This window comes from Bufo bufo, chromosome 6 (genome assembly GCF_905171765.1).
Source record: "Bufo bufo chromosome 6, aBufBuf1.1, whole genome shotgun sequence".
In the NCBI taxonomy this organism is placed as follows: domain Eukaryota; kingdom Metazoa; phylum Chordata; class Amphibia; order Anura; family Bufonidae; genus Bufo; species Bufo bufo.
This window is the reverse complement of record NC_053394.1, coordinates 308,497,436-308,641,614: the sequence shown is the minus strand read 5'-3', so window position 1 is coordinate 308,641,614 and position 144,179 is coordinate 308,497,436. Positions and strand designations below refer to the sequence as shown.

Genomic DNA, 144,179 nt, shown 5'->3' with positions numbered 1-144,179 from the left:
TGTTTCATTTACACAGCCGAGGGCTTGTTTTTTTGCGGGACAAGTTATACTTTCTAATGGCACCATTTACTGTTGCATATGATGTAGTGGAAAGGTGGGAAAAAAATTCCCAATGAGGTGGAATGGGGGGGGTTGAGTGATAATTCTGCCACAGTTGTAAGGGTTTTGTTTTTATGGTGTTCCCCATGCAGTAAAACTGACCCGTTACCTTTTTTGCATTTTAATACTGAGAAAAAGGACTTTTCATTGCCATATTCTGCCCCCCGTAACTTTTTATTGTTAGGTCTACGGAGCTGTGTGAGGGCTCATATTTTGTGGGGTGCTCTGGCAAGTGTATGACTTTTTCCTCACTTTTTATTCTATTTTTTGAGATGTGAAGCAATAAAAAATAAAAAATATAAAAAAGGCGAAACTGCAATTTTGATTTTTGTTTTTTCCATTTCACTGTATGGGATAATTTTTGTGTACGTTTGTACTGTTGTCTATTTCTATTTTGGGGAAAGGGAGTGATTTGAATTTTTCTATATCTCATCAAGGGGATGCTGGCACCCATGCACCACTCCCACATTTTCACCACTCAGATGCTGTAGTCACATCTGACCATGGCATCTGAGGGGTGTAATGTCTGCGATCACCGCAGATTGCAGACATTAGCCCTGAGTGGGCGCCATATTTAAAGTGAAGACTTTAAAACACATTTAAAGCTGTCTGACGGAGTTATAAATTTCAATAATGTGAAAATATCAAAAAAGACGAAATTTGTCTACAAGGTTTTATAGCAATAGATTTGACATATATGAGGGAAGGAAGTATTCGGGGCTGTGAATGTATGAACACTGTAGTGCATCACCCACCGTAAGGCTTCAGGACACTGGCACTTTCCCTCCAGCATTTCACACACTGCCACTCTTATGGTCTCATGACGAATGCACTCATTGTAGTTCTTGCTGTCTCCCGAATGTCGTTCCTAAAGATACGCAATGTCAATATTACTAGCGGAGTCTAGGGTTACAGCATCAAGGCTTACAAGAAAATCTAATACCTGCTCAAATCCAGGCTCGTTGTGATAGGGGTTTTCAGTCATCAGGGACTGGATAGAGATGAGCACCGAAGACAAGCTCTGAGCTGGACTCCATGCAGGTCCTGTCCAAGTACTGGTGTAAGAAACAAATCATACTGGTAAGCCACCCTGCGAATCCTAGCTCTGTGTGCAGAGACTCTACCCATTCATTACTGGACGATTATGTACACTCCAGGGAATTTGAGAAAAGCCACACGCTCACCCAAGAATAGTACTACTTACCCAAGAATACTCAGACAGACTTTGCCGTTTCGATAGAAATTGGGGTTAAACCTCACAGTATTGTTGCCAGTTGTCATCAATTTAACTCGAGGTGGGTGAATTGGATAATCTGGGGGACACCGGAACAAGAACAAGAAGAAGCCGCCTTCATAAGGTGTATCAAAGGGACCTGTGATAAGTGCATGAATCTGCAAGACAAGAGTGTTTTTTTTTTTATTAGCAAGGATGGAGCAGAATCTCAGACACCTACACTTTGTGATGTAAAAAAACCTTACATCTGCGCTACAGATATGGTTGTAACCATGGAAACAAGCAGAAAAATGAATCAAGCCAGCAAAGGAAGCAATATGGAAAATCACAATACATTAGTAAGTGCCTTGGGTTAACTTTGCCTGCATGACAAATGTCACTTTCTGAAGTGAGACAACCCCTTTAACAAGAAAAAGGCAAGATGTAACATAGTATATAAGGTCGATAAAAGACATTTGTCCATCCAGTTCGGCCTGTCATCCTGCAAGTTGATCCAAAAGGAAGGCAAAAATACCCCTGGGAGGTAGAAGCCAATTTTCCCCACTTAAGGGGAAAAAAATTCCTTCCCGAATCCAATCAGGCAATCAGAATAACTCCCTGGATCAGCGACCCCTCTCTAGTAGCTATAGCCTGTAATATTATTACACTCCAGAAATACATCCAGGCCCCTCTTGAACTCTTTTAGTGAACTCCCCATCACCACCTCCTCAGGCAGAGAGTTCCATAGTCTCACTGCTCTTACCGTAAAGAATCCTCTTCTATGTTTGAGTACAAACCTTCTTTCCTCCAGACGCAGAGGATGTCCCCTCGTCACAGTCCTGGGGATAAATAGATGATGGGATAGATCTCTGTACTGACCCCTGATATATTTATATATAGTAATTAGATCTCCCCTCAATTGTCTTTTTTCTAAAGTGAATAACCCTAATGCTGATAATCTTTCAGGGTACTGTAGTTGCCCTATTCCAGTTATTACTTTAGTTGCTCTCATCTGGACCCTCTCCAGCTCTGCTATGTCTGCCTTGTTCACAGGAGCCCAGAACTGTACACAGTACTCCATGTGTAGTCTGACTAGTGATTTGTAAAGTAGTAGGACTATGTTCTCATCACAGCATCTATGTCCCTTTTGATGCAACCCATTATCTTATTGGCCTTGGCAGCAGCTGCCTGACACTGGTTTCTACAGCTTAGTTTTGGTTCACTAAAATTCCTAGGTCCTTTTCCATGTCAGTGTTACCCAGTGTTTTACCATTTAGTATGTACTGGTGACTTGCATTATTCCTTCCCATGTGCATAACCTTACATTGCCCACTGCCCAAGCCACCAATCTATCCAGATCCATCTGCAGCCGTATACTGTCCTCTGCCGTGTCAATTATTTTACACAGTTTAGTGTCATCTGCAAAAATTTATATTTTACTGTGCAAGCCTTCTACAAGATCATTAATAAATATATTGAAGAGAATAGGGCCCAATACTGACCCCTGTGGAACCCCACTAGTGACAGTGATCCAATCTGAGTGTGTACCGTTAATAACCACCCTCTGTTTACCATCACTGAGCCAGTTACTTACCCACTTAGACGTTTTCTCCCAGTCCAAGTATTCTCATTTTATATACTAACCTTTTATGTGGTACAGTGTCAAATGCTTTGGAGAAGTCCAGATATATGACATCCATTGATTTGCCGCTGTCAAGTCTAGAACTTACCTCCTCATAGAAACTGATTAAATTAGTTTGACATGACCGATTCCTCATGAAGCCATGCTAATATGGTGTTATTTGCTTATTTTCATTGACGTACTCCAAGATAGCATCTCTTAGAAAACCTTCAAACTGTTTAGCCACGACAGATGTTAAACCTAACGGGCTATAGTTTCCGGACTCTGTTTTTGTATTTTTTTTTTTAATATTGGCACCACATTTGCTATGTGCCAATCCTGTGGAACACTCCCTGTCAGTATAGAGTCTTTAAATATCAGAAATAATGGTCTGGCTATGACATTACTTCATTCTCTTAGGATACGGGGGTGTATGCCATCTGGTCCTGGCGATTTGTCTATTTTAATCTTTTTAAGACGCCGCTGTACTTCTTCCACAGGGCACTTTTAATGGGGAATTTACTTTTACATTCTGCATTTCATCTGACAGTTTATTTTCCTCAGTGAATACAGTGGATAAAAAAATATTTAATAGCTTTGCTTTCTCCTCATTGCTCTGTAAAAGGGCAGACACCTTCAGAGTTATACTCTTTACCATTTATATAATTGAACATATTAGTGTTAGTTTTGCTCTCTTTGGCAATTAATCTCTCGGTCTCTAGTTTGGCTGCTTTTATTTGTTTTTTTACATATTCTATTTTTTTCCCTATAGTTTTTCAGTGCTTCCTCGTTTCCCTCCTGTTTTAGTGATTTAAATGCTTTCTTTTTGTCAGCTTTCTTTACAGTTCTATCTATCCACATTGGTTTCTTCTTGTTCCTTAACCTTTTATTCCCATGAGGTATGTACCTCTCACAATTCAATTTTAGGTTGCTTTTAAAAAATATCCAATTTTGTGGCTGTATTTTTATTTTTGAGGACTTTGTCCCAGTTAGTTGGGCCTATGGCCTCTCTCTTAGTTATCTAAGTTTAGCTTTTTTGAAGTTTGGTATTTTTGTTCCTCCCTGTAGAAACGCTCTTTTGAATGACAATTGGAAGGTTATTACTTTATAGTCACTATTTCCCAGGTGTCCCCTAACCTGCACATCTGTTGTTCTGTCAGGTCTATTGGTTAATACTAAGTCCAGTATGGCCGTCCCTCTAGTCGGATCCTGAACCAATTGGGAAAGGTAATTGTCTTTGGTTATTGCCAAGAACTTGTTTCCTTTATTAGATGTACAGGTTTCAGTTTCCCAGTCTATATCTGGGTAGTTGAAGTCCCCAATAATAACCATCTCATTATGATTTGCCGCCTCGTCTATCTCATTTAGTAGTAGATTTACAGTTGACTCTGGTATATTATGTGGTTTATAGTAAACTCCTATTAGTAATTTATTATTGTTTTTGCCTCCATGTATTTTGTCCCTCACTTATATCTTCACGGAGTGTGGGCTTCAGACAGGACTTTACATAAAGGCAAACCCCACCCCCTCTCCGGTTTTGACGATCCTTTCTAAACAGACTGTAACCTTGTACATTAACTGCCCAGTCATAGCTATCATCCAGCCATGTCTCAGTTATTCCCACTATGTCATAGTCCTCCTCACACATCACTAATTCCAGCTCTCCAGTTTTATTAGTCAGGCTTCTAGCATTAGTATACATACATTTAAGTGGTTAATGTATATTTTGTACCCTACACTTTTCCTTCTGAGCTGTTCTAGTCCCTCCTTCCATTCCTCCCCCAGTCCCATTACCTTGCCCCCGGTCTCGATCTGCACTATCTTCCCATCCTATAATGTAATTTGCCTCCCCCCCCCCCCCCCAGTCCCTAGTTTAAACACTCCTCCAACCTTCTAGCCATCTTTCTCCCCAACACAGCTGCCCCTTCCCTATCGAGGTGCCGCCTATCCCTACGATAGAGCCTATAGCCGACAGAGAAGTCGGCCCAGTTCTCCAGGAACCCAAACCCCTCCTTCCTACACCAGTTCTTTAGTCACTTGTTAACCTCCCTAATCTCCCACTGCCTTTCTTGTGTGGCTCGTGGTACAGGCAGTATTTCGGGAAAATACTACCTTTGAGGTCCTTGCCCTAAGCTTTTGACCTAAATTCCTAAAATAATTTTTAAGGACTCTCCACCTACCTCTAACTTTGTCATTGGTACCGATATCGACCATGACCGCTGGATCTTCTCCAGCCCCTCCCAGTAATCTGTCAACCCGATCCGCGATGTGTCGAACTCGAGAGCCAGGAAGACAACACACTGTTTGACGATCACAGTCTTTGTGACAGATCGCCCGCCCCCCCCCCCTAATAATGGAGGCTCCCACTACCAGCACCTGTCTGCCCTGCTCTCCTGCTTACTGGAGCTGACATTCCCCTGACTGGCAGAGGAAGTGTCCGGCTGCAGTAGTGCTCTCCCTGAACTGACATTCCCCTCATCTGCCAACCATGCAAACTTGTCGGTGTGTGTCAGATCAGGGCTAGCCTCCCTGGCATTCTTCCCTCTACCCAGCTTTCTAATTGTTACCCAGTTAGATACCTCACTTTTCTGAGCCTCCTCCCTACCCCCCTCCCCCTCATCTACCCTATAGAGTGCTTGCCAAGTGAGCAGCAAACTCTTTTCCAAATTGTCAACGCTTCTCAGTGTTGAAATTCGCCCGGTCAGATACTCGATGTGCGATTCCAAACGGGCAATTTGCTCACATTTTGAACAAAGATATGCACTCAAGCGGCTGTTCCAGGACTGCATACATTAGACAAGATGTGCACTGGACTGCGCTGTCAATAATGGAACACATACTAAATGGGGATTATGCAAAAAAAGAGAAAAATACAATACAGTGCAGTGATAAGAATCTAACTTACTGTAGTCCCCTCCTGAAGTCCCTGAATCTCAAGTCACGTAATCTAAAGTCACACACTTAGTACAAAACACACACTTAAAAAAATCAAACACGCGAACGATCACAAACTCTCGTTATTTGCCCGCTTGTATAAATGCAGATCTCAAACCAGCCTGCTTTTTTTCCCCTCTGGATTCAAAAGGACTGAGCTGCCCTCAAGGCTGGCTATTTAACTTCTCCTAATTAGACAGCCACATCCTAATTTTCAATTCCATATCCACTCCAGAGTTCGCTCAACAAGACTGAGAAAGGCTCGAATCAGACCTGCACATATTTCACTAGACGGTACGGCTCTGCTGCAAACATACCTATCACAGCTCTTCGAAAGTTGGCGTCTATTATACTCCCAAACATGAATGTTACCACGGCATTCCAAGAATTACAATTCCACCGCGGTTAAAGCACTCTGGGATTTCGGTATTTGATACGCTGTGAAAACATTCATGTTTTGTGGAGCAATACTGTCTGGTGAAATACGTGCAAATCTGAATTGGGTCTTCGGCAATCTTGCTGAACAGACTGTGGAACAGAGATTAAATTGATCTTCTCACTTTTATTAAGGCAACATTATCATATGCAGCAGCGGATGTTGCCGGATTCTACAGTTCACCACCGGATCCCCATTGACTATAATGAGGTCCGGTCACTTTCCAGCAAAAATGCCGGTTTTCGGCTGGACAAAAACGGTTGCATTTGTGCCGAATAAGGCATGCCGCAAATGCAAACGTACCCTTAGTGACACCAGTGAAGTATGAAAAACCCTACTGTACACAACTACTACTTTGCTGAAGACTATAGATTCTAATGTACATGTCGGGGAATATGCTAGTGATGGGAGAGGAGTATTCTCCACATTTTTTAAAGCATTCCATTTTCCATAGGATTAGTTCTCGTTTTCCGTGATTTGATAGGAGCATCGCACTACTGCCTATGGATGTGAAAGTCTGATGGACAGAATCATATAAAGCCCCAAGCAGGAAGGCACCACCCGAGATATGTGAAGCCCCAGAGCAGAAACATATAGACAAATACGTGAGCCATATCTAAAAACAGAGTGACAAACACAGAAGACCACGGGTACCTTTGTCATGTCATGCGGATCTGGCACCACAAACATACCAGGAGGCGGCTCCTTATAAATTGACATGATATCCCTGAAGGAAAAGAGAAGAAAGATCAGAACACTGAATGACAGAAGGGGCACAGACATTAAAGGGGTACATCCCATTTCTGGCATATCCACAGCAGGATTTCTCTGTTGTGTCTGTGATCTGTAGCTGGTTGATTGGTGAGGGACACGGCGGCGATACCCCACCTGTAAGACAAATAGTTTCACTTACAGGTTACATTTCAAAGAGGTATTTTCCATCTAAGACATTTATAACATATCCAAAGAATATCCCATAAATATGGGATATTCTTTGGATATGTTATAAATGTCTTAGATGGAAAATACCTCTTTGAAATGTAACCTGTAAGTGAAACTATTCCAGTAGGGTGGAACATTTCGTAACACAGGAACATTATCAATCCCTGAATAACAGGCAGGGGTGATTCATCAACATGATGCAACTGAAAAGCATACAATGTATTTATCACAACTGAGGCACTTACAAAAACAGCTTAAAGGGGCTTTCCAGGTGTTTAATACTGATTACCTATCCTCAGGATAGGTAATCAATATCATAGTCGGCAGGGGTCTCCCAGCACCCCCGCTGATCAGTTGTTTGAAGAGGCTGCGGCACGCCGGTGAGCGCCGTGACCACCTTTCAGTTCACCATCCACAGCACCGTCCTTTGTTTAGCGGCTGTGCTTGGTATGGCAGATCAGAACCCCACAAATCTGATACTGAGGATAGGTAATCAATATTATACACACAGAAAATCTGTTTATAGGGATCCTGCCACCCACAGGCAGCATGATTTTCCATCTGCACACTGGCCTGTTGGGTTGTCGAGGCAGTCATCTGGTGCCAGCAAGTATCATGTGCAGGACCTATTCTAATTAACGTGCCCCTGGGTGTTTCAACAACCCAACCACCTAGTGTACAGTTGTATCTCTCCATGACTGATGTCAGTATGACTGGACAACCCCTTTAATTCAGAATCTGCTATACTCAAAATCTGTACAATTAGTGTTTAAAAGACAAGAAAAGTTGGCGTACATCGTGTACTACAATTCCCCGCTGTGCCATGTCCCTAGTGCCTGCTGCAACCTGCATGATGATCAGCACAGAACCAGGCTTAACCACAGAGGAAATAAAAGTCCCTCGCTAGTCTGATTTTCAGATTAAGTTATGAAATACAAAGTATGAAAATGAGAAACTTATGTAAACCGTTTGAGGTGGAATTCAAATTTATATATAGTCTCAGTAATTTAGAAAACTTCATGTGTTAAAGTGAATGTCAGAATTTTTCCTCGGTGGGGGATCCGGGTGTTCATGGCTCATGCACACGACTGTGCTCGATCCAGGAAACACGGCCCGTATGTAAGCCGGATCTCCCGGACCAACAACGGCTCTTCTGACCCAAACTTACTGCATCACAAGGATTTACGATGCAGTGATTTCCTATATGACCCCAGGTCTACTGTGCTGTAGTCAAGTGATGATGGAACTCGCTATCGTAAATTATTAGGATGCAGTCGGTTCGGGTCAGAAGAGCTGTTGTCGGCCCAGGAGATGGGACCGACACATGGGCTGGGTTTCCCAGACCAAGCACGAAATCGCTGACACAAAGAAGCCCTCAGCTGAGCAGTGTGCACCTTTGACCTTGGGCTACCTGCACACATTGCAGATTATGTATGTGTTTTCCATGTGGAAAACTGCAGCGTAATACAGTACCAGCAAAGTGTATGAGATCTGACAAACATCATGCAAACTTTGGGTTTTTTTGTGCAGAAAGGGTAAATTACGCTTACTGGTAATTGGATTTTCCAATAGCCTCCCAATGGCACTGACAGGAGGGTGCTCCCCGCCCCGAGGACATGAAGCAACACGGAAGCTCAAACTTTAATAGGGCCTCTTCCCCTTACCTAATCAGTAAACAACAAAGTACACGGTAGTGATGCAAGAACAAAATTATATTAATCCAACTAGAATACAAGAAGGAACATGAAATTATGCATGACATTTAATTTATAATGGTTGAAGAAAGTCATTGAATTTGCCCACACAGCTGCTTTACAGATCTGTTCCATCGATATGGCCACATTCTCTGCCCAAGAGGTCGACATAGCCCGTGTTGAATGGGCCCCGAGTCCCTTTGGAGGATCTACGTTCTTTTGAGCATAACAAAGAGAAATTGCCTGCTTTATCCACCTTGCAATGGTGGCTTTACTGGCTTCCTGACCTTTGTTAGGCCCCTGAAACTGAAGGAGGAGGTGATCCGATTTTCTATCTTCTCTCCAGATTTTTAAAGTAGGAAAGCACACAACGTCTCACATCTAGGTTACCTTTACAGGACTGTTGAAGAGGATGGACAGAATGATGGTAAAAAGATTTTATGATTACAGTGAAATCAGAATACTACCTTCAGGAGAAAGGATGGACAATGCCTTAAGATTATCCTGTACAGCAAGAGAAGGCCTATATTTTCCCCACCCTTCTTGCCGTTGTAATGGCCAGGAGGAAGGTAGTCTTTAAGGTCAGGAGTTTGAGGGAAATATCTTCAATAGGCTCAAACGGAGAGTCCATCAGTACCGTAAGGAATAAGTTCAAGTCCCAAGGTGGGATGGTAGAGTGTAATCTGGGAGAATCTCTGAATGCTCCCTTGATAAATTGCCTGATTAGAGGATGATCAGATAGATTTGTGTCTAGAAAAAACTGCTAAAGCGGAGATCTGAACTTTAAGGGTTGACGGCTTAAGCCCCTTGTTCAAGCCTCCCTGCAGAAAATCTAAAATGACAGGTATGTTGAGTAAGGTAAGGGACTTTGCTGGATCCTGTTGTTACTAGAAAACAAAAAGGAAAGCCTTCCACCTTCTGAGATAGATCTTGGAGGTTATGATTTTCCTACAGTTTAGTAAAGTAGGAGATTACAGGGTCAGACAGATCCTTCTTTTTTAGATTTTTGCGTTCAATCTCTATGCCATCAACTTCAGCTGAGAGACCACTGGATGGTGTACTGGCCCTTGTTGAAGAAGGCCTGGAAACACTGGAAGAGTCCAGGATATTCCTTGCGATAGCCTGAGTAAGAGGGAAAACCAGGCCCTTTTGGACCAATATGGAGCAATCATGATGACCTGTGCGCGCTCTTCCGCCACCTTCATCAGGGTTCTCGGAATCAGGCTGAATGGGGGGGGGGGGGCGCGAATGCATATAGTAGACCTCTTGGCCACGGGCGAGATAGGGCGTCCACTATCTCCGGGCCGTCTAAAAGAGACAGGGAACAAAATCTTTCTACTTTCCTGTTCATCCGGTCTGCGAATAAATCCAGAACCGGAATGCCCCACATCTTGGTAATTTAAAGAAAGACATTGGCATGTAAAGTCTATTCTCCCTCTTTTAGAGTTTGACGGCTGAGGAAGTCAGCCACCATGTTGCTGCTTCCTTTTAAATGCACGGCTGTTGGGGAGGATAGGCGTTTCTCTGCAAAAAGAAAGATATCCCTTGATGTTGCTGCCAGAGATCTGCTTCGGCTACCTCCCTGCCTGTTTAAATAAGCGACTGTCGTCATATTGTCCGACAAGATTTTGATATGATCAAGAGAGGTTCTTAAGTGAAGGGCTAGAAGAACTTCGTAGACTGCTCTGAGCTCTCTTAGGTTTGATGAGGCATTTAACATGGAATCGTCCCAGACTCCTTGAACCATAAAGTCCCCCGCATGGCCTCCCCAACCTCGTCTGCTGGGATCTGTAGACACCACTAGAAGATTTTCTTGACGCCAGAAGACACCTCTCTCTGCAGATTTCTTTTTATCCTCCACTAAGCCAGGGAACATTTTACGAACTGTGAAATTGAAACTTTTTTGTCCAGAGAGTTTCTGTTGCCATCCCAAGATGCTAGAAGAAAGGCTTGCAGAATTCTGGTGTGGCTTTGTGCCCATCTGACAGCAGGGATTGAGGATGTCAGAATTCCCAGGATTGTCATGACGTTTCTGATAGTAGCAGATCTTAGACTGCAAAACTGATTTACCTTTAGTTGAAGGGGCGACTGCTTCTCTTTTGGGAGGAAGGACATCAGTAAGCAATAGTCGAGAAGAACCCCTAAAAAGACTTTTTGCAGAGCCGGAACGAGGTTGCATGTTTTGACATTTATGATCCATCCCAGATCCGCAAAGGTCTTTTGAACAAGGTCTAGATGTACCAGAAGCAGATTATCTGATTCTGCTGCTAATAGGAAGTCATCTAAGTATGACACAATAAGAACGCCCTGTAGATGAAGATAACTAGTTATTTCTGCCACTACTTTCGTGAAAATTCTGGGAGCTGATGACAGGCCAAAGGGGAGCGCTTGAAATTGAAAGTGACAGAGGCGACCTCTCATAAATACTGCCATCCTGAGAAATTTGTGATGGTCTCAGAAAATGGGTACATGGTAGTATGCGTCCTGCAAATCTATTGTCGCCATGTAACAATGTTGAGGAAGCAGATTTATTGTTGATTTGATGGTCTCCATCTTAAACTTTTTGTAAGATAGGCAATTGTTCAGACTCCTTAAATTTATAAGCCTGAAGGACCCCCCTGGCTTTTTTATAAGAAAAACTGAGGAATAAAATCCTCGCTGTTGCTGGCTTTCTGGAACTGGTAGTAGGACCTCTTTTTGAATCACGTTGGTTATCTCTGTCTCTAGGGGTGACTGTTCCTCTTTCTTTGCCAAAGGTTTGTTGATGATAAAGTGGTTTGGTGGGTAAGTACTGAATTATCGCATGAAACCCCTTTGAATGGCAGCTAGTATTCGAGGGGAGACTCCTATAATCTCTCCATTGTGGATCAAAAATTTTTAATCTTGCTCCCACCTGGCCTCTGGCGTCATTGAGTGGTTTTTGACAAGTTATCAGGATTAAAGAGGAATCCCTTGTTTCTTCCTCTTGACGATTGCCATCTTCCTGAGTATTATCCCTCGAGATTAGGGCCTTGATATTATTATGGATTGGAAAGACACGTCTTTTCCTTTCTCCTAGACCCTGAAACATCTAATCCTGCATGGAGCGGATTTCTTTAGACTCCTCCAGGTGCATAGTAGCTCTTATAGTTTTTAGGAGACTGTCTGTATCCTCATGGAGAAACAATGGTCTCCCCTGCCCGTCGTCAGATGAATCAGAGTCAATGTCGGAAGCAATTTCCCCTTCATCCAAATCCAACCTGAATAACTGGGAATTCTGGGATTTTTGAGACATAGAGGCTTGCGGTGAAGAGGGAGGTAACCTAGACTCCACCAAAGCATTAACCTGTAATCATACTCCGCATGGAGTCTAAGGAGGAAGGAGATTCTCCAGCCACCACTTTTTCAGCACATTTTGGGCAAAGTTATTTCTTGGCTTTAGATATAAATGACTTCCTGCAGATGGCGCATTTTTTGCGAATAGAGTCAGACCCAGGTGCCTTGGAGATGGAGGTGCCTTTTCCCTACAAAAATAAATTGAAAAAATAAGTAGGATTCAGAACTCCCTTAGGAATAGACACCAGCAGCGGGCACCCAAGGTGGATAGGCGTAAAATCACCCATACACCAATATCTGCCCAAGTCAGGAGAGGAGGCTTACCGGGCTGATGGTGCTTGCGGTCACATCCAGAGGCTTGCGGGCGGTATCTGGGTCAGTAGGCGCAGACATTGCAGGGAAGGGAACAGCACGTGTCGCTGCTCCCTGAATTCGGCCTCTATTTAAATCTCCCGGCCTCCTGAGAGATGTCCGGAATGACATCACGACGCACGCAACTCCTGCCCAGAACGAGACCCCCTTTAGGGAGTCTCCACCCACCGGATGCCGGAAGGAAACTGCTGCGCTTCCCAAACGGAGCGAGCAGAATAAAGCCCTGGGCTGCATTCCATGAGGACTCATGCCAAAGGTACAGGGAAGGGAGGTTGCGTGTCCCCGGAGCCCCTGACCACTGCAACGCCCCCCCCCCCCAACTAGTGGGGAAAGAGACCAGGCCGTGCGCCATCTTCACACTTAACCTGCTCAGGAACACAGGAGGAACTTCCTTGCTATCCGGGACAGGAAACAACACTGATTAGGTAAGGGGAGGTGGCCCTTTTAAAGTTTGAGCTTCCGTGTTGTTTCCTGTCCTCGGGGGCGGGGAGTACCATCCTGTCAGTGCCGTTGGGGGAGGCGTCGGGGGAAAATTGTCCTGCTGTGCAGTTTTATAAATCTGTGCATTTTTTTTTACCTGCACCCATTTGCAGGTAGCCGTACTGTGATTTTCAATAGTTTTTTAACTCATGACTCAAAAAAAAAATATAATGATAATACTAAAAACTGCATGGCCATACAATGCAGTGTGTCGTTTTTACCTACAACAAAAACTCTGGTTACATGATGAAATAAACTTGCACTGAAATCCGCAGAGAGCGACGGGTATTTCCCATTATAAATGGGCTCGGTCTTGAAGAAACAGGAATGTACATTACATTTCTTACTTGTGGGGATTACTAAGCAGTGACCTAAATAAGTTCAACACTAGAAGACGCCGACCTGTCCAAATTCTGACACACACTAAAGTCTTAAAGGGGTTATCCAACCCCTATAATGCCCAGGCCCCTCATGTAGGTTATACTTACCCCACTTCTCGGCACCCGCGCAGCTCCTGATGCTCGAATGGCCGCCGCTGCATCTACCCATCGAGCGTATGAAAACATCTGGCAACGGGGGGGGGGGGTTAGCCAATAGCAAGCCGTGACGGAGAGGAGCCTCCCTAGAAACCCCTTTGCGGCCTGCTATTGGCTGTCCCCCCCCGTCGCCGGATGTTTTCATCCACAAAGAGATTCAGCGGCCGTGCAGGAATCAGGAGCGATGTGGGTGCCGGGGAGTGGGGTAAGTATAATGTACATGAGGGGTCCGGGCATTAGGGAGGACATTATAGGGGTTGGATAACCCCTTTAAGCCTGTATTACACTGACCGATTTTTCGGCAGATAATCGCTAACAAGTGTTCGCATGAACTCTCGTTTGCTATCATCTGGCAGTGTAATACTGCCATCGATTGCCCGATGAACGAGCGCACGCTTGTTTGTCAGGCAATCCAAATCTTTTGACATATTCAAAAATTATTGTTTGCAAGCGGCAGATCATGGTGTCTCATAACGATCTGCCGCCGGCAAATCACTATACAGCGTGGGCCTAAACATTGCACAACTTGGATTTACATTATCTGAATAATGAATAAAGCCTCTAACAATTCTTTGCACCCTAACTGTATATGGAATAAAGGGGTTTTCTGAGTGTTTAATATATGTGACCTATCCTCAGTATAGGTCATCAATATCAGACTGGAAAGGGGGTCTGAAACCGACACCTGTTCGAGGTGGCCACGGTTCTCCAGCGAGAGCCACTGCCTCCTTACAGCTTACCAAGCACAGTGCCGTACATTGTATAGGGGCTGTTGATGGAACTGAGGTCCTGTGACCTACGAACATGACGCCAGTGGAGCTCTGCAGCCCCTTCAAACAGCTGATCGGTGGAGGTGCCAAGCGTCGGACCCCCGCCAATCTGATATTGATGACCTATCCGGAGGATAGGCTGTCAATCTCAAAAGTCTCAGGCAATACCTTTAATTAAAGAATCCTTCCACTAGAGCTTCCAACCTATAGAAGGTGCGCGGCACGTACCATTACTCAAGTGTCATGTGAGTGGGCCAGCCAATCGCAGAGCACAGCAGAGACCTGTCAGAGTGACATCACTAGTGCAGCTTGTCACTGGCCAGCCCACTCACATTTCATCCCCAGGGATATTAGGTGATCATGCAGAGTGTGGCATGAGGCTAGAAAAGAAGTGGAGGAGGAATGATGACGTTTGGGGTATTTTTGGAGTTTTTTCAGAAAACCCCTTTAATAGAAGTCGTTATTGCTGCACTGGGCCCCAGGAATGCGGGAGTGATGCCTCCTTCTATCACCAGCCACGATCACTATGGGGTCCCCAGTAGATAGTTGGGGTGACCCCCACCATTCCTCACCGCTTAATCCGCAGCACACACTGCGCTGACGCCCTCTCGTTGTCCCAGTCAGTACTGGATGTTGGATCCCACACGGATGAAGTTGCGAGGTGCGAGGTACCGGGGGGCTGGAGGCCGCTGAGGTGGGAAACCATCCCTCCACCAACAGCCCCCTGAAGAATAATCGCCTCCGCCGCTGGACTCTCCGCCATTCCTTCTCACTCTAGCTTCCGGGACTCCGGAGCAACAAGATGACAGGCCAGAGAGACTTTCACCGTCATAGAAACGCCGGCTAGACAATCTATTTACTTCCGCCGGAAACTGGGCCATAGAGTCGGTGAGAAGGGCTAGAGCGCTCCATGCTCCATCACGTGACATGTTACAGTCACGTGGCTTTGAGGCAGCTTTGACGTCCTCCATAATGCTCTATACCTGGGCTCGTTCCTATTTCGGCAATTCCAGCAAAGAGCAGATAAGTCTATCAAGTCTCTTCAGCTGTCATTGCCGGTAGTGTGTAAACTCCATGCGCGGTATGGACAGTGTGACGTCATAGGTTCGCGTAACATTCTAAAGTCACGTGGCTTTGAAGCAGACGCGGATATACCAGAAGGTTCGCTGTGGTCATTAGAAATTGAGTCTTTGAATGTCACGTGACCCTGTGCTGTCGGAAGGTTCTTAATGGCGCATGGAGTTTAGACAGTACAGTGTGTTTTTTGTCGCTTCTTAGATGGTAAGTGGCCATCTTGTTGGTTGGTATAGTAGTTTGACCAGTATTCTGCATTCCTACCATCATCAGATGGGTAGAGGGGAGAATTTTGGCTTTGTCTGTGTGAATGGTCTATGCTGGTCAGTAGTACTGTCAGGTTATGTGCACTTCTGTATTTGTTTATAACGGGAGGCATAAAGAAGTGCTGCAGTGCAGATTTTAAAGGAATTGTCTAAGTTTTTCTCAGACCTCAGAGTCATACTTACCTTGTCCCCAGTCTCTGTCACTCCAAGGATGACTCTTCAGTTCCCAGGTGCACTCGTGTCAACACCCTGTTGACGGGGGTCTCGTGACCGCTGCAGGCAATCACTGGCAGCAGCAGTAACCTGCTCCGCCTTGCATCACGCAACTATTTGCCACGATACTAAGGGGAGTTGCCTGCCACCAGTGATTGGCTCCAGTAGCATCAAACAGGACATTTACATAGAGGGACCCAAGACAAGCAGTGGATGGTCAGAGAGCGAACAAACCAGGACCCAGCACAGGGGATCAAGTAAGTATGATCACCAATGTGGGTCAGTCTGAGAGGTCTGGATATTGGTGGTCCAGGGGTTGTCCTGTTTCAGCATGAAACCAGAGAACACATGGGATCCTTCAGCAAAAATGTACTGAGTGTTATCTGACAGATAACGCGCCACCACGCCAGTTCTTCCGGCTGCATCAGTAAAGTTATGTTGACAACACATGATGTAATCGCTGCAGCCAGTCACTGACCTCTTACATTGGCTGTAGAGGTCACATGTTCACATGATGTCATCGCTGCAGCCAGTCACTGATGTCTTACATTGGCTGTAGAGGTCACATGTTCACATGATGTCATCGCTGCAGCCGGTCACTGACCTCTTACACTCCTACATTGGCTGTAGAGGTCACATGTTCACATGATGTCATTGCTGCAGCCAGTCACTGACCTCTTACACTCTTACATTGGCTGTAGAGGTCACATGTTCACATGATGTCATCGCTGCAGCCAGTCACTGACCTCTTACACTCTTACATTGGCTGTAGAGGTCACATGTTCACATGATGTCATCGCTGCAGCCAGTCACTGACCTCTTACATTGGCTGCAGAGGTCACATGTTCACATGATGTCATCGCTGCAGCCAGTCACTGACCTCTTAGACTCTTACATTGGCTGTAGAGGTCACATGTTCACATGATGTCATCGCTGCAGCCAGTCACTGATGTCTTACATTGGCTGTAGAGGTCACATGTTCACATGATGTCATCGCTGCAGCCGGTCACTGACCTCTTACACTCTTACATTGGCTGTAGAGGTCACATGTTCACATGTCATCGCTGCAGCCGGTCACTGACCTCTTACACTCTTACATTGGCTGTAGAGGTCACATGTTCACATGATGTCATCGCTGCAGCCAGTCACTGATGTCTTACATTGGCTGTAGAGATCACATGTTCACATGATGTCATCGCTGCAGCCGGGTAAACAGAGCCTGGCTGGGAGAACCAGGGTGGTGTCATGGGATCTGTCAGGTAAGTAATGCTCAGTTCTTCTTAGCAGTAAGATCCCATGTGTTCTCTGGATTCTTCCTGAGACCGGACAACTGACCACGTGGATTTATATGGTTTGCGTGGGCTCTTAATTTATGAGGCTGTGTAAACAATGAAAGGGACATATAACACACTAGAGCGTCAAGACCCCTTCATTGTGGTCTTCAGCATGGGGTCTGGAGGCCAATCTGTCCTTGAGATGGGCCATCAATGTTACCGTCAAGGCGAACCCTTTAAATTGCTCTTCCTCTTTCCCCCCCTTTCTAGATACCATGAAAACTGCATTACAATAATGACTTGGGAGTGTAACCATCTGAATCTTTTCCAGTGACCCACCTATGTAATCTCATCAAGAAGGTCGGCGTGCAGTCCACCTTCTGGAAGTTTATCTTCAACTCTGTGATTGTTGTCCTCCTCGGCACCAGATTGATTATGTCGGAGGCATTCTGCAGAGAGGATGACTAGCCACCCTGCAGTGGAAGCAGACCATGAATCTGAAGCTCAGAGCAAAGACCACAGTCTGGACAGTGCTAAACCTGAGGAGCACATGGATCACACCTACTCCGTGGCGTGTGACATCAAAGAACGTGACATCCCTTATTCCGCTCTGAGTCCTGATACCATTGTGCTAAGAAGGAAAATCCGGCGCTTACATCGACGGGCACAAAGGCAAAAGCATAAGATTAAATGCATGAAACAACTGATTAAACAACTAAAGGCCTCCACTTAATGGACTGTACGTGTACAGATGTGCGATAGTTAGTGATCATCGGGGCGGCCATTTTTCTGGACTTCTTGTTCGTAATCCCATTGAAGAATACTGCAGTCGCCCTCATCACTGCCAGAAAAGTGAGATAAGATTGAAAAATACAGTGGAAGACTGCGGACAGTAGCTATATGCTGGTCAAATAAATGCTTATTGTTGAAATGAAGACTTACTTGTAGGTACATAAACTATACATGTCCAGGTGAAGCAGAGGGTAGGGGGCGCCACTGGACAGACTGTACCAATGTCTGTTATTAGACAGGAGGAAGTGTCAGTCTGGCATCATTTTGACATCCACTGTGTATATAAGCTCTTAAGCCTGCTCTCTACTGCCACCTATTGGATGGTTATCCCACAAGTCAGTGTCTGGCCCTTTAATCAGGCCTTGAAACAGTGACTTGCATGTTTGCCAATTTATTGTTCAAGGCCTGTTTAAAGGGCCAGACGTTTAATTCTAGGGTAACGCTATAACAGTTGGCACTAGACAGCCAGCGTCTATCCTCTCGGATAGGAGCTGACGTAAATTTCAGTTTCCAGGGAGCATTTTCCGGTCTATTGGACTCCCTTCATTAACTTGACGGCCTTAACTTACCAAGACATCCATTATGATCTTGCTGTGGCTTTTTATATAGATATGAACGCTTGTAGTAATAGGCCTAAAGCCTGAGGCTGCACTACTGGATGATTTGATTGGCAATATGTTAACATGTATGTATTTTTTTATATTTAGAAATAAATGTATTAGACATGAAGATAACATGAATCTGATGTACTTAGTTAATTACTGAATGATCGAAAGCTAGGTGCATCGCCCCATAAACATGAATGCTCACATCACCTAGGTGGCTTATTTCACCGTCTAGTGGAGGTGCTGATACACCACCGCCAGGCCCAGTAATTGGATAAGTGAACATGGTGCCAACATCAGGAGCATAGATCCAGTTTTGTCGGCACGTGTCTGATAAGTATGGCCATCTTAATTCGTTGTATTCTTTCAAATAAATCTTCCCTAAATCAGTATTTTCTAAGAACAACCATCAGGGGGCGCACACACACAGGGGATGCCTTCTGTAGACCTGTATAATGTTTGCTCATGAACTGTCCATGTGCCAAGAAGGGAAGCAAATGAGCTCTTAACAAGCTCTGCCTCTAGATGTAAGGCAGCTATCCTTTAACCCTTGGGATAACGGAGTTTTTTTTTTTTTCATTTTGTTTTTTTCATTTTGCGTTTTCATTTTTCTTCTCTGACTTCCTGGAGTCATAACATTTTTTTTATTTTTCCGCTCACATATCCATACGAGGGCTTGTTTTTTGTGGGACAAGTTGTACTTTCTAATGCTACCATTTAATATGGCATACAATTTAGTTGGGAGACGGGGAAAAAATTCCAAATAGGGTGGAATTGGGAAAAAAAAATGCAATTCCTCCAGTTTTACAGGTTTTGTCCCTACGGCGTTCCCTTTGCGTCAAAACTGACCTGTGCCCTTCATTCTCTGGGTCAGTACGATTTCTGTTTACATACTGAAAAACTAAATTAAAACTTTGGGGAAAAAAAACATATTTTGACCCCACCCATAATTTTTATTTTTTTATAGTTATGTCTACTGAGGTGTGTTGGGGCTCATTTTTTGCGAGCCGATCTGTAATTTTTATTGATACCATTTAGGAGTGTCTGAGTTTTTTTATAACATTTTATTAAAAATTTTGGGTAAGAAAAGCGATGAAAAAATTACAAATTGTCAATTTTGATACTTTTTTTCAGTTACGTCATTTGTCGTATTGGAATTTTTAAAATATATTTTAATAGTACAGGTGTTTTCGGATGCGGTGATGCCCATGATGTTTATATTTTTTTATTATTTATGTATTCTAAGGAAGGGGCGGTGATTTTTTTATATATTTTTTATATTAAAGGCTGTAATGTCCACGATCGGCATTATTGCTGGTCATGGATATTAGCCGCGGGCCCCTGCTGTTTGACACAGAAGAGACCCAACAGCTATGGCGCTCACTGCACATGTGTTTAAAGAGTTAAATCAATGTTCGACCCTTTAATAGGCCTTGAGACACATTTTGGATATTAAATAAGCCAGCACCTCATCTGCATACAGCTGTTTCGGGATGATTGCCCCTCATCAGTGCAGAGCAGAGAGTACTGGCTTAACTGGGTGAGAGGCCTAAGTCAGGATTTGGGGGGTACTATCTCCCCTTGGGGAGAGCGCCTTAATTGGTGTGAGGAGACTTATAGGCCTATCATGCTCCTCTGGAATTCTGGGAAGAAAGGGAAGCTCTTAACAAGCTCCGCCGCTTATGCCACCAGATGTAAGGCAGCTATCGCACCACATTTACTATTGAATTGTCTTCACAAATTGAATCATAATCCCCAAATTATAATGTGCCTACCGCCATTCCAGACGTCCATCATCATAATACAGACCACAGTTTAATTGTGGACTAGGAGTTTTCATGAGGGGCTCTGCATATGAAATGTATTTTAACATCTGAAGTCTCCTGAGTGGCCCATGAACGTGCCATAGAGAAGTGATGGTTCTGCTAAAGATTTTTTTTTTTTAACTTGTTTTATTTAAAATGAATGACACAAGTATGGCATACATGTAGCAATGTGATGGCCCACGCAGGGGCACTTCGGAAATACCAAGAAAACAGTGATACATAAGGGTTGGTATTGGTATTTATCAGGATTCTTGCATGTAAGAAGACATGATTCTTACTCTGATAGCATATATTATTCACAGGATAGGCATATCGCACACATAAATGCTCCAACATTAACATCAGTGACAACAGCACTGCAAGATACCCACATATTGGTTCGAAGATCAATGAGGCCCGTCAGCTGTCGAGTGCAGACGCGGTGTATGTAAGGTGAGAGGAGAGGCACACCAGTCACCCCAGACCTTTTCAAATTTTTGTGGACACCCCCTATGCTTATACACAATATTCTCCATGGAGACTGCGTGACTCACAAGAGTGAGCCATTGTCCCTTCGAGGGGGGGGAATCTCCCATCCATCTTATGGCAATTGCCTTTCTAGCTAGAAATAGTGTTTCCGCTAAGAAGATTCTGTGGTAGTGTGACCACGATTCTTCATCAATGACTCCCAGAATGCACATCTTGGGACACACCGGCAGTGCCACAGGAACCATAGTTGCGAGGACCTCCAGAACTGAATTCCAGAACTGACGTATGAACTCACAATCCCACATCATATGCCAAAAATTGGCTCCCTCGGCATCGCATCTATGGCACCTGGAGTGACTAATCCTACCCATCTTTTGAAGTCTGGTGGGTGTGAGGTAAATGCAATGAAGGATAAAAAGCTGGATCATTCTATTATTTATAGAGGGTGATACCTTGGTCGGAGCCATCAATGCCTCCTCCCAATCCTCAGAAGTCAAAGAAGGTATTAGCAACTTCCATCTGTGCTCAACAGCCAACGGGGTCACCAGCAGGCGGCAGTCCAACAAATGTGTATATAGAGCTGAGACTATGCCTCGCGGACCTTGCGATTTCAAAACCCCTATAATAGGATATTTAGAAATACTCCTGTTATCATCCCTGAATTGGGCCTGCAGTGCATGTCTCAATTGAAGGTATCTGAAGAAAAGAGTGCGCGGCACCAGAAACTTATCCTGGATCTGGGAAAATGATCAAAGCTGCCCACTCTCATATAGATCGCCCAAAGTGAATATGCCATGCCTCTTCCACTCAGACACACCTTCCAGCTTTGCCAGATGGTTCCGCTAAAGATTAAAGTCAACCACCAGGACAGATTTCATTACAAAGTAAATCAATGTGTATGTAAGATGACTATATAAAAGTTACTAATGTAGCATGTGTTAATATTCTTTGACGTTTTCTATTGTTCATAAGCCATGTCCTCTTGTTGGGCAAATCTTCCGTACTGTCTGCATAGAGGTCCTGTCCATAAGATGGCCGCTGATGGAGGGTCATGTGACCAGACACATCACTCAGCCTCCTTCATTCACACACACTGCACCTGCACTAAACTCCCAACAGTGCAAGTGCAGATGTAGGTGGGGTTGTTGCTGGTATCGAAATCTCGATACCCAATCGATACTTTTGTCCCGGTATCGATCCGATACCGGGATTTCAATTTTTTTCGATACTGGGCTGCGTTGCTGCGCAGTCTAGTATCTCTGAACATGAGCGTGCTGCTGTCAGCGCTCTCATGTTCCCTCAGCAGCACAGGGGAGAAGAAAGCAGTCTCTCCCTCCCCCCTGTGCTGCTGCCGCTGCCACCAATGAACGGAGAGAGGGGCGGAGGAGGGGCGGGCGCACTGTGCCACCAATGATAGGACTTTTCCTACACAGAGCGGCCCCAGCGATGTCCCTGCACTTACTATTATTCCTGGGCGCCACTCCGTTCGCCCACCGTGCCCCATTACTGTCTCCTCTCCTGCTCCATATGCCAATTGCTATCGGAGCAATGGGGAGGAGACATCAGCTTCTGTAGTGGGCGTTTCTTCTCGCTGCGCTGCCATTGGACAGTGCTACAGACAGGGAGAAGTAACGCCCACTAGAGAAGCTGATGTCTCCTCCCCATTGCTCCGATAGTAATTGGCATATGGAACAGGATAGGAGACAGTAATGGGGCACTGCGGGCGAACGGAGCGGCGCCCAGGAATAATAGTAAGTGCAGGGACATCTCTGGGTGCCGCTCTGTGTAGCCTAATACTTAAAGACTACTTTATATGGGTCCAGACTTTAACACACAATACAGGAGGCGGGTGCCGGCAGCAGAATCGCATAGCCGGCACCTTGTCCCTGACCGGGTGCTGCGATCAGCGGCAGTTAACCCCTCAGGTGTGGCACCTGAGGGGTTAACTGCCGCTGATCTGCCAGTATTCGCCTCCTGTATTAAGGGGTAATTATCATTGGTGGCGCAGTGCGCCCCCCCCTTCAACCCCCCACCCCATTAAAATCATTGGTGGCACAGTGCCCCCACCCCCAGTATTAAAATCATTGGTGGCAGTGGCCACAGGGTCCTCTCCCCTCCCCCTCATTGGTGGTGGAGTGGCAGGTTCTGATCGGAGCCCCAGCAGTGTAAGCCTGGGGCTCCGATTGGTTACCATGGCTGCCAGGACGCTACTGAAGCCCTGGCTGCCATGGTAACATCCCTGAAGCACAGAGCAGCAGGGACAGTATGAAGGGTGGAAATAGTTATTAAATAAAAAGTATTAAAAAAAAAGTTAAAAAGAACCCACCAAAATATTAAGTATGAATCACCCCCTTTCCCAATTTCACATATAAAATGTATAAACAATAAATAAACATGTCACATATCGCCGCGTCAGAAAAGTCCAAACTATCAAAATATCAAAATAATCTATGCGGTGAACGCTGGAACAGAAAAAAGAAATAAAAACTGCGCGATTCGCCATTTTTTAAAATGTGGATTGCACGTGGCTTTTTTGGTTTCTTTTTTCACGTGGTATCGCAATACTTTTTTATGGTATCGAAACCGAATCAAAAATTTGGTATCGCAACAACTCTAGATGTAGGTGCAGTGTATTTGAATGGAGGAGACATCACATGAAAGTAATTTGTCTGGTCACATGACCCTCCATCAGCGGCCATTTTATGGACAGGACCTCTGTATATACAGGACAAGAGACTTAGCAAACAAAGGAGCATACCTTATGACATACAGAAAATGGCACAAAGGCTATATTGCTAAGTGCCATATAATCATCTTACAAACACACGGGTCAACAGGTACCAGAAAGTGGCCAACCTCTTTAAAATTATATTCGTGGATGTAATTGCAGGCAATAAATTGCCCCTAAGGAGTCAAGGGACCTAAAAAGAAAATTTTCCCAGCCCTGTGGAGGCATGTATTGTAGCACATGACCCCTCTCAAAAAGGATCAGTCAGTGTTTGTTCCAGAGAACCCCTTTAACCTCTTAGTGTAACATCAAATACATTTATGTTGCTGGACATGTAAAGCACAGGGATGGTGGGGGGTTCATAAGCTGTGCCTGCAACTTCTTTGGCAGGAATCAACTGTAATACAAAACTAGGCTCCTGCTGCAAAATCTGGTATCAGAGCTAGCTCGGATCCTGGCCTTTTAGATACAGTGGTCAATGGTGACCATGTCATCTAAGTGGTTTATATAGCAATTGTGTTTCCTTTGCACATCATTGTGCCCAACATGATCGCAGAGTCCTGATGGCAGCCGTGGCTAAAGGGCACTTAATAACGGCCTCCCAAATTGCCATGTACAGAAGCCAATAAGATGCTGCCCCCTGCCAGAGACAGGGACTAATAAGCGATCTGTCTGTGTAATACTGGCAGGGAAAATACATTACCATACGGAAGTATTGTCTTTTACCAAAGATCAGATAAGTGTAAATTCAAGTCCCCTAGTAGGGAAAGTCAGGCATAGCAGCATTCTTCAAACTAACTGTGTGTGATCTATATACAAACAAATATCTCATCTAATATGCAATCAGATGTTCTTAACAGTTACTTTTAATGAAAAAATATATCTGGGCCCATCCACCAGCAGTAAGGTGACCTTGATACCGATATAGTGTCCTTTTTCTTCATATCTGTCCTATGGTGACATTCCATTGACCAAAGTAGTCAAAGAAGCTATAACTTATCCACAGATATGGAACTTCCAAAGTTTTGTTGCCAACGTATTGGCTTTAACCTCCTCAGGACCGCCGTACGCAGGATTGCGTCTTTGCGGCGGTCCTGTTGTTCTGGGTGGACGCGCCGGTGCGTCCTCTCGCGAGACGCGAGATTTCCTGTGAACGCGCGCACACAGGCGCGCGCGTTCACAGGATCGGAAGGTAAGCGAGTGGATCTCCAGCCTGCCAGCGGCGATCGTTCGCTGGCAGGCTGGAGATGTGATTTTTTTAACCCCTAACAGGTATATTAGACGCTGTTTTGATAACAGCGTCTAATATACCTGCTACCTGGTCCTCTGGTGGTCCCCTTTGTTTGGATCGACCACCAGAGGACACAGGCAGCTCAGTAATATGTTGCACCAAGCACCACTACACTACACCCCCCCCCCCCCCCGTCACTTATTAACCCCTTATTAGCCCTTGATCACCCCTGATCACCCCATATAGACTCCCTGATCACCCCCCTGTCATTGATTACCCCCCTGTCATTGATCACCCCCCTGTAAAGCTCCATTCAGATGTCCGCATGATTTTTACGGATCCACTGATAGACTGATCGGATCCGTAAAAATCATACGGACGTCTGAATGCAGCCTTACAGGGGAGTGATCAATGACTGTGGTGATCACCCCATATAGACTCCCTGATCACCCCCCTGTCATTGATTACCCCTCTGTCATTGATCACCCCCCTGTAAAGCTCCATTCAGATGTCCGCATGATTTTTACGGATCCACTGATAGACTGATCAGATCCGTAAAAATCATACGGACGTCTGAATGCAGCCTTACAGGGGAGTGATCAATGACTGTGGTGATCACCCCATATAGACTCCCTGATCACCCCCCTGTCATTGATTACCCCTCTGTCATTGATCACCCCCCTGTAAAGCTCCATTCAGATGTCCGCATGATTTTTACGGATCCACTGATAGACTGATCGGATCCGTAAAAATCATACGGACGTCTGAATGCAGCCTTACAGGGGCGTGATCAATGACTGTGGTGATCACCCCATATAGACTCCCTGATCACCCCCCTGTCATTGATTACCCCTCTGTCATTGATCACCCCCCTGTAAAGCTCCATTCAGATGTCCGCATGATTTTTACTTTTACGGATCCACTGATAGACTGATCGGATCCGTAAAAATCATACGGACGTCTGAATGCAGCCTTACAGGGGAGTGATCAATGACTGTGGTGATCACCCCATATAGACTCCCTGATCACCCCCCTGTCATTGATTACCCCTCTGTCATTGATCACCCCCCTGTAAAGCTCCATTCAGATGTCCGCATGATTTTTACGGATCCACTGATAGACTGATCGGATCCGTAAAAATCATACGGACGTCTGAATGCAGCCTTACAGGGGAGTGATCAATGACGGAGGTGATCACCCCATATAGACTCCCTGATCACCCCCCTGTCATTGATCACCCCCCTGTCATTGATCCCCCCCCCCCCTGTAAGGCTGCATTCAGTCTTTTTTTTGGCCCAAGTTAGCGGAATTTTTTTTTTTTTCTTACAAAGTCACATATTCCACTAACTTGTGACAAAAAATAAAATCTCACATGAACTCACCATACCCCTCACGGAATCCAAATGCGTAAAATTTTTTAGACATTTATATTCCAGACTTCTTCTCACGCTTTAGGGCCCCTAGAATGCCAGGGCAGTATAAATACCCCACATGTGACCCCATTTCGGAAAGAAGACACCCCCAGGTATTCCGTGAGGGGCATATTGAGTCCATGAAAGATTGAAATTTTTGTCCCAAGTTAGCGGAACGGGAGACTTTGTGAGAAAAAAATAAAAAATATCAATTTCCGCTAACTTGTGCCAAAAAAAAATAATTTCTATGAACTCGCCATGCCCCTCATTGAATACCTTGGGGTGTCTTCTTTCCAAAATGGGGTCACATGTGGGGTATTTATACTGCCCTGGCATTCTAGGGGCCCCAAAGCGTGAGAAGAAGTCTGGTATCCAAATGTCTAAAAATGCCCTCCTAAAAGGAATTTGGGCCCCTTTGCGCATCTAGGCTGCAAAAAAGTGTCACACATCTGGTATCGCCGTACTCAGGAGAAGTTGGGCAATGTGTTTTGGGGTGTCATTTTACATATACCCATGCTGGGTGAGATAAATATCTTGGTCAAATGCCAACATTGTATAAAAAAATGGAAAAAGTTGTCTTTTGCCAAGATATTTCTCTCACCCAGCATGGGTATATGTAAAAAGACACCCCAAAACACATTCCCCAACGTCTCCTGAATACGGCGATACCAGATGTGTGACACTTTTTTGCAGCCTAGGTGGGCAAAGGGGCCCACATTCCAAAGAGCACCTTTCGGATTTCACTGGTCATTTACCTACTTACCACACATTAGGGCCCCTGGAAAATGCCAGGGCAGTATAACTACCCCACAAGTGACCCCATTTTGGAAAGAAGACACCCCAAGGTATTCCGTGAGGGGCATGGCGAGTTCCTAGAATTTTTTATTTTTTGTCACAAGTTAGTGGAAAATGATGATTTTTATTTTTTTTTTTTCATACAAAGTCTCATATTCCACTAACTTGTGACAAAAAATAAAAACTTCCATGAACTCACTATGCCCATCAGCGAATACCTTGGGGTCTCTTCTTTCCAAAATGGGGTCACTTGTGGGGTAGTTATACTGCCCTGGCATTCTAGGGGCCCAAATGTGTGGTAAGGAGTTTGAAATCAAATTCTGTAAAAAATGACGAGTGAAATCCGAAAGGTGCTCTTTGGAATATGGGCCCCTTTGCCCACCTAGGCTGCAAAAAAGTGTCACACATCTGGTATCTCCGTACTCAGGAGAAGGTGGGGAATGTGTTTTGGGGTGTCATTTTACATATACCCATGCTGGGTGAGAGAAATATCTTGGCAAAAGACAACTTTTCCCATTTTTTTATACAAAGTTGGCATTTGACCAAGATATTTATCTCACCCAGCATGGGTATATGTAAAAAGACACCCCAAAACACATTCCCCAACTTCTACTGAATACGGAGATACCAGATGTGTGACACTTTTTTGCAGCCTAGGTGGGCAAAGGGGCCCATATTCCAAACAGCACCTTTCGGATTTCAAAGGTCATTTTTTACAGAATTTGATTTCAAACTCCTTACCACACATTTGGGCCCCTAGAATGCCAGGGCAGTATAACTACCCCACAAGTGACCCCATTTTGGAAAGAAGAGACCCCAAGGTATTTCGTGATGGGCATAGTGAGTTCATGGAAGTTTTTATTTTTTGTCACAAGTTAGTGGAATATGAGACTTTGTAAGAAAAAAAAAAAAAAAGAAAAAAATCATCATTTTCCGCTAACTTGTGACAAAAAATAAAAAGTTCTATGAACTCACTATGCCCATCAGCGAATACCTTAGGGTGTGTACTTTCCGAAATGGGGTCATTTGTGGGGTGTTTGTACTGTCTGGGCATTGTAGAACCTCAGGAAACATGACAGGTGCTCAGAAAGTCAGAGCTGCTTCAAAAAGCGGAAATTCACATTTTTGTACCATAGTTTGTAAACGCTATAACTTTTACCCAAACCATTTTTTTTTTACCCAAACATTTTTTTTTTATCAAAGACATGTAGAACAATAAATTTAGAGCAAAATTTATATATGGATGTCGTTTTTTTTTGCAAAATTTTACAACTGAAAGTGAAAAATGTCATTTTTTTGCAAAAAAATCGTTAAATTTCGATTAATAACAAAAAAAGTAAAAATGTCAGCAGCAATGAAATACCACCAAATGAAAGCTCTATTAGTGAGAAGAAAAGGAGGTAAAATTCATTTGGGTGGTAAGTTGCATGACCAAGCAATAAACGGTGAAAGTAGTGTAGGTCAGAAGTGTAAAAAGTGGCCTGGTCTTTCAGGGTGTTTAAGCACTGGGGGCTGAGGTGGTTAAAGGGGTTGTCCCATGAAAAATTTTCTACAGTTTTCAAACCAGCATCTAGATCTGAATACTTCTGTAATTGAATGTAATTAAAAGTTTTGTATAGCCACTAAGTTATTCAATAAAATTTATCTGTATAGCACCACCTTATGTTTTTTTTTTTAAACTATTTCTTTGTCCTGGTCACTGAGAAGGCCGCACATGCCCAGTTTCATCACTTAACTGCCTGCCTGAGCTGTGATAGGGTGAGAGCTGCAGCAGAATGGACACGCCCCCTGAGCTGCAGCAGAAAAGACCCTCCCCTTGAGTTGTCAGCTTAATGTAAATCTAAAGAAACGTTGAATTACAAGTTAAAACACTAAACTTTATTAGGTATGTGTTAAAAATAAATAAATTATCCGGAGTGACTATTTTGACACATCTAAGTAAAAAGAAAGAAAAAAGAAACATCTACACATTGTATCCGAATGCTTATTCCTGCTCCCCAATCTGCCTGCTGTAGCGCCTTCTGACATGTAAGGGACCAATGACCACAGTGTGTTGTGCACTACAGTATAGATATTTGATACACTGAGCACAAAGATACAATGTAGCTATACAACTGGCCCTGCACTATACATGTCCGCTGTAGCGCATTCCAACAGATGGAGGGTCAGTAGCTACTGTGTGTTGTTTGGGCAATAAACACTATTTGCCGGAGTATGTTGAGCCAGGGATCGGGGGCTCCAACATGAGCACCATTTATTAGTGGTGTAATTGTCTACCACTCTGGGTGTGCACACCCCATCCCCCCTCCTCCATATGCTCAGACACCGGTTCACTACTACCGGCAATTAAACGGCTGAGCACCCTCTACATGTTATATATAAAGTTCGCTAAGTCTGTATTCTTTGATCCTATCTATAGCTGTATGTGTTTCGCCGTAGGGCTCATCAGTAGCTAAGGATCGCTAAACTAAAAACAAACATATAACACCGCCCGCCTTGTGTGGTAAGACGGCGGTATAGGCGCTAGGGTGGCCGTGACGCGGCCGCCAAATTACACTGTTTAAATAAAGAAAGTCCCTCCCCGTAAGGTGGATCCAGCTCCTGTGCGGGCGAAACTAGAGGGGCGGCTCAGGCAATCTTATCCCCGCCCTCCTCGTCCGCATACTCGATGGGGCGATCACACAAGGAGTGTCAAAACACTCCATACAACAACAATGATATTATGGCGATTTTAAATAGTACCGGCATTTATAAGGCAAAATGCACATATAGGTAAGAGGATCGAGATCATAAACATAGCTAAGGAGTGTCGATCACCCCACGCATACCCACATACATATATACATGGACTATACTGTATGTTGAACCATCTAATTAAGTGGATCGTGGGTGAGGGATCTTCCAAAGATGGATGCATTGTGTGTCATCTGTCATCCCCACACCAATTCACGAACTCAATTATACTTCATATGTCAAAGGGGTCAGTGGTGACCAAGAATGAATGTCATCTCATGATACATCTCTCTAGATCAAGGGAAATGAGTGTGACAAAAAAGAGAGCCATCGGAATAGGACCAACAAAAAAATCAGTGAGAGAAGGAGGGGTCCCCGATATTAAATATGCTGACCATACTATCTCCCACCCTATAATCCATCTTATACAAAACACATGTATGAGTTCATTAAGGCCCTCAGGACGTATAGTACATGAGGGCCTGAAGATCCTCTCTCTCTCTTTTAGTAACACTTTTTTGTCATAGTCACCCCCTCTAGGGAATCTTCTGATCACCTCTATCCCTTGAAACTTTATGACATCCATGTTACTGTCATGAGTCAAAGTCATATGGCGTGCGATGGGAGTATCTGAGCCTTTCTGGATATCATTGAGGTGTTCCCCAATTCGTTGCTGGAACTCCTGGATCGTCTTGCTTACATACTGTAGGCCGCACATACATGTGGCCAGATAGATGACCTCTCTGGTTTTACAGTTAATGAATGATTTAATAGCAAACCTTCTGTGTCACCGTACTGATGAAGCTATTACTTGGCCCAATAGCCCCACATGCTACGCAACCTCCACAGCGAAAGGTGCCCATAGGTTGTTGCTTGAGCCAAGTCATTGTTTGAGGGGATTGTTGGAGGCTGTGGACCAACCTATCCCTGAGGTTGCGGCCGTGGCGATATGTGATTGCCGGGGTGACATCCAAAAGATGCCCCACATCGGGGTCAGATTTAAAAATGCCCCAATAACGAGTGAGAGCTTCATGTACGTTCCGATTTGCCTCATCAAAAGTAGCAATGATACGAATCTCATCATCATCACACACTTTGATCTTCGGTTACAACAGTGTGTCACGGTTTACTGCCAACGAGTGCTGATATGCCCTGGCCAGAACCTGATGTGGGTAGCCTCTATTCTTAAAACGGTTTTGTAGGTCCTTCGCCGCCACCCTAGAACAATTCCGACACAGTCTCAAGTATTGCCCCTTGGGGATGCCTTTTTTCAGGGCCATAGGGTGGCAGCTCTCCCATTGTAAGAGACTATTAGTGGCGGTCTCTTTTCTAAACAGCCGTGTGCATAAATTGCCATTCAGATCCCAAAAAATGGTCAGGTCTAGGAAAGTGATCTGGTCTTTGTGGATCTCAGATGTAAAGTACAGCCCCAGATAATTTTTGTTCAGATCCTTCACAAAACTGTCGAACTCCACAGTGCTCCCTGACCACAATATCAGCAGGTCGTCGATGTACCGTAGCCATAAATTAATATGCCCGGCCCATCTATTTCCATCATCAGTGAAAACCACCTCCCGTTCCAACCAGCCCAGGTAAAGGTTGGCAAAGGTAGGTGCACAGGGGCTCCCCATTGCCACCCCCCTGGAGCTGGTGGTACATACGGCGATCAAATAGGAACACATTATGTTCCAAAATAAACTGAAGTAACTCTAACACAAATTTGTTGTGTCGCCATAAATGTGTGCCGCGTTCACATAGAAAGGTCGCTACAGCCCCACATCCTTTGTCCTGGGGTATGGAGCTGTAAAGCGCCTCCACATCCAGATTGGCCAGCATGGTATGTCCGTCAATTTGGATGCCCTCTAGCTTTGTAATCACGTCCATCGAATCCCTCACATACGATGGTATAGCTTTGTGCTAAAGGGCCGCAGGATTTTATCCACATATGTACTCACACCCTGTGTAAGGCTTCTCATTCCAGAAACAATTGGTCTCCCCTTGAGGGGAGAGCCCCTTGTGGACCTTGGGAAGACTATAAAAGCATGGAACCACTGGATATTTTGGGAGTAAGAAGGAAGTTTGTTCTCATAGGCCGTCACTAGGATATTTCTCAATTTCATTTGAAATCTATTAGTGGGGTTGGTGTCAAGGACCCTATAACACTAATTGTCCTTTTAGAATGTTAAGACACATTGCTCCCAACCGCAGACGAGGAGGGCAGGGATAAGAGCGTCTGAGCCGTGCCTCTAGCTTCTCCATTTGCCAGCACAGGAGCTGGATCCACCTTACGGGGAGGGACTTTCTTTTGTTAAACAGTGTCTGAGCATATGGAGGAGGGGGGATGGGGTGGTAGACAATTACACCACTAATAAATGGTGCTCATGTTGGAGCCCCCGATCCCTGGCTCAACATACTCCGGCAAATAGTGTTTATTGCCCAAACAACACACAGTAGCTACTGACCCTCCATCTGTTGGAATGCGCTACAGCGGACATGTATAGTGCAGGGCCAGTTGTATAGCTACATTGTGTCTTTGTGCTCAGTGTATCAAATATCTATACTGTAGTGCACAACACACTGTGGTCATTGGTCCCTTACATGTCAGAAGGCGCTACAGCAGGCAGATTGGGGAGCAGGAATAAGCATTCGGATACAATGTGTAGATGTTTCTTTTTTCTTTCTTTTTACTTAGATGTGTCAAAATAGTCACTCCGGATAATTTATTTATTTTTAACACATACCTAATAAAGTTTAGTGTTTTAACTTAGTAATTCAACGTTTCTTTAGGCAGTGAATACTTCAATTAGTGAAACGTAAATCCCATTATCGTTCGTGTCAGTGATTTTGATATAAATCTAGCAGAGCAATGAATGGGGAGATCTCTGGATCCATGTGAGGTACAGGGCTGGTTCTAGCTTTGTTAGAAAGAGGTCGCCTTGTATTATATGATACATTTTTAGCTTAACCCCTTTAAGCTGAAGTGTATAGGAAACTAAAGTATTCTATCCATCTTTGTGACATGCAATATATACATGTCCTGTGATCACATCAGCAAGTATCCTTGGTAGTTCATCAGGGTTAACAAACCTCTTAAATGTCATTTTGAATACTTTGAGGGGTACAGATTTAAATAGAGGTGATTTGTGGGAGTTTCTTATACAGTATATTGCCCTCTGAACTGAATTGGTCCCTTAACTCCTTAAAGACCAGGCTCATTTTCATTTTTGCAATTAGTTTTTTGTTTTTTTCTTCCCTCCTTCTAAGAGCCATAACGTTCATATTTTGTGGGACAAGTTATATTTTTTAATGGCAACATTTAAAAATTTACCATATCTTGTATTGAAAAACATGAAAAATTATTTGTGGGGTGAAATTAAATAGAAATCTTTGGGTTTTGGTTTTATCGCGGTCGCTCTCTGCTACAAATGACATGACAGCCATATTCTGCGGGTCAAAATGATTAGGGTTATTCCAGATTTATATATTTACTACTCTAAAAAATAAAAACCTTATTCCATCAACAGAGCAGTATTTGGGCTTGTTTTTGTGGGGCAAGCTGTATTTTTTATTGGTACCATTTTGGGGTGCATACAAGTCCTCTTAGCGGACTTGAAAATGCAATCTTCTGATCGCTTAAACCATAGATTGCAATAGAATACTATTGCAGTCAATGGGATTTTTACAGGCTGTCTGTTAAGCCGTGCTGTAGTTTACTATTCCAGTCCTGAAGCCCAGGCTGTCATAGCAACCGATCGGAGGACAGAGGGAGCCCCTTCCTCTGTATAACCACTCAGATGCCACTGTCGCTCTTGGCCTCGGCATTTGAGAGGTTAAATGACCAGAATTGAAGTTCTGATCACTGGTGATAGGTGTCCGCTCTTTTATACAGTTGCCACCTGCTGCTCACAAGCCGATTCTGCTCCATCCGTTCGAAAACGGGTTTTGGAAACTTTCTTGAAAATGTATTAAATTGCTGCTAAACTTAGAAGCCTTCTAACATCACCAAAAAATAAAAGTGCATTTAAAAATGGACAACACAAAGTGGACATATCGTAAATGTTGATTATGTGAGTTGTGATTGTCAGTAAACCAGAAAAGCAAATTCAGAAACTTACATTTTTGTCAAATTTTGGATTTAATTTTACAAATAAAAACAAAATTGCTACAAGCAAAGAGGAAAAAGGCCGCAATGAACCCACAGACCAGCTCATAACAGTTATAGACCAAGTAGGTTAAAGGGGTTGTCTGGGCTTTTACTATTGACCTATCCTCAGGATAGCTCATCAATATCATATCGGTGGAGGTTCGACACCTGGCACACCTGCCAATCAGCTGTATGAGGAGACAGCACGCGCAGTGTGCACGTGCCATCTCCCTTATCTCTTCCTGTCTGCTGCTGCTGTCTATGGCAAAGCAGCAGCGAACAGGAAGAGAGACGCACTGCGCGCCGTCTCCTCATACAGCTGATCGTGGGGGTGCCTGGTGTCGGACCACCGCCAATCTAATATTGATGACCTATCCTGAAGATAGGTCATCAATAGTAAAAGCCCGGACAACCCCTTTGATGAGCTGTAAAAATATGAAGAAAGAAATACTATGTGTAGGCAACAAACAAAACAGCACACCTGTATTTATATATAGTTATACATATTACCGTAGATATAGAGTTACTTTATTCAGAATCATAGTTTGGGGTTTTTGTAAAATACAAATGATGTAAATAAGGTAAAATCATATGGTTCTCACATATTTGTATCTAATGTACCATATACCAACTGAATGTTTAGACTTGAATGTCAGTCACAGGTTGGTGAGGCTTTTCTAGTTTTTAGATATTAGGCCTCATTCACACAGCTGTATTCAGTACAAGTGGAGATGTAATAGAGCAGCCATAGATGTGCATGAGCCCCAATGTGTGCCTGCAATTACTTATGGAGATATTATATATATATATATATTTATTTTTTATTTTTTTATGTAACTTATAGGGGTTTTATACCACGTGATGTAATCTTCCTTGATAAATCCTCAATAGTTTTTTCTGTTGGATCCTATATGAATTTTACTGGGAAAAAAGTTTACATTACTTCTGTGGAAGAACAGCTCTTTGGTAAAGTGGGATACAAGGCCATAGGAGGTCTAAGAAACCCAAGAGTAACATGGTCTAAGGCCCCATTCACACGACCATATTTTTGGTCCGCATTCGATCCACATTTTTTGCGGATACGATGCAACACACATGTGAATGCACCTTTAATTTGATACTCTAGTTGTGGGCCTTATCATTGTATATAGTTCAATAACTTTAAGCAATTCTTACCTGCAATGTATTTCTCTCCCTACTTATATACTTTAAACCTCTGCTTCATTAGAGCTGTGGTCTGGGACTGCGGCTTAGCCACCGGGAGTCAGAGCTACTCTAAAATCTACCTCCTGACTCATTGTTGGCTCAGGCTGCAGCCTTGTCCAGTTCCTCTCTTCCTCTCCTTCTTTATATTAGCTGTGGCTACAAGTCAGTACATGGAGAGCTGTGTGATTGGCCGCAGCAGTCATGTGGATAGACGACACATGATTGGCTGCAGTCACTTTGTTGGGGTAGTTGGGCAATATTAGTATCGGTTACTTTATTATTTTAAAGCATTCCCTGCCTTTACAAAAATGTATATATTTATTGGACAACCCCTTTAAGTACACTTTAAAATCAACATGGAGTGAGATAAATGGTGCAGGAACTGAGCACAATCAATGAGGCAATTATATGATTTTTTATTTTTTTTTAAACATTCCTAGCTTATTAAACTTGCTAAGATTTTCCTTGAGTGGCTTTTGGGCACGTGGCTTCTACAGGTGAAACTTGTGACACATAAGTTTCATAAAACTTTTAACGAGTCATAGTTGCAGGTTTCTATCTGTTATTGCGGTCGCCTGTGTCTGCTACTGCTCTGCTCATGGGCACCATTCTGCTCAACTGCTCCCTGGCGCCTTGGACCCAATGCCATCTCTCCCCTTCTCTGCAATTCCGGCTACCAGAGTAGCTCCACTTCTCCTCGCAGGCTGTGTCCTGCTTCTTGTCAGTTTTCCTCTTATTCTTGCAGGCCTCTGCTCTGCCTGCAGGGTGCGCATGCACTACCTCTGCCTAAAGGGCCAGCACATGTGCACAATAGTGTCCACCAGCCAATGGCTGGCCACCTTGGGGTACTTTAGGCACATTCCCCAGTAGGAAGGTGCCTGAGCAATAGCTTCTAGTTTAATGGGCTCTACATTTGTTTGCCTGTGCAACAACTTCTGCCCTTTCTCCAGATTTGCCCCTTCGCTGTCTAACCTGACTGCTGCCTATTCTCTGTTCTGATCCTGAGATGCCTGCCCTGACCTCAGACTGTTTTTCAGATTGCACAAACTTCACCTGTCCTGACTTTGGGCAGTCTCTGTTTATAGTTTTGTGTGATCCCTCAGTGTCTCGACCCCCATGGGTCAGCAGTCACTTGAACAGAGACTACTCCAAAAGGTAGGGGCCTGCAGGGGAACCCTGCTGTGTAGTCCAGATCCCTGTATTGGGGTTAAAGGGTGAAGACCAGGGTGGCCACTTAGATATACCCGTATGAGTAGGCCCAAGCCAAGTCTGTTCAAGTGACACTTCAAATCCTCATCATGACTCCATTGATGGAGGTCTAGTTACCACTACTGGTCAGAAGACCTCAGGTGAGCGCTGTGCCTCTTCCACTCACTGTGGAAAGCCAGTCAGAGACGAACACGCAATGTATGGTCACACAGACTTTCTTTACTTAGACAATTTGTGATGCTATTTGGGTGTTAAAAGGAATCTTCATCAGAAAATTACCTATTCTTTGAATCAAGTTTCTATTTAAAAAATATTTGAAATAATTTTTTGTGATTTTATGTTTAATTTCCAGTGTCACTATCTATATTTAAAAAAAAAAAAAATCCTGCAGTTTTTTGGCTGCTGTAAAACATCTCTAAATGATGTTAACAACATCTCAGGAAAGATGATTGCCCCCATAATCATTTTCAGGAAACCGGATAAAAATAAAAATCTACAATCAGAAAATAAAAACAGATTAGAAAAAAGGAGATGTATCACTATCTGCTTTTTAACAGGCAGAAAGAAAAATTATAGGCGACACATTCCCTTTAAAGGTCAAAATGCATATGGATAGATCAGAGGATCTCATGTCTTGCAGATTTCAGACAATATATTCCTAAATTTCTCTTAACGATTACAACAAAATCTACTCAGTATATAAGTGTATATCTACAGATGAGAGCATGATCATGGCCTGGCTTCATCCCCATCAAGATGACACATGACATGATCTTCAAATATCTGACGCTGATGAGTGAAAAACGTTTCACCACATACAGGACATTTTAAAGGACGCGATGGCTGTCTGCTTGTAGAGCTTGTGGATGATCCATACTGTAAATTAATAAAGAGAATACATGAATTGTTATATGAATATGCAAACTACAGTGTTTTTTTGGCTGTGATCTAGTTTATGGCAGATAAGAGGTGAATGTACGTATAAGCAATAACAGCACAATCAGGACAACTGACAATCATGCAACTGAAACTGCATTCATTAACTGAATCTTATGTGGATATCATTTAACTTTTTATGGCAAAAATCTGTATTTTGTAATTATGTCGAAAGTTGAAATGATTTGATTGAGTTTACAATGGGCTGGGCGTTCCCCAGTAAGCAAGATGCAGCAACGTCATCACACTTGCTGATATGGGCGGGAGAGAGCACAGACCGGGGATCTTTTCCCAGCATGTCCGCTCTCCTGCTCAGTTCAGCAGGCACAATGACGTCATTGCGTTGCATCTGCTTCTGGGAAGAACATAATGTAACATAGTAACATAGTATATAAGGCTGAAAAAAATACATCTGTCCATCCAGTTCAGCCTGTTATCCTGCAAGTTGACCCAGAGCAAAGCAAAAAAAATAAAACCCTGTGAGGTAGAAGCCAATTTTCCTCATTTTAGGGGGAAAATATTTATTCCTGACTCCAATCAGGCAATCAGAATAACTCCCTGGATCAACAACCCATCTCTAGAGCCCTGCTCTGTTCATTGTGGGAACGGGGCTATGTGAGCATTACTTTTTTCTTACATTAACATTACGGGGGCAGCACTACAATAAGGGGCACTAAGGTGGACAGCATTATTGTAAGGAGGGCACAAAGGAGACATAACTACTATGTGATGGCAATAATAATAATAATATTAATTACATGCGTGAGCTCTGCATGTAAAACAATAAGGGGACAGTGATTGCACTTGTTTTTATTATTAATTTAATTTATTATATGAATTTTTAATGTTTATAGGAACTATATGTAAGTAAATGAGTAATTAATAAATGTTTGACATAGTCAGGTGCAAGTTTCAAGACTGTCTTCACCCAGACAGCAATGAATTACTGCTCCATCCAGTTCCTCCATTATTACCAGATACGATTTGGAAAAAAGTCAATACTAGACCAAAACATCTGGAACTAAATCTGCCTGATGTATTATTTTGGGTGAAGCCTACATGTATATACCATATGCAGTGGAGTACTGTCAATGAAAGGAGACCACCAGGTTGGGGGGGGGGGGGGAACCCATGTTATAAGGAGGTCCTGCTCTTCTCTATGGAGTGACTTTTCAGCTTCTCCCACTTTTGAGTCCATTAATGGCATGAGGGGGATGTGCTTTCATTATTCTTATGGTGTTTGACAACCCTGCATATGAAAACTTGTATTACTCTTTTTTTCACACCTGATGTAGGGGAGGTTGAAACCTTACCAGTGAGCCACAGGCTTAACTGAAGTCAGTAGAAGGATTTTAGTCATTTCTATGTATATGTACATATGCGGGAAATTATTTGAATAAATCTGGACATTTGCATCTACATTTCTTATGGTTCTCTGTCAAATATCATATGGCATAAATGTATGAGATAAGAATACCTCTTTAAAGGTTATTCCCATCTTATAAAGTGATTATCGGTAACATCACCAGTGCGTCACCATGCAGGGAAAAAAAACTGTGAAGGGACACAGCCCTAAACTAGTGCTCCAGCCCCTTGGAGCAGTAAAGGTCCCAGAGGTTGGACGCTCACTGACCATATATTGATAGGATACACAAGTAATATGCCATCACTTTATGATATGGGAATACCCCTGTAAGGAGATCCCTTCCCATCTTATGCCCTGTGATAAGGCATATCAACGTCACAGAGAGAAGTCTCCTGGCCAGGACCTCCACTATGAGCTAGAGTGTAAAGTGATATCAAAGATCTATCTTGCTCTGGCGGACTGTACACACCCATGTGATATATGTGATTCATTTGAATGATCAACATGTAATACTTATAAATGTAATAACTTGCATGTAATATGATATTACATAATGTGGTAACAGAGTTGAGGTGCCACCACAAAAGATAAGACGGCAGCATCTCCAATCCAATAAGGCTTTATTCACACACGGTGCATGAGACAGTACACACGGTCCGGTTACAGCAACGTTTCGGCTACATAGTAGCCTTTGTCAAGCTTGACAAAGGCTACTATGTAGCCGAAACGTTGCTGTAACCGGACAGTGTGTACTGTCTCATGCACCGTGTGTGAATAAAGCCTTATTGGATTGGAGATGCTGCCGTCTTATCTTTTGTGGGGAGATGCTGCCGTCTTATCTTTTGTGGTTGATATTGTCATAACCCCTATGGATCAGGGTAATTGGACTGGCTGATGCATTCCTGACATTCCATAACTGAAGGTATTGTGTGGTGCTCTACATATATTTTATTCAGAGTTTGGGTGCATTCACACGACTGTAATTCTGGGTCTGCATCCGTTCCGCAATTTTTCGGAACGGGTGTGGACCCATTCATTTCCATGGGGCCGAAAAAGATGTGGACGTGCTGTCTGCATCCGTAGTTCTGTTCTGCGGCGCTGCAAAAATATAGAGCATGCCTGGACAAGAATAGGCATTTTCTATATAGCGCCAGCCATGTGCGGTCCACAAAATGAGGAACGCACACGGCCAATATCCGTGATTTGCGGACCGCAAAACAGTTACGGTCGTGTGTATGTAGCCATACGCTACATAATTACAGTTGCGTTGTCTGAGAGATGTATGGCCAGCAGCTGTTTACTGACCTGCAGCAACAAGCTGAATGCTAGGCTGGATTCAATAAAAAATATGGGTTTCTAGCGGAGACAACTGCAATAAACTGAGCCTCGTATAGTAACTAGTGTACATTATGTATAGATAGTCATCTTTAGCTTAATGAAGGTCTGTGAATGAGCTAAAATCAGTGTTAAGGTCCCTTTACACGGGACAATTTAGCAGGCGATTGTCTGGAAAAAAGCATTCCTTCCTGAGAATTGCCTTCTTGTCATTTACATGCAGCAATCTCCTCCACAGTATGGGGAGGAGTGATCACTATGCCATCGCTCATCCCCATACAGATTCTTTGTTTGCCGGCAGCAGAGGCTGTTTAGACTGCACAATCCGTAGCTGGCAAACAATGATTTAGGTGTATACTCAAACAAGCATATTACCCAATGAACAAGTGTTTCACTTGCTCATCGGGTAATCATCGTGCTCTTTAAACCACCAGATGATCGCTAACAAGCGCTCCTATGAACACACTCGTTAGCGATTATCTGGCCCCTCCTGTAAAGGGACCTTTAGGGTTAAAAATCAATTCTGAACTCACCTCACTGGAGAAACTAGGATAATTTCCTGAAAAAAAGAACATATAAAAATGGATCAATGACAGACAAGGTCTCCTTATGTAATGATAACAACTATCCAGTTCTGGGGTCAAATCCAACCAGGGTGGATAAAAATCAATGATTTAAAAAAATTATAATAATAAAAAAATAAAACAAAAAGGATTTTTTTTTATATAAAATGCTTTTTGAGGAAAATATATTACCATCCAAAGGTTATTCCATCATGAAATAAAGATTCGTTTTTTTAATTATGTAGAATAAGGCTGTATATGTTTAATTTTTTTGGTAAATAAATTCCATTAATCCATTTACAATGTCATGCTCTTCCAGAGGTTTTTGTAAGATTATTGGGCAGTTTCTCTGCCTACAAGATATTATCAGGGCCGTCTTTACCAAGGGGCAAAAGGGGCAGCTGCCCCGGGCCCAGTTGCTCCTGGGGGGCCCAAGGCAGCTGCCTCTTGAGCCCTGCTAGCTACTGCCCCGGGTGTCAAGCTGTCAGCTACACAGGCATCATACTGTGTTAAAGTTGTGATCAAGGACCTTAATGACATCATCACCATGTGATCAGTAACCTAGCAATTACTGGTCACATGGCTATGAGGTCATCACAGGTCCTAGCAGGAATTAACTGTGGAGCTTTTTTGTGTGAAGATTACATCAGAAAAAGGTGACAGGGGCTGTTATGTAAATATACTGTAATCTACTGTATAGTGGGGTGCTGTATACTGTGTGGGGGCCTGTATACTGTGGGGGGCTGTATATTGTGTGGGGCTGTATACTGTGTGGTGGGCTGTATACTGTGTGGGGCTGTATACTGTGTGGGGCCTGTATACTGTGGGGGGCTGTATACTGTGCTGGGCTGTATTCTGTGGTGGGCTGTATACTGTGGGGGGGCCTGTATACTGTGTGGGACTGTATACTGTGTGCTGGGGGGGCTACTGTATACTGTGGGGGGCTACATACTGTGGGGGGCTGCATACTGTGGGGGGGCCTGTATACTGTGTGGGGGCCTTATACTGTGTGGGGGCCGTATACTGTGTGGTGGGCTGTATACTGTGTGGTGGGCTGTATACTGTGTGGGAGGCCTTTATACTGTGTGCTGGGCTGTATACTGTGTGGGGGGCTGTATACTGTGTGGGGGCCTGTATACTGTGGGGTGGGGGGGCTTATACTGTGTGGTGGGCTGTATACTGTGTGGGGGCCTTATACTGTGTGGGGGCCTGTATACTGTGTGGGGGCTGTATACTGTGTGGTGGGCTGTATACTGTGTGGGGGGGCTGTATACTGTGTGGGGGACTGTATACTGTGTGGGGGACTGTATACTGTGTGGTGGGCTGTATACTGTGTGGTGGGCTGTATACTGTGTGGTGGGCTGTATACTGTGTGGGGGGGCTGTATACTGTGTGGGGGCTGTATACTGTGTGGGGGGCTGTATACTGTGGGGGGCCTGTATAGTGTGGGGGGCCTATATAGTGTGGGGGTCCTGTATTGTGTGGGGGCCTGTGTACTGTGTGGGGGCCTGTGTACTGTGTGGGGGCCTGTATACTGTGTGGGGGGCTGTATACTGTGGGGGCCTGTATACTGTGGCGGTCTGTATACTGTGGGTGCGGTATAGTGTGGAGTGCTATACTGCTGTACTGTATAGTGTGGGGGGCTGTATCGTGTATATTTTGGGGTGCTGTATACAGTGAGGTGTTGTATACTGTGAGGTGTTGTATACTGTGGGGTGCTATACTACTCTACTGTATACTGTGAGGTGTTGTATACTGTGGGGTGCTGTATACTGTGGGCTGCTATACTGCTCTACTATATACTGTGGGGTACTGTATAGTGTGGGGTGCTATACTGTATACTGTGTGGTGCTGTATACTATAGGGTGCTATACTGCATACTGTGGGGTGCTGGGGTGCACTGTAACACTAGAGTGAGCCGAGCCCTGGTCTCCTTCCTGCAGAGCGGTGCCCACCTCCAGCCTGAGCCCAGCTGCCCAGAGCACTGATCCTGAGCCGCTGGAGTCTTCAGAACTGGAAGTATTTACAGTCATTCACTGTACTCTACCAGGTGTGTGGATTTTTTGTGTGTGTGTTGTGGTGGAGGCCGTGATTGCCTGCTAAGGTGTGGGAAGGCAGGATCCAGGGGGCCCAAGTAAATTTTTGCCCAGGGTCCAATCAATATTAAAGACGGCCCTGGATATTATCACAGATGCTTGGTTTACTTTTGCAGTTCTCAAAACTGAATTTGACTCAGCAGAGATCACATGCCTCTTCTTCACAGCACAAATGTTATAACATAAACAGAGTTGAGAAAAATACCTTAATCCTAACTTCTACAAACCTATAAATACAGAATCAACCTAATCAAACTAATATGAAAAGTTGTTATTCTAAAAATCTTCATCTACTTGTATATTATAAGTTATACCAGCAAGAGTTAGTCTTTATGTAGAAAACTATGATTTAAATCAAGCTTTACTGACTAGTGATTTAAATCAAATCCACTCTGAATCCAACCAAGCACAGAATTGCAGTGCTGTGGAATACGTTGGACTTACATAATCAAAAGACAGATAAGGCTTTATTCACATGTCGGTGTTTTGATCAGTAATTACTATTAGCGATTAGGAGCCAAAACCAGGAGGGAAACATACACAGAAATAAAATATAGGGGGAAGATTTGCTTCTGTTCTGTTTTGGCTCACAACCACTGATGGAAATCACTGACCAAACACTGACTGCGTGAATAAGGCCTAAATGTTACTAACTAGCAGTGGTGTACATAGAGAAGTAAGGGCCCCGTAGCAAGAATGAAACCAGCCCCCCCCCCACACAGGACAGAAGGGTTTCCGCCTAAACCCTTTTCAATGACCCTTGGGCCATTTTTGCCACTGTTTCATTTGCTAAAAGTTGATCCTTTAAAGGGTAGAGTCCTGACCAAGTTTTCACCTTCAGTAGAAGAGGGGATGATCCCAACCCAACTAAGACTGGGCCCCCTCTTGCCCTGGGCCCTATAGCAGTCGCAAGGTCTGCCGCTATGGTAGTTACGCCCCTGCTCACTAGGGAGCAGCACAGTTCTTCTGACTTGGCACCATAGCTAAAAGGCTCATTATAATATAACCACATGGAAACTGTCCATTAACTTAAAAGTTAAATGCCAGCAGACACATGGAAAAGATGCAAACTTAGAAAATAGCTGGAAAGCCACAAGCTGGTTACCTTCATATGGATTCCTAAAAATCAACCCTGGGTTTGAAGCCATGTGTGAGGTTGGTTCTCTGGCTAACAAATGGCTGTGGAGTTCATCTATTTCAATACGATGATTCTAGAAAGGAACACATAGGCGGTCATTTATTATTTTTTTACGCCACTTTTTGGCATATTTAGGTTGCAGATTTTGTCACAAAGATGTTTTGTGACAAAATCTGTGACTTGATCCCGCTCACGCCACTTTTGCGAAGTGGTAGAAAAAAGTGGTGTGGCGTGGGCGGGGAAGAGGGCAGTCCGGCTGTCCTGTCTCATTCATCATTTTCCACGCCAGTTTATGGCCTGGAAAATGGTCTTAAACTATGTGAGCAAGGGAGCTGGCATAGTTTAAAGCACGTTGCACGGGCAGAGGCAGCAAGAGCCAAAGTTATGTAGAGGCCTGCGACTCTACATAACTTTGGGGCAGCACCGGGCGATTAAGACAAATGTATAAATCACCATAATTCATCAGGGTCCATGCAGATTACATGTCATGCTTGAGAGACTGATGATATTCCTATCACAATGCAATCAATGAAGTTGTATGTAAAAGAGAGCAAGCCTGTAATAGTCATTTGATCCAGCATGCACAGGACCGGATAGGAGCTGGATTATAAATATTCTGTATTAGATGGTGTGGCAGTGGAGCTGCCAGAGTGCCATATGAGGGCCATTAAAATGGTGTATCTCACCCAGAGGAAGCTGGTTGAGAAGAAGAAAGGCTGGGAAAATAGGGTTTCCCCTCTGTGTATCAGCCAGGCTGGTAATGAAGGTAATTATCAGCCAGCCGAGGAGCTCGGTGAAGCTCGGCTGAGCTCCTCAATTAGGGCTCCCAGTCTGGGGAAGAAGCAGGCTGCGCCAAGGCCTGTGGGAGCCAGGACCCTATGATCCCGTGTAGGGTAGGCACTGAGTTGTGTTTTGGGGAGCTGGGTGGCAGACCCAGATCCCGATAGAGAAGGAAAACTACCGTGTAGTTAGTGGCTAGATGGCCTAGGACTACTGCTGTAAAAGTGACAATAAAGCTGGTTGTGGCCAGTTTGCACTCAAATCTGCAGTGTTGGAGTGGCTTCTTGAGGTGTGCCAACTGTCTGAGAAGATGGCGATGGAGAGCTAAGTGACCCCGAGTTGTTACAACGGTTATATAAATGTATGTATAGAATGATAGGCACACCTCTTATTGGAACTGTCTGAATATATACATAAAATGTCTACATAAATTATAATCCAGGGATTAGCACCTTTAGGACTCCATCTGCTGTGAAACTACAACTCCCTATATGCACACTTACTCGGGTGTTCTTGTAACTCCCACAGAAGTGAAAGGAGGATTCTGTGAGTTGTAGTTTCAGAACAGCTGGAGTGCCAGAGGTTGCCGATTCCTGAACTATACGACTGTCACTGTTAGCTCACTGCAGTACCTTATGTACGTCCTTCAAATCGTTAATCTCTTCTTCTCGAAGTTCAAGAGCACTTCTTAATGTAAGCACTTCTTCACCATGTTGTCTACAAATGTCCTGTGAACAATAAGAGAGACAACTATTTTTGCTGTCCCCTGTCCATTATAAGTTCTGTATTGATCTGTGTCATTATCCCATTAAGTTTCTGTGTAAAAGTAGGATCTATGTTGCATAAGTTATTGTAGTTCACACATTATTGATTTATGTTTTGGGATAAGGCAGATAATGCAATGAATTCACATCACCCAAGGCTGGCAGAGATGGTAGACATTTCGTAGTCAGCCATAGTCTATGAAGTCTAAATATATCCTACTTCTGCCCCTTATGTGGGGTTTCACCAATTTCTTTCACATGCCTTATATTATAAAATAAATAATATTTTAGGGGATGGCATATTACATGGCAGTCTTAAAAAGCACCTGTCAGTATTCTAACTGGTACAGTTGATACTGATGATTAAACTGATATGCGTTAAAATCGGTTGCGGCATTCCCGAGAAAAAAGTCTTTTATTCTTCATGCCAATGAGTGTTCAGTGCACTGATAGGTGGGGCTTAGCTCCTTGGTGCTCCTCAGCTTTTCAGTCATGGTCACACCCCTTGGTGCACTGAAGCCCTCATCTGCATAAAGAATGACGGCTTCAAATTTATTAAAATATTGTAGGTCTAAAATATCATATATATTATGTTGATAGCTATGAACCCCATATAACACTGAACGTTCACCTGCTGCTGAGCCAGTTGCCTTTCCAAGCCATGCTTCTTCTCTTCAGCATATTTGAGTTGTGTTCTCAGTTCGCTCACTGTTCTTTCTGCTTCCATCTTGCTCTAGATGAATTGCACAATAGAAAATTATTCCCAGTTGAGAATGTATTGGCTTCTGGCCTAGACTCTTGTTTTGTGGTTTTCTGTTTGTCTATTGTATCTTGTATCCTGTCCAGCGTGACAGAAGGAGATGCCCATTGAGAAACCCTGGCGTCTCCTCCTCCCTGTACCGATGCTCAGTATTAGCGTACTGAGCGCGAAAACTACAGGGGGGCACAGCGGGGCGCAGGAGAGATATTTGAAAAAATCAGGTAGGGTGGCAGCATCAGCGGGGGGTACGCCGCAAGTAAAAGGTATTTATCGCAATTAATACAAAACCATGAAAGGTCCTCTTTAAAGAGGACCTTTCACTAGAATAAAAAATGTAAACTAAGCATACAGACATGGAGAGTGGCGCCCAGGGATCTCCCTGCACTTACTATTATCCCTGGGCGCTGCTCCGTTCTCCCGGTATAGGCTCCGGTATCTTTATATGTTCGGCTCCACCCAGTGGAACCTGCTGGCGTCTCCTTCTCCCAGGCTGTAGCGCTGGCCAATCGCAGCACTCAGCTCATAGCCTGAGAGGTTTTTTTCTCTCAGGCTATGAGCTGAACGCTGCGATTGGCCAGCGCTACAGCCTGGGAGAAGGAGACGCCGGCAGGCTCCACCCAGTGGAGCCGAAAATATGAAGATACCGGAGCCTATACCGGGAGAACGGAGCGGCGCCCAGGGATAATAGTAAGTGCAGGGAGATCCCTGGGCACCGCTCTCCATGTCTGTATGCCTAGTTTACATTTTTTATTCTAGTGAAAGGTCCTCTTTAAGCAAACAGTTATTTAATGTCTATAGCCACCTAAAGGGAACCTGTTGAAATGTTGAATGTGTATTCCTATCTGCTGGCAGCATGGTATATTAATCTGCTCAGCTCCTCCTGCTCTATAACATTGTGAGGGGAGAGATTCAGTATACCGTGTATCTTGTTCATTTAAACCCCTGCTCTTTCTATGCTTAGGAGTCCAGTTGGAGGTCATACCCAGTGGATGACTGTTGTGTGTGTAAATGTGCCAGTCACTGAATAGAACTGCCCACTGGACTCCTAATAGAAAGAGCAGAGGTCTAAATGAACAACATACAAGTTATGTTGACTCTTTTCGCCCAAACTATATCATAGTCTGCTCTGCTCCACTTGCTCTATAATATGCTGCTTGCATGTCAGAGTCAGACACCATGTTCAACATGACAGATTCCCTTTAAAGCAATGACACATTGATATTTGAGGTTCTCCAAGCAAATACTTGTCATTGATTTGACCCATATGTAAAGCAAAGCCCCAGCTGACAAACATAATTCATCATTCATAGCAAAATTTTATGTAAATCTACAATCTTCTTAATATAGTTACCTTGCACTCGTCTTTCAGTCTTTTCACCTCACCCTCCAAATTAGCAATCGTCATATGCAACGCCCCCATCTGTTTCATTTTATTCTCATTTTCAGCCTGGAGAGATGAAGAAAGATCACGGATCAATCAGAAGCAGCATCCTCAGTGGACTGGTTTTGCTTCCTGTCAGGAGGGGGAGTTCCGGAGGAGTGTTAGAAGGGAGAGGAAGCACACTGCTGAGCTCCTGCTCCTTGTAAAGATTCTCCAGAGAGACCAACTCATTCCTGCCTTAGGGCTAATTCAGACAGCCGTATGTTTTGTTCCGCACCCATTCCTTATTTTTGCAGAACGGGTGCGGACCCATTCATTTCAATGGGGCCACAAAAGATGCAGACAGCACACCGTGTGCTGTCCGCATCCGTTGTTCCATTCCACGGCCCAGCAAAAAATATAGAGCATGTCCTATTCTTGTCTGCAATTGCGGACAAGAATAGGCATTTTCTATGAGAGTGACGGCCATGTGTGGTCCGGAAATTGCGGAATGCACACATGCCGGTATCCGTGTTTTGTGGATCCACAATTTGCGGACCGCAAAACACATACGGCCATCTGCATGAGCCCTTAAAAGCTATGTACACCTTTGGAGTAAATTTTTTTTAATGATTGCATTTAACTTATTTTTGGCTAAAAATTATATTTTCAATTGGCCTTTATTAAAAATATTGAGCTGTTCAGTTACAAAAGGTTAACTGTTTTTCTAACCGTGTGACTGGTACTTGCACTTTCACTTTGTGCCTGTCATCTAATTACCCTCATTTCTAAACTACTGAGAGGTCATAAACACTTATCTAAGCCACATTCTTATCGGTAAGATAAGTGCAGCGTGCCAGGCCGCAGGGGAAACACGTGAGTTACGGTGGGCCGATGTGGGTAGTAGTTAATTTACTCACGATTAGCAGAGCCTCCTTGGGCCGGCAGTGCAGTGGAGGGGAAGACAGCACTAAATCCTCCGGGGCACTCTATTGCAGGGAACACCAGCCAGATAGAAGTTGAGGTACCCTTGATGGTATAGGTGTTTAACCACTTCCTGACTGCCCATAGGATATAAACGTCCTATGGGCATTTGTTTATCTCTAAATGGACTTTCTAAAACGTCCATTTAGAGATGGAAGCTGCACGCTAATCGTCAACGAGCGCTGTGTATACGGATCAGGACGCGCTATGCGCTGCCTGTCCCGGCGGTCATGTGACCACTGGGACCAGGAGAGTGCAGGAGCTGTCGGGTCTTCTACAGACCTCGATCAGCCCTGCACTGAGGCTGTACAGCACTGTATTGCGCTGTACAGCCTCTCTTGGGGGCGTATTTCCCCAACTGGGGCTACTATGTCAGCACCAGTTACAGGAGAAATCAATAGTGGGGAAAAACAAAAAGTGAAGTTACATGTCCCCCAGAGGTCTTGTATGACCTTATGGGGGACGCAAAGTGTAAAATAAAAAAAATTAAGCGTTTTAAAAATAAAATAAAAGGTTTCACATGTAAAAAAAGAATAAATCCCCAATTAAGTAATAAAAAAAAATTAAAACTAGAAAAAATAAAATAAAATAGACATAATTGGTATTGCCGCGTCCGTGACGGCCGGCTCTATAAATATATATTACTTGATCCACCCCGTCTGATAAACACCATAAAAAATAAAAATAAAAACTGTGTCAAAAAAAAACATTTTTGTCACCTTACATCACAAAAAGAGCAACACCAAGTGATCAAAAAGGCGTATGTCCCACAAAATTGTACTAATAAAACAGTTACCTCATCCCTCATAAAATTAGCCCCTACTTAAGAAAATTGCTCAAAAAATAAAAATAGGTCTCAGAACATGGAGAAATTAAAACATCATTTTTTGTTTCAAAAATGCTATTATTGTGTTAAAGCGAAATAAATTTAAAAAAAGTATACATAATAGGTACTATAAAAATATCACATGACTCACGTGAATACCATAATAAAAATAAAATAAAAACAGTGCCAAAAAAGCAATTTTTTGTCACCTAACATCACATAAAGTGCAACACCAAGTGATAAAAAAGGTGTATGCCCCCCGAAATAGTACCAATCAAACCATCACCTCATCCCGCAAAAATCCCGAACTTGTAGAGAATATAGGATTAAATGGATCCCGTGCTGTAAGAAGAGACACTTCCCTTGGACACTAAAATAGATGCATACTGATATACCTGCAATAGTATGCTGCCAGTTGCCTCCAAGTTCCCAGTGGTTATTGTTAGTAGAATGCGTGTAAAATCCCAAGTCCTTTTTTCTTCTTCTTTCCACTTGAGATGGTTAAGTCAATCTGTCCTTTAGCCTCCCCTCTCCTGCGTGCGCCGCTCAGGCCGGTAGCTCGCGTGCGTGCGGGAAAGCTGATGAAAGTAAATCCAAGAACGGTTCCTGTGTGACATAACACCTGTAGATATGGATGCCTTCAGGGGGGAAAAAAACAACCAACGCGTTTCGAAACCGGTTGGATGTTTTTTTTCCCCCCTAAAGGCATCCGTACCTACAGGTGTGACGTCTCACAGAAACCGTTCTTGGATTTACTTTCATCATCTTCCCCGCACGCCAGCTACCGGCCTGAGCGGCGCGTGCGGGAGAGGGGAGGCTAGAGGACAGAGCGAGTTAACCATCTTGAGTGGAAAAAAAGAAGAAGAAAAAAGGACTTGGGATTTTACACACATTCTACTAACAATAACCACCGGGAACTTGGAGGCAACTGGCAGCATACTACTGCAGGTGAGAACGCTGAATATATAGATTGCTAACAGGGTTGTTATATCAGTATGTATCTATTTTAGTGTCCGAGGGAAGTGTCTCTTCTTACAGCGCGGGATCCATTTAATCCTATATTCTCTACAAGACTACATTTGTTGAGTTCAGGCAGGGCTCCCAATCGGAACCCAGCAGCGGTCCCCGTGATTATCCCCAGGGCAGTACTAGACACTTAGGTTGCACATAGTAGCGTCAGCGCAGGAGTACCCCCCTCAACATTGTGAAACTTGCCTATTCTCCTCCTCCATCAACTTCCTTCTACTCTACTCTAAGCTAGCACACCCCAGGCTATATATATTATGTGGCGCCAGCACCACCTAGGGGCGAATAGATGTAATGACAATGCCAGCCTTATATTAGGTAATAAATACATTAAATATGACATTTAGCAGCAATTTAAAGTGCCCACATATAGCACATGAGTAGGACACTGCATAAGGATTGAACTTTAATGAGTGTTTATGATGTGAGAGCACAGATAAGAAGTCCGTCTGCTCCTCACATGACGGAAAGGACAAAAAATCCACAGGCAGCTCGTAGAGCATGTCAGCTCTATACATAAAAAAGGATTCCATACTGTTAATAAAGACCTATTCAAAAAATGATTTTTAGCTCAAAATACCGTAAGTATATTGCAGTAATAGAAAAAAATGCCCCCAAAGATGTACATAGCCTTTAAGAAAACACTTGAGGGACAAGACAGCAGAGTGAACAGCAAAATCCTGCATTTCAGACACTTTTTCAAGTTGAGGGACCACGGTTCAGACACACATCACCGAAAACTATCGCTAGGCCAGATAAAGTTCAAGTCTGAACCTGACATTGGACACCTATACCTATAAGTGCTAAGTTGCAGCCATCTAACCTGCCTCCATCCCTCCTTAACTGGTGCTAGGAACTGCAGTTTGAATTTGCTGCTATTGGATGTACCATAAGATATATTTTGCACTTAGTTAAAATAGACTGTTATGCATTCACTTCTGGCCTCCAGGGAGCAATTGAGGGAGTACATCGTGACACAACATCTCATCAGGGCCACTACTATTCCCATCCTCTGCACCAGCTCCTCCTGGGTTCGCTGCATATATGCTCCCTGATGCTTTTTATCATAGGATTCCACTTTTCAGAAACCAGTATGGTACACATGCTTTACGATGTGCAGAGACCCTGTTGAGGTGGTGTCTGTGCTATAAGAGGTAGACTGGAGAGATGCCACACCACGTTATGTCTTTATTGTGGCAGCTAGGTATCACACTATCTACCTTAAGAACGTCCACCTGTTTGCACAAGCCCGTCATCTTCTCTTCTGTAGATCGAAGCTTTTCATTCTTCTGCTCCAGGTTGCGTTCTAAATCAACAGCCCTTTTACCCTAATAAAAGCAGAAAATATTTTTAGTTCCTTGGGCAGACCTCCAACATGTCCTGCTGTACAACAGGTACAAGACAGTTTCCAAATATATGTTATAAAAACAGAGCTGTAATCTGATTAGTAGTTATTGGCATCATCGATGGTTTTATTGTGACATATAGATAACACTGTTCTACAAAACTTAGGAAGTTTTTTTTGTTTTTACATAGTTAAGTAATTTTACATCCTTTTGTAGTGCTGAATATGAAAATGAGAGATGGTTCTTGCTTGGAAGTTACAGAAGGGAAAAGTAAAAAAATAAAATAAAATTGAGAGTCGGTTGAAGGACAGCAAAAAAGAAGCATAGGAGGCTTTCAAAATCGTGTCACCTATTTTCTTAGGAAATGTCAGAGTCCAAAATTTCCATTATCTAGTAGATGTACTATGGCGCACAAGAAAATCGTCAGAGTGCAGAGTGTTCCTGAGACTGAATATCTTCTATTCCCATTCAAACGTGTTCCCCATAAATTGCGGTGCACTCATGGGGAACATTTTCATCAGGATATGGCAGTCATTGAGAAGTGTTACAAAAGTAAATGGAGCCCTGCAATGTTGGCACATTACTGCTGGGTGATCAGAAGAGACGCTCCAGAAACAGAACAAGAGAGACAAACAAAAAGTATTTGAAGCATGGACGTGCATTTTCTAATAAAATCTCAGCGTGTGGGAGATTTATCAAAACTGGAGTGAGATGCCCCTAATATATTAAGAGGCAGATGACCAGCGCTCTGCACCCTGATGATCATCTTTTCTGTGTAGCTCTATCGCTGGAAGTCAGCACCAGAACTACACTGCACTGTTAACATTGTAGTGGACAGTGCTTGTCACTGCAGCGCTGCTCCCACTGATTCTAATGTATTTTCCATGTTTCATCTACAATGAAAGAAAACTAAAATATTGTGCAGTTTTCACACTGATCACTAGGCCTAATATATGAGAAGACTTCCTGTTCAGGTAAATTTTCAGCCATGTCATTATCATCACAGACAGGATTACAATGACAGATATCATCTCTGTATAGATAACACAAGATCCACCATTCACAATAGGTGATATCCCAGCGGATATCGTCTCTCACCTGAACTGTGCGCATGTCTAGAAAATGAGGCCAGTTCCAATCTATTGTGTCTATGACCCATGTGGCTGCTCTGAAAGAACAGGAAGTCTTGATTTATCTTAGGCCTGGCGGACAGTGTGAATACCGCAGAATTTGGGGTGTTTAAAAAAAAATAAAATATATATATATATATATATATATAGTGGCTTTGAAAAATAAATAAAAATAAATGTGTCTTCACACAAATGTATTCAAGACTGCAGGTTTCTTTTGAGCAAGACTCACAGCACCATAGGAATCTACGATGGCCATGACACAGACGAGTAATACGGATGGATCATACATCGGGTGACTGTGTATGGACACTGCTCAGACACATCTTTACCTCTTTCTCCAATGATTGCCTTAGATTCTCTTTCTGTTTCTTCTCTTTTTCCAGTGCACATGTCTGCAACTTGTACAGGAGAACTGGAGTTAGAACTGATTGAACGTAGATGCCTCTAAAATGGGAATCTTATATACAACAAAGTCTGTGGTCAGGATTTAGTAACATTTTGGAAGAACGTAAAGGTCCTTGTTTCTACTATACAGTACCCCACATAACATACAGTGTCATAGTCCATATAGTCTGTGCATACATTGGATAACATGGTGTCTATATAATAGGAGTGGAAATTATGTAAGATGAAAATTCATTTTGAAAGAGGACATTTGGCAAAGATGGTAAATGAAGATACTGCATGTGTGAAAGGGGCCCAGTAGTATAAAAAAAAAAAAAAAGGATCTGATGCAAAATGTTTCCGCTATAAGGTCCTTTTCACAAGGGCTGGGGTCAATTGCACCCTTCAGCTCCAGTTCCCTGGGGCGAACAGCTGGCATTAAGTGGGGAACCTGGAGGTCTTCATCTGGTACTTTGCAGCAGAACTTCACAATCCCCCCATAGCGAGGCTCATATGGGTAGTAATAATTCTGGTCATTGCATATTACTCCGATCATTTGTTTCTTGGACTAACCGCCTAGTAAGTAAACCTATGTTTATAACAAGCTAAAGAAGTAGAGCTGCAGCGTAAAGTATGGTAACAGATCTAGTAGCAACCTGAGGATCTTATGACCTTTTAGGCCACTTTCATGCGGTCAGCATTTGCAAGCCAAAGCTAATGGCACAAATCTCTCCAGTATACTTTTTCTCTGTAGGTTCTACTGGTTTTAGCTTAAAAATATGATGAAAAATACTGCCCAATTACTGACAGTGTGAAGGTAGCCTAAGGTGATTATTTCTTCGATAAAACGTATGAAATGCAATGTTACCCATGCCAAACCACTGGTTCTTTGATAAAAGCAGCCCCTTTTTCATGCTTTTGCCATTTGGAATTTCACCTTTCAAAAGTCATGGCTGCCCATAACACAGACGCAGTACCTAACATATGTACTATATATCATGCCTGCACCCACCTCATAACTACCGTATGGCAAACCCACGAATAATGCTTACTTCAAGTTCTGCCTTCAGTTTAACAGTATCTTCTTTACACTGATTGGCAGTAGAAGTCAGGTTCTCCACTGTTTTCTGCCTGGCCATGTCTTCGCTCTGCCAAATGAATGGAAAATATAAATGCAGTTGATGTCATCTTCATTGCAGCAGATGGACAATAAGAGTCATGTAACTGTCTATCCTTAAGGCTGTAACATTCATTTGTATCTGGCATTATCTGTCAGTGCTTTGTAAATGCTACCTGTGAAAGAACCATTTACATTTATTCTGCAGCAGGACAACAACCCCAAACATACAGCCAACGTCAGAACTATTTTCAGCGTAAAGAGGATTAATAAGGAGTCATGGAATCAATGATATGGCCCCTACAGAGCCCTGATCTCAACATCATAGAGTCTGTCTGAGATTACATGAAGAGACAGAAGGATTTGAGCAAGCTTACGTCCACAGAGGATCTGGGGTTAATTCTCCAAGATGTCTGAAACAACCTCCCTGCCGAGGGTGGTCACACCAAATACTGATTTGATTTAAGTTTCACTTTTCTTCGTTCACTTTGCATTTTGTTAATTGATAAAATAAACTATTATCACCTCTATTTTTGAAAGCATTCTTACTTTGCAGCATTTTTCCCACATCTGCCCATAGGGCACATAGTCTAAAAGGCAAAAGATCTGTATGTCTATACAAAGCTACTATTGTATTACCAGACACCCACCTGGGAGTGATTCTTTTCAGCCATTAACTTCTCCAGTGATTTTTCCAACTCCTTTCTTTCTGAGAGCATTTTTGTCTCTTTTTCTATGTACCTACAGATGATAGAAGGATTATAAAGGTATCTGGTGAGACCTAGGCTCTGTTCACACTGTGAATACGTTGTGTATACGTGGTCTTTCACCTGCTGTGTCTTCAACTGTGCAGCCATACAGTGGCATATATCAGCCGTTCTCCACAATGCAAATAAAAGTATACCATGCAGTATGCTTGTTTGTGGTGGTTCACTGTATAGAAAAGCACTATGCAGGAAAAATGGGGAGGCTTCTGTCAGGTGTATGTGCCAAGAACTTTGCCGGTGCGCTGAATGTGTGAACACAGCCTTACAGTCACATATATACACAAACTACACTGATATTAAAGAGGACCTTTCACCCATCCTGACATGCCTTTTTTTCCCCCAATAACAACGATAAAGTCTTTGTTGACTTCTCTTTTTTTTTTACGCACATCCTTGGGTGAGGTCTTTGTCTACTAATAGCATAGTATGCATCGCCACCTTCAGCCCTTTCTATCTGCTCTCTCATCTATCCTCCCTACCCCTGCTTAAATGGATTCTCATCTATCCCAGACTTGGTTGGTGTATAAGCTATATAACTGGACTATCTTTAGTCCCCACAACCTCAGGCATATAAAGTGAAACAGAAATAAAACTGAGTCTATCATGAGATCCCACGTATCGAGAGTGGTCTAGCACAGAATCTCAGTTCCAATTGTGTCCAGGATTGTGAGGGTCGTCTTCTCCATTTCGAGCAAGATGGGAGCCCTGGGGTCTGCCCTTCATTCCTTCTATTCCACGACCTCCTCTTGGCGATTAACCTCCACGTCGCGATGGGCTTCCTTGACCAGGGGGGAAGGTCATAATCCATCTCCATAGCTTCTGCTGCTTCTTTTGGAGTGAGGTAAGTGTTTGTACAGCCATGGGGCCGAAATACTCTCAGTATAGCTGAGTATATCAAGGCAAACTTGTTTTTTTTCCAAACCAGCATGGAGCATATGTTGGAAAAGACTTGTCTGCATCTGGAGTAGTCGCTGAAGAGTAATATTTTTTGTCCCCTCACCAGAAGTGGTTGTGCACTGCGTCTGTACTTGACAATGATTGCTTCCTTTGCCGAGTAGTTCAAGTATTTTACTATGGCTGGTCTCGGCCTTGTTGCTCCCGTCTCCTGACGCTCATCTCTCGGAAACCTAAGGCGATGAGCCCTCTCCACGGTGAAAGTGCCCTGAAGTCCAAGCACTTGCGGGATTTCAATTGCACAGATCTGAACAAGTTGGCTCGGTGGAATGGATTCCGGCAGGCCAATTATTCTTAAGTTGCTCCATCTGGAGCGATTTTCAAGTTTCCCTACCTTGTCTCTCAGAGTTTGGTTAGTTCTGAGCACTTCACGCACCATGGTCTGTGCTTTTTCTAGCTTGTCTTCCATCAGGCTCACTCTTTGTTCCAGGTCCGATAGCTGGGTGGTATGCTGGGCCACTTCCCTTTGTAGCTCCTGAAGTGCCAAGGACACTGTGGCTTCTAGGGTAGCTTTAATGTCGGGAGCCAGTAGTTTTGCCACTTATATAGCCATAGTTCTGCATGGGATTTGCAGATCTTGGCTTTGAGTCTGGAAGGTTTCCCCCTCCTCCATCTCACCACTTACAGATGTCATAACACACTGCAGAGGTTGCGAGGAGGATCTTGTAAGTCTATGGGGTTTTTCAGTAGCAGTCGCAGCCATCTTGCCTTGTGTCTGCTTTTCCTCTCTCTGGAGGAGCGGTCGGTGTAAAGCCGGGGATGCACTCCGTACCAGGTATTTATCCATCCTCTATCCCTCTTATGAGTGTATTGTAAGATTACAGGGGTGTTGGACCCCTTTATGATGCAGGATCCCTGATATTCGGGTCTGAAGGCTCAGAGCGCTGTCTCTATCCCTCTACATGCTTTTTCAATAGCTTCATGCATTTCCCACATAATAACAATTCTGGAACATCTATTAGCTGTATTTTGTGCCATTTCTTTATTATTTCTACTAGAAGTTATGAATGAAATGCTAGCAGTCTGCAGTAAGGGTACAGAGGGGTGGTAACAAGTTGGGGGGTGTACCTGCACAAGTTGAAAATGGCAGCACTGATTGGATAGAGCGAGTCTGTGCAGGTACACACCCCCAACTGGTTACCTCCCCTCTGTACCCTTACTGCAGACTTCTAGTAATTCATTTATAACTTCTAGGTGAAATAATAAAGGAATGGTACAACACAGAGCCATAAGAATAGATGCTGCAGAATTGTTATTACATTGGGAATGCATGAAGCTTTAAAACAGGGATGTAAGGAGTGGTGAAAGGTCCTCTTTAACATGCATACATGTACAGTGATAAGGTCAATACCGATGCTGGATGCAGTACATATGAGCAGGGGTGTATCTACAGGGGATGCAGAAGTAGCAGTACCAGGTCCTGGTACCGAAGAGGATCTAAAAGCACAGTATTAGAGTCCAGTATTCTATATGATACACGATAAATAGGGGGCCTGTTGATAATTTTGCATTGGGTTTCAGGAGCTGGATGTTACATCTCTGCATAAGCACAGACATTGTAGGCACATGGAAATCCATGAGGCAATAGATGAATACATAGAGACATGCCATTGATAGTATTGTGCATGTCTGCAAGAAACTCCTCAAATATCGCACATAGGGGCATGAGAAGTTATTTCTCCCAGTTGGTTCAGAGATTGGTAAAGAGTTAGGAGTAATGTTTGCTAGAGGTAGCTTCTGCAAAAGTGGGAAATGGCAAGTATTAGATGACATATCGGTAATTATTTTATTTAATTGCAAAGTCATTTTATTGTTTTCATTTAATTCCATCACTTTTATCTTTATATACTGTGTGAATAAAAATCAAATACTGACATATTCATATGATAAAACTGAGAGGTGTAATATTCCATGATACCCACGTGTAATCAGGTTCTGGTGACCCCTGGATAACTGAAATATTATAAAATGGAATCTGAGGGGAATATCCTGGGGATAATGGACTACTGCCTACTGAGATGCTGACAATACTTTTACGCGTTTTACTTCCATTATAATAATATCGCAATCATGCATAATAAAGCTGTGCTGTCTGTTTTCAAACAAATGATCAGGATCAAGAATAATATGAAAATAGACACCATTGGCAAAAATTAGAGTACATTAAGTAAACACATACAGTTTCTTCTCTGACTCCAGCATCTCTTTTTCCTCCTCGATGGCCTTCATGCGGATTTGCAGATCCTGTAAATAAAAGACATGATTAGTAACTGGAAGTCATGCGGTGAGTTAGAGAAAGGGGTTATTAGGACAGTTATCAGGATGGGAGACTTTACATACAGATGTTTTTTGATCAGAAAATAAAGCTCATTGATTGTGTAATGAAAACTGAGCTTCTCAAAATCCGTGCTTTTTGTAAGTAAATTGAAACCAATGTTGTTTACTTCCACAGAATGAATATACTGGGGCATGTGATGCCCACATAGATGCATGGACTCTACTGTAGCCTAGGAGCTGTCAATGCCTATGGTCCTAACTTGTACCTCTTAAAAAAAACCTTACCTGTCCACAGTCCCACTGTACCCACACCGCTGTCCTGTTGACTGCCACTTCTGGTCCCCGTAGGACTGGAAGTGGTTTGGTCCTGTGACCAATGATAGGTCTCAGCGGTCACATCTGCTTGAACCAGTACGTCATGGGACCCAGCCACTTCCTGGTCCTGCAGAGAATGGAAGCACCCATATAGGGTACGTCAGGACTACGGACAGGTGAGTGATTTTATTTTTTCTTATAGGACACACGTTAGGCCCATACGGGTTGTCTGCTTCTAAACAACCCCTTTGACTGACTCTGCACCCATAAGATCATCAAGTAGTAAACAATAAATGCTACCATTTACTGACAGCAAGCAGATATGTTGGAAACTAGGAGTAATTGATACACAAAACACTGCATGACATTTCATTATATAATGAAACTAGAGTACCCCTTTATCAACCTCCAGTGCCAGCATCAAATATGGCACAGTCTCCATTCTGCTAAAACTACCACCATTAGGGGAACTCCAACTCTTACACCATGAAATGTCCATTACTGCAAGTGACAATATACAAGTTGTACACGTGAAATACTTTAGATATATGTATTGTTTGCTCTGACCTCAAAGTGCTTCTTTTGTGCCTGGAAGATATCATTTGATCTCTCCATCTCCTTCATTTCTGAGAGCAATTTCTCCTCATGGCTCCTTTGCCTGTAAACACGGATAATATTGTGTATTGATTGAGACTACAACAAGTACATCTCCTGTATCGTGTGATATAACTCACACCATGTTAGGGAGATTTATCAGAACTGGTGTAAAGGAAAACTAACTTACAGAAAAACTGATTCCACCTTTTATTTTTCAGAGTTGAAAAATGAAAGGTGGAATCTGATTGGTTGCTGTTGGCAACTAAGTCAGGTTTCCTTTGCACCAGTTTTGATAAATCTACCCTGAGGAGGTGGTGATGGTGAGTACAATAAAGGAATTCAAGAGGGGCCTGGATGTATTTCTGGAGTGTAATAATATTACTGGCTATAGCTACTAGAGATGGGTCGTTGATCCAGGGAGTTATTCTGATTGCCTGATTGGAGTCGGGAAGGAATTTTTTATTCCCCTAAAGTGGGGAAAATTGGCTTCTACCTCACAGGTTTTTTTTTGCCATCCTCTGGATCAACTTTCAGGATAACAGGCCGAACTGGATGGACAATTGTCTTTTTTCGGCCTTATGTACTATGTTACTATGTAATCCCCTGTCTTTATATACCAGTCTCCATTAAAACGTACTAAATAATCTTCTGTCAGTGATACCTTTTAATGGCTAAATGAAAAAGATGATGACAAATAGTAAGCTTTCAAGACCACTTAGGTCTCTTCATCAGACACAATGAAGAGACCTAAGTAGTCTTGAAAGCTTACTATTTGTCATCATCTTTTCAGTTAGCCATTGAAAGGTAAAAACGACTGAGAATGCTCAGTTTTTTCTATTTATTTAGCATGGTACAAAGATATTTTTTTCTTCAATATATTAGTAATGCCTGTCATTCTATGTGTGTCTACACACTGAATTTCTAAGTGACAATCAGTATAAACTTACATTTGCAGGTCAGTGTTCAGTGACTGGATGGTCTTCTTCATTATCTCGGTTTCTTCCTCAAGATTCTTGGTGTGGACTGTCCGCTCCTTCAGTATAGAACACAATTTTTATTTTTTCAAAAGGTAGAAGAATTGTCCTATCCATGAAGATCTAAAATTGATATTTGTTCACAAACTGATCCCAAACTGCATACAGCCACCAATAGACCCACAAGATTCGAAACGGCCATTGTTACAATATGGAGAGAGTAGGTGTGATATAAAGTTTAAGGGGGTCATTTATCAAGCTGATATACGCCTATTATTTGTATTTCGGGTGCAGATTGCGCTGCAATCTGTGACTTCTCATCGCTCACACCAGTTCTAAACAAGTCTCATTTACCATTTACTACTTCTGTTTCAGGTGTAGAAAATGGTCTAAATGTAAGACAGCTCCGAAGCTGTCTTACATTTAGAAGCAACGGTGGATACGCCGAAGTTATAAAGAGCCCTGCACCTCCTCATAACTTCAGCAATCCACAGCCAGCGATGGAGCTTTAATAAATGTACCCCTAAATCTTTATTGTTCAGTAACCCAAGTTCTCTGGAGAACTTGCCAAGTCTGTGCATTACATGGACAGCCTATTGTAATTCTTCATGTTACCCGTGGAGGTGCTACAGATGAATTGAACACTTGCTGCCAAGTTCCTACACATATTACAGCTGATTGCTGGGAGTCCCAGCAGCAAGACACTGCATGATTCACTTATCATCTAATAAAAATGGATTGTTGAGACTGGACAACTCTATTACAATCTATCAGTTTTAGGTATTGATATTTGTGATCCTGCCCCATGGAAAGTTACCATATTTTCTGTTTCCAGCCTCTGTGTCTTCTCTGTAGAACTCAGTAGCTCATCCTGAAGGTTCTGGATCCTCTCAGCCTTGGCCTGGGTTTCATTCTGAAGTGAGGATACTTTTTCTTGCAGTTGTGTATTCTCCTCTGTCAGCTTCTCCACTACTTTCTGCAAGGAACATTGCAAAGTAGTTTCAATGTTCTAGTGGACAGCGTAACTTTATTAATCTGGATCTAAACGGTACCTGAGACAAACTGTAACTGGTCTGCTGTAGCTTCAACTAAAGATTAACATAGCCCATCCTCACAGCATGCATGGGCACAGAGTGCCTATGGGTTCTGTAATGTGGGCCCATGTAATGCTCTCTGTGTGATGCTTACGTGTGGAATTTCTTCCAGAGGACAGGAAAGGTTGGTTTAGCTAGGACTGGAGATGGACTGGTTTAGCATAGACTACATTCATAAGATGGTGCAACATTGAACCTATCTCAATATCTCCATTTCTGATATTCGTACCGATTATTGTCTACGAATGGTATGTAGAAATGTATTTACAACTAGGTTTGCCCTGGGCACATTATAAATACAGGGATGAATTGAACAGTCAGGCAAGTTTCAGGTTATGGCAGATGATAGGCCCCCATTGGGTGCACATACACAAAGCTCAGAAATAAATCCATATCGGAAAAGATCTGTGGACCCACTTTGATCTCATATTGTCACGCTGAGGAGTGGGGGAAACTCCCCACCGTACAATAAGGAGCAGGTGGGGTAGCAACTAGACCAGGGACCGGGATAAGGGAGCAAGTCACCTCCTATGCATCCCTAAATACAATCCCTGACCTCCTGACTGTATGAGCCAACCCTGATGGTGTGAGTGCTCATACCCGTAACCTCGGGCCCTACTAACCTTAGAGATCCCTGGTAATAATGTCAGGGCTAGGAGACGACCTGTTCATCCAAGACACAAAAGAACCAGAGTCTCCCACAGGCCTAGCAACAATGAAGGAGCAGAGAGCAAGCATAAACACATAACAGCAGGTAACGGCCCAGCACAAACGACACGCACTGGAGCAACCACCACTTACCTGCCACAATGACTGGGTGGAACAACTACAGCTTGCTGACTTGTGGTTCACCCCTCTGGGAAACCATGGAGCCCACTTACGCAGGCACAGACAGGGGAAATATCAAACAACCATGCTGGACTACAAACACCAAATAGACCAGACATGAAACACCAAATGACATACAACAAATACCCTGTACATAAACCCACACCAAACATCATAAACAGGTGAGGAAGGGTAAGGGAACACGGGAAAACATCAGGATGACATTGCCTACTCATACAAAGGCAGACATACAACTAACCTAAGGCACACAACTCCAGTAAAAGAAGAGCCAAGAGGCCACACCCAGATCCACCTTGCACACTCCTTTAACCCTAAACACACCAAAAATGGGAAGGAACACCAGCCTTAAAGGGGAAGTGTAAAATAATGCTAAGAACTAGTGATGATCGAGCATGCTCGGCCGAACACCTGTTCGGCTCGAGCATCTCGATGCTCGGCACATGGCAATATTCGTAGGAATACCACATGTGCTCGAGCGCAATGCTCGAGTCTCCGTCCCGCATGTTTCTTGCCTGCTACGCAGCCAATAAACGTGCAAGTAAGTACTGCCCTCACTGTAATGCCGTAGCCATGTTGGCTGAGGTCATTACAGTGATTGGATTGGCTGGTCGGAACGCGTCATCGGGTGCTATATAGCACCCGATGACGCATGTTCGGCTCATTCTTAGTCAGGGAGAGCTGTGCTGAGGAAGGGACAGACAGTGTAGGGAGTGATTTAAGAATATTATTACCACCAAAACTTTTCAGAGACCCAAAAGTCCTTTTAAGGACTATTGTGTGTGGCAGCAGCAATCTATATTTTTAGCGCAACCTGTGCTAAATAGCTAAAACTTTACAGACCCAAAAGTCTTTCTAAGGACAATTGTGTGTGGCAGCAATATCTATTTTTAGTGACTCCTGTGCTAAATAGCGTACAATAGTTAGGCCACTGCAGACAGTGACATTAGCTGCCCACATCTCCAGTGTAAAGTCTGCGTATCCAAAAAATATCTGACATTCAGTTTACTTTTTCCGTAGACGGTGTCCTCTGTGGACAGTGACATTAGCTGCACCACATCTCCAGTGTAAAGTGTGCGCATCCCAAAAATATCTGTGACATACAGCGCACTTTTTCAATAGTCGGTGTCCGCAGCGGACAGTGACATTAGCTGCGCCATATCTCCAGTGTAAAGTGTGCACATCCAAAAAATATCTGACATCCAGTGTACTTTTTCCATAGACGGTGTCCCCTGTGGACAGTGACATTACCAGGGCCACATCTGCAGTGTAACGTGTGCGCTTAAAAAATGCATCTGTGACATACAGTGTACTTTTTCCGTAGACAGTGTCTGCTGCGGACAGTGACATTACCAGCGTCACATATGCAGTGTAACGTGTGCGCTTCTAAAATTTATCTGTGACATACAGTATACTTCTTCCGTAGACGGTGTCCGCTGCGGACAATGACATTACCAGCGCCACATCTGCAGTGTAACGTGTGCGCTTCTAAAATTTATCTGTGACATACAGTGTACTTTTTCCGTAGACGGTGTCCGCTGCGGACAGTGACATTAGCTGCGCCACATCTCCCGTGTAAAGTGTGCGCATTCAAAAAATATCTGTGACATACAGTGTACTTTGTCAATAGACGGTGTCCGCTTCTCACAGTGACATTACCAGGGGCACATCTCCAGTGTAACGTTTGCGGTAAAAAAATGCATCTTGAAATTAGACCAGTGCGACCAGGTGGTTGGTTGGATTGCAGAAGATAACGCTTGTAGTCGGTTAAGCACCACCCTGTCTTCCACCAAGTCTAGTCTCAGTAGCTAAGAGTCTGCTCAACCCAATCCTCACCCTGATCCTCCTTCCTCCCACCGTGGAGAGTCTGGGCAAACAATGCTCTTTTCAGCGCCATTCCTTGATTTGGCCCTCTCGCCAAGCACGCTTGAAGAGGGACAGATCTTGTTCCCCGATTCCCAAACTCTTGAGCATCCACAATCACAAGAGGATGAGGGTGGGGAACGGCAATTAATGTTAAATGAGGTGGATGATGATGAGACACAGTTGCCAATAACTCAACGGCAATTACTGTCTCATGAGGTTGAGGAAGAGGATGAGACAGTTATCAATCACTGAGGTAGTGGTTAAAAAGTCAGGACGATGAGCAGTTAGGAAGTGGAAGAGGAGGTGGTGGACGATGAAGTCAGTGACCCAACCTGGGAAGGTGAAAAGTCGAGCGAGGACAGCAGTACAGAGGGGGAGGAATCTGCTGCACTGCAACAGGCTGGAAGAGGCAGTGGGGTGGCAAAAGGGAGAAGGCGGGCCACACCAAACAGGCCCACAACTGTTACCCGGAGCACGCCCTTGCGGAAATCTCCCTTGCCAAGGGGTAGGTGTTCTGCAGTCTGGCGCTTTTTTGAAGAAAGTGCGGACGACACAGAGTTATAATTTGCAACCTGTGCCATACAAAAATGAACAGGGGTGTGAACACTAGCAACCTCACCACCACCAGCATGATCCGCCACAATGCATCAAAGCACCGTAATAGGTGAACCGAACGCCTGGGTCCACAATTTGTGTCTGCGGGTCACACCACTGCCTCCTCTTCCTCTGTGTTACGTGCTGGCCAATCCCCTGTCAAAGGGGACACTGGGTGAATGTTGTGGAGGCTGGGAGCAAGTTGTACCCTGGGATGGCACAGGTGCTACCGATGCCAAGGATTGCGGGTCCTACTCCGATCAGGGTTTCCACCAACACCTATGTTAGTGGCTCCAACCCCCACTTCTCCTCTTCCGCTTCCTCCTCCACTTCCACCTTCGAATTATCCGCGTGCAGCACCAGTCAGTCATCAGTCGGTAGCTGGAAGCAGTGTAGCACTGCAGTGGGGAAGCGGCAACAGGCCGTGCTGAAGCTGATATGCTTAGGGGACAAACAGCACACCGCCGCAGTGCTGTGGCAGGGGATAAGAGACCAGACTGAGCTGTGGCTCTCGCCACTCAACCTAGAACCAGGCATGGTTGGGTCTGATAATGGCCGTAACTTGGTGGTGGCTTTGGAGCTCGGCAAGCTCACACACATCCCATGCCTAGCCCACGTCTTAAACTTAGTGGTTCAGCGGTTTCTCAAAACCTACCCCAATTTGCCTGAGCTACTGGTGAAGGTGCGCCACATGTGTGCACATTTCCGCAAGTCATCGACAGCTTCAGCTCGTCTGTCAACGCTGCAGAAGCGCTTGAAATTGCCAGCTCACCAGCTGTTGTGTGACGTGAGCACGTGCTGGAACTCGACATTCCACATGTTGGCCAGGCTTTGTGAGCAGCAGAGGGCAGAAGTGGAATACCAGCTGCAACATGGTCGTCACCTTTCCAGTCAGCTTCCGCTATTCACATAATGAAATAGGGGAAGACATTACACAGGGTGATAGCCAGACCACCCTCAGTTCATCTTCTCAGTGCGAATTGGTCGAGGAGGAGGAGGAGCAAGAGACTGTTGCCTCCGCTACAGAGGGTAGTACCCATGGAAGTTTGATTCCATCTGTTCATCGTGGGTGGGCAGAAGAGGAGGAAAAGGAGATTGAGAGTGATCCTCCTGATGACGACAGCGTAGTCTTGTCTGTTGGTACTCTAGCACACATGGCTGACTTCACGTTACGCTGCCTTTTCCGCGACCCGCGCATTATACGCATTTTAGACAACACGGATTACTGGTTGTTCACCCTTCTCGACCCCCGCTACAAAGAGAACTTCTCATCTCTTATTCCTCTGGTGGAGAGGACGAGCAAAACGGTGCAATACCAGAAGATCCTTGTTGAAAAATTGCTCCAAAAATTTCCATCTGACAACGCTGGTGGCAGAGTCCATAGTTCCTTGGCCAACCGAGGAGGGGAGACAAGGGGAACACACAGCAGTTCCAACAGAGCCAGGGCAACACTCTCCAAAGCCTGGGACAGTTTCATGACACCTCGCCAGCACCTTCACTCTGATGCATGGCCTAGTGTCACAAGGAGGGAACATTTTTGGAAGATGGTGAAGGAGTACATAGCAGACCGTGTGAGCGTCCTCAATGAACCTTCAGTGCCTTACAACTACTGGGTGTCCAAGCTGGACACGTGGCATGAACTGGCGCTCTACGCCTTGGAGGTGCTGGCCAGCCCTGCTGCCAGCGTTTTGTCTGAGTGGGTATTTAGTTCTGCTGGTGGCATAATAACTGATGAGCGTATCCGCCGGTCAACTGAAAATGCTGACAGGTTGACTCTTATAAAAATTAACAAGGCCTGGATTGACCATGACTTCTTGACTCCACCAGAGGAAAGTTGATAAACATAAAGCCATTTTAAATGTGTTGTTTAGAATGTACTGAATACACTGTATTCCCATATACCCCTTCCACCACAAACAAGGGTATATGGCTGAATCTTCCTTTTCTCATCCTCCTTCCATCATATCAACATGCTTATTCATCGCAGATAATGCCCTCGCATATATGCCCTTCGCATGTAATGTTTTACAGGGTCAGCTCAGCTGCAGGCCCTCGTATATAATTTTTTGGAGGGTCAGTTCACCAGCAGGCATCTCGCCTACAATGTTTTACAGGGTCAGCTCACCAGCAGGCCCTCACCTACAATGTTTTACAGGGTCAGCTCACCTTAAGGCCCTCGCATATAATTTTTTAGAGGGTCAGCTCACCAGCAGGCCCTTCGCATGTAATGTTTTACAGGGTCAGCACAGCTGCAGGCCCTCGTATATAATTTTTTGAGGGTCAGCTCACCAGCAGGCATCTCGCCTACAATGTTTTACAGGGTCAGCTCACCAGCAGGCCCTCGCATATAATGTTTTATAGGGTCAGCTCACCAGCCAGCCCTCACCTACAATGTTTTACAGGGTCAGCTCACCTTAAGGCCCTCGCATATAATTTTTTAGAGGGTCATCTCACCAGCAGGCCCTCGCATATAATGTTTTACAGGGTCAGATAAACAGCAGGCCCTCACATATAATTTTTTAGAGAGTCAGCTCACCAGCAGGCCCTCACCTACAATCTTTTACAGGGTCAGCTCACCTGCAGGCCCACGCATATAATGTTTTACAGGGTCAGCTCACGTGCAGGCCCTCGCATATAATGCTTTAGAGGGTCAGCTCACCAGCAGGCCCTCACCTACAAGTCCAGTCTCACTATCAAAGAGACTGGTCAACACAATCCTCACCGCCGGGGGTTGCGTAACTAGTTATCACGGAGGAGTCTCGTTCGTTAATCGGAATTAACCAGACAAATTGCTCCACCAACTAAGGATGTCCATGCACCACCACCCACAGAATCAAGAAAGAGCTATCAATCTGTCAATCCTTTCCGTGTCTGGGCCAGTTGAGGTTTCCCGTGTTGAGTCAAATTAAGCCGCAGGCTCCACTTCTGGTGGTGCCCTTCCGTCAATTCCTGTAAGTTTCAGCTTTGCAACCATACTCCCCCCGGAACCCAAAGACTTTGGTTTCCCGGAAGCTGCTCAGTGGGTCATGGGAATAACGCCACCGGATCGCCGGTCGTCATCATTTATGGTCAGAACTACGACGGTATTAATGAAAACATTCTTGGCAAATGCTTTCGCTTTGGTTCGCCTTGCGCCAGTCCAAGAATTTCACCTCTAGCGGCGCAATACGGATGCCCCCGGTCGTTCCTCTTAATCATGGCCCCAGTTCCGAAAACCAACAAAATAGAACCGGAGTCCTATTCCATTATTCCTAGCTGAAGTATTCAGACGTCCAGGCCTGCTTTAAACACTGTAAATTTTGTTCAATGGTCAGCTAAGCAGCAGGCACTCTCCCATAATTTTTTTAATGGTCACCTCAGCAGCAGGCCTTTAGCCATAATGTTTTAGAGGGTCAGCTCAGCAGCATGCCCTCGCATATAATTTTTTTAGAGGGTCAGATCACCTGCAGGCCCTCGCATATAATGTTTTAAAGGGTCAGCTCACCTGCAGGCCCTCACCTACAATCTTTTAGAGGGTCAGCTCACCTGCAGGCCCTCACCTAATTATACCTAATAGGTAATTTGCGCGCATGCTGCCTTGCTTGGAAGTGGTAGCCGTAGCTGTTTCTCAGGCTCACTCTCCGGAATCAAACCCTGATTCCCCGTTACCCATGGTCACCATGGTTCGCTCTGAAAATAACATTGAAAGTTGATAGGGCAGACATCCGAATGGATCGTCGCCGTCACGGGGACGTGCGATCGGGCCCAGGTTATCTAGAGTCACCAAAGCATCAGCAGGCCCTTGCCCATAATATTTTAGATGGTCAGATCAGCAGGCCCTTGCTCTAAATGTTTTTGAGGGTCACCAGCAGGCCATCAATCATAATTTTTCAAGGCTGTGTATGATGCCCTCCTTTATGTGTAACAAAGGGTGTATTGTAGTGCCGGTTCCTTGTAATTTTTGGCAGCACTTTCTCTTAGTGCATGAGTGTAGGAGTCCCACTACCTGAACAATTGTACCTCAATGTGAATGAGGCCCTCCTTTATGTGATATACAGGTTGTATCGGAGTGCCTCTTCCTTGTAATTTTTGGCAGCACTTACACTTTATATACAAGTAAATATACAGGAAAGAATGTTTCCTAGCAAATTTTCCTCTAAAATCGAGCCCCCGAGCTCTATGGTGCTCTATCAACACTACTAACAACACATTGCCACCAGCAACAAGCATGCACAGCAAAAGTGTCACGGTCCACCACCACCAGACCATGAGAGCCGTGACACATATGGTCTCTTACTAACAAGTCCAGAGCTCCTCATAGACATTAACATTAATAAACATACTGTATTAATACCAAATTACACATCGATGAGGATGTGATTTATTCCATTTACAACAAAAGTATTTTACCTTTAGTTCCGCATTCTCTTGATTTGTCCTCATCATCTCCATCTAATAGAATTGAAGAAAAATGCAGAAGTTCATAAATACATGGTATTACAGACAAATCAAGCCATATGACTATGTAAAAGAACTGCTCGCCCTTCACAACTCAACAAATGGAGATTTAATAAATGTTTATGATTATGAGTTTGGTAGTACGTATGTCAATCCATCGCTCCATTCACTTCTATAGGGCTGACCTACTATAGTGCTATGTCAGCCTTATAGCAATGAATGGAGTAGTGAACAGACATGTGCACTACTGCTCTATTCAGAGAGAGGACTCCGGGGAGGTCCAGACTGTGGATAGGTAAAAAATAATTTTCTTTAGATAACCCCTCTATGGAGTTTTCTAGTCAGCAGACATCAATAAGCTTCCTTTACTTCAGTACCTTCAACCTGGTAGCCAGTCAGTAGTTAACAAAGGCTGAGGGTCATACTGGAGTACCAGAGAATCCTCTAGTGCAGTGTTTCCCAACCAGTGTGCCTCCAGCTGTTGCAAAACTACAACTCCCAGAATGCCTGGACAGCCTTTGGCTGTGCGGGCATGCTGGGAGTTGTAGTTTTGCAACAGCTGGAGGCACACTGGTTGGGAAACACTGCTCTAGTGGGCCCAGGCTCTGTCCCAATAATAGGCCCCAAATGTCCAGCAGAAGGCAATTCCATTTGGAGATGACGACTACTTTCCACTTCCACTTAGGTCTATTTCTTATGGGTAGCTTCACATTCATGTACATTACTGTGTTCAGTACTGAAGTAAAGCAGTTCTGTTGCCCCTTCGTTTAGGTGATCAGATTGGTCCTTGGGGATTAGACCACCATTGATCTAGGAATGGGCAAACTGCGGCTCTCCAGCTGTTGTAAAACTACAACTCCCAGTATGCCCATTCTGCCTACAGCTATCAGCCTACAGCAGGGCAAGATGGGATTTGTAATTTTACAACAGCTGGAGAGCCGAAGTTTGCCCATCCCCTGATCTAGTCTATTCTAGGGATAATGCATCAATACAATTTGCCCAAAAAAACAAAACTTGAAGGAACATTAAGGGTACTTTCACACTTGCGGCAGGACGGATCCGACATGCTGTTCACCATGTCGGATCCTTCCTGCGGCTATTTCGCCGTGCCCCCGGGCCGCCGCTCCGTCCCCATTGACTATAATGGGGACGCGGGCGGAGCTCCGGCACAGCACGGCGGTGCACGGAGAAAGCCGCCGGACTAAAAAACCTGACATGCAGTCATTTTAGTCCGGCGGCTTTCGCCGTGCACCGCCGTGGGGACTGAGCGGCGGCCCGGGGGGCACGGCAAAATAGCCGCAGGACGGATCCGACATGGTGAACAGCATGTCGGATCCGTCCTGCCGCAAGTGTGAAACTAGCCTTAAGCATCATTTTCTATAAATTACAACGACAATCTGTCTTCAGTTTGTTTTCTCCAGATTGCACTCATATGGACTGTTCATGTTGAAATACTTAATAGATAGATAATATCAGACCTCAGTTGTCACCATCAGGATATCATCATCATCTTCTGGGATGTTGTGACAGAACTGAACAGGTATGCTGGCTCCTCGTACTTCCCCATTGTAGTCCACATAACAGAACTGGTAGTAGTCATCATCCTTGGGCAGATAGTATGCTGGAAAGAGATAAATCAGGTATCTTATTTCTTTCTAATTTTTGGACTATTGAGGTCATTTATCAAACTGGTGTAAAGTAGAACTGGCTTAGTTGCCCATAGCGACCAATCAGATTCCACCTTTCATTTTTCACAGCTTCTTTAGAAAGTGAAAGGTGAAAACTGATCAGTTGCTATGGGCAACTAAGCCAGTTCTACTTTACACCAATTTGATAAATGACCCCATATGTGTGTAGATTTACTAATCCTTTAGATGACGTAAACATCAATGTTAATCTTTTCCCTCTCAAATCTTATTTTCCTAAATTGCAGACACAATAGTCCACCTCTGAATCTTGTAATAACTAGCAGAGAATGGCTGGACTATGACTCCTGATGGGTCTTGTAACAGGAGTGTCACGTGCCATTTATGGATCTGCTTCTATTTTAGATGGTAGAGGGACCTTTTTCACCATCATGTACACCCCAAAATTCTTTATGTGCTATGGCTCTACCACAGACCTCTATGTTGTCAAGATCCACAGAAAATAAAGATATGCAGTGTTTTGTAAAAAAAATCCACAGAAAAAGGCAAGTAAAACCACAGAGAGCTCTGAATGTGAAAAGAATAATTGGAATGAGTGTGCCCTAACAGTTAGGAAAAGTGAAGATTTCTAACACAAGGATGTTGTTTCCTTGGTGGAGACTAACAATGAGTACAAAAGAGTAGCACTCGCCTTCGCTCCTCCAAAATGAGCAACTCGTTATAGCATGGTGGGGGCTAAATGCTAAATACGGACTTAAAGTGGTATTCTGTTTCACAATACTAATGACCTATCCTATCCATATGAGATTGGTGGGGGTCTGACTCGCTGACCGACCCTGCTCGAGAGCACTTTGTCCTCTTCAGTGTTTACCTGCATGTCGTCTACATTGTAGTGGTGGTGCAGGGTAATTACAGCTTTTCATTCTATTTACTTGAATGGGAGTGGAAGCTGTAATACCCATCACTGCCACTACAATGTAGAGGGCGTGCAGATAAACACTGAGCAGTGTAGCTCTATTCAAAAAGCTGATGGTCAGGAGAGTCACACCCCCACCAATATGATTTTGATCACCTATCCTGAGGATAGGTCATCAATATCATGAAACCGAAATCCATTTTTAAATTGTCAGAATCCTTAATAGTCATATGTAAAAGCATGATTCATGAGTCTTTGTGTCAGTGACTATATCAGTATTAGGTTGTATTAGATGTTATACCCATATTCATTTACTTATTTTTATGCTCTTGAGAATTTTGTCATGGTTGACAGGCCAGCTATAGACACAGTAAGTTTATAGACAACTCTGACCTGTGAAGAGAACAGTGTCGTCCACGCTGGTCCGTGCCGAGATCCAGGTGAAATATTCTCTGGTCGTTTTCCATCCAACCTTCAGAGTGAAACAAACAAAATTAGAACCATACATAATGAGACCAGACAGGTGGGAGATATTCATTCACAGAGTGGCATGCTTATTGTGGATTGGGATGGGATGTCTGATCCAATAGCCAGGATTGTAGAAAGGCATAAAGTTGTTAGATTTTCCTCTAACTGCAACTTTGAGTAAGGCCCCTTGCACACCACATATGAGAGATCATTCTCCTGTACATCTTCTTGATAAATTGGAAGATTGGACCGTGGCACAAGAAAGAGGAGAATTTTTTCCCTAAGGTTCTGCCATATGTGATTTAAAAGTGGCCTTTAGTGCTAATCCAACGTTTTATTTAATGGCTGAAATTTTTATCTATTGCAGTGTTCTAAAACCTGTGATTCTCCATTTGTTGCAAAACCAGAAACACTTAGTATAGACAGCCAGATGGCATGTTAAGACTCGTATACACAACAGTAACAGGATGTTCGGACGTCAGTCTAATGGGTGTGAAGAGGTCCCGACTCTCCCCCGATAGGAGGATTGGGCAAAGTGAATATTTTGGGACAATGCTTTTGTTCCTTTAGGAGATAAGCCACCGGCAGAAGTGTCTGGCAGCGGCTTTCTCCTCTCCCCATTGAATACACATACATGTTCAGCCAAACCAAATATGTATGGGAGAGTCATGAGGGAGTCAGATAGCTGGTGGCTGAATAATCGATCGGCTGACAGGTATTGAATGTGGCTTTACTGACCACAATTCTGAATCAATGACAGAGATATTTCCAGTAATGAATAGTTCCAGATTTTTTTCCCCGTTGCTTTATTTAAGTTCTAAAGCAAGCTTAGAAAGAATGAGGAAACAACTTACATACAGTGGATATAAAAAGTTTATACACCCCTGTTAAAATGTCAGGTTTCTGTGATTATAAAAAAAAATGTAAATATAAAATATAAATCATTTCAGAACTTTTTCCACCTTTAATGTGACCTATAAACTGTACCACTTAATTGAAAAACAAACTGAAATGTTTTAGGTAGAGGAAATAAAAAATATAAAAAATAAAATAATATGGTTGCATAAGTGTGCACACCCTTAAACTAATACTTTGTTGAAGCACCTTTTGATTTTATTACAGCACTCAGTCTTTTTGGGTATGAGTCTATCAGCATGGCACATTTTGACTTGGCAAGATTTGCCCACTCTTCTTTGCAAAAACACTCCAAATCTGTCAGATTGCGAGGGCATCTCCTGTGCACAGCCCTCTTCAGATCACCCCACAGATTTGGTCTGGGCTCTAGCTGGGCCATTCCAAAACTGTAATCTTCTTCTGGTGAAGCCATTCCTTTGTTGATTTGGATGTATGCTTTTGGTCGTTGTCATGCTGAAAGATGAAGTTCCTCTTCATGTTCAGCTTTCTAGCAGAAGCCTGAAGGTTTTGTGCCAATATTGACTGGTATTTGGAACTGTTCATAATTCCCTCTAGCTTAAAGGGCTTCTGTCACACCACTAAACAGTTTTTGTTTTTTTTGGTTAATTATAATCCCTATACTGCGATTTATGCATACATACTGTAATTAATAATTTTGGTTCAGCAGATTATGTTAAAAACGTATTTTTAAAATATGCAAATTACCTTGCTACCAGCAAGTAGGGCGGCTACTTGCTGGTAGCAGCCGCATCCTCCTATCCTAAAGACGCCCCCTCCACATGTTGATTGACAGGGCCAGCGGACGGGATCTTTCTCTGCTGGCCCTGTTTGCATTCAAAATCTGGCGCCTGCGCCGTACCTGTCTTCAGTCGGCGCAGGCGCATTGAGAGGACGATGCTCGCTCGGCCGCACCTTCCTCAATGCGCCTGCGCCGGGTGTAGCTGTGACGTCATCGGCGCAGGCGCATTGAGGATGGAAATACGTTTTTAACATAATCTGCTGAACCAAAATTATTAATTACAGTATGTATGCATAAATCGCAGTATAGGGATTATAATTAACCCAAAAAAAAAAAAACTGTTTAGTGGGGTGACAGAAGCCCTTTAACCCCTTAAGGACACAGCCTTTTTACACCTTAGGACCAGGCCATTTTTTGCAAATCTGACCAGAGTCCCTTTAAGTGCTGATAACTTTAAAACGCTTTGACTTATCCAGGCCGTTCTGAGATTGTTTTTTCGTCACATATTGTACTTCATGACACTGGTAAAATGAAGTCAAAAAAATTATTTTTTTTGCACCAAAAAATACCTATTTTAACAAAAATTTGGAAAAAGTTGCAAATTTCAAAGTTTCAGTTTCTCTACTTCTGTAATACATAGTAATACCCCCAAAAATTGTGATGACTTTACATTCCCCATATGTCTACTTCATGTTTGAATTGTTTTGGGAATGATATTTTATTTTTTGGGGATGTTATAAGGCTTAGAAGTTTAGAAGCAAATCTTGAAATTTTTCAGAAATTTACAAAAACTAAATTTTTAGGGACCAGTTCAGGTCTCAAGTCACTTTGCGAGGCTTACATAATAGAAACCACCCAAAAATGACCCCATCTAAGAAACTACACCCCTCAAGGTATTCAAAACTGATTTTGCATACGTTGTTAACCCTTTAGGTGTTGCACAAGAGTTATTGGCAAATGGGGAGGAAATTTGAGAATTTCATTTTTTTTGTCTAATTTTTCATTTTAACCCATTTTTTCCACTAACAAATCAAGGGTTAACAGCCAAACAAGACTGTATCTTTATTGCCCTGACTCTGCCGTTTACAGAAACACCCAATATGTGGCCGTAAACTACTGTACGGCCACACAGCGGGGCGTAGAGTGAAAGGTGCGCCGTATGGTTTTTGGAAGGCTGATTTTTATGGACTGGTTTATTTACACCATGTCCCATTTGAAGCCCCCCTGATGCACCCCTAGAGGAGAAACTCCCTAAAAGTGACCCCATCTAAGAAACTACACCCCTCAAGGTATTCAAAACTGATTTTACATACATCGTTAACCCTTTAGGTGTTGCACAAGAGTTATTGGCAAATGGCGATGAAATTTGAGAATTTCATTTTTTTGCCTAATTTTCCATTTTAACCCATTTTTTCCACTAACAAAGCAAGGGTTAACAGCCAAACAAGACTGTATCTTTATTGCCCTGACTCTGCTGTTTACAGAAACACCCCATATGTGGCCGTAAACTACTGTACGGGCACACAGCGGGGCGTAGAGTGAAAGGTGCGCCGTTTGGTTTTTGGAGGGCTGATTTTGCTGGACTGTTTTTTTGGCACCATGTCCCATTTGAAGCCCCCCTGATGCACCCCTAGAGTAGAAACTCCATAAAAGTGACCCCATCTAAGAAACTACACCCCTCAAGGTATTCAAAACTGATTTTACAAACTTTGTTAACCCTTTAGGTGTTGCACAAGATTTAATGGAAAATAGAGATACAATTTAAAAATTTCACTTTTTTGGCAGATTTTCCATTTTAATATTTTTTTTCCAGTTACAAAGCAAGGGTTAACAGCCAAACAAAACTCATTATTTATGGCCCTGATTCTGTAGTTTACAGAAACACCCCATATGTGGTCGTAAACTGCTGTACGGGCACACGGCAGGGCGCAGAAGGAAAGGAATGCCATACGGTTTTTGGAAGGCAGATTTTGCTGGACAGTTTTTTTTTACACCATGTCCCATTTTAAGCCCCATTGATGCACCCCTAGAGTAGAAACTCCAAAAAAGTGACCTCATTTTAGAAACTACGGGATAGGGTGGCAGTTTTGTTGGTACTAGTTTAGGGTACATATGATTTTTGGTTGCTCTATATTACACTTTTTGTGCGGCAAGGTAACAAGAAATAGATTTTTTGGCACGTTTTTATTTTTTGTTATTTACAACATTCATCTGACAGGTTAGATCATGTGGTAATTTTATAGAGCAGGTTGTCACGGACGCGGCGATACCTAATATGTATACAATTTTTTTTATTTATGTAAGTTTTACACAATGATTTCATTTTTAAAACAAAAAAAATGTTTTAGTGTCTCCATAGTCTAAGAGCCATAGTTTTTTCAGTTTTTGGGCGATTATCTTAAGTAGGGTCTCATTTTTGCGGGATGAAATGACGGTTTGATTGGCATCTATTTTGGGGTGCATATGACTTTTTGATTGCTTGCTATTACACTTTTTGTGACGTAAGATGACAAAAAATGGCTTTTTTTACACCGTTTTTATTTTAATTTTTTTACGGTGGTCATCTGAGGGGTTAGATCATGTGATATTTTTATAGAGCCGGTCGATACGGACGCGGCGATACCTAATATGTATACTTTTTTTTTTATTTATGTAAGTTTTACACAATGATTTCATTTTTGAAACAAAAAAAATCATGTTTTAGTGTTTCCATAGTCTAAGAGCCATAGTTTTTTCAGTTTTTGGGCGATTATCTTGGGTAGGGTATGATTTTTGCGGGATGAGATGACGGTTTGATTGGTACTATTTTGGCGTACATGCGACTTTTTTGATCACATTTATTACCTTTTTTGGGAAGTAAGGTGGGCAAAATTTCAAATTCATCATAGTTTTTTATTTTTTATTTTTATGGCGTTCACCGTTCGGGTAAAGTAACATAACCGTTTTATAGATCAGGTCGTTACGGACGCGGCGATACCAAACATGTGTAGGGAATTTTATTTTTTTCATTTTTAATCAGTGATAAATGTGTTTTTTGATTTTTACTTTTTTTTCCACTTTTTTTCACTTTTTTTTTGACCCAGACCCACTTGGTTTTTGAAGATCCAGTGGGTCTGATGTCTGTATAATACAGTACAGAACAATATATATTGTACTGTACTGTATTTTACTTACACTGAACAGATCTATGCCTTTTAGCATAGATCTGTTCAGCACCATGGACAGCAGGACGCCTGAGAGGGAACCAATGGGAACCTTCCCCGTCTGCTCAGAACTGCGCAGACGGGGAAGGGTAAGCACAGGGCTGAGGGGGGCTCTCTGGGGGCTCTCTCCCTCTCCCATTGGGGGGCTGCAAAGGCACAGCAGCCCCCCGATAGGAGAGGGAGGGAGCTCCCTGCGCTGTTAACCTTTTCCATACAGCGGTCCGTACGGACCGCTGTATGGAAAGGGTTAACGGCTGACATCGCATCGCAGATGTCAGCCGTTTATACCAGGGTGCCAGCAATGTGCTGGCACCCTGGTATACCCACTAGAAACCAACGATTATACAAGGGGAGGCGGGCGGGGGATCGCGAGGGACCAGAAACTGCAGAAATCGCAGCAAACCGCAGGTCTGAATTGACCTGCGGTTTGCCGCGATCGCCGACATGGGGGGGTCACGGGACCCCCCCGTGCATTTAGCCTAGGTGCCTGATCGATGATTTGAGCAGGCACCGGGTTCCGATCACTGCCGGCCGGGTGGCAGTGATCGGAACAACACATGACGTACCGGTACGTCATGTGTCCTTAAGTACCAGGATATCATGACGTACCGGTACGTCATGTGTCCTTAAGAGGTTAACTAAGGCCCCAGTTCCAGCTGAAGAAAAACGACCGCAAAGCATGATGCTGCCACCACCATGCTTCCCTGTGGGTATGGTGTTCTTTTGGTGATGTGCAGTGTTGTTTTTGCGCCAAACATATCTTTTGGAATTATGGCCAAAAAGTTCAACCTTGGTTTCATCAGACCATAACACCTTTTCCCACATGCTTTTGGGAGACTTCAGATGTGTTTTTGCAAAATGTAGCCTGGCTTGGATGCTTTTCTTCATAAGCAAAGGCTTTCGTCTTGCCACTGTACCCCATAGCCCAGACATATGAAGAATACGGGAGATTGTTGTCACATGTACCACACAGCCAGTACTTGCCAGATATTCCTGCAGCTCCTTTAATGTTGCTGTAGGCCTCTTGGTAGCCTCCCAGACCAGTTTTCTTCTCGTCTTTTCATCAATTTTGGAGGGACGTCCAGTTCTTGGTAATGTCACTGTTGTGCCATATTTTCTCCACTTTGTGATGACTGTCTTCACTGTGTTCCATGGTATATCTAATGCCTTGTTTTTTTTTTTTGTACCCTTTCCCTGACTGATACCTTTTAACAATGAGATCCCTCTGATGTTTTGGAAGCTCTCTGTGGACCATGGCTTTTGCTGTGGGAAGCGACTAAGAAAATTTCAGGAAAGACCAACTAGAGCAGATGAACTCTATTTGGGGTTAATCTGAGGCACTTTAAATGATGGCAGGTGTATGCTGACTCCTATTTAACATGATTTTGAATGTGATTGCTTAATTCTGAACACAGCTACATCCCCAGTTATAAGAGGGTGTGCACACTTATGCAACCACATTATTTTGTTTTCTTCCCTCCACCTAAAAGATTTCAGTTGGTTTTTCAATTGAGTAGTACAGTTTATAGGTCACATTAAAGGTGGAAAAAGTTCTGAAATGATTTATCTTTGTCTCATTTTTTTTACATCACAGAAACCTGACATTTTAGTAGGGGTGTGTAGACTTTTTATATCCGCTGTATATTGCAATAAGGAGGAAAATTCACTACAAGAGCATTCCCAGCATTCAAGACGGCATTCTGACTTAATGCCAAAAACAGATATAACAGGCTTACACGCCTACGTCCTCTAGTCTGCTTTTACATAGTGTTTGGCCAGTGTTTGATCAGTGATTTACATTAGTGATTGTGAGCCAAAACCAGGTGTGGGCCAAAAAAGTGAACAGATTAAGAGTCCATTGACACGTCCGCAGTGTTTTGCGGATCTGCAAAACACCGGGCCGGCACCCCAAAAGAAATGCCTATTCTTGTCCGCAGCTGCGGACAAGAATAGGACATGTTCTATTTTTTTGCGGAGCCGCGAACCGGAAATGCAGATGCGGACAGGACACTGTGTGCTGTCCGCATCTTTTCAGTCCCCATTGAAAATGAATGCGTCCGCACCCGTTCCGCATAATTGCGGAACGTATCCGGATCCGAAGTGCGGACGTGTGAATGGACCCTAACTTTAAATGTCCGTGCAGTAGAATGTGCTGCACACAGGGGGAGATTTATCAAAAGTGGTGTAAAGGAAAACTGGCTTAGTTGCCCATAGCAACCAATCAGATTCCACCTTTCTTTTTCCAAAGGAGCTCTGCAAAATGAAAATTGGAATCTGATTGGTTGATATGGGCAGCTAAGCCAGTTTTCCTTCACACCAGTTTAAATATATTTCCCCCACTAACTGTATGAGTAAAATAACGGATTAACTCTTAATGTGGGTGCAGTAAAACATCATGCACACGGCGATACACTCTACTTGCAGTCTCCCTACTGTCTCTCTACAGTCTAAAAACAGTCTCCATGCACTGTCGCTGCACTCTCCCTCTCCAATATTCTTTTTTAAACCAGTTTTCAGCAACACTGTCCCTAGCACATGAGCACTTGCCACGTCTCTCCCTATGCTCAGCTCACAGGTATGAGGCTTTATTAGGCCTGTGACATCACAGGGGCATGGCTAACAGCGGATTGTCTGGCTGCACAGCATTATGAGTAATATTGCGATCCTGGGCATTCTTGCTTTCACTTTGTAACAAGTCATTTGCCATTTTAAGCAAAACTGATTTGTTACCAGGAAATTTGCGGCAAATCAAATTTTTCCTAAACTTCAAATCGAATTCCACTTCAGTTGCTTTGATTCGCTCAACTCTAGTGTTGACGCAGGGCCATCGTGCCAACATTAGCACCATGGCCATGCCTCAGCTTCTGCCCACATATCCTGCATACCGCCATGCAAATGTCCTCTAGCGTCTTGCTGAAAAATTCCCACACTGCAGAGTATGGCATTTTCCCTCCACCACTGCGTGATGCCTGTCTGCCGCTGCTTTTATGAATCCATTCACTGCTAGTGGGTTCCTCACAGGTAGTCTCCTGAGTAGCTGATCTCCCACTGCTTCCACCTTGCTGTCTCACGGGCACGCTGCCACCCTGCTATCTCACGAGCACGCTTCCACCCTGCTCATGAGCATGCTTCAACCCTGACCCCGATGATGACCATGCGCCTCCACTTGGCTCCCATGTTCGATCGACTAAATCTACATCTGTTTGTCGCTCACTAATGTCACCTTCACCTGTCTCTAACGCATGTCCCTGACCTCTCAACATGTGCTCCCACCCCGACTGTTATCATCGGTAGTTGCATGCCTAGAGGAGTCCGCAGCGAACCTCTCCTCCAAATCTGTGCTAGCCTGTAACTGCTGACTGTCCTCAGAAACCTCATCCTCGGTGAAAAGCGGAGCAGAGCCCTCAGCATACATTACTTGGCTTGCAGAAGAAGCAGCCAACTGAACATGGTGTCAAAGGAACCCACTCATTCCTGGCTGTGTGTATCTGTTGTCACCTGAGATGATGTTGAAGAGAGAGTCAACGATTACAGTACAGCTGGATTATTGGTCAAAACACGACCGTTGGATGACAGTGGCAGATCTGGCCTGTTGCTGCTGCTACCACCAACCCTTCTGCTGCTACTTGTGCCGGCTACAGCAACATTTTTGCCACTGCCCATACAGCAATCTAACAGATGCAAATGTGTCAGCATTTCAACAAGATGCAGGCTTCAATGTACAGTAATTCTATGTATAAAATAAGAGATTAACTGCAAAAATGTGTCAGTCAGTTAATACTTGTTGTGCCTTTTCATAGGTATATGCATTGATATCCAATTATTCTAGTCAAGATGGATGTTTATTGCCTTTAAGAGCAATGCTCGACTATATTTACAATTTTGTATGTCTTGAGTAGGCCGAAGTAAGGTCGCACAAAGGTTTCTGTTCTTTAGTGTTATTCTTCTCATGAATGTACCAGTCTGAGAAGAGGCCTCCTTGTCTACTTATAAATTTATGACGGGAGATAAAGATAAGCTCTATGCAGCTGGTGATAATTACCTATACAATTAGGCATTTATTAATGAAGCAAAATATATAATATTCATGTATTCATTTAATGAGCCTTAGTCCTTAGCATAAGACAATCAGTAGGACATATATACAGTACAGACCAAAAGTTTGGACACACCTTCTCATTCAAAGAGTTTTCTTTATTTTCATGACTATGAATGCATCAAAACTATGAATTAACACATGTGGAATTATATACATAACAAACAAGTGTGAAACAACTGAAAATATGTCATATTCTAGGTTCTTCAAACTAGCCACCTTTTGCTTTGATTACTGCTTTGCACACTCTTGATGAGCCTCAAGAGGTAGTCCCCTGAAATGGTCTTCCAACAGTCTTGAAGGAGTTCCCAGAGATGCTTAGCACTTGTTGCCCTTTTGCCTTCACTCTGCGGTCCAGCTCACCCCAAACCATCTCGATTGGGTTCAGGTCCGGTGACTGTGGAGGCCAGGTCATCTGGCGCAGCACCCCATCTCTCTCCTTCATGGTCAAATAGCCCTTACTTTCAAAGTTTTCCCAATTTTTCGGCTGACCTTCATTTCTTAAAGTAATGATGGCCACTCATTTTTCTTTACTTAGCTGCTTTTTTCTAGCCATAATACAAATTCTAACAGTCTTTTCAGTAGGACTATCAGCTGTGTATCCACCTGACTTCTCCTCAATGCAACTGATGGTCCCAACCCCATTTATAAGGCAAGAAATCCCACTTATTAAACCTGACAGGGCACACCTGTGAAGTGAAAACCATTTCAGGGGACTACCTCTTGAAGCTCATCAAGAGAATGCCAAGAGTGTGCAAAGCAGTAATCAAAGCAAAAGGTGGCTACTTTGAAGAACCTAGAATGTGTTAATTCATAGTTTTGATGCCTTCAGTCTGAATCTACAATTCTCATAGTCATGAAAATAAAGAAAACTCTTTGAATGAGAAGGTGTGTCCAAACTTTTGGTCTGTACTGTATATATATATATATATATATATATATATATATATATATAGCTTTATATTATATTGTTATATGTTATGAAGACAAAATATATCCAGTATATTATATATATATTTCTCACTAGAATATTCGTCTCTAAAAGAGTGTCTGTAAAGATGTGTGTTTTGTAACAATCACATCTTTGGTATGACAGAGGAGGTACTGATATCTCTGAGAAAACAAGGCCCATTCATATCATTACGGTCCATAGATCAACAGTTTGAGAAAAATTCAGAGAGACGCCTAGAGGTCTGTCTCTAATTGCTACAAGTGTCAGAATTAATCCCTATAGCTTTGAATTAAAGATTCTAAGGTCAAATGTATAGAATACGTTTTATTCAGACTTACATAGTTAACCCTTTATACTATGATGCAAATAGCTTACACAGCAGTGCCACCTAGGTATGAGTAGGTGACATTACAATAGTAGCAAAAGTGCATTCTGGGTAAGGTTATAATGTCACATTTTTTTATCAGTGGCCACGCCCATCTGACAATGATTGGAAAGTTCCAAACTAGGAAGGTGTGTCTAACTGATAAGTTTGTGATCATAAACCACACACAGAGAGAGAGCTCTCTAGAGGGGTCTATCAAAATAAAAGCCATGGTGAGATGCGCTATGATGGACCACCCAGCTTTCCTGGGAGCAGAAGTGAGATTCCTACTAGGACTTGGTAAGAGACACAGATAATGATATTTCATTTTATTATATAGTGTGGGTGAAATTATACCATCTAGATTGGCGAATAAAAAAATGTATTAATTAATTGATCATCTCCATATTGAGATGTAGTCTTAGGATATTGTGAGGCTTCATTCTACCTGCAGAAGAATCAAGACTCATAATCTAGCAAAGCATTAAATGATTGCTTATATATATATATATATATATATATATATATATATACACACACAGTACAGACTAAAAGTTTGGACACACCTTCTCATTCAAAGAGTTTTCTTTATTTTCATGACTATGAAGGCATCAAAACTATGAATTAACACATGTGGAATTATATACATAACAAACAAGTGTGAAACAACTAAAAATATGTCATATTCTAGGTTCTTCAAAGTAGCCACCTTTTGCTTTGATTACTGCTTTGCACACTCTTGGCATTCTCTTGATGAGCTTCAAGAGGTAGTCCCCTGAAATGGTCTTCCAACAGTCTTGAAGGAGTTCCCAGAGATGCTTCGCACTTGTTGGCCCTTTTGCCTTCACTCTGCGGTCCAGCTCACCCCAAACCATCTCGATTGGGTTCAGGTCCGGTGACTGTGGAGGCCAGGTCATCTGGCGCAGCACCTAATCACTCTCCTTCATGGTCAAATAGCCCTTACTTTCAAAGTTTTCCCAATTTTTCGGCTGACTGACTGACCTTCGTTTCTTAAAGTAATGATGGCCACTCGTTTTTCTTTACTTAGCTGCTTTTTTCTTGCCATAATACAAATTCTAACAGTCTATTCAGTAGGACTATCAGCTGTGTATCCACCTGACTTCTCCTCAACGCAACTGATGGTCCCAACCCCATTTATAAGGCAAGAAATCCCACTTATTAAACCTGACAGGGCACACCTGTAAAGTGAAAACCATTTCAGGGGACTATCTCTTGAAGCTCATCAAGAGAATGACAAGAGTGTGCAAGGCAGTAATCAAAGCAAAAGGTGGCTACTTTGAAGAACCTAGAATATGACATGTTTTCAGTTGTTTCACACTTGTTTGTTATGTATATAATTCCACATGTGTTAATTCATAGTTTTGATGCCTTCAGTGTGAATCTACAATTTTCATAGTCATAAAAATAAAGAAAACTCTTTGAATGAGAAGGTGTGTCCAAACTTTTGGTCTGTACTGTATATATATATATATATATATATATATATATATATTGATAGAACATTCTTCGTCAAGCTAAGTGATGGATTCCCACATTTAAGATATGGTCTAGCAAAGATCCTAGATCCCTGTTATTTGTCTTTTAGTTTTACCAAAGTCATATGTGTGAAAATAGTCCAGGATGGGGCAGAAGGATACAGTTATCTCTTCTAAGTTATATCCTTGAATGGATTTGCCCATTCTGGAAGTCATGTGATGTGTAGTTGGTTAGAAGGGGGCGGAATGTATTTAGCATTCCATATTGATGTCTAAGATTAGACATGCCCATCTTGATATCATGAGGTTTTCTCTGAACAGAAGTGATGTATATAACTTATTTTCGTATGTTGATATCCTAACCTAATAATAGCTTTGTTATAAGTTATTTCCACTCACATGTATTGTTAAGCTTGTAATGTTTTATATTAGCACTATATATATTCATTTGCATGTATCATTGTTTATTTACTTATGTATGTTTATAATCTTGTAACCAATAAATCTGCGTATTTTTATAATTATTGTATAATGGAGAACTACATTTTTATCATTAACGTCATCTTATCCCGCACCTCATCCCGCAAAAAATGAGCCCCTACCTGAGACAGTCGCCCAAAAAATAAAAAAACTATGGCTCAGAATATGGAGACACTAAAACATCATTTTTTTTGTTTGAAAAAAGCTGTTATTGTGTAAAACTTACATAAATATAAAAAAAAGTATACATATTTGGTATCGCCGCGTTCTTATCAACCGGCTCTATAAAAATATCACATGACCTAACCTCTCAGATGAACACCGTAAAAAATAAAAAATAAAAACTGTGCTAAATAAACCATTTTTTGTCACCTTACATCGCAAAAAGTGTAATAGCAAGCGATCAAAAAGCCATATGCACCCCAAAATAGTGCCAATCAAACCGGCATCTCATCCCGCAAAAATCTTACCCTACCCAAGGTAATCGCCCACAAACAGAAAAAATTATGGCTCTCAGACTATGGAAACACTAAAACATTATTTTTTTTGCTTCAAAAATGAAATCATTGTGTAAAACTTACATAAATAAAAAATAAGTATACATATTAGGTATCGCCGCATCCGTGACAACCTGGTCTATAAAAATATCACATGATCTAACCTGTCAGATGAATGTTGTAAATAACAAAAAATAAAAACAGTGCCAAAACAGCTATTTCTTGTTATCTTGCCTCACAAAAAGTGTAATATAGAGCAACCAAAAATAATGTACCCTAAACTAGTATGAACAATACTACCACCCTATCCCGTAGTTTCTAAAATAGGGCCACTTTTTTGGAGTTTCTACTCTAGGGGTGCATCAGGGGGGCTTCAAATGGGACATGGTGTCAAAAAAACCAGTCCAGCAAAATCTGCCTTCCAAAAACCGTATGGCATTCCTTTCCTTCTGCGCCCTGCCATGTGCCCGTACAGCTGTTTACGACCACATATGGGGTGTTTCTGTAAACGACAGAATCAGTGCCATAAATTTTGAGTTTGGTTTGGCTGTTAACCCTTGCTTTGTAACCGGAAAAAAATTATTAAAATGGAAAATCTGCCAAAAAAGTGAAATTTTGAAATTTCATATCCATTTTCCATTAATTCTTGTGGAACACCTAAAGGGTTTACAACATTTGTAAATCAGTTTTTAATACCTTGGGGGGTGTAGTTTCTAAAATGGGGTCATTTTTGGGTGGTTTCTATTATGTAAGCCTCACAAACTGACTTCAGACCTGAACTGGTCCTTTAAAAAGTGGGTTTTGGAAATTTCAAGATTTGCTTCTAAACTTATAAGCCTTCTAACGTCCCCAAAAAAATAAAATGGCATTCACAAAATGATCCAAACATGAAGTAGACATATTGGAAATGTAAAGTAATAACAATTTTAGGAGGTATTACTATCTGTTTTGAAAGCAGAGAAATTGAAATTTGGAAAGTTGCAAATTTTTCCCAATTTTGGGTAAATTTGGTATTTTTTTATAAATAAAAATGAAATATTTTGATTCAAATTTACCACTATCATGAAGTACAATATGTGACGAGAAAACAGTCTCAGAATGGCTTGGAGAAGTAAAAGCGTTTTAAAGTTATCACCTCATAAAGTGGTGCAGAAATCAGTCTGGTCCTTAAGGTGAAAAATGGCCCGGTCCTTAAGGGGTTAAGGACTCATGGTGGATGCCATCTGGACCTATGGCCTTGTTTGACTTCAAGTGTGCCAATCCACCTATAACATGAGCCTCCAAAACATCGCCTCTCTTACAACTACTGGGACATGCCATGAAGTCACAATTCTGAAAGCGGTCTACTGAGAATATTGAACAAAAGTAACTATTAAAATGGTCAGCAACAGTCTTTTCTCGTCAACATATTTTTCCCATTTCTAATTTTTGTAATCCCACAGTTTTTCTTCTTTAAATCACTAATATACCTGAAGACATTTTTACCTCCTTTCTTGATGGATTAGCCATTTCATCTTTATTTGATGCCTTAGTAGCCTAATAATATGTTTGGCCTCCTTCTGTCTAATTTTATACAGCTCTTTGTCAGCTACACTTCTCATATCTTTATACCTCCTATCTGCCGACGTCTTTAATTTTACTATATTATTTAGGAATCGGCTAGCCAGTGATAATATTATCAAGGTGAATAAAACGAAGAAACCATTTCAGGCAGATGACATAAGACTACTGTTATTAGCATACATGTCAGGCGCTGCCTGGGTTACTCCCTATCGTGGCAGCTGACTCTGTGACTCTGCCAGAATTAGATCAGCCCATGTGAATGCAGCAAGAGGCTACATTATATTCCTATCAGCTGCTGGGAAAGAGCAGTGTTATGAAGATCCAATACTGTGTTACTATGGTTTTTATGTCTATATTTTAATAATTTACAATTAAATATGAAACAGCATAACAAAGGCAACATGGGAGTTTGAAGTCTGTTAATGGGTCACTGAGTTTTGAGAACTTTTAATATGTCAGAGACATATCACAAAGTTTTGATCGGTAGCGGTCTAAGTGCTGAGACTCCCAATAATTGCTAGAACTCTCTCCTCACTGCACAAGAGGAAGCGAGATGGACTCAGTAGAAAGTCTATGAGCCCATCTCCTAAGGTGAGGAAGCAGAAAACTATATGCAGTGCTTCTCTCTCCTCATTCAAGGAATCGGTGGTGGTCTCAGCACTCAAATCAACAGGTAAGTCAATAAATAAATATATACAATTATAATAAAATTTAGAATTACAATGCAGAGAAATTTTTTATTTTATTTATGTATTTATTTATTATTTTGCTTTTAGAAATTACAACTTGAGTATACACATTTTCCAGTATTTGCATGCATCTTTCGTATACATACCAATAAGATGCATACAGCCTTTAGATAAAGCCCCAACCCTCCCCAATCCCTTCTGGATTTTAGCCTCAGTGCCTCCGGAGCCTAGTGGGGTCGACGGGTGAGCCCGCCAGTCTCTACAAGATTCTCGCGTAGCCACGTAGATAATATAAGTCAAGTGTAGAGTGTAGTGGTTGCCGGCCTGCCTCCTCCAACTATGTCCAGTTCTCCCATATCCTTTCCCAGCGTGATAACAGTTTTTTGGATAGACATAGATTTTTTTCATAGATTCTAGTCTTGTCCATCAAATTTTTCCATTCTGTTGTGGTGGGGGAATCACAGGAGCCATTTTCTTGCGATTATAACTCTGGCTAGTAACATACCTTTCAGCCAGGCCTCAAACTTGTGTCTATTAATATCCTCAGCTCCAAGAGTTCCCAATACCGCAGGCTCAATTCCCATTTCCGGGATGTTATCCAGTTTGCTAGACAGTAACTTATAAATTTCTACCCAGTACTTCTGAATTTTTGGGCAGCTACAAATCATATGCATGAAATCGGCCTGACCTATTTGACATTTAGGGCACTTAGATTCAGTTTTCCCATACATCCTTGCAATTTGTAATGGGGTATAATACAACCTGTGATCGATTTTGAATTGTATAAGTCTAAAGTTGGCCGATGTGGTTGCCCAGTTTATATTTTTATATACCCTCACCCAGTTAATACTAGTGCCGTTTCCTATCTCTAATTCCCACTGCTTTTCACTTTTAAAATGTGTCGAGTTAGCTAATCCATCTTTAATCTGTTTATATACCTGAGATATGGAAGTTTTTGTGTCTTTCCAGTGATAACAATAATCCGTGAAACTATAGTCTACTACCTTTAAAAGATGTTTATTTTTTTATACTTATAAATGCGTGCTGTAATTGTGCATATCTAAACCAAAATATATTATCTAGTTGGGAGTCGGGAAGCATTTCTTTTGGTGATCTTATACTCCCGGACTCAGCTAAGTGCGAAACTAAAACTATTCCCCTCTTGTAAGGAATTGTATAGGGCTATTCTCTCCTTGTCCCATGCACCATTGAAATTGTGCAGCCATACACTGCGTGCAGAATTATTAGGCAAATGAGTATTTTGACCACATCATCCTCTTTATGCATGTTGTCTTACTCCAAGCTGTATAGGCTCAAAAGCCTACTACCAATTAAGCATATTAGGTGATGTGCATCTCTGTAATGAGAAGGGGTGTGGTCTAATGACATCAACACCCTATATCAGGTGTGCATAATTATTAGGCAACTTCCTTTCCTTTGGTAAAATGGGTCAAAAGAAGGACTTGACAGGCTCAGAAAAGTCAAAAATAGTGAGATATCTTGCAGAGGGATGCAGCACTCTTAAAATTGCAAAGCTTCTGAAGCGTGATCATCGAACAATCAAGCGTTTCATTCAAAATAGTCAACAGGGTCGCAAGAAGCGTGTGGAAAAACCAAGGCGCAAAATAACTGCCCATGAACTGAGAAAAGTCAAGCGTGCAGCTGCCAAGATGCCACTTGCCACCAGTTTGGCCATATTTCAGAGCTGCAACATCACTGGAGTGCCCAAAAGCACAAGGTGTGCAATACTCAGAGACATGGCCAAGGTAAGAAAGGCTGAAAGACGACCACCACTGAACAAGACACACAAGCTGAAACGTCAAGACTGGGCCAAGAAATATCTCAAGACTGATTTTTCTAAGGTTTTATGGACTGATAAAATGAGAGTAAGTCTTGATGGGCCAGATGGATGGGCCCGTGGCTGGATTGGTAAAGGGCAGAGAGCTCCAGTCCGACTCAGACGCCAGCAAGGTGGAGGTGGAGTACTGGTTTGGGCTGGTATCATCAAAGATGAGCTTGTGGGGCCTTTTCGGGTTGAGGATGGAGTCAAGCTCAACTCCCAGTCCTACTGCCAGTTTCTGGAAGACACCTTCCTCAAGCAGTGGTACAGGAAGAAGTCTGCATCCTTCAAGAAAAACATGATTTTCATGCAGGACAATGCTCCATCACACGCGTCCAAGTACTCCACAGCGTGGCTGGCAAGAAAGGGTATAAAAGAAGAAAATCTAATGACATGGCCTCCTTGTTCACCTGATCTGAACCCCATTGAGAACCTGTGGTCCATCATCAAATGTGAGATTTACAAGGAGGGAAAACAGTACACCTCTCTGAACAGTGTCTGGGAGGCTGTGGTTGCTGCTGCACGCAATGTTGATGGTGAACAGATCAAAACACTGACAGAATCCATGGATGGCAGGCTTTTGAGTGTCCTTGCAAAGAAAGGTGGCTATATTGGTCACTGACTTGTTTTTGTTTTGTTTTTGAATGTCAGAAATGTATATTTGTGAATGTTGAGATGTTATATTGGTTTCACTGGTAAAAATAAATAATTGAAATGGGTATATATTTGTTTTTTGTTAAGTTGCCTAATAATTATGCACAGTAATAGTCACCTGCACACACAGATATCCCCCTAAAATAGCTAAAACTAAAAACAAACTAAAAACTACTTCCAAAAATATTCAGCTTTGATATTAATGAGTTTTTTGGGTTCATTGAGAACATGGTTGTTGTTCAATAATAAAATTAATCCTCAAAAATACAACTTGCCTAATAATTCTGCACTCCCTGTATAATACCCCTGGATATATGGAAGGGATATTCCCCCCCTCTCCTCCGCCAGCCACAAAAACCTCTGCTTAATCCGGACTCTTTTTCTGCCCCATATCAGATCGTTAAAGAGCCTTTCAATCCGGTTGAAATATGAATAATCGATCCAAATCGGGCAGGCCGTCATAATATATAAAATTTGGGGAAGAAGCACCATTTTAATAAGCGCTATTCTATCTGCCTGCCCAAGAGACAGTTTTTGCCAAACTCTGATCTTATTTTTGATTTTATCCAGCAGGGGGACGAGATTTAATTTATTAATGTCCCGTACTGAGGTACTAATTTTTATCCCAAGATACTCTATTTCTGTGGCGGCGAGTAGTTTTCCATATCTTTCTATTATTTCTCCATTCCGCTGTTTTAAGGGGAGATATACCGACTTAGGCCAATTAATTTCAAGACCAGACAGGTGACCAAATTCATTAATTACCTTCATAACGTAGGGGGCTGCTACTCCACCATCTTTCAAAAAAATGAGAATGTCATCCGCATAAAGGCTTATTTTATCCTGGGGTCCCCTCACCCCTCACTCGGAAACATTCTCATCCTGCCTTATTAAGCAAGCGAGAGGTTCCAAAAATATGGCAAACAGAAGAGGAGAGAGGGGGCATCCCTGTCTAGTGCCTCAATGAAGCTCGAAAGGGGGAGACCAGGACCCATCGATACTAATTCTTGCTGTTGGAGAGTTATACAACAGTTGTATCCATTTAATGAAATTGCTCCCCAAATTCATCTCGGCCATTACTCTGCAGAGATAGTTCCACTCCACCCTGTCGAAAGCCTTAGCAGCATCCAATGACAGGATGGAGTGGTCCTCTCCTGCCCCCACCTGAATATTAACCATAGCTCTACAAATATTTGTGTGGGAGTGCCTTTTGGGGATAAAACCTGTTTGGTCTGGGTGTATCAATTTTTCTATCACTTTTTTCAGGCGAATTGCAAATATTTTAGCGCATATTTTAAAATCTGTATTCAGTAATGAAATCGGGCGATAGGAGCTTGGGTCAGTTAGATCTTTATCTTTTTTGGGAATAAGAACAATTATAGTTTCTGCTAGTGACTTTGGAAGGGAGCTTACGGTTCGGGACTCATTAAGGACTCGCATCTCCCCATGTCTCCTGTAAATCTCAAACAGGAGTCCGTCTGAGCCAGGTGTGAAGTTTCCCTGGATAGTACCCAGGGCTTCAAATAATTTGCCTATCTGAATTGGTGCATTTAATAGGACCTTGTCCTTTTCTGACAAAGTTGGAATATCTAATTTCTCAAAAAATGTATCCAGTTCCTTTTCGGTTCCGGAGTAATCTGTGGTATATAGTGCAGAAAGAAATTCCGTAAAATTCCCCCCAATCCTTTAGTGTCAGTTAATAAATGACCATCTCTAGCTCGAATGCTTTGAATCACATTCCGGCATTGTTGATTCTGGATTATGGAGGCGAGCAATCAACTCGGTTTTCCTGGCCTGTAAAAAATATCTTCTGTTGGGCTTTGTTAGTTAAATACTTTTTATGTTCCTCCCGAGCAATGTTTAGTTCTCGCAGATTTGTATCAGTTCTATTCCTAATTATCTCGATTTCTAGCCCCCTTAACCTTTCCTCTAATTGTTTTTCCGTTCTGGCGAATATGGCTTTCCTACTCTTTATTTGTCTCACATACACACCTCGTGTGAATGCTTTAAGTGCATCCCACATGAAGTGTATATGTGCTGAACCCAAATTAAAGTTCCAAAATTCCAGAATCTCATGAGAATTTTTTTCCTGTTCGCCAATCAGGCCTATCCAGTGGGGGTTCAACCTAAATCTCCTTATCCGCGGAGTTGGGTTTGTCTGCTTAATTGTCAAAAGCATGGGGGAGTGATCCGAAACCCCACAAGGTTCATATTTCATGCATTCTACCATATCTATAAAGTCAAGGGTGGTAAAGGCAATGTCAATCCGTGACATTGCCTTACAGGAACGACTATAGCATGAGAACACTTTTTTATCCCTGTACAGATATCGCCAAATATCAATTAATGCTAATTCTTGGCAGGCTTTATGTAAAAGAGTATACTCTCCCCGACCTTTCTTCTGGCCAGTCAAAGTTGAGAATCTATGTCTGGGTGGATCACATTATTAAAATCCCCGGCAGCTAGGATCGGGCATGGCTCTCTACCACTAGCGAAATCAGCTAGACATGAAATAGCATATAGTGCAAATGGGGGGAGATATATATGAAGGCAAGAATACAAATGGTCCCATTCCATTGAGCATGAATAAAAACAAATCTTCCCTCTTTATCAGTTCTATGCGCCAGTGGAATGAAGTCCATATTTTTGCGAATATATACACTTACTCCCCGTGAGCTAGCGGAGAAACAAGAGTGATATTCATATTTTGCCCAGTTCCTTCTAAGGATTTCCTGTTTGTCCAAAGAGCCATGAGTTTCAATTAATGCGACTATTGCTGGTAAATGTCTGCAAACTAGATCAAACACTATACGCCTTTTTGTTTTATCCGCCAGCCCGCGGACATTCCAAACTAACACCCGATGAGCCATGTCTTAATTATATTTAAAGATCTTTATCGGCCGACCTAGCCCCGCTCTTCCAGTCGTTTCCACATCCGTTGGCTCCGGAGGCACCAAGCATTTCCAAACCATCCAGCCTCCCCCCTCCCAAACCCCTCCCACATTCCCCCCTGCCTCAAAACCTGGTCCATGAGAAGAATTCTCATAAACCTCTTGCAATCTACGCCACCCCCCACCCATTCCCAGCATCCCCCCTCTTATATCGACCTCACAAAATATTCTTATTACAGAAAGAAGGAAAGCAGCTAAGCTCTAATCCCTTTAAATTCCAACCACTTACTCACTTCTGGAGTTGAAAAAAATTGTACCTGACCCTGGTATACAACTCTAAGTCTAGTTGGATATAACATTGAATACATAATGTTTACAGCTGAAAGCTCTTTTTTAACATCACAAAATTAATTTCTCTTCTTTTGAGTGTCTCTGGAAAAATCGGGATAAATTTCTATCCGGTTGCTATCATACTTAATTTCCTGTAGTTCCCGCCTCCGCCTCAGGATTAGGTCTCTATCTTTAGAACATAGCATTTTAGCAATAATTGCTCTAGGAGGATATCCAGGAGGGGGAGGTTTTCTTGGTATTCTATGGGCCCTCTCTACAATAAACCATGGGGATTGGTGTTCTGAATCTATAATTTCAGACAGCCACTTTTAAATAAATCCTATGGGATCTTGTTTTTCGGCTCCCTCTGGGAAGCCGAGAAACCTAAGATTCGATCTTCTTGATCTGTCCTCCATGTCTACTATCTCGTCCTTTAGGTACTTACTCTCAGACTCAAGAGTTTCCGTTTTTTTTCTTAATTTAGACATCTCCTCCTTCATCTGCTCAGAGGAGACCTGTAAATCCTTAATTCTACCCCTCATTTTACTCATTTCATCTTTTATTAGGGAGATATCAGATTGTACTGAAGAGATCTTGGTAGACAAGTCTCCCAACGAATCATTAGATTGGGCGACAGCTGCCAAAATCTCTACCAGTTTTCTATCTATTATCTCAATTTTATCTATCTCCCCCTTTCTTTTACTCTCGTCCATCTTCTCCCGGGGATTCCCTACAATATCTTGCTCTCGATTATTTTCCCCCGGGTTGCTGCTCGCCAGGGTCCTATGCGCCAGTCTCGTTTTATGTGGGGGGGATTTAAAAAATTTGTCAAGCTTTGTAATTGGACTATTTGAGCCCCCACCCTTAGGAGAGACTGTCCTGATAGATTTCCGGTTTTGTATTTTTGCCGGCATTATGTGGAGAGGGAGCTAGAAGTGGGGGAAGAGACTTTATCAATTTGCGTACTATATAAATAAAGTGTCTGATGCGCTCTCTATTTGAGGGAGGACCCCCATTAGGAATATGCCCCTTCGTTCCTTAGCTTTTTTCCTCCTCTTATTTTCCTTCCCTTTTTTTTCCCCCCTTTTTTCTTTTCCTTTCCTTCTTTCCTTTCTCTTCCCCTCCCCTTCCCCTTTTCTCTTTTCTTCCTCTCCTCCTTCCCCTCTCCCCCCTTTTCCCTTCCCCCTCCTTCTCTCTCCCCTAGTTCTTAATATATACTTTTGGTGCAAGTATATAAGGTGATCAAGAACCTTCCCAAAAAAAAGTTTTTTAATACTAATACACCACATAATTCATGCACGAGAATCTTGTTTTCTGTGCAGAATATGTCAGATTCATCAGCACTCCATGACGAGGAGTCTGACAAAAGCTGATGACACTGCAACCAACATGAAATCGTGATTACAAATACTCTATTAAAACAGTAGTGCAACCATTTAGTGTTTGCAGAAAAGATATTACCTGTGTAATTACTGGGAACATTAATATGCAGTTTATTATTTACAGCACCTTCTTTCACTGTATTTAGTTTAGTTTAGTTTAGTGGATTTTTAGTGCAGAATTTGAAAAAATCCAGAAAACCTTACATCTGGTGGCATTAGAGGATCATTACATTTGTTGCCAGAAAACAATCAATTTTCACCATAGTTTTACCATATTATCAGTATTAAATGTACAATTCTTTTGAAAGCAGTGCAGCATAAAGGTGAATAGGAGTAAGGGTTCTTAGGTCTGGAGTCCGAGGTTTCCACTGGGAGGAACCCCGATTGAAGCCTTGGTGTTTAACAGCTGCTACCAAGTGGCATCTATCACCAAATAGTATACCATGCAGTACAGGTTTCTTTTCTGGATGCCTCTCTATGGAATAGAGCAGGGATGGCCAACCTGCGGCTCTCCAGCTGTTGCAAAACTACAACTCCCATCATGCAAAAACTGCCTACAGCTATCAGCCCACAGCAGGGCATGATGGGAATTGTAGTTTTACAACAGATGGAGAGCCGCGGGTTGGCCATCCCTGGAATAGAGCAAACTGCTGCACTGTTCCATACCGTAAAAATATAGAATGCTAATATGAAATGCATGGGCATCTATGGGTCTGTGTAATGTATGTGCCGGAATAAACCCTTACAAGAAAATACAAACCATGGAGGCAAACAAAGTGGAAGCTATGGCAGCCCTAGGACACAGCTACATGTTCAAGTTTCTTAATGCAGTTTTGGAAGTCAAAATCAGGAGTGAATTCAGAAAAAAAAAGTCATACCTGTCCTATATACCCTCTCTCCTTTATTATCCACCCCTGATTTTGGCTTCCAAACTGCATAAAAAAACCTGAAAGTGTGTCCATTCCCTAAGAAAGAAGGCCCAGCCATATGCTATGAACTGATTTTGGGTCTGAAATAGGGCTGCAGCAAACGTTTATTTTAGCAATCGAGTATTCTACCGATTAGTTTTTACGAATAATCGAGTACTCTAATAAGAAAAAATGAATAGACTGTTTTCCTTTATAAAAACTAATCAGACCCTCTGCCATCAGTCCCCAACACCCTTCATTCCCCCCTGTGCGATTAGCCCAAGTGCATCAATTCCCCCAGTGCCATCAGCTCTGTTCCTCCCAGTGCCATCAGCTCCACTATCCCCCAGTGCCATCAGCTTCCCCCGTGCCTTCAGCTCTCCCCCACCCCAGTGCCTTCAGCTCCACTCCCCCAGTGCCATCAGCCCCTCCATGCCATCCATTGCCATGTCCCCCACTCCCCCAGTGCCTCCATGCCATCCATCGCCATGTGATGTCCCCCACTGCAATCAGATCAGCCCCTCCGTGCCATGTCCCCTACTCTCCTAGTGTCATCAGCCCCTGCATGCCATCCATTGCCATGCCCCCCAATCCCCCGGTGCCTCCATGCCATCCATTGCCAATTGCCATGTCCCCCACTCCCCTAGTGCCATCAGCCCCTCCATGCCATCTATTGCCAATTGCCATGTCTCCCACTCCCCCAGTGCCATCATATCAGCACCTCCATGCCATGTCCCCCACTCCCCCAGTGCCATCATATCAGCCACTCCATGCCATGTCCCCCCACTCCCCCTGTGCCTCCATGCCATCCATTGCCATGTCTCCCTCCCCCAGTGCCTCCATGCCATCTATTGCCATGTCCCCCTCCCCCAGTGCCTCCATGCCATCCATTGCCATGCCCCCCTCCCCCAATGCCTCCATGCCATCCACCATATCCCCTACTCCCCCAGTGCCATCAGATCAGCCCCTCCATGCCATGTACCCCACTTCCCCAGTGCCATCAGATATCAGCCCCTCCATGTCATTGCTATCCATGTCCACCAGCGCCATCAGCCCCTTCAAATCACAGGTGCCCCATTCAAATCACCAACATCATCCCCCCGCCAGATTCGGGTCCCTGCTAGTGCTAACTTTATACTTACCTTTCTTGGCAGTGTGCTGACATGGAGTCCGCAGGAGACAAACCGTGTCATCTTCCCAGCATGCACTGGGAGGGACCTGACGTCACACACAGCGTCAGCCAGCGCACTGACAATGTGTGCACGCAAGGCCCTGCCACGTGGTGCCGAAGGGAGGCCACGGAGCGGTGAGTGAAAGGCTTCATGTAAATTACTGGTTTTGGCTCACAATAGCTGATGTGGAACTGCAAAACACGGATATCGGCAGCGCGCCTTCTGCGGAACGGAACATCCTGCCCTCTATAGAACTGTCCTATCATTGTCCGTAATCCGGATTATGGATAAGAATAGCACGTGCTACATCTGCTTGCAGGGCCACAGAATGGACATACGGATGTAGACAGCACATGGTGTGCTGTTCACAACTTTTGCAGCCCCACTGAAGTGAATGGGTCCGCATCTGACACTCAAAAAATGTGGATCGGATGCGGACTAAAACAACGTTCATGTGCATGAGGCCTTAGAATATATTTTAATAAGGGTCTTTGAACGCTGACAGTTTTTGATATTCTTTTTAGCCTTAGTGGGGGGGAAAAAAATTACAATTAGGAAGCTGCTGTTATTCTCCTGTACAGCTGTCCCTCTTGAACCCAAAAATGTACTTTGGACATAATCTACTTACAACCCACGTGAAGGAGATGCCAACATTATGCCTCCACAGGTATAGAGCTTTTAAAGGGGTTCTCCAGACTTAAAAAAAAATAATCTGGCAGTATTCTGCCCTGTTGTGTGAAGATAGGTTGGTCAGTACTTACCCCTCTGTCGCGCCCCCAATTCCACTGTCTCCTCTGCGCTCAGACTGGCTGTGTTCCTGAGTGTTCCAGCAGCTGAGAAACACATTTGTTGACTTTTTTTAAGCCCAGAGAACCCCTTTAAGGGCAATATCACTTGAGCAAATTAAAAAAGGGAAACACTCTCAGTGCGACAGCTGTATTTCCCTGCCTGAACCCCGCTCCCGTGAGGCAATGATTTAATTAAGCCTCATGCACACAAACATATCTTTTGCAGTCCGCAAATCGCGAATCTGTAAAACACAGACCCAGCCATGTGCATGCTGCCATTTTATTTTTCACTTCAATAGAAACGTCCTATCTTGGGCTGCAGCAAACTATTATTTTAGTAGTCGAGTATTCTACCAATTATTTTTACGATTAATTGAGTACTCCAATAAGAAAAAATGAATTAATAGACTGTTTTCCTTTATAAAAACTCATCAGACCCCCTGCCATCAGTCCCCAACACCCTTCGTTCCCCCCTGTGTGATCATCCCAAATGCATCAGCTCCACTATCCCCCAGTGCCATCAGCTCCACTATCCCCCAGTGCCATCAGCTCCACTATCCCCCAGTGCCATCAGCTCCACTATCCCCCAGTGCCATCAGCTCCTTTTTCCCCCAGTGCCATCAGCTCCATTCTCCCCAGTGCCATCTGCTTCTCCCCCCAGTGCCATCAGCTTCCCCCACGAGCCATGAGCTCCGTTCTCCCAGTGGCTTCAGCTCCACTCCCCCTTGTGCCATCGTCTCTCTCCCCCCTTGTGCCATCGTCTCTGCCCCCCCTTGTGCCCTCCTGCCCCTCTTCCTGACACCCGAAGTGCACAGCATTATTGGTTGCTATGACGCTGTATACTTCGGGCGCCCGGCCATAGTCGCGCCCCCACCCCCATCGGTGTCACCAATTTACATTTCTAGCAGGGGCCCAGCCGACACTCCATCGTTCTGCGCTGCTCCGGGCCTGACGTCACACAGCACATCAGGTCACGGCGTGCGTACGTCAGGAGGTCAGTGCAGCGCGGGACCATGGACGTACTGTGGAGTGTCCGGAGGCCCCCTGCTGGAAAGGTGAGTATTCCAAGTGCATTGTGGGCCAGCGGAAGACCACAGAGCGGGAGTATTAGCAAGCGCTTCACTCCCGCTCTGTGGTCACGTGACACAAACGAATCCTTGATGCAAAAAAATTGCATCGAGGATTTTTTTGTGTCAAATTACTCGATTAAAAATCGAGTACTCGTTGCAGCCAGTGTTTGAAACATGTAAGTGATTTCTGGATGTGCACACCGTGTTTTTTAATTGTGACTTTTTTCTAATAAAGCATTGCTGGTTTTACTTTTTGCTACTACAGTATCCCAGTACAGGTGTGTTTGTAATGTTATGTACTGTCAATGTAAGGTACACCTAGCATGGCCTGGTATGGTTGGCAGGGACAGGTTTAAATGGCCTCTTAGAAGGGCCAGGAGTGGGCTGGTCCTACTTCTTGGCTAAAGAGAGAGTAGACTAGTGTGTGAGGAGGAAGGAAGCAAGTCCATGTGCTCCTTCTTAAGCCTCAAGATCCAGAGGCTAACTAATCTATCCGAAAGTTATTCCTTCTGCTACAGCAGGAATGAGAAAAAGAAAGAAGAACTTAGAATCTGCATGGCGAAGCACAGGAGTCAGCGAGGTAACCTGTGACTACAGCTAACCGGACTTTGCTGCTTGTGATGGATTACAGTTAAGACATCCTTATTTGCCACTGTGCCAGCCTTCATATATCGCCGTCTGTGAAAAGGATTTGTACTGTGTACATATTGGTGTTGGGTGTACTACAACCCCTATTTTGCTCTCAAGTAAAAAGAGACATTTTTTCTTCTACCTCTGGCCTGGTTTCCTGATTCATACTACACCATACGCTTGCCATTGTACTACTACACCTCCTGCCAGGCACCCATACAACTACCAGCATCAAGAACATCCCATACTGCCATCAAGCAGGAGCTCCAACTACAGGGAGTGCCTAAAGGGAAGAAAGGGTGCGCCCTCCTTGCACTAGGGAGCAACAGCCTGAGGGAAACCTCTGACACATCCTATAGTCAGACTCACTACTACTCCCATCCACTCTGACTCTTCAAGGTCTCACCACAAGCGGCTGCTGGAAGCAAAAACATTTTCATATATCCTAAAGGTCCAGCCTTAGTTGGTCGCGACCCCTTTGCATGACTCAATCTTTTCTAACAGGAGCTGCATTGTCTACAACCAAGGGGGTCGAAAACTCTGCATCTGAACCAATTACACATTTCATATTTGACCTTTAATTAAATGGCCACAAAAAAAGAGAAGGTGCTCATAGGTAATGGTGAACAAGATACTGTTACTTACTCCTAACCAGGGTGAGTGATTGCTACTCACCTTGGTTTGGTTGCACTGTATGTAGTGCAGCTCTGGTCGAGATAAAAGAGTTGGGGTAATCTGGGTTGGTGCAGCCGAATATTATCCAAGTTGACCATGGGCGGGAGCCAAGCCGCCACTTTGGTGCGTAATGTGATATATGAAAGGGAGCTCGTCTGCACTGCGTTCGTGCGGCGAGTGGATGGACACAAGGCGCAATTCACAACCCAATTGTGGATACAAAGTATTTTTTTTTTGTTTAGCAAAGACGAGCCGTTTCGGGGTACACAGGACCCCTTTATCAAGTCTGTATCCTTGTCACTGTAGGCTTACTGAGGGGCACTCCTGTTGAAATCCCTTTGCACGGCTGAGAGATGCAGCCGGTGAGTGGCAGGCTGCACGTGCAGAAGCGCTATTACACCAGGACACTCACCGGCCGCATTTCTCAGCCGTGCGACTGCTATGCCCTTGAAAAGGGATTTCAACAGGAGTGCCCCTCAGTAAGCCTACGGTGACAAGGATACAGACTTGATAAAGAGGTCCTGTGTACCCCGAAACGCGTCGTCTTTGCTAAACAAAAAATAAAAAATACTTTGTATCCACAATTGGGTTGCGAATTGTGCTCGCCGCACGAACCCAGTGCAGACGAGCTCCCGTTCATATTTGACCTTTGGCAGCAGAGAACCTAGATTCATATTACAGTAGACATCAATAGATCTGCACAAAGGCTGTGATTACGATGTTACAAAACTCCAACATATGAATATGACGATTTGTTATCGGGTGTGATTGGGCAAATGAAATAAGAGCTGTGTACAAGCAATATCAGTAGGTGCTCCCCATTGTGCTTTTATGATGTTCAGGTTTCAGTGAAATGATTCCAGCTACTTTTATGCCCATTTAATTTAGCACCAAAGTGCAAAAGATTTGAATAAAATGATACATAAAACAAACTAGAGGTTCTTCCAGTTCCCTATAAGTACAAAGCTTGCCTAAATTCAGAGATCAAGGAGTACATACTACCTATATGTGATACCCATCACATTGATCAAATAGTTTTAAGTCCACAGGTACAGTAAGTAGTAACCACGTTCAACACAATAGTTGAGGAGCCTGGCCAATATTATACCTTCATCATGACTGAATAATATCTCAGTTACTCAGGTATCTCTGTAAGATGCTAAGAATCCCTAATTTAAAAGTGGCCCAACACATTTCCCCATCTCCCGAGCACTGCTGGATCTTTTCGCATCTCGCTCAGCGATCCCATTCATTTCAGGGAATCACCGTTACTCTGCCATCCTGGCCACGACAGATGTTGTGCGACCAGTGTCGCTGTGTAGCCTTACTCTAATTGTGAGCCAAAACCAGATGAGAGTCCAAAACACAGAACAGGTGAAAATCTTTCCATTATACCTTATCTCTTTGGAGGCTCCACAATCACTGATGGAAATAACTGATCAAACACTGACTGCGTGAAATCAGCCTAAGGATTTGGGATCATGCACACGTTCCGTTTTTTTGGCGAACCATATGTTAAACCGTTCATTTCAATGGGTCAGCAAAAAACAAACAAAACAGAAGTTACTCTGTGTGCATTCCGTTTCCGTATGTCCATATGTCCATTCTGTCAGCAGCTATTTACTAATGTGAAACTACAATGGAGTGTGTCCCTCTGCCAACACCTTGGGTTTATGTCACAAGTTGTACTATACCAGATTACATTCATCATTAGTATATAATAATATACATATAATATAAGACTTACTTTAAAGATTCCAATCCAGTCTTTAGAGTTGCTGGCAAAGCTTTGCTCCCTGCGGAATTTGCACTGGACATCGGTGTTAGGTTTGTAGAACTGCTGCACATTCGTGAAGATGACCTGTGAAAAATTGCATTCAGCAGGCGAAATAATAGACGTGGGTGGGCCCTCTGCTTCAAAATCCATGGTCGGCGGAGCTTTAGAGCATGGAATATGTCACCCAGGCCCTGTGGTTGAGGAAATGAGACAAAAACAAGTTGTAATTGTTCACATGCAGACAGTTCACACAGACAGATCCTTGTTACATACAGAACGTACAATAAAGGGTTAACTCACTAGCTGTTCATCCAGAAATGTAGAGAAATCAGAGAGCAGAGAAGCCGGAAGGATTTGAGAGCTGCGCAAGATTGTGAAATGAAAGTGAAAGATGTATTACAGCTATTACAGGTTCGCACTGCTTACATCAGGCAACAAGCCTAACCCACCTCCAATCCTTCCCCAAGCCGTGACGTAGCATTGCTTGCTTGCCTTTTAAAGATACAGGGGCACATTTACTAAAGTACTTGCGAATATTTTAGGTGTAAAATTAATTTTTTTTATATTTAGTCAATATTTATATATATTTATTTTTAATTTATCACAGGTAAGGCTACTTTCACACTAGCATTCGGGGCTCCGCTTGTGAGCTCCATTTGAAGGCTCTCACAAGCGGCCCCGAACGGATCCGTCCAGCCCTAATGCATTCTGAGTGGATGCGGATCCGCTCAGAATGCATCAGTCTGGCACCGTTTGTCCTCCGCTCCGCTCAGCAGGCGGACACCCGAACGCAGCTTGCAGCGTTCGGGTGTCCGCCTGGCCTTGCGGAGGCAAACGGATCCTTCCAGACTTACAATGTAAGTCAATGGGGGCGGATCCGTTTGAAGTTGACACAATATGGCTCAATTTTAAAACGGATCCGTCCCCCATTGACTTTCAATGTAAAGTCAAAACGGATCTGTTTGCATTATCATGAACAAAAAAAAAAAATATAATAATAATTTTTTTTTTTTTTTTTTTCATGGTAATGCAAACGGATCCGTTCTGAACGGATCTAAGCGTTTGCATATAGGTGCGGATCCGTCTGTGCAGATACCAGACGGATCCGCACCTAAACGCAGGTGTGAAAGTAGCCTTAGTTTATGACAAAATGTGCCAGTGCAAAAAAATAGCACCTTATAATGTGTGCCAGTACAACAAATAAACCCTTACAATGTGTGCAGTACAAAAATACCCCCTGACAATGTGCACCATTACAAAAATACCCCCTTATAATGTGCACCAGTGCAAAAATACCGCGTTATAATGTGTGCCAGTAAAAAAATACACCCCTACAATGTTCACCATTACAAAAATACCCCCTTACAATGTGCACCAATACAAAAAATACAACCTTATAATGTGTGCCAGTACAAAAATACCCCTAATAATGTATGCCAGTACAAAAAAATACCCCCTTATCTTTCAGACCCTCATATCAGAAGCTGAAATCAGACACCCATATCTGACCTCAAATTAGACCCCTATTTGAGATCTCAAATCACAATTCCATATCAGACCACAGATCATACCCCATATCAGATGCTCAGGCCCCATATCAGATCCTCAGACCCCCTTATCAGATCCTTAGCCCCCATATCAGACCTCCCATATCAGACTTCAGATCATAGTCAGACCCCCATATCAGATCCTCAGACCCCCATATCGGATCATCAGGCCCCCATATCATACCCCCTTTTCAGACCTCAGATCAGAATCAGAACCCATATCAGATTCCCAGCACGATTACACCTTGATCACCTATACCCCAGTGGCAGCAGCATTCCCCCCAGGTAACCCCTTCTTGATGCACAGATTTTTCAAATTGTCATTTTTCTTTTCTTTTTACTCCCTGACTTCTCGAGGCTATAACTTTTTTTTCATTCTGTAGTGCCCTGGTGTAAGGGTACTTTGGACTATGGACATTTGCTCTTATTGCTACCATGCAAACACCAACTCCCTACTTTATTGCACTTTAAAGGGTTAACTTGCACTGTGATTTATCTTGTTGTGTGCACTTATACTGTTTCATATTGTTGAACTGTATTTATATGTTTATTGTAATATATCCTTTTCATTTGCATTGTTATTACACTAAAGCTGCACTGCACTGTGGAAAGGGTTAATGCACAGTCAGCTAATACTTAGAGACTTTACGACTTTCTAGTTTTGACCAGACACATTGATCTTCTGAATGTCTGGTTTAGCTCTGTTTATGTCTGAATACTTGTTTAAGGGTACTTTCACACTAGCGTTTAAGTTTTCCGGTATTGAGTTCCGTCATAGGGGCTCAATACCGGAAAAAAAAACCTTCAGTTTTGTCCCCATTCATTGTCAATGGGGACAAAACTGAACTAAACAGAACGGAATGCTCCAAAATGCATTCAGTTCTGTTTAGTTGTGTTCCCAGACCGGAGAGCAAACCGCAACATGTTGTATTTTGCTTTCAGTCCTGGAAAAATGATCAAGATGGATCCGTCATGACCCCAATGCAAGTCAACAGGGACGGATCTGTTTTCTTTGCCACAATCTGCCACAATAGAAAACGGATAGTCCCCCATTGACTTTTAATAGAGTTAATGACAGATCCGTCTTGGCGATGTTAAAGATAATACAACTGGATCCGTTCATGACGGATGCAGATGGTTGTATTATAAGTAACGGATGCGTTTTTGCTAGACCCTGCCGGATCCAGCAAAAACGCTAGTGTGAAAGTAGCCTTAGGGCTCTTTCACACTTGCGTTCTTTTATTCCGGCATAGAGTTCCGTCGTCGGGGCTCTATGCCGGAAGAATCCTGATCAGTTTTATCCTAATGCATCCTGAATGGAGAGAAATCCGTTCAGAATGCATCAGGATGTCTTCAGTTCCGGACCGGAACGTTTTTTGGCCGGAGAAAATACCGCAGCATGCTGCGCTTTTTGCTCCGGCCAAAAATCCTGAACACTTGCCGCAAGGCCGGATCCGGAATTAATGCCCATTGAAAGGCATTAATCGGGATCCGGCCTTAAGCTAAATGTCGTTTCGGCGATCCGACGTTTAGCTTTTTCTGAATGGTTACCATGGCTGCCAAGACGCTAAAGTCCTGTTTGCCATGGTAAGGTGTAGTGGGGAGCAGTATACTTACCATCCGTGCGGCTCCCGGGATGCTCCAGAGTGACGTCAGGGCGCCCCACGCGCATGGATGATGTGATTGCATGGACACGTCATCCATCCGCATGGGGCGCTCTGACGTCATTCTGGAGCGCCCCGGGAGCCGCACGGACTGTAAGTATACTGCTCCCCCGCTCCACCACTACTACTATGGCAGCCAGGACTTTAATAGCGTCCTGGCTGCCATAGTAACACTGAACGCATTTTGAAGACGGATCCGTCTTCAAATGCTTTCAGTTCACTTGCGTTTTTCTGGATCCGGCGTGTAATTCCGGCAAATGGAGTACACGACGGATCCGGACAACGCAAGTGTGAAAGAGGCCTAAGTCTGGAAAAACTGCTTATTTGTTCCAATGGTCTCTCATTGTAGCTCTATACAAGTATGACAGACTAACATTGTAACATCGTTTCTGTTTAGGCTGTGCTTAGCCACTCTGCCCTCCCACTAGAAGGTTCATGTTCAGGTACAAACTGTATATAAGGAGAGCAGTCAGAGCCACTAGTGGTCTGCAGATATGGACCAGTGTTTAATAGGAGAGACTCTGCCACACTGTATAAGTCACCAGAAGAAGGCACTGGGACAAGGATACTTTGCCATAGATCCCGGGTCACCAGCCATGTGACCAGGGAGCCAGCTGGACAACAGCCCCAGACACTGGTCCACAAGCCTTTGGCCTGGTAAACCAGCCTCCTGAGAGAGATAGACATGGCAGAGGGACAGCTAGCTCAGGCCTTTCCTCAGCACAAAACCTTCTTCTGTCAGGGAGGGGACTGGAGATGCCAGCTCAGTGCCTTGCCTGTGTTGTTTTGCACTTGTGCCCCTCTAGTAAAGAAGCACACTGGTTTACTGCAAACCCTGACTCAGCAACACGTAGTGACACCTCAATGGTGACCGCATACCCGCCACAAACAGGATACAGTCTGATGACAGCAGTGCAAGTCAAAGTGGATCCAGCCCTAGTGGATCAAGACAGCAAGTCTGCATCTGAGGTGAATCAGCCACTTAAGAGCATCTGCAACCGTAAGTGTCCTTGTGAGGTCTGCTGCAAGCAAGTGACTGGGCTACTGAGACTGTATCCTGCATTACTAGCTAGAGAATTACAAGTTAGGAACTGTGCTACTGCCTTATTGTGCTACTGTAGTTTGTTAATATGCCAGAGAATGGAATATGCCTGCTAGTCATGGGGAATCTAGCAGTACCCCAACCATACCCTTGTTGGTACTGCACTTCTTTGGTGCACCATGGTTGCCAAAATACAGAGGAGTGCCTACAGGATGAATGAGTACCATTCACAAGATGTCTCCCCTTTAGGGATGGAGTGGCCATAGACCTTACAGGGAAATTTCCCGGTGGGCCAATGTCTGGGGGCCGCCTAAGCCCTCCTCATGGCCGGCCCGCAAAAGTTTTTGGGGATGTATTTTGTGCTGCTGGCAGTATTTTGTGTTGGACTGTGGTACTTGGCTCTGTAGGGGTGGTATAATGTGCCACAATATGGTATTGCTGGCCCTGCCTACTTGTGTTGGCCCTGCCTTCCATCAATTTGGATGCGACTACAAAATGGGGCCACTTTTAATATTTTTTCAAGGGCCATTTCAAGTTTCCAGTCTGCCCCGATTCCCCTTAATGATGAACAGAAAGTTGTTCTGTTGATTGGTCAGTTAGATGGAGCAGTCTTCAAGGAAGTTAAGTCATGGCCTAGCTCCTCTGAGTACTGTCAAACAAATTTCAGACAGGCTTGCCAGCATGTTTGACACTTGTATGCTATCAGAGTTAGGCCTCATGCACACAACCGTTGTTTGGGTCCGCATCCGACCCCATTCACTTCAATGGGGCCGCAAAAGATGCCGCCCGTGTGCTGTCCGCATGCGTTGCTCCGTTCCGAGGCCCTGCAAAAAAAATATAGCATGTCCTATTCTTGTCCGTTTTGTGGACAAGAATAGGCATGTCTAAAATGGGCTGCCCGTTCAGTTCTGCAAATTGCGAAAGGCACACGGGCGGCTTCCGTTTTTTGCGGATCCGCGGTTTGCGGACCGCAAAAAACGGAATGGCCGTGTGCATGAGGCCTTAAAAATGTGTTTTTTGGCCGCAAACAAAAGATGGGTGAAAGCTTGCGAGATTTTGCTCTAAGCCTCCAGGAAGTTGCGCATGCCATCCAACACATGGGTCCACATGAGGCACTTAATCCAGACCAGAAGGCAGAAAAGGCAAAACAACAAAGATATAAATATATAAATTACAGATTTTACTGAATCTTTTCCCACAGAAACATATATCCATCTGCTCATCTCCTCCTACACTATAACATCGTGATTATAGATTGTATTGCATTTAGTGGTGACGGGTCCTCTTTAATTTCCCCAGACATCCATTATGATCTCATTGTGGCCTTTTTATATGGATATGAATGCTTGTATAGGCCTAAAGTCTGAGGATGCACTACTGGATGATTCGGTTTACAACATGTTAACATGTATTTTTTTTACATTTACCAATAAATGAATTCAACATGAAAGTAAATCTGATGTACACAGTTAATTACTGATTAATCTAAAGCTGGCTCCACTCCCCCATAAATATGAATGCTTGCATCACCTAAGTGTGCTTATAGGGTTCTTATGAGGCCCTTACAAACTTAGTATATAGAAAGGGGGCCGGCTTTACAAAATACTATACCCTGACGATGGCTGCTACGGTGGCAATTTGGGTTAAATGGGTGAATGTGCATATAGTTAAAGAGAATGGGGAAAGTTGGTCGCCATATTTACCGCTAGGGGTTGGAGAAATAGGGGTTTACCAGAATTGTTTTCACTGGCAGATTTAGAATTCAATATCTTACACAACCTGATGACAGGGGTCTATTCAGGTCCTTCAACAGTCTGAAAGAGGAATTTAATCTCTTAAAGACCTGTGTCGTGCATGTATGGCGCAGATGTCCGTGACTTAAAGACCAGCACCGTACATGTACTGCACCCCGCCCGATCCGTGGCAGGGGTCCGGCAGTCACTGATAGCCGGACCCCTGCTGCATGCGCCGGCACATTAACCCTTGATGTTCTGCGGTCAGCGCTGACCGTGGCACGTGCGATTTGTGGAGGGAGGGAGAGAGCAGCCATCGGGGAACCGATGGCAGGGAAGGCAGTCCGATCGCATAGTGGCTGCCTTCCGTGACAGCCTGTGAGATCCAGCCCCACAGGCAAACAGGCTGTAAGTGTATTACATTCAGTAATACACTTACAGCCAATGCATCACAATACAGAAGTATCGTGATGCATTGTAAAGGGGATCAGACTCCCAAAAGTTGAAATCCCAGAGTGGGACAAAAAATAAAGTATAAAAAAAAGTTTAAAAAAATTCAGTTTTACAAAAAAGAAAAAGTTTCAATTAAAAAAAAAGTGTCCTTTTCCCAAAATAAAGTAATATTTTTTTTTTTTAAATAGGTAAAAAAAGAAAAGTAGATATATTAGGTATTGCCGTGTCGACCAGCTCTATAAAAATATCACATTACCTAACCCCTCAAATACACACCGTCAAAAAAATCAAATAAAAACTGTACAAAAAAAATAATTTTTGGGTCACCTTACATCACTAAAAGTGCAACACCAAGCAATCAAAAAGGCGTATGCCCCCCAAAATAGTACCAATCTAACCATCACCTTATCCTGCAAAAAATGAGCCCCTACCTAAGACAATAGCCCAAAAAAAACAAAAAACTATGGCTCTCAGAATATGGAGACACTAAAACATCATTTTTTTTTTGTTTCAAAAATGCTGTTATTGTGTAAAACTTAAAGGGTTTCTGTCATCAGAAAAATGGTGTAGTGGAAATTTTATTATATGGAATTATGCGGACATTTTGTCTTAGGATGTGTGTGTTTTATAGATTGTCATCTGTCTCCCTGTGTCGGATTTAACCGAAGAACGCTCTAGCAGAGGGTACTTGGGCTGAATCGGGACCAGCGGTAAAACCGTCAGTATGAAAACCTTCTCATGGGCTTGGAGACGTGTTCTCAGTGTGTAGGGGGGCGTTTGCCGGTTTGTGAGCACTAAGTGCAATGCACTGGGCTTCTTGCCTTCAAATGTCTATACACATTAGAGAAGTGAAGTCTGCATAATGAGAGATACATATTATACCTCTGCTACGGCTTCGCTATCCCTTTCTGGATGCATATCTGCTTTTAAGACATGCATATCTGCCTTGTCGCTATACTCGTACCGTATACTGACAAGAGCCGTAGAAATGTCCCACAGATAGTCTTAAATGTATAAGAACCAGTAGAATGATCTTCACTAAATACTGGTCACTCTGAGCAGTATTGAATGGGGTCCATGCTGACAGTGATGGGGGATGGGCAGCCACCTGGCTGATCGGAAAATGGACATGGAATGAGGTGTGTGCATTGCACTGTTCGGCCATGTTGATGCCCTCCCCTGTCCTTTTGATATGTACCTGCACTTTCTGGGCTGACTGGCTGAAGTTGTAATGCCGTCTCCCACTGGGCGTTGTTCTATTGCCTTAATAAAGAAGGAGTCTGGGGTCTATTGGAAAGCTTTTTACACTGACTCCAGCTTGAACCAGCATTGTGTCTGGCTCTTCCTGGGCTAAAGAAGTACTTCATCCCTTATACAGAAAGAACTGAATAATAGCTACGGAATTGTACCTTTTAGTGCATCGGAGATTTGTGTGCAAAGTCCAAACAAATTATCTATATGATCGGGTATTAACCTCCTCAGGACCGCCGTACGCAGGATTGCGTCTTTGCGGCGGTCCTGTTGTTCTGGGTGGACGCGCCGGTGCGTCCTCTCGCGAGACGCGAGATTTCCTGTGAACGCGCGCACACAGGCGCGCGCGTTCACAGGATCGGAAGGTAAGCGAGTGGATCTCCAGCCTGCCAGCGGCGATCGTTCGCTGGCAGGCTGGAGATGTGATTTTTTTAACCCCTAACAGGTATATTAGACGCTGTTTTGATAACAGCGTCTAATATACCTGCTACCTGGTCCTCTGGTGGTCCCCTTTGTTTGGATCGACCACCAGAGGACACAGGCAGCTCAGTAATATGTTGCACCAAGCACCACTACACTACACCCCCCCCCTGTCACTTATTAACCCCTTATTAGCCCTTGATCACCCCATATAGACTCCCTGATCACCCCCCTGTCATTGATTACACCCCTGTCATTGATCAACCCCCTGTAAAGCTCCATTCAGACGTCCGCATGATTTTTACGGATCCACTGATAGACTGATCGGATCCGTAAAAATCATACGGACGTCTGAATGCAGCCTTACAGGGGAGTGATCAATGACTGTGGTGATCACCCCATATAGACTCCCTGATCACCCCCCTGTCATTGATTACCCCTCTGTCATTGATCACCCCCCTGTAAAGCTCCATTCAGATGTCCGCATGATTTTTACGGATCCGATCAGTCTATCAGTGGATCCGTAAAAATCATGCGGACATCTGAATGGAGCTTTACAGGGGGGTGATCAATGACAGAGGGGTAATCAATGACAGGGGGGTGATCAGGGAGTCTATATGGGGTGATCACCACAGTCATTGATCACTCCCCTGTAAGGCTGCATTCAGACGTCCGTATGATTTTTACGGATCCGATCAGTCTGACGTCTGAATGCAGCCTTACAGGGGCGTGATCAATGACTGTGGTGATCACCCCATATAGACTCCCTGATCACCCCCCTGTCATTGATTACCCCTCTGTCATTGATCACCCCCCTGTAAAGCTCCATTCAGATGTCCGCATGATTTTTACGGATCCACTGATAGACTGATCGGATCCGTAAAAATCATACGGACGTCTGAATGCAGCCTTACAGGGGAGTGATCAATGACTGTGGTGATCACCCCATATAGACTCCCTGATCACCCCCCTGTCATTGATTACCCCTCTGTCATTGATCACCCCCCTGTAAAGCTCCATTCAGATGTCCGCATGATTTTTACGGATCCACTGATAGACTGATCGGATCCGTAAAAATCATACGGACGTCTGAATGCAGCCTTACAGGGGAGTGATCAATGACGGAGGTGATCACCCCATATAGACTCCCTGATCACCCCCCTGTCATTGATTACCCCTCTGTCATTGATCACCCCCCTGTAAAGCTCCATTCAGATGTCCGCATGATTTTTACGGATCCACTGATAGACTGATCGGATCCGTAAAAATCATACGGACGTCTGAATGCAGCCTTACAGGGGAGTGATCAATGACGGAGGTGATCACCCCATATAGACTCCCTGATCACCCCCCTGTCATTGATTACCCCTCTGTCATTGATCACCCCCCTGTAAAGCTCCATTCAGATGTCCGCATGATTTTTACGGATCCACTGATAGACTGATCGGATCCGTAAAAATCATACGGACGTCTGAATGCAGCCTTACAGGGGCGTGATCAATGACTGTGGTGATCACCCCATATAGACTCCCTGATCACCCCCCTGTCATTGATTACCCCTCTGTCATTGATCACCCCCCTGTAAAGCTCCATTCAGACGTCCGCATGATTTTTACGGATCCACTGATAGACTGATCGGATCCGTAAAAATCATACGGACGTCTGAATGCAGCCTTACAGGGGAGTGATCAATGACGGAGGTGATCACCCCATATAGACTCCCTGATCACCCCCCTGTCATTGATTACCCCTCTGTCATTGATCACCCCCCTGTAAAGCTCCATTCAGATGTCCGCATGATTTTTACGGATCCACTGATAGACTGATCGGATCCGTAAAAATCATACGGACGTCTGAATGCAGCCTTACAGGGGCGTGATCAATGACTGTGGTGATCACCCCATATAGACTCCCTGATCACCACCCTGTCATTGATTACCCCTCTGTCATTGATCACCCCCCTGTAAAGCTCCATTCAGATGTCCGCATGATTTTTACGGATCCACTGATAGACTGATCGGATCCGTAAAAATCATACGGACGTCTGAATGCAGCCTTACAGGGGAGTGATCAATGACGGAGGTGATCACCCCATATAGACTCCCTGATCACCCCCCTGTCATTGATCACCCCCCTGTCATTGATCCCCCCCCCCCCTGTAAGGCTGCATTCAGTCTTTTTTTTGGCCCAAGTTAGCGGAATTTATTTTTTTTTCTTACAAAGTCACATATTCCACTAACTTGTGACAAAAAATAAAATCTCACATGAACTCACCATACCCCTCACGGAATCCAAATGCGTAAAATTTTTTAGACATTTATATTCCAGACTTCTTCTCACGCTTTAGGGCCCCTAGAATGCCAGGGCAGTATAAATACCCCACATGTGACCCCATTTCGGAAAGAAGACACCCCCAGGTATTCCGTGAGGGGCATATTGAGTCCATGAAAGATTGAAATTTTTGTCCCAAGTTAGCGGAACGGGAGACTTTGTGAGAAAAAATAAATAAATATCAATTTCCGCTAACTTGTGCCAAAAAAAAATAATTTCTATGAACTCGCCATGCCCCTCATTGAATACCTTGGGGTGTCTTCTTTCCAAAATGGGGTCACATGTGGGGTATTTATACTGCCCTGGCATTCTAGGGGCCCCAAAGCGTGAGAAGAAGTCTGGTATCCAAATGTCTAAAAATGCCCTCCTAAAAGGAATTTGGGCCCCTTTGCGCATCTAGGCTGCAAAAAAGTGTCACACATCTGGTATCGCCGTACTCAGGAGAAGTTGGGCAATGTGTTTTGGGGTGTCATTTTACATATACCCATGCTGGGTGAGATAAATATCTTGGTCAAATGCCAACTTTGTATAAAAAAATGGAAAAAGTTGTCTTTTGCCAAGATATTTCTCTCACCCAGCATGGGTATATGTAAAAAGACACCCCAAAACACATTCCCCAACGTCTCCTGAATACGGCGATACCAGATGTGTGACACTTTTTTGCAGCCTAGGTGGGCAAAGGGGCCCACATTCCAAAGAGCACCTTTCGGATTTCACTGGTCATTTACCTACTTACCACACATTAGGGCCCCTGGAAAATGCCAGGGCAGTATAACTACCCCACAAGTGACCCCATTTTGGAAAGAAGACACCCCAAGGTATTCCGTGAGGGGCATGGCGAGTTCCTAGAATTTTTTATTTTTTGTCACAAGTTAGTGGAAAATGATGATTTTATTTTTTTTTTTTTTTTCATACAAAGTCTCATATTCCACTAACTTGTGACAAAAAATAAAAACTTCCATGAACTCACTATGCCCATCAGCGAATACCTTGGGGTCTCTTCTTTCCAAAATGGGGTCACTTGTGGGGTAGTTATACTGCCCTGGCATTCTAGGGGCCCAAATGTGTGGTAAGGAGTTTGAAATCAAATTCTGTAAAAAATGACGAGTGAAATCCGAAAGGTGCTCTTTGGAATATGGGCCCCTTTGCCCACCTAGGCTGCAAAAAAGTGTCACACATCTGGTATCTCCGTACTCAGGAGAAGGTGGGGAATGTGTTTTGGGGTGTCATTTTACATATACCCATGCTGGGTGAGAGAAATATCTTGGCAAAAGACAACTTTTCCCATTTTTTTATACAAAGTTGGCATTTGACCAAGATATTTATCTCACCCAGCATGGGTATATGTAAAAAGACACCCCAAAACACATTCCCCAACTTCTACTGAATACGGAGATACCAGATGTGTGACACTTTTTTGCAGCCTAGGTGGGCAAAGGGGCCCACATTCCAAAGAGCACCTTTCGGATTTCACTCGTCATTTTTTACAGAATTTGATTTCAAACTCCTTACCACACATTTGGGCCCCTAGAATGCCAGGGCAGTATAACTACCCCACAAGTGACCCCATTTTGGAAAGAAGAGACCCCAAGGTATTCGCTGATGGGCATAGTGAGTTCATGGAAGTTTTTATTTTTTGTCATAAGTTAGTGGAATATGAGACTTTGTATGAAAAAAAAAAAAAAAAAATCAGCATTTTCCACTAACTTGCGACAAAAAATAAAAAATTCTAGGAACTCGCCATGCCCCTCACGGAATACCTTGGGGTGTCTTCTTTCCAAAATGGGGTCACTTGTGGGGTAGTTATACTGCCCTGGCATTCTAGGGGCCCAAATGTGTGGTAAGGAGTTTGAAATCAAATTCTGTAAAAAATGACCTGTGAAATCCGAAAGGTGCTGTTTGGAATATGGGCCCCTTTGCCCACCTAGGCTGCAAAAAAGTGTCACACATCTGGTATCTCTGTATTCAGGAGAAGTTGAGGAATGTGTTTTGGGGTGTCTTTTTACATATACCCATGCTGGGTGAGATAAATATCTTGGTCAAATGCCAACTTTGTATAAAAAAATGGGAAAAGTTGTATTTTGCCAAGATATTTCTCTCACCCAGCATGGGTATATGTAAAATGACACCCCAAAACACATTCCCCACCTTCTCCTGAGTACAGAGATACCAGATGTGTGACACTTTTTTGCAGCCTAGGTGGGCAAAGGGGCCCATATTCCAAAGAGCACCTTTCGGATTTCACTCGTCATTTTTTACAGAATTTGATTTCAAACTCCTTACCACACATTTGGGCCCCTAGAATGCCAGGGCAGTATAACTACCCCACAAGTGACCCCATTTTGGAAAGAAGAGACCCCAAGGTATTTCGTGATGGGCATAGTGAGTTCATGGAAGTTTTTATTTTTTGTCACAAGTTAGTGGAATATGAGACTTTGTAAGAAAAAAAAAAAAAAAGAAAAAAATCATCATTTTCCGCTAACTTGTGACAAAAAATAAAAAGTTCTATGAACTCACTATGCCCATCAGCGAATACCTTAGGGTGTGTACTTTCCGAAATGGGGTCATTTGTGGGGTGTTTGTACTGTCTGGCCATTGTAGAACCTCAGGAAACATGACAGGTGCTCAGAAAGTCAGAGCTGCTTCAAAAAGCGGAAATTCACATTTTTGTACCATAGTTTGTAAACGCTATAACTTTTACCCAAACCATTTTTTTTTTTACCCAAACATTTTTTTTTTTATCAAAGACATGTAGAACAATAAATTTAGAGCAAAATTTATATATGGATGTCGTTTTTTTTGCAAAATTTTACAACTGAAAGTGAAAAATGTCATTTTTTTGCAAAAAAATCGTTAAATTTCGATTAATAACAAAAAAAGTAAAAATGTCAGCAGCAATGAAATACCACCAAATGAAAGCTCTATTAGTGAGAAGAAAAGGAGGTAAAATTCATTTGGGTGGTAAGTTGCATGACCGAGCAATAAACGGTGAAAGTAGTGTAGGTCAGAAGTGTAAAAAGTGGCCTGGTCTTTCAGGGTGTTTAAGCACTGGGGGCTGAGGTGGTTAACCTGGCTGACATTAGCGATGTGCTAATGTCAGCTGAACATAACTATATTAGTCCCATGTCACTATGTGCCGCCGTTATTTTGAAAAACGAACTTTTATAATATGCAAATGAGCCTCTAGGAGCAGGGGGGGCATTGCACCTGCTCCTGGAGGCTCTGATCGCTTACCTCTTTCCACACTCTTCTACACTTGATTGACAGGGCAAGGGCAGCGTTGGTCTCCTGTCTGCCGGGGAAATCTCGTGCCTGCACCGTCCCGTTCAGTATTCGGTGCAGGCGCAGTGAAGTAAGGATGTTCGCAGGCAGCCGGCTTCCTCACTGCAACGTATTCAGCGCAGGGAGGAAGCCATCTGCCGGCGAACGTCCTTCCCTCACTGCGCCTGCACCGAATACTGAACGGGACGGCGCAGGCGCAAGATTTCCCAGGCAGACAGGAGACCAACGCTGCTCTGGCCCTGTCAATCAAGTGTAGAAGGGCGTGGAAAGAGGTAAGCGAATGCAACGCCCCCTGCTCCTAGAGGCTCATTTGCATATTATAAAAGTTTGTTTTTCTAAATAACAGTGGCACATAGTGACATGGGACTAATATACAGTCAGGTCCATAAATATTGGGACATCGACACAATTGTGACATTTTTGGCTCTATACACCACCACAATGGATTCAAAATGAAACAAACAAGATGTGCTTTAACTGCAGACCGTCAGCTTTAATTTGAGGGTATTTACATCCAAATCAGGTGAACGGTGTAGGAATTGCAACAGTTTGCATATGTGCCTCCCACTTGTTAAGGGGCCAAAAGTAATGGGGCAATTGGCTTCTCAGCTGTTCCATGGCCAGGTGTGTGTTATTCCCTCATTATCCCAATTACAATGAGCAGATACAAGGTCCAGAGATCATTTCAAGTGTGCTATTTGCATTTGGAATCTGTTGCTGTCAACTATCAAGATGAGATCCAAAGAGCTGTCACTATCAGTGAAGCAAGCCATCATTAGGTTGAAAAAACACAACAAACCCATCAGAGAGATAGCAAAAACATTAGGCGTGGCCAAAACAACTATTTAGAACATTCTTAAAAAGAAGGAACGCACCGGTGAGCTCAGCAACACCAAAAGACCCGGAAGACCACGGAAAACAACTGTGGTGGATGACCGAAGATTTCTTTCCCTGGTGAACACCCTTCCCAACAGTTGGCCAGATCAAGAACACTCTCCAGGAGGTAGGTGTATATGTGTCAAAGTCAACAATCAAGAGAAGACTTCACCAGAGTGAATACAGAGGGTTCACTACAAGTTGTAAACCATTGGTGAGCCTCAAAAACAGAAAGGCCAGATTAGAGTTTGCCAAACGACATTGAAAAAAGCCTTCACAGTTTTGGAACAACATCCTATGGACAGATGAGACCAAGATCAACTTGTACCAGAGTTATGGGAAGAGAAGAGTATGGAGAAGGAAAGGAACTGCTCACGATCCTAAGCATACCACCTCATCAGTGAAGCATGGTGGTGGTAGTGTCATGGCGTGGGCATGTATGGCTGCCAATGGAACTGGTTCTCTGGTATTTATTGATGATGTAACATAGTAACACAGTACATAAGGCTGAAAAAAAGACATTTGTCCATCCACTTCGGCCTGTTATCCTAGAAGTTGATCCAGAGGAAGGCAAAAAAAAAACCTGTGAGGTAGAAGCCAATTTTCCCCACTTTAGGGGAATAAAAAATTCCTTCCCGACTCCAATCAGACTAACTCCTTGGATCAATGACCGCTCTCTAGTAGCTATAGCCTGTAATATTATTACGCTCCAGAAATACATCCAGGCCCCTCTTGAATTCCTTTATTGTACTCACCATTAGCACCTCCTCAGGCAGAGAGTTCCATAGTCTCACTGCTCTTACCGTAAAGAAAAATAATCCTTTACTATGTTTGTGTACAAACCTTCTTTCCTCCAGACGCAGAGGATGTCCCCTCGTCACAGTCACAGTCCTGGGGATAAATAGATGATGGGATAGGTCTCTGTACTGACCCCTGATATTTATACATATTAATTAGATCTCCCCTCAGTCGTCTTTTTTCTAAAGTGAATAAAAATCTTTCAGGGTACTGTAGTTGCCCCATTCCAGTTATTACTTTAGTTGCCCTCCTCTGGACCCATTCCAGCTCTGCTATGTCTGCCTTGTTTGCAGGAGCCCAGAACTGTACACAGTACATCATGTGTGGTCTGACTAGCGATTTGTAAAGTGGTAGGACTATGTTCTTATCACTGGCATCTATGCCCCTTATGATGCAACCCATTATCTTATTGGCCTTGGCAGCAGCTGCCTGACACTGGTTTGTGCAGCTTAGTTTGCTTAGTGACTGCTGACAAAAGCAGCAGGATGAATTCTGAAGTGTTTCGGGCAATAATATTTGCTCATATTCAGCCAAATGCTTCAGAACTCATTGGACGGCGCTTCACAGTGCAGATGGACAATGACCCAAAGCATACTGCAAAAGCAACGAAAGAGTTTTTTAAGGGAAAGAAGTGGAATGTTATGTAATGGCCAAGTCAATCACCTGACCTGAATCCGATTGAGCATGCATTTCACTTGCTGAAGACAAAACTGAAGGAAAAATGCCCCAAGAACGAGCAGGAACTGAAGACAGTTGCAGTAGAGGCCTGGCAAAGCATCACCAGGGATGAAACCCAGCATCTGGTGATGTCTATGCGTTCCAGACTTCAGGCTGTAATTGACTGCAATGGATTTTCAACCAAGTATTAAAAAGTGAAAGTTTGATTTATGATTATTATTCTGCCCCATTACTTTTGCTCCCTTAACAAGTAGGAGGCACATATGCAAACTGTTGTAATTCCTACACCGTTCACCTGATTTGGATGTAAATACCCTCAAATTAAAGTTGACAGTCTGCAGTTAAAGCACATCTTGTTCATTTCATTTCAAATCCATTGTGGTGGTGTATAGAGCCAAACATTTTAGAATTGTGTCGATGTCCCAATATTTATGGACCCGACTGTCAGCTAGGTTAATACCTATTCTTCTGATGACAGAAACCTTTTAAGTAAATAAAGTATACATATTAGATATTGTCGCGTCCGTAAGAACCTGCTGTATAAAAATATCACATGACCTAACCCCTCAGGTGAACACCGTAAAAAAAATTATATAAAAACTGTGTTAAAGCCATTTTTTGTCACCTTACATCACAAAAAGTCTAATGGCAAGCGATCAAAAAGTCATATGCACCCTAAAATCATACGAATCAAACCGTCATCTCATCCCGCAAAAATGAGACCCTACCTAAGACAATCGCCCAAAAAATAAAAAAACTATGGCTCTCAGACTGTGGAGACACTAAAATGATTTCTTTTTGTTTCAAAAATGATATTATTGTGTAAAACTTAAATAAATAAAAAAAGTAGACATATTAGGTATCGCCGTGTCCGTAAGAACTAGCTGTATAAAAATATCACATGATATAACACTTCAGGTGAACACCGTAAAAAAATATTAATAAAAACGCTGTTAAAAAAGCAATTTTTTTGTCACCTTACATCACAAAAAGTGTATGCACCCCAAAATAGTGCCATTCAAACAGTCATCTCATCCCGCAAAAATTATACCCTACCTAAGACAATCGACCAAAAAATAAAAATAAATTATGGCTCTCAGAATATGGAGACACTAAAACATATAGCTATATAAAAATATCAGATGACCTAACCCCTCAGATGGACACCGTAAAAAAAAAAAACTGCTAAAAGAACCATTTTTTTTCACCTTACATAACAAAAAGTGTAATACCAAGCGATCAAAAAGTCATACGCACCCCACAATAGTACCAATCAAACAGTCATCTCATACCGAAAGAAATGAGCCCCTACATAAGACAGTCGCCCAAAAAATAAAAAAAACTACGGCTTTCAAAATGTGGAGACACTAAAAAATCTTTTTTTTTCAAAAATGCTTTATTATGTAAAACTGAAACAAACAACAACAAAAATATTTGGTATTGTCGCGTCCGTAACGACCTGCTCTATAAAAAATACTAACGTTCAGATGAACGTTGTAAATAACAAAAAATAAAAACGGTGTCAAACCGTGTAATATAGAGCAACCAAAAATCATATCTACCCTAAAATAGTACCAACAAAACTGCCACCTTATCCTGTAGTTTCCAAAATGGGGTCACTTTTTTGCAGTTTCTACTCTAGGGGTGCATCAGGGGGGCTTCAAATGGGACATGGTGTCGAAAAAACAGTCCACCAAAATCTGCTTTCCAAAAACCATATGGCGTTCCTTTCCTTCTGCGCCCTGCCGTGTGCCCATACAGCAGTTTACGACCACATATGAGGTGTTTCTGTAAACCACAGAATCAGGGAAATAAATATTGAGTTTTGTTTGGTTGTTAACCCTTACTTTGTTACTGGAAAAAATGGATTAAAATGGAAAATCTGCCCAAAAAATTAAATTGTGAAATTTCCTCTCCATTTTCCATAAAATCTTGTGGAACACCTAAAGTGTTAACAAAGTTTGTAAAATCAGTTTTGAATACTTTGAGGGGTGTAGTTTCTAAAATGGGTTCATTTTTGGGTGGTTTCTATTGTGTAAGCCTCAGAAAGTGACTTCAGACCTGAACTGGTCGTTAAAAAGTAGGTTTTGGAAATTTTCTAAAAAATTTCAAGATTTGCTTCTAAACTTCTAAGCCTTCCCAAAAAATAAAATGGGATTCACAAAATGATCCAAACATTAAGTAGACATATGGGGAATGTAAAGTAACAACTATTTCTGGAGGTATTACTAATATAAAAGTAGAGAAATTGAAATTTGCAAATATTAATAAGTTTTTGGTAAATTTGATAATTTTTCATAAATAAAAATGACATTTTTGGACTCAATTTTACCACTGTCATGAGGTACAATATGTGACGAGAAAACAATCTCAGAATGGTCTGGATAAGTAAAAGCGTTTTAAAGTTATCACCACAGGTGAAATATGGCAGGGTCCTTAAGGGGTTATATTGCCCCAACACTGCTTATATAGATATTTTCAGCTCAGGCATGCTTGTCATGCTCAATTTGGTAAAGATCCATTGAGATTGGAATGTGTCCCTATTGAGGCGTTGGTAAGGAGGGCTCAGCTGGCCAAACTGGTTTCGATCTTCTATGCGTCATTACTGGCTGAGCAGGACTCTCCACTCGACAAGTCTTTTGTTAAGTGGAGGCGTGATTTAGACGATCTGGAGGCCTCACGTGAGAGAACTTAGCCACACGTGGAGTTCCACAGTTGTTAGCGCTAGAGATTAATTTATTCAGGTGAAATGGCTACATAGGGTATACTATACACCGGGTAGATTGTTTAAGATGTGTAAACTGCCCAGTCCTCAGTGTACGCGATACGGACATGAGAATGGCTGTTCCCTACATATGGTTTGGTAGTGTCCGATTATTCAAAGCTTCTGGAAAGAGATTCATACTTATATTAATCCCTTAAGGACCCGCGCCTTACATGTACGGTGCAACCGGACGTGACTTAAAGGGGTTCTCCGGGCTTAACCTTTTTTTCCTTTAAAAATTTTACCTGTGGAGGAAAGATTAATGATCACATACTTACCTACTTACCTTCCACAGTGCAGCCGTTCCTGAGATCTGCTCCCGATCATGTGGTCCCTCCAGATGCTTTTCTTTGCTTCCAGCCGAAGTCTGACTTTTTACAGGGAGTGCAGAATTATTAGTCAAGTTTTATTTTTGAGGATTAATTTTATTATTGAACAACAACCATGTTCTCAATGAACCCAAAAAACTCATTAATATCAAAGCTGAATATTTTTGGAAGTAGTTTTTAGTTTGTTTTTAGTTTTAGCTATTTTAGGGGGATATCTGTGTGTGCAGGTGACTATTACTGTGCATAATTATTAGGCAACTTAACAAAAAACTAATATATACCCATTTCAATTATTATTTTTTTACCAGTGAAACCAATATAACATCTCAACATTCACAAATATACATTTCTGACATTCAAAAACAAAACAAAAACAAATCAGTGACCAATATAGCCACCTTTCTTTGCAAGGACACTCAAAAGCCTGCCATCCAAGGATTCTGTCAGTGTTTTGATCTGTTCACCATCAACATTGCGTGCAGCAGCAACCACAGCCTCCCAGACACTGTTCAGAGAGGTGTACTGTTTTCCCTCCTTGTAAATCTCACATTTGATGATGGACCACAGGTTCTCAATTGGGTTCAGATCAGGTGAACAAGGAGGCCATGTCATTAGATTTTCTTCTTTTATACCCTTTCTTGCCAGCCACGCTGTGGAGTACTTGGACGCGTGTGATGGAGCATTGTCCTGCATGAAAATCATGTTTTTCTTGAAGGATGCAGACTTCTTCCTGTACCACTGCTTGAAGAAGGTGTCTTCCAGAAACTGGCAGTAGGACTGGGAGTTGAGCTTGACTCCATCCTCAACCCGAAAAGGCCCCACAAGCTCATCTTTGATGATACCAGCCCAAACCAGTACTCCACCTCCACCTTGCTGGCGTCTGAGTCGGACTGGAGCTCTCTGCCCTTTACCAATCCAGCCACGGGCCCATCCATCTGGCCCATCAAGACTCACTCTCATTTCATCAGTCCATAAAACCTTAGAAAAATCAGTCTTGACGTTTCAGCTTGTGTGTCTTGTTCAGTGGTGGTCGTCTTTCAGCCTTTCTTACCTTGGCCATGTCTCTGAGTATTGCACACCTTGTGCTTTTGGGCACTCCAGTGATGTTGCAGCTCTGAAATATGGCCAAACTGGTGGCAAGTGGCATCTTGGCAGCTGCACGCTTGACTTTTCTCAGTTCATGGGCAGTTATTTTGCGCCTTGGTTTTTCCACACGCTTCTTGCGACCCTGTTGACTATTTTGAATGAAACGCTTGATTGTTCGATGATCACGCTTCAGAAGCTTTGCAATTTTAAGAGTGCTGCATCCCTCTGCAAGATATCTCACTATTTTTGACTTTTCTGAGCCTGTCAAGTCCTTCTTTTGACCCATTTTGCCAAAGGAAAGGAAGTTGCCTAATAATTATGCACACCTGATATAGGGTGTTGATGTCATTAGACCACACCCCTTCTCATTACAGAGATGCACATCACCTAATATGCTTAATTGGTAGTAGGCTTTCGAGCCTATACAGCTTGGAGTAAGACAACATGCATAAAGAGGATGATGTGGTCAAAATACTCATTTGCCTAATAATTCTGCACGCAGTGTATCTTCCTGTTTCGCTTCACCGCCTCCTGCTGGAGATAGCAGCGGCCGGCAGTCTTTACAGCGCACTAGGCTGAATGCTAGTGCGCATGTGCAGGACCGCAGGCCGCTCTCTGTATCGTACAGACTTCTATGTGAAGCCTGTACTGACTCCTGCACAGCACGATGTAAGCGCTGTGCACGAGTGACAGCATAGCGATTAGCCGCAGAGGCTGATCGCTATGCTGTGGATCTCACTGGGGACACTGACTGGCACATGGGGGAAGGGGCGGCACTGTGGAATTAAGGATGGCACTCTGGGGCAATTAGGATGGCACATGGGGGCACTGGATTTCACTAGGGCACAGTGAATGACACATGGGGGCAATGGATGGCACAAGGTGGGCAATGGATGGCATAAGGGGGTAATGGATAGCACAATAGGGGAACTGGATGGCACAAGGGGGGCAATGGATGGCAAAAAAGGGGGCACTGCATGGCATAGTGGTACTGGATGGTACTAGAGGCACTGCATGGCACAAGGGGGCACTGGCTGACAAATAGGGGGCATTGGATGGCACTAGGGGCACTGGATGACACTTTTATGGGGCACAGTGGATGTCACTGTTATGGACGCACTGGGAACATCACTGTTATGGGGCACTGTTGATGTCACTGTTATGGGGGCACTGTGGATGTCACTGTTATGGACGCACTGTGGATGTCACTGTTATTGGGGGCACTGTGGATGTCACTGGTTTGGGGGCACTGTGGATGTCACTGGTATGGGGACACTGTGGATGTCACTGTTATTGGGACACTGTGGATGTCACTGTTATGGGGCACTGTTGATGTCACTGTTATGAGAGCAATGTGGATGCCACTGTTATGGGGGCACTGTGGATGTCACTGTTATGGGGGCACTGTGGATGTCACTGTTATGGGGGCACTGTGGATGTCACTGTTATGGGGGCACTGTGGATGTCACTGTTATGGGGGCACTGTGGATGTCACTGTTATGGGGGCACTGTGGATGTCACTGTTATGGGGCACTGTGGATATCACTGTTATGGGGGCACTGTGGATGTCTTTGTTATGGGCGCTGAGTATAAGTGATAGGGCTCGTGCACAAAACCGTATCTGTTTTGCGGTCTGCAAGTCGCGGATCCACTAAATAAGGTAACTGTCCGTGTGCGATTCACATTTTTTTGAGGTCCTATTGAGTTCTATGGGTTTTAGATCTGCACTATGAGGACCAGAATAGGACATGTTCTATCTTTCGCAGAACTGACATACGGATGTGGAAAGCACATGGACGTCATCAGTGTTTTTTTTACATCCGTATGTCAGTTCCAGTAAAGACAGAACATATGGATTTTTATAATGTAGTATTGCTGTGATTTGTGTACATGTTTTCACAAAATAAAAAAATTTAAAAAAAGACAGAACATGTCCTAATCTGGTCCTCAAAATGAGGACCTCAAATCCATGGAACTCAGTGGGATTGCAAAAAATGTGGATCGCAAAATGGATACGGTCGTGTGCACACTCTGGAGATAGTGAGGGAAGAGCCTGTGGACTGTCAGTGATGGGATTAGATACACCGCTCAGCAGGCTGTATCACACAGGATAGGATTAGATACACATGTGAGGGAAGAGCCTGTGGACTGTCAGTGATGGGATTAGATACACCGCTCAGCTAGGGTTGCCACCTTTTCTCCAAGCCAAACCCGAACACTTTAGCACCTCGCGGCAATTTTTTGGTATGTATATTTTTTTGTAAGTATACACTATGCACATATTTTGTAATGAAATAATAGATGCCCCCCACAAAAGATGTTACTGGTTACCTGTGGCATTTTTTTATGGGGGCATATTTTATGTGCAATAATAACAAGTGCCTTGCTCGGGGCGGGCAAGGCACTTGTTAGTATGGCACCTAAAACATGCCCCCATAAAGAAATGCCACATGTAACCAGTGACATGTTTTGTGGGGGGCATCTTATATGTGCAATAATACATATCATCCAATACAGACATCCAAATTTCATGTTAGTGCAAAATCCATTTTATTGATAGTTGTCGTCCAATCAATTAATATTTTTTATTAAAGGGTTTCTGTCATCAGAAATAAGGTTATGTTATGTAGCTGACTGACATTAGTGATGTGCTGATGTCAGCACTACATAACTCCCTGCCTGCCGCCGTTCTATTAAAATAAAGACTTATAATATGCTAATGAGCCTCTAGGTGCTATGAGGGCGTTGCTACAGCACCTAGAGGCTCCGTCTATTCACCCTTTGGCAGTGGCACGCCCATGTCCAGTTGATTGACGTCCGAGTTCTCCTCTTCGTCCCGTAAATCCCGCGCCTGCACCGAATACTAAACGGGACGGCAGGCATGGTCAGGGAGTTAAAACACACTGTTATGTACTGCTGTCATCAGCCCATCACTAATGTCAGTCAGCTACAGAACATAACGTGTTTTCTGATGATTGACAGATTCAGAATCAGAAACCTGTGTAAACACTGTTACATTACACACTTCAAATGTTTTATATTTATACCTTTTTAGAAGTGACAGACTAGGACAGGTGTCAGGACTGTCTTCTTGGTCACAGTTGAAAAACGAAAAACCACTGCTGCAAGCACTGCCTGCAGGCAGGGCACAGGGCTGGGCAGTGGGCACTACTGTCTACTTGGGCAGGCTGCTGGACAGGACTAGTCTGGAGAAGACGAATGATTTCAATTCTCCCACGGAGCTCTGCTCCCTGCCTCTCTCTCTGATGTCACTTCCTGTGGACCTGACTTCCTTATCAGAGAGAAGGAGGGAGGGACTGGGAGGCAGAGGAGGAGCGAGGGAGCTAGATGGCCGCTAGCACATCCGCAATACCCAGTCCCCATAGCTCTGTGTGCTTTTATTGTGTAAAAAAAACGATTTGATACATATGCAAATTAACCTGAGATGAGTCCTTTCCCTGACTCATCTCACGTACAGGACTCATCTCAGGTTAATTTGCATATGTATCAAATCGTTTTTTTTTTTACACAATAAAAGCACATAGAGCTATGGGGACTGGGTATTGCGGATGTGCTAGCGGCCATCTAGCAACCCATGTCCTCAGCTCTATACACAAAATCCCGGTGACAGGTTCCCTTTAAGTGAACTGAAGCTGCTGAACAGTGAGTGAACACAGGCAGCGCTCTGACTGACTCTGAGGCTGCGCAGTGTGCACGCTGCCTGGCATCACTGTGTAGAGTAGACTAGAGGAGGGGGGGGAACTGTCTGTCACTCAGGGAGCGCTGCGCTCAGCTGATCACCCGGCCGCCGCAGTGAGTGACAGCTTATGCGATCGGACACACTGCAGTTTGAATGAATCCTGTGCTCGGGTCTAAGAAAGGCTTGTACCCGGGCACAGGATTACAATCCCGGACGGGTGGCAACCCTACGCTCAGCAGGCTGTATCACACAGGATAGGATTAGATACAGATGTGTTTGGATACGCTTGCTGATTCAAGCTGTTTTTCAAACTCTAGAGATGGTGAGGGAAGAGCCTGCAGACGGTCAGTGATGGGATTAGATACACAGCTCAGCAGGCTGTATCACACAGGATAGGATTAGATACACATGTGAGGGCAGAGCCTGTGGATGGTCAGTGATGGGATTTAGACACTGGGTGAGAAGTAGATTCATTCTGGGTGTAGAAAGACACAGAGGTTGTAGTGGGTGTGGCTGCTGCAGGCAGAGCAGAGTGGGGGCGTGGCCAGCCTGTGACTCATCTCTGTGCAGTGCAGCCAGGCTTGTGTATCAATAAAGTTATGTATTCAACAAAAGAAGAAGGGGGAAAGTAAACAAATCTGTCAGGATAATGTGATGTCTTCCAGTGGGGAAGGAAACTTCGGACATGAAAAACAGGTACTGGGGGCATATGTATGCATGGTGAGAGGTATTAGGAGCAATTTAGATTTTGGGACCGGACAACCCCTTTAACCAACTCCTGACCGCCTAACGCAGGGATGCGTCCTGCAGGCGGCCGGGTTATTCCTCGTCGACGCATCTACGCGTCATCTCGCGAGATGCGAGATTTCCTGTGAACGCGCGCTCACAGGATCGCGAGGTAAGCAAGTTGATCTACAGCCTGCCAGCGTCGATCATTCGCTGGCAGGCTGTAGATGCGATTTTTTTTAACCCCAAAAAGGTATATTAGACGCTGTTTTGATAACAGCGTCTAATATACCTGCTACCTGGTCCTCTGGTGGTCCCTTTTGCTTTGATCGACCACCAGATGACACAGGCAGCTCTGTAAGTAGCACCAAGCACCACACTACACTACATCCCCCCCCCCCCTGTCACTTATTAACCCCTTATTAACCCCTGATCACCCCATATAGACTCCCTGATCACCCCCTTGTCATTGATCACCCCCCTGTAAGGCTCCATTCAGACGTCCGTATGTGTTTTGCGGATCCACGGATCCGCAAAACACGGACACCAGCAATGTGCTTTCCGCATTTTGCGGATCCGCACATTGCCAGAACTATATAGAAAATGCCTTTTCTTGTCCGCAATTGCGGACAAGAATAGGACATGTTCTATATTTTTGCGGGAACTGAAGTGCGGACCCGGAAGTGCAGATCCGCAATTCCGGATCTGAGCGGGACAAAGTCTGTCCCCATAGAAATGAATAGGTCCGCAATTACGTTCCGCAAAATGCGGAACAGAATTGCGGACGTGTGAATGGGGCCTAAGGGTCCCTTATCACCGCTAGTTAGTTAGCCACTTGTTAGGTAGTTAGCGCCCACCGCATCGCAGTCACTGATTAGTCGCTGATTAGCGTCATCGCTGTCGCTAATCAGCACTAGTACTATATAGTATCTGTAAGTGATCAAGACTGATCGCAATCAGATCTATATCAGTACATTAGGGTCACCTTAGGCTCTACAAAAAACACAGTGTTCGCCCGATCAGGCCTGATCTTGTGCGCACACTTGTGTCCAGTCCGCCACACGGCAGTGACAGAATCTTTTTTTTTCTGATAACTGTAAAAACACTGTAAAATCGCTGCGGCGCTATAAAGATCACTTTTGAGCTTTTTGGATCTTTATTAGCGATCGCAGCTTTTTTTTTTTTTGCACATTTTTTGGGCAGAGATTTTTTCATCCACATTGATTGATGCGAATGAAGAAATCTGTGCCGTTCATTTTTTCTTTCAGCCCAGAGGCTGAACGGAAAAAAAAATCTCATTACCCGTATGCTCAATATAAGGCCTCATGCACACGACCGTGCTGTTTTTTGCGGTCCGCAAACCACGGATGCGCAAAAAACGGAAGGCGCCCGTGTTGACTTTTGCAATTTGCGGAACGGAACGGACGCCGGCAATATAAATGTCTATTCTTGTCCGCAAAGCGCGGACAAGAATAGGACATGTTATATTTTTTTAGCGGGGCCGCGGAACGGAGCCACGGACGCGGACAGCACACGGCGGCTCGGATGCGGACCCAAACAACGGTCGTGTGCATGAGGCCTAAGGAGAATAGCAGAAACTCCTAATGCTGGCCATACATGTAATGATTGCGGAGACCCTCAAATGCCAGGGCAGTACAAACACCCCATTTTGGAAAGAAGACACCCCAAGGTATTCGCTGAGGGGTATATTGAGCCCATGAAAGATTGAACTTTTTGTCACAAGTTAGCGGAAAGGGAGACTTTGTGAGAAAAAAAAATAAAATCTATTTCCGCTAACTTGTGCCAAAAAAAAAAATCTATGAACTCACCATGCCCCTCACGGAATACCTTGGGGGGTCTTCTTTCCAAAATGGGGTCACATGTGGGGTATCGCCGTGCATCTTGGCTGCAAAAAAGTGTCACATGTGGTATCGCCGTACTCAGGAGAAGTAGGGCAATGTGTTTTGGGGTGTCTTTTTACATATACCCATGCTGGGTGAGAGAAATATCTCTGTAAATGACAACTTTTCCCATTTTTGTCATTTACAGAGATATTTCTCTCACCCAGCATGGGTATATGTAAAAATACACCCCAAAACACATTGCCCTACTTCTTCTGAGTACGGCGATACCACATGTGTGACACTTTTTTGTGCAGCCTAGGTGCGCAAAGGGGCCCAAATTCCAATGAGTACTTTTAGGATTTCACAGGGCATTTTTTACGCATTTGGATTCCAAACTACTTCTCACGCTTTAGGGCCCCTAAAATACCAGGGCAGTATAAATACCCCACAAGTGACCCCATTTTGGAAAGAAGACACCCCAAGGTATTTTGTGAGGGGCATGGCGAGTTCATGTAAAATTTTATTTTTTGTCACAAGTTAGTGGAATATGAGACTTTGTAAGCGAGAAAAAATAAAACTAAAAAATAATTTTCCGCTAACTTGTGCAAAAAAAATAATATTCTAGGAACTCGCCATGCCCCTCACGGAATGCCTTGTAAAATCCTAAGGCTGGGTTCACACGGGCGTTGCGGGAAAATGTGCGGGTGCGTTGCGGGAACACCCGCGATTTTTCCGCGCAAGTGCAAAACATTGTAATGCGTTTTGCACTCGCGTGAGAAAAATTGTGCATGTTTGGTACCCAAACCCGAACTTCTTCACAGAAGTTCGGGCTTGGGATCGGTGTTCTGTAGATTGTATTATTTCCTAAGGGAAAATAATAGCATTCTGAATACAGACTGCATAGTAAACTAGCGCTGGAGGGGTTAAAAAAAATAAAAAATTATTTAACTCACCTTAGTCCACTTGATCGCGTAGCCCGGCATCTCCTTCTATCTCCTTTGCTGAACAGGACCTGTGGTGAGCATTAAATACAGGTAAAGGACCTTTGGTGACGTCACTCCGGTCATCACATGATCCATCACCATGGTAAAAGATCATGTGATGACCGGAGTGACGTCACCAAAGGTCCTTTACCTGTAATTAATGCTCACCACAGGTCCTGTTCAGCAAAGGAGACAGAAGGAGATGCCAGGCCGCAATCAAGTGGACTAAGGTGAGTTAAAAAAATTTATTATTATTTTTTTTAACCCCTCCAGTGCTGTTTTACTATGCATTCTGTATTCAGAATGCTATTATTTTCCCTTATAACCATGTTATAAGGGAAAATAATATTGATCGGGTCTCCATCCCGATCGTCTCCTAGCAACCGTGCGTGAAAATCGCACTTGCTTGCAGATGCTTGCGATTTTCACGCAGCCCCATTCACTTCTATGGGGCCTGCGTTGCGTGAAAAACGCAGAATATAGAGCATGCTGCGATTTTCACGCAACGCACAAGTGATGCGTGAAAATCACCGCTCATGTGCACAGCCCCATAGAAATGAATGGGTCGGTATTCAGTGAGGGTGCAATGCGTTCACCTCACGCATCGCATCCGCGCGGAATACTCGCCCGTGTGAAAGGGGCCTAATGGTACTCATTGGAATTTGGGCCCCTTTGTGCACCTAGGCTGCAAAAAAGTGTCACACATGTGGTATCGCCGTACTCAGGAGAAGTAGGGCAATGTGTTTTGGGGTGTATTTTTACATATACCCATACTGTGTGTGAGAAATATCTCTGTAAATGACAACTTTTAAAAAAAAATTATACAAAGTTGTCAATTTACAGAGATATTTCTCTCACCCAGCATGGGTATATGTAAAAATACACCCCAAAACACATTGCCCTACTTCTCCTGAGAACGGCGATACCACATGTGTGACACTTTTTTGCAGCCTAGGTGCGTAAAGGGGCCGAAAGTCCAACGAGTACCTTTAGGCTTTACAGGGTTGCTCACAATTTAGCCCCGCCCAAAATGCCAGAACAGTAAACACACCCCACAAATGACCCCATTTCGGAAAGTAGACACCCCAAGGTATTCACTGAGGGGCATAGTGAGTCCTTGGGAGATTTTATTCTTTTTTTGCCAGAAGTTAGCAGAAATGGAAACTTTATTTATTTTATTTTTTTCTCAGAAAGTGTCATTTTCCGCTAACTTGTGAAAAAAAATTAAATCATACATGAACTCACCATGCCCCTCCGCGAATACTTTGGGGTGTCTTCTTTCTAAAATGGGGTCATTTGGGGGGTATTTATACTATCCTGGCATTCTAGCACCTCAAGAAACATGACAGGTGCTCAGAAAGTCAGAGCTGCTTCAAAATACGGAAATTCACATTTTTGTAGCAGAGTTTGTAAATGCTATAACTTTTGCACAAACCAATAAATATACACTTATTGGATTTTTTTTAATCAAAGACATGTAGCACAATAAATTCTGACACAAACTTGTATAGAAATGTAATTATATTTGAACAATTTAACCAGAGAAATTTAAAAATACACTTTTTTTGAGAAAATTGCGGTCTATTTTGATTAATATCGGAAAAACAAAAAATCTTAGCAGCAATCAAATACCACCAAAAGAAATCTGTATTTGTGAGAAGAAAAGGAGGTAAAATTCATTTGGGTGGTAAGTTGTATGACCGAGCAATAAACCGTGAAAGTAGTGTAGTGCAGAAGTGTAAAAAGTGGTCTGGTCATTAAGGGGGTTTAAGCTATGGGAGCTGAGGTGGTTAAGGAAGACCGGCACATAGCAGAGCAGGAAGCTGTCACAGGCAGAGGTCGTGCTACATTTTTTCTGAAAGAGTAAAAATACTCCTCTTACCATTTTTGAGGAGTATTTTCAGCTGATGAGGAGTACGAAAGTTACAGTAATTCAAATAGTTAATACGAAGGCCTACATAACATTAAGGGGTTGCTATTTATGCAGGGAAACCATTACTAGTACTCTAGAACTGTCTTCCATGCATAAATAGCAAATTTAGACAACTTTTTATTTAGCTGAGGTCACTGTTGGGCTGAGGGGGTCGGCACCACTAAGGACACTGTTGGACTGAGGGGGTCGGCACCACTAAGGACACTGTTGGGCTGAGGGGTGGGCACCACTGAGGTCACTGTTGCGCTGAGGGGTCGGCACCACTGAGGTCACTGTTGCGCTGAGGGGTCGGCACCACTGAGGTCACTGTTGCGCTGAAGGGTCGGTACCACTGAGGTCACTGTTGCTCTGAGGGGTCGGCACCACTGAGGTCTGGATTTCTCTGTTTTGGAAACTACTTGCACCCCCCATGTAATAACAATCCTGGAGCATCTATTCTTATGACTTTATGTTGCACAATTCCTCTTATTTCTGCTATTAGTTATGAATGACTTGGTAGCAGTTTGCAGTGAAGGTCCAGATGGGGGTGTCACTACACAGCCTGATATTCAATCAGTGCTGTGAACTGGTAACCCCCCGCTGGACCTTTATTGCAGACTACTCGCAATTTGTTCATAAGTTCTAGTAGGAATAATAGAGGAATGGTACAATATAGAGTCACAAGAATTGATTCCCCAGAATTGTTATTGCATGAGAAATGCAAGTCGTTACTAAAACAGACATGTCCCCTTCAAGTACATGATCGCTGGGGGCCCCTTAAATATTTGCTGCTGTTTGTGCCGCTGGTCACTGGGGTTTGCCATCCATCACGTGGCCATTGCTGCCCACCAAAGTTATGTCCTTGTAGATGAGCTCTCAGGTGGGTATGTCGGTGCCACCGGGGCTGTTGGTAGACTCTGAAGAGACCTGAGGCACTGGCAGAGCAGGACACAGGCACAATGGATGGTGGAGCATGCTGGTGCCAAGGGCACAAGCGAAAGATCCGGGCACATACCTCTGGTGCCAGGTGCTCACACCGCCACAGTCACATGTTGTGGATCTGGATGATGACATCACGCAGTGATAACCACCAGGCTCGCCTGTAGATCTAGGGAGCAGCAACCTTCGGCACTCCAGCTGCTGTGAAACTACAACACCCAGCATGCACACTTGCTCAGTTGTTCTTGTAACTCCTAAAGAAGTGAAAGGAGGATACTGGGAGTTGTAGTTTCAGCACAGCTGGAGTGGCTGAGGTTGCTGATCCCTGATCTAGAGGCTGTCATTTTGTGTTGTGCTTGATCTTGCTATAAAGAGGAGTTCGTCTTCCATGACCCATTGCATCTCATGCCACCAGATAATGCCACAAAATTGCCACCACCGCTGTGGTTATTGGATTATACAGAGGGACTGTATGTCCTGGAGGCTGTAAATGGCCACATGCAGTCCTTGTAGCACCATGTGGCACCACATTACAGAAGAAATCCTAATAGCACACAATATCCCTAGTTCAGCGTCTGCTGGAACATGCTGCAATTAATTATCCTTGATGGATTCGTAGGAAAGCTGACCTAGGTAGAGGTCTACGGGTGACAGGTCGGTCCGTTATGGAGGTCTCCTGTTGGCGTGTCCAGCGATGGGACCCCCGCTGACTTCTATAAGCAGGAGTCTGAAGCGCTCAGCCACTTTTCCTCACTGCTGAGCGCGGTAGTGAGGACGGTCCCCTAGACTTTCTATTGAGGCCATCTTCAGTACTGCACTCAGCTGATCGCTTCAGACAACACTATAGGGTAATAACAAGGCGCTCTGACCACCACTATATTTCCCAGCAAGGCCACACTTACCCCGCCAGTGAGGATTGCGCGCCTCCTTCCTTCCTTCAGAGCGGTGTGTCATAAGCTCTGGCAGCTGCTCAAACTGACCAATAACAAAGCTCCTTACTGTAAGGAGCCTTGTTATTGGTTGTTTCAGGCAGCAGCATCATCGCTGCGCTGCCTGTGCCGTTCACAGCATTCACTGCGCTGTTGAATGGCAGGGAAAAGTCTAAGGCGTATCGGTACGCCTTAGACTTTTTCCAGGGAGTAAAATGGCCTGAACAGGCGTCTATGACGCTTGTACAGGCGTTATTGCGACCTCTGGTCACAGGCATCGGGGTGAGGTCAGGGGGAGGTCAGGGGGAGTTGGCTGGTGCTGAACTGGTCAGCATCGGTCACCTCCGAGGTGAGGCAGGGGACTCTGGTGTTTTGGGTCCCCTGCCAGCGCTGCGATTGAACAAAGCTCCAGCCAATGGCAGCGCTATTAGCTGCACAGGAAAGGGCTGCACTTCCCTGCATGCAGCCATTGTAGCTGGTGACAGCACGCAGAGAGGTTCTGTGCCTTTCTGTGCTGCTTGTGACTTTCTGGGACTTGTGGTGCACACCAATGCGATTTTAACCCTTTGCTGCTGAAAGAAGAACAGAAGAAAAGATGAACATCTGGAATAGCTGCACTAATTATTATTTTTTATTTGCAGCTCTTCCAGATCCTTAAAAACCCTCCATCCCTGTCCCTTCCCTCTCGGTAGTTAGTTAGTGGTAGTAAGTTATATACACTCACCTAAAGAATTATTAGGAACACCATACTAATACGGTGTTGGACCCCCTTTTGCCTTCAGAACTGCCTTAATTCTACGTGGCATTCATTCAACAAGGTGCTGATAGCATTCTTTAGAAATGTTGGCCCATATTGATAGGATAGCATCTTGCAGTTGATTGAGATTTGAGGGATGCACATCCAGGGCACAAAGCTCCCGTTCCACCACATCCCAAAGATGCTCTATTGGGTTGAGATCTGGTGACTGTGGGGGCCATTTTAGTACAGTGAACTCATTGTCATGTTCAAGAAACCAATTTGAAATGATTCGAGCTTTGTGACATGGTGCATTATCCTGCTGGAAGTAGCCATCAGAGGATCGGTACATGGTGGTCATAAAGGGATGGACATGGTCAGAAACAATGCTCAGGTAGCCCGTGGCATTTTAACGATGCCCAATTGGCACTAAGGGGCCTAAAGTGTGCCCAGAAAACATTCCCCACACCATTACACCACCACCACCAGCCTGCACAGTGGTAACAAGGCATGATGGATACATGTTCTCATTCTGTTTACGCCAAATTCGGACTCTACCATTTGAATGTCTCAACAGAATTCGAGACTCATCAGACCAGGCAACATTTTTCCAGTCTTCAACAGTCCAATTTTGGTGAGCTCGTGCAAATTGTAGCCTCTTTTTCCTATTTGTAGTGGAGTTGAGTGGTACCCGGTGGGGTCTTCTGCTGTTGTAGCCCTTCCGCCTCAAGGTTGTGCGTGTTGTGGCTTCACAAATGCTTTGCTGCATACCTCAGTTGTAACGAGTGGTTATTTCAGTCAACGTTGCTCTTCTATCAGCTTGAATCAGTCGATCCATTCTCCTCTGACCTCTAGCATCCACAAGGCATTTTTGCCCACAGGACTGCCGCATACTGGATGTTTTTCCCTTTTCACACCATTCTTTGTAAACCCTAGAAATGGTTGTGCATGAAAATCCCAGTAACTGAGCAGATTGTGAAATACTCAGACCGGCCCGTCTGGCACCAACAACCATGCCACGCTCAAAATTGCTTAAATCACCTTTCTGTCCCATTCTGACATTCAGTTTGGAGTTCAGGAGATTGTCTTGACCAGGACCACACCCCTAAATGCATTGAAGCAACTGCCATGTGATTGGGTGACTAGATAATTGCATTAATGAGAAATAGAACAGGTGTTCCTAATAATTCTTTAGGTGAGTGTATATATATACATTTCAGTTAGTGTCAGTTTAGATTTTTGCACGAACGCACCATCTGCGTGCGTGCATTTTGCAGAGCACTGTAGTGAATTTTTATACTACAGTTTTTGCACGCACGATCTGTGTGCGTGATGCAGAGCACCGGTCAGTAGTGTACTCATTTGCATCTGCACATTTGAGGATTTTTTTTTTACTTTTTTTGTGAAAAAAGACCTGAAGTTAGTGGTAATTAGTTATATATATATATATATATATATATATATATATATATATATAAAACTAAAGTTAGGTCCATAAATATTGGGACATCAACACAATTCTAACATTTTTGGCTCTATACACCACCACAATGGATTTGAAATTAAACGAACAAGATGTGCTTTAACTGCAGACTGTCAGCTTTAATTTGAGGGTATTTACATCCAAATCAGGTGAACGGTGTAGGAATTACAACAGTTTGCATATGTGCCTCCCACTTGTTAAGGGACCAAAAGTAATGGGACAGTTGGCTTCTCAGCTGTTCCATGGCCAGGTGTGTGTTATTCCCTCATTATCCCAATTACAATGAGCAGATAAAAAGGACCAGAGTTCATTTCAAGTGTGCTATTTGCATTTGGAATCTGTTGCTGTCAACTCTCAAGATGAGATCCAAAGAGCTGTCACTATCAGTGAAGCAAGCCATCATTAGGCTGAAAAAACAAAACAAACCCATCAGAGAGATAGCAAAAACATTAGGCGTGGCTAAAAAAAATGTTTGGAACATTCGCATCGGTGAGCTCAGCAACACCAAAAGACCCGGAAGACCACGGAAAACAACTCTGGTGGATGACCGAAGAATTATTTCCCTGGTGAAGAAAACACCCTTCACAACAGTTGGCCATATCAAGAACACTCTCCAGGAGGTAGGTGTATGTGTGTCAAAGTCAACAATCAAGAGAAGACTTCACCAGAGTGAATACAGAGGGTTCACCACAAGATGTAAACCATTGGTGAGCCTCAAAAACAGGAAAGCCAGATTAGAGTTTGCTAAACAACATCTAAAAAAGCCTTCACAGTTCTGGAACAGCATCCTATGGACGGATGAGACCAAGATCAACTTGTACCAGAGTGATGGGAAGAGAAGAGTGTGTAGCAGGAAAGGAACTGCTCATGATCCTAAGCATACAACCTCATCAGTGAAGCATGGTGGTGGTAGTGTCATGGCGTGGGCATGTATGGCTGCCAATGGAACTGGTTCTCTTGTATTTATTGATGATGTGACTGCTGACAAAAGCAGCAGGATGAATTCTGAAGTGTTTCTGGCAATATTATCTGCTCATATTCAGCCAAATGCTTCAGAACTCATTGAACGGTGCTTCACAATGCAGATGGACAATGACCCAAAGCATACTGCAAAAGCAACCAAAGAGTTTTTTAAGGGAAAGAAGTGGAATGTTATGCAATAGCCAAGTCAATCATCTGACCTGAATCCGATTGAGCATGCATTTCACTTGCTGAAGACAAAACTGAAGGGAAAATCCCCCAAGAACAAGCAGGAACTGAAGACAGTTGCAGTAGAGGCCTGGCAGAGCATCACCAGGGATGAAACCCAGCGTCTGGTGATGTCTATGCATTCCAGACTTCAGGCTGTAATTGACTGCAAAGGATTTGCAACCAAGTATTAAAAAGTGAAAAAAGTTTGATTTATGATTATTATTCTGTCCCATTACTTTTGGTTCTTTAACAAGTGGGAGGCACATATGCAAACTGTTGTAATTCCTACACCGTTCACCTGATTTGGATGTAAATACCCTCAAATTAAAGCTGACAGTCTGCAGTTAAAGCACATCTTGTTCGTTTAATTTCAAATCCATTGTGCTGGTGTATAGAGCCAAAAATTTTAGCATTGTGTAGATGTCCCAATATTTATGGACCTGACTGTGTGTATATATATATATATATATATATATATATGTACAGTTGCAAGAAAAGTATGTGAACCCTTTGGAATGATATGGATTTCTGCACAAATTGGTCATAAAATGTGATCTGATCTTCATCTAAGTCACAACAATAGACAATCACAGTCTGCTTAAACTAATAACACACAAAGAATTAAATGTTACCATGTTTTTATTGAACACACCATGTAAACATTCACAGTGCAGGTGGAAAAAGTATGTGAACCCCTAGACTAATGACATCTCCAAGAGCTAATTGGAGTGAGGTGTCAGCCAACTGCAGTCCAATCAATGAGATGAGATTGGAGGTGTTGGTTACAGCTGCCCTGCCCTATAAAAAACACACACCAGTTCTGGGTTTGCTTTTTACAAGAAGCATTGCCTGATGTGAATAATGCCTCGCACAAAAGAGCTCTCAGAAGACCTAGGATTAAGAACTGTTGACTTGCATAAAGCTGGAAAGGGTTATAAAAGTATCTCCAAAAGCCTTGCTGTTCATCAGTCCACGGTAAGATAAAATGTCTATAAATGGAGAAAGTTTAGCACTGCTGCTACTCTCCCTAGGAGTGGCTGTCCTGTAAAGATGACTGCAAGAGCCCAGTGCAGACTGCTCAATGAGGTGAAGAAGAATCCTAGAGTGTCAGCTAAAGACTTACAAAAGTCTCTGGCATATGCTAACATCCCTGTTAGTGAATCTACAATACGTAAAATACTAAACAAGAATGGATTTTATGGGAGGATACCACAGAGGAAGCCACTGCTGTCCAAAAAAAACATTGCTGCATGTTTACAGTTTGCACAAGAGCACCTGGATTTTCCACAGCAGTACTGGCAAAATATTCTGTGGACAGATGAAACCAAAGTTGAGTTGTTTGGAAGAAACACACACCACTATGTGTGGAGAAAAAGAGGCACAGCACACCAACATCAAAACCTCATCCCAACTGTGAAGTATGGTGGTGGGGGCATCATGGTTTGGGGCTGCTTTGCTGCGTCAGGGCCTGGACAGATTGCTATCATCGAAGGAAAAATGAATTTTCAAGTTTATGAAGACATTTTGCAGGAGAACTTAAGGCCATCTGTCCACCAGCTGAAGCTCAACAGAAGATGGGTGTTGCAACAGGACAACGACATAAAGAATAGAAGTAAATCAACAACAGAATGGCTTACACAGAAGATAATACGCCTTCTGGAGTGGCCCAGTCAGAGTCCTGACCTCAACCCGATTGAGATGCTGTGGCATGACCTCAAGAAAGCGATTCACACCAGACATCCCAAGAATATTGCTGAACTGAAACAGTTCTGTAAAGAGGAATGGTCAAGAATTACTCCAGACCGTTGTGCACGTCTGATATGCAACTACAGGAAACGTTTGGTTGAAGTTATTGCTGCCAAAGGCGGTTCAAGCAGTTATTGAATCCAAGGGTTCACATACTTTTTCCACCTGCACTGTGAATGTTTACATGGTGTGTTCAATAAAAACATGGTCACATTTAATTCTTTGTGTGTTATTAGTTTAAGCAGACTGTGATTGTCTATTGTTGTGACTTAGATGAAGATCAGATCACATTTTATGACCAATTTGTGCAGAAATCCATATCATTCCAAAGGGTTCACATACTTTTTATTGCAACTGTATATATATATATATATATATACACACACATATATATATATATATATATATATATATATCAGCTAGTGTCAGTTTAGAATTTTGCACAAACGCACCTGCGTACATGCATTTTGAAACCACTGAGCACCGATCAGTAGTGTCCATTACTGATCGCGCCTGCTCAGTTTGCACTGCAAGTTTTTTTTTGTGTGCCGCAAAGACTGTTTTTGTGCATAAGTCTTTTTATTTTTGTGCAAAAAAATTTTCTTCTAAATTTTATTTCAAATTTATTACAAGCCCCTTCACATGTGAAAACACTACATACACACCCCTCATACTAAATAAAGGTTTCCACATTTCACACGTCACACCCCAATCAAATTAAAGTGTACAATTCATCCCAACGAGTATACTCACCTGGAGAGGCATATGCCATCCTTGCCTCCGATACTGAGTCTGCCAGTGAAGGAGAAGAGGATGCCACTTTCCTCTACCCCGTCATCATCATCCGCTGATGAGGGACCGTCTAGAAGGCGCCCCATGGTAGCAGCGGAGGCAGCCCCCCAGAGTGAAGCCGTATGGACTCCACCCCCTGACAATTATCAGTCCCAAATTCCTAAGTTTGTGGGCAACCGAGGAATTCAGATAGATTGTGTGGGCTTCACAGATACAGATTTTTTCAAAATCTTCTCTGAAGATTTTAATAAACACTATATACAGTATATGGGGAAAAAGACAACACCGTCCGGACATTATCCCAAGATAAGTTACACAAAAAAGGCCAATCCGGATAGAAAATAATAAATACATAATTCACAAAATACAGCTTAAAATTAGTTGGTGGTGCAGACGCACATAAGGCAATAACATGCCCTCACAGGATATAACAAACAGTATATGTGCCAAAGTATGGGTCGGTCATACATAAATTAGGGTAGAAAGCCACCACATAAAGTTTCACAAGATCATCACATAAAGTGCCAAGTGCCTGATTACGAATGGATAGATAATCCCAACCTTCTAGATCCCCACATGGTCACATAGGTATACCTACAAGTAAAATCTGTATCTCCCGCGTCCTGACGCGTGCTTCGCTCAATGCTTCATCAGGGGGTAGTGGTCTACCCCCTCATCATAATCCGCTGATGAGGGACTGTCTAGAAGGCGCCACATGGTAGCAGCGGAGGCAGCCCCCCAGAGTGAAGCCGTATGGACTCCACCCCCTGACAATTATCAGTCCCAAATTCCTAAGTTTGTGGGCAACTGAGGAATTCAGATAGATTGTGCGGGCTTCCCAGAAACAGATTTTTTTTTTAAATCTTCTTCTCTGAAGATTTTGTAAATGTAATGGTGGCCCAAACCAATTTATACGCCCAACAATTCATTGCGCAGAATACTACATCAGCATACGCTAGACCCCTAGGTTGGACCCCAGTAAGTGCAGCAGAGATGATGAAGTTTTGGGGACTCGTGCTGCATATGAGCGTTGTAAAAAAAAAAAACGATAGGCAATATTGGAGTTCGGACATTTTCTACCAGACTCCAATTTACAGTAACACCATGACACGGAAACGATTTGAGTCAATTAGGAAATTCCTACACTATAACGACAATTCACAGTGCACACCCCAAAACGACCCACCATTTGACCATCTGTTCAAAGTTAGGCCTGTATTGACAACTTTAACACCAAGTTTGCTGAGGTGTACAACCCAGATAAAAATGTCTGTGTAGACGAGTCCCTATTACTCTTCAAATGGAGGATTAGATGTCGCCAGTACCTGCCTAGCAAACGGGCAAGGTATGGCATAAAGATTTACAAACTTTGTGAGAGTAGCTCCGGGTACACCCACAAGTTCCGCATTTACGAAGGGAAAGATTCCAGGATAGAACCCCCAGAATGCCCCCCTGTCCTAGGAGTTAGTGGGAAGATTGTATGGGACTTACTGCACCCACCGCTGGATAAGGGTTACCACCTCTATGTGGATAACTATTATACCAGCATACCCCTATTCATGTCCCTAACTGCCAGAGGTACTGTGGCTTGTGGCACAGTGCTCAAAAATCAGAGGCCTCCCTAGATCCCTGGTAGGACAACCACTGAGAATGGGTGAAAGTAGGGCTCTCCTCCATGAGAACTTGCTGGTGGTTAAGTACAAGGACAAGAGGGACATCCTTGTACTGACCACCATTCTCACTAACGCCAGCTCTCCTGCTCCTGAACGAGGTACCACTGTCCCCAAACCAGTTTGTATCCTGGACTACAACAGGCACATGGGAGGGGTGGATCTTTCAGATCAACTTCAGAAGCCCTACAGTGTCACACGAAAAACAAAGGTGTGGTACAAAAAGTTGGCCGTACACATTGTACATGCTAGTTCAGTCTGCAGGCCACATAGGAACTTTCCATCAGTTCCAAAAGGTGGTTATCAAGGCCCTAATTTTTCAAATCCAGGCAGGGGAGGGTCCTTCTGTACTTCTAGAAGTCATGGTGCCCGTGTTGTACCAGGGAAACATTTTCCAGGTCAGGTCCCCCAGACAGCAAGGAAGGGAAGGACCCAAAAAAGATGCAGGGTGTGTTCCAAAAGGGGAATAAGGAAAGACACCATTTACCACTGCGAAACCTGCCCTGAAAAACCTGGCCTGTTCATATAGGAGTGTTTCAGAATCTACCACTCATCCATGGAGTAATAATTTAATTTCATCCTTTATGCTCCCTTTAATATTTCCACTTTATATCTCTGATTTAGGCCACCTCGCTTGCATATCCACTTTCCAACAACCACTACATATTCTTTTCTGTGAGACAACTGTTAGGTCAAAAGTACCCTTTCCACCCCTTAAAATGTTCGTACGGGGGTGCTCTTTCCAAAATGGGGTCACTTCTTGGGGTTTTTAATTTCTGGGGACCTCAGGATTTTAATGCGACATGGCACCTAAAATCCATGTCTGCCTATTCAGGCCTGCCAGCAAAATCCATATTTTGCTGTTTGCCTGCTCTGTGCCTATACAGCAGGCTACAAGTACATATGGGGTGTTTCCTGAATGGGGAGAAAATGGGGAACACATACTATGGTTCATTTTCTCTTTTAACCCCTTGTGGGGAAAAAAAATGGGGTCGGCTAGTAATTTTATTTTTTCTCAAACGTGTGCTTTGAAATCTTTTAACAAGTGTTTCTGCCTTCTGTCAAACACCTTTTTTCCGAAAAGTACCATTTCTACCACTTAAAATGTTCGTATGGGGGTGCTCTTTCCAAAATGGGGTCACTTCTTGGGGTTTTTAATTTCACTTTGCCTCTAGAGCCCTGCTGTGCGCCCATACATAATGTATTGAGCACATATGGGGTGTTGTCGTATTTGGGGGGAAATGGGTAACAAAATGTGGGGTGCATTTTGTCCTGTTACCCCTTGTGAAAGTAAAAAATGTGGGTGTAAAGCAACTTTTTCTGGCAAAAATTTTAATTTTTCATTTTCACAGCCAAGCGTTTCCTAATTCTGTGAAACACCTGATGGGTCAAAGTGCTCACTACACACGTTGATATATTCCTTGAGAGGTGTAGTTTTTCGGAATAGGGTCACTTTTTGGGGATTTCCACTGTAGGGCCCCCTCAGGGTGTCTTCATATAGCTCCCAATTACCATTCCAGCTAAATCTGCTCTCCAAAAGCCATATGGTGCTCCTTCCACTCTGAAGCCTACTGTGCGCCCATACATAATTTTTTTGAGCACACATAGGGTGTTTCCGTATCCGGGGGGAAATGGGTACGAAATGTGGGGTACATTTTGTCCTGTTACCCCTTGTGAAAGTGAAAAATGTGTGTGTAAAGCAAATTTTTCTGGAAATTTTTTATTTTTATTTTTTTTCCCTTTTCACAGCAAAGCGTTTCCTAATCCTGTGAAACACCTGATGGGTCAAAGTACTCACTACACACCTTGAAATATTCCTTGAAGGGTGTAGTTTCCAGAATGGGGTGACTTTTTGGGGGTTTCCACTGTAGGGCCACCTCAGGGTGTCTTCATATGCGACATAGCTCTCAATTACCATTCCAGCTAAATCTTCTCTCCAAAAGCCATATGGTGCTCCTTTCCACTCTGAAGTCTGCTGTGCACCCATACATCAGTTTTTGAGCACACATGGGGTGTATCTGTAAACTCCAGATTCAGAGTAATAGATTTTAAGTTTTGTTTGGCTGTTAACCCTTGATGTGTTGTAGAAAAAAATAGATTAAAATTTAAAATCTGCAAAAAAATGTGAAATATAGAAATTTAATTCCCATTTTTCCTTTAATTCTCGTGGGGCACCTAAAGGGTTAACATTGTTTGTAAAATCAGTTTTGAATAGCTTGAGGGGTGTAATTTCTAAAATGGGGTGATTTATGGGTGGTTTCTAATATATAAGCCCCAGAAGGTCCTGAAAAAATTGGGTTTTCTTAAAAATTTTAAGATTTGCTTCTAAACTTCTAAGCTTTAAATTGTCCCAAAAAAATAAAATGTCATTTTCAAAATGATCGAAACATGAAGTAGACATATGGGGAATGTAAAGTAATAACTATTTTTTGGAGATATTACTATCTATTATAAAAGAAGAGAAATAGAAATTTTGAAATTTGCTAGTTTTTCTAAATATTTGCTAAATTTATGAATTTTTTATAAATAAAAATGAAATATTTTGTCTCAATTTTATCACTGTCATAAAGTACAATGTGACGAGAAAACAATCCCAGAATGGCCTGGATACGTAAAAGCGTTTTAAAGTTATTACCACATAAAGTGACACATGTCAGATTTGCTAAAAATGGCCTGGTCCTTGAGGTGAAAAATGCTTAACTTGGCTTTCCTGATGTTTGCATTCCATGAGGAGTCTTTTAGGATGTTATCCCACTAAATATGGTAGACAACTATACAGGTTGCTCTTGTTCTATGCAAGGAAAACTATCCTTCTGAATTGGAAGACCCCCCCAAACTCCCACTTTACAACATTGGATACAATTAGTTAATTCTGATTTAGAATTTCCTGAAAATATAGGATCCTTGGATTAACGCTCAAACAGTGTTACGTTGAGATGCAGGGATATGTCTCGGTCCTGTGGGGGAGTGAATGTCTGTGTGTGTGAATAGAGTTGCTCTATACATATTACTTTTAAATACCGTGTGTGGTTGAGCACCAAAGTGCTCGGGTGCTCGGGTAGAACACCTCGGGATGCTTGGGCGCTCTACAGAGCACCCGAGCACAATGGAAGTCAATGGGAGAACCAGAGCATTAAACCAGGCACCCCCTGCCCTGAAGAGCGGAGGGTGTCTGGTTCACAGGAAAAGGTCAGAAATTGATGGAAACACCACCGAAATGGTCCGGGAACAGCATGGGGATGATGTCTGGTTGCATCTTGGACTCCCAGGTTGCTGCTGGGAACGATGTTGTCCGAAAAGTACCCCACTTTTACATACTGACAAGACACACAAAACCAAAGATAAAATCGATTTTAGAGGAAAAATTGTTAGGAAAATTTATATCCTGTATATTTACTTGTATATAAAGTGCAAGTGCCTGTTGGTGACCCTCCAAAACTATTGGAGCAGGGGCCTGCTGATCTGACCATTTAAAACATTAGGGGTGAAGGCCTGCTGCTGAGCTGACCATCTAAAACATTAGGGGTGAGGGTCTGCTGCTGAGCTGACCCTCTAAAACATTAGGGGCGGGTGCCTGCTGCTGATCTGACCATCTAAAACATTAGGGGCGAGGGCCTGCTGCTGATCTAACTATCTAAAACATTAGGGGTGAGGGCCTTCTGCTGAGCTGACCCTCTAAAACATTATGGTTGAGGGCCTGCTGGTGACCCTCTAAAACGTTATGGGGGAGGGCCTGCTGCTGAGCTGACCTTCTAAAACATTAGGAGCGAGGGCAGCCTTATAAGCATGTTGATATGATGGAGGAGGAGGACGAGAAAAGGGAGATTGAACTCTTTTTTTGTGGTGGAAGGGGTGCATAGGAATACAGTGTATTCAATACACCATAAAAGACACATTCAGAGTGCCTTTATGTTCAGCTGCTTTCCTCTGGTGAAGTAGAGAACTCAGGGGCAATCCAGGCCTTGTTTATTTTTATAAGAGTCAACCATGTTGACAGGCGGATGCGCTTATCAGTTATTATGCTCCCAGCAGCACTAAATACAGGCTCTGACAAAACTCTGGCGGCGGGGCAGGCCAGCACCTCCAAGGCGTAGAGTGCCAGTTCATGCC

General features: G+C 43.5%; 2 protein-coding genes across 3 annotated transcripts in view; both read right to left on the bottom strand.

Moving 5' to 3' along the window:
* UBE2Z (ubiquitin conjugating enzyme E2 Z) overlaps positions 1-15,266 on the bottom strand; it is a 17,766-nt gene extending 2,500 nt beyond the window's left edge. The window contains exons 1-5 of the mRNA XM_040435043.1: positions 14,985-15,266; positions 6,958-7,030; positions 1,304-1,491; positions 1,043-1,154; positions 855-967 (exon numbers count right to left, since the gene is read on the bottom strand). Of these exons, the coding sequence (XP_040290977.1) occupies positions 855-967; positions 1,043-1,154; positions 1,304-1,491; positions 6,958-7,030; positions 14,985-15,175 (677 nt within the window). The 5' untranslated portion in view covers positions 15,176-15,266. The remainder of the gene's footprint in view (positions 1-854; positions 968-1,042; positions 1,155-1,303; positions 1,492-6,957; positions 7,031-14,984) is intronic.
* A 19,258-nt stretch (positions 15,267-34,524) lies between these two features.
* Positions 34,525-101,576, bottom strand: CALCOCO2 (calcium binding and coiled-coil domain 2). Of its 2 annotated transcripts, none has more exons than XM_040435164.1 (19): positions 101,465-101,576; positions 101,135-101,355; positions 71,979-72,057; positions 70,502-70,644; positions 68,976-69,017; positions 61,004-61,162; positions 60,160-60,245; positions 59,183-59,273; positions 58,203-58,267; positions 54,953-55,043; positions 54,238-54,333; positions 53,131-53,199; positions 51,543-51,650; positions 47,478-47,573; positions 45,998-46,099; positions 45,235-45,330; positions 43,790-43,895; positions 40,559-40,584; positions 34,525-37,264 (listed from the first exon to the last, which is right to left on the bottom strand). In XM_040435164.1, exons 2-19 carry the CDS (start codon positions 101,312-101,314, stop codon positions 37,118-37,120), a joined length of 1,782 nt encoding a protein of 593 aa, XP_040291098.1. In that variant the 5' UTR covers positions 101,315-101,355; positions 101,465-101,576; the 3' UTR covers positions 34,525-37,117. The 2 variants fall into 2 exon arrangements, with proteins under 2 accessions (XP_040291098.1, XP_040291099.1); XM_040435165.1 differs by having other exon boundaries at positions 101,447-101,501.
* Between the last annotated feature and the right edge of the window lie 42,603 nt (positions 101,577-144,179).

What these genes read in the sequence shown, in the direction of transcription:
- CALCOCO2 (XM_040435164.1), bottom strand. Translation starts at nt 101,314, where the DNA reads ATGGATTTTGAAGCAGAGGGCCCACCCACGTCTATTATTTCGCCTGCT. An exon ending in AACTGAAGGCAGAACTTGAA is followed by an intron (nt 53,200 to 54,237) that starts GTAAGCATTATT and finishes CTCCTGTACAAG; the next exon opens with TTGCAGACATGTGCACTGGA. An exon ending in AACAGGTGGACGTTCTTAAG is followed by an intron (nt 47,574 to 51,542) that starts GTAGATAGTGTG and finishes TCATCTCTCCAG; the next exon opens with GCTGAAAATGAGAATAAAAT.